General features: G+C 38.5%; 2 protein-coding genes and 4 long non-coding RNA genes across 14 annotated transcripts; 2 read left to right on the top strand and 4 right to left on the bottom strand.

Annotated features, from left to right (window-relative positions):
* Positions 1 to 55,344: 55,344 nt before the first annotated feature.
* LOC124171520 lies at positions 55,345 to 56,435 on the top strand. The gene is made up of 2 exons (XR_006867800.1): positions 55,345 to 55,663; positions 55,906 to 56,435. It is a non-coding gene; the product is annotated as an uncharacterized LOC124171520 (long non-coding RNA).
* Positions 56,436 to 56,816: 381 nt separating this feature from the next.
* LOC124171513 (Golgi reassembly-stacking protein 1-like) lies at positions 56,817 to 127,618 on the top strand. 9 transcript variants are annotated; one of them, XR_006867787.1, is made up of 9 exons: positions 61,324 to 61,413; positions 61,594 to 61,687; positions 62,579 to 62,629; positions 63,806 to 63,918; positions 68,512 to 68,602; positions 81,156 to 81,282; positions 112,711 to 112,854; positions 124,031 to 124,244; positions 126,533 to 127,618. XR_006867787.1 is itself a non-coding variant. In XM_046550693.1 (7 exons), the coding sequence occupies exons 2-5, from the start codon at positions 61,685 to 61,687 to the stop codon at positions 112,850 to 112,852; spliced, it is 363 nt and encodes a 120-aa protein (XP_046406649.1). In that variant the 5' UTR covers positions 61,334 to 61,413; positions 61,594 to 61,684; the 3' UTR covers positions 112,853 to 112,854; positions 124,031 to 124,244; positions 126,533 to 127,618. The 9 variants fall into 9 exon arrangements, 3 of the variants coding, with proteins under 3 accessions (XP_046406647.1, XP_046406649.1, XP_046406648.1); XR_006867791.1 differs by lacking the exon at positions 68,512 to 68,602 and having other exon boundaries at positions 61,323 to 61,413; XR_006867786.1 differs by lacking the exon at positions 63,806 to 63,918 and having other exon boundaries at positions 61,326 to 61,413.
* LOC124171521 lies at positions 86,766 to 88,562 on the bottom strand. The gene is made up of 3 exons (XR_006867801.1): positions 88,481 to 88,562; positions 87,711 to 87,779; positions 86,766 to 87,606 (listed from the first exon to the last, which is right to left on the bottom strand). It is a non-coding gene; the product is annotated as an uncharacterized LOC124171521 (long non-coding RNA).
* Positions 96,749 to 101,860, bottom strand: LOC124171516. The gene is made up of 5 exons (XR_006867796.1): positions 101,051 to 101,860; positions 100,658 to 100,838; positions 100,069 to 100,405; positions 99,269 to 99,783; positions 96,749 to 99,027 (listed from the first exon to the last, which is right to left on the bottom strand). It is a non-coding gene; the product is annotated as an uncharacterized LOC124171516 (long non-coding RNA).
* Positions 127,619 to 129,193: 1,575 nt separating the features above from the next.
* LOC124171512 lies at positions 129,194 to 130,034 on the bottom strand. The gene is made up of 3 exons (XM_046550690.1): positions 129,894 to 130,034; positions 129,566 to 129,691; positions 129,194 to 129,432 (listed from the first exon to the last, which is right to left on the bottom strand). Exons 1-3 carry the CDS (start codon positions 129,937 to 129,939, stop codon positions 129,197 to 129,199), a joined length of 408 nt encoding a protein of 135 aa, XP_046406646.1. The 5' UTR covers positions 129,940 to 130,034; the 3' UTR covers positions 129,194 to 129,196.
* Positions 130,035 to 142,688: 12,654 nt separating this feature from the next.
* Positions 142,689 to 143,629, bottom strand: LOC124171519. The gene is made up of 3 exons (XR_006867799.1): positions 143,611 to 143,629; positions 143,004 to 143,178; positions 142,689 to 142,892 (listed from the first exon to the last, which is right to left on the bottom strand). It is a non-coding gene; the product is annotated as an uncharacterized LOC124171519 (long non-coding RNA).
* Positions 143,630 to 144,179: the final 550 nt, after the last annotated feature.

The raw sequence follows: 144,179 nt of genomic DNA, 5'->3' as shown, positions 1-144,179 counted from the left end.
ATATAAAATCGTTCTTCCGATCTCTCCAACTCTTAGGTAGTATCCGTCACGGTTACCGTTAATATCAGTATTTTTCATTCAGCCAGGGTGGATATCTGAAATTCAGCCCAACATAAGTTTGGTATTTACCCTGTCAGCTGAATCAATTTCTGCTGAAAATGAGCATTGAACGATGAATAGTACGAATTTTCATCAAACTGCTCAATTTTTCTCAGTCAGTGTCATTCAATATTTTTGTTCATGAGATCGGCATCCTTTGGAAATAGCTCATCAAGTTCGCATCGTGCTTTTCTGATTCCTTTAAATGTTTCCCTTCGATGTTTAAGACATAAAAAAGAATGATTTTCACAAAACCACTGTCGCACGTTTGTTTGTAGCCGTCCTTTCCCATTCATTTATCGATAGAGAGTTCCCAATTCTTGTGCAGTCATGAGAATATTATTTCCACCCTTGCGAAAGTAAAATGACGAAAAATGAATTCGCGATTGAAATTTGATCTGGAGAATTGATTTCCACGGAGAGCTGAGCCAAAAAGTCTATTTATTTTCGGAATCGATATTTTAAGGTGCCCATTAATAGATTTTTTCTTGTGGTTGAAAAGAAATTTCATTCTAGCTTCATTTGGCGTCAAATTCTTTAATGGTGCACTTAATGGACATAATTTGATGCATAAAAAATTAGTATGGCTCTGTAAATTTTTAAAATCACATGAACGGTACATAACTATGCACCATGAAACTCTAAATGACGTAAAAAATTAATATTATTTCATAAAATATTGGAGAGGAAAATATTTTATAATACCTATCTCTCCATCTAATTTTTGACAAAAATCTGAATGATTATGCACTCTAATGATAACGGATTTCCAGAGATTTTTAACGAATAATATTAATAATTACACTGTGGCTGGACAAAGAAATTAATATTCATTTTCAAGAAAAATATATTTTTCATATCCGTTTGAGCCAAGATGATGATTTACGCCATGTGTCATAAGGAAGAAACGATTTTTCGTGCACAAAATCCGATTTCATTAACCCTTTCCAGACCGCGAGTTTTCGTCTTAGCTTGACTGCTGTACCGAGCCCCAAGAGACTCTTCTTTCTAGTGGTACGGAGCATTTTTGGAGGGCATTCGTTAAGAAGGGTCTCGCTGAACCTTTTTCGACCCCTCCACGGTGGGACTCCATATTATCTCGGACTCCGAGAGTAGTTGTGCTCCCTCCTTTCCGGGTTTACAACCATACCTGTGGCATTGGTTCGCGGTCAACTTATGTATTGCTTATATGTATTTAGCAACTGGATAATTGTTGTTTGCACGTAAATTACAGACATTGAATATAATTCCTCATTTTTATCTGAGCATTGTCAAATTTTTAACGAAGCTCTAAGGCCATTATCAAAGCATTTAACGCAGCAACAATTTCCATGTTGATGTTTATACATAACTCGAAATATAAGTTAATATTTGTCGTAGAATTTCGTTTAAAAATTGTAAACGCTGCTCATAAGACAAACACTTCAATTCTTAGTTTATATTTCTTGAGAAATGAACAAATATTTATTTCGAAAATTGACTCTACAAACATTTGTATGCCCGCTGTCCCTTACCGCTGAGAGGGGTAATAAAAGACGAAGGGTCCGGGTACCTGCTACCGGATTCAGAGGGTTAATCCTAAACCCCGAAACGTTGGGTCCCGAGACAAAGGCGACCTAACCCCACGACGGTACTGAAATTGGAGAGCTAGAAAACGGAGATATACGGGTTTCGTTTTCTTGACCTGGAAAATCTCACACGTACATATACGCCCGTGGTCTCCCGGGTCAGGAAACGTCCACACGTATATATACGTGTACGGTAGGGAAAAGGTTAAAATGACCCTTACGCCATTCAGAAGAATACAGGTAAAATTTAAAAGTAGCAGTATGCTCACATTCCTTTTATTTATTCGCGTTTTTTCATTTAATTTGAATTTTCTGTTCTTTCATCGTCAGAATGTATTGATTTCTATATATTTTCCGATGTGTAACAGTGAATATTAATTTTTCAAATCGGTACGCTCCAATTTTTGTGGTTTAGCACTTGAGCAAGTGCAAATTATTTATTTTTTCAAGCTTTAAGAATGTCAGTTAATCCTTTCATACGTCAATATCATTTGCTACTTCACTACATGGACCCTAAAGGCTTGGCAAATCTATAAATATTTTAGCTGAATTTCCCCGTCCAATGGTACCATGCATTTTCATTTATTCCCGGAGATATTCATTTTTTACGTTTCTTAACACATATCCTATAAGCCCCATCACATAGAAACTATAGTTTATTTTCAATTAATATTCGTTATCCTTTTCTAAGCTTGTCTTCGTTTAAATTGTGTTTTCAAAGATGATAAATTAATCTTTTTAGATAATATAAGCTTTTGGCAGGGATATTCAGCAACGACACTGAATAATTTTTTACATTTTTTATATCTAATTCCCCTATTCATAAAACTTATTCAAGGGAGTCGAAACCTTTTTCATTTTCTATCGAATCCTTTCTTGTTTTTTTTCAACTTGGTCATATCAAGAATAATAACCTTTGTGCCGTACAAGGTGACCTTTCTGTCTCATGCATGAGTACATAAGATAATTCGTTTTATCAACAGGGACAGAGAGAGAGAGAGAGAGAGAGGCAGCTTGCAATGATGGACCTTAAAGAAGGAGATTTAGGAATGAAATAAACGTGGAAAACCTCTGCATTGACCTATGGAAATGACTCAGGAACTCAGCAATTATGAAGAAGGAAACAAATTGTGTAGATTGATAACTGAAGAACTGAAGATTCAAGAGATGAAGATACGATTGGAACACGTGGCTCATTTGAAGACTCAAGAGACGAAGAATGGCGATCCGAAGTCTGAAGACCTGAATTATATTTTGTTTCGTATTTTGTGTCTATTTCGATTGTATGTGTCTTTTGTATTTTTTGATGAATTTGATTTAATTTGTGTTTTAATGAGTGAATGGAATTGAGTTTTATTGTGAGAATGAGATCAAGTGTGAATGTGAGAATGATATTTAGTATATATATATGTGTATGAGAGTAATTGAGTCAGTGTTCGTTAGAGAAAGTGCTTTAGGGTGAATGAGTGTGTGTTATTAATTGTGAATGACGTTGTTACTTTGTGTGAAGTGTATTATTTCGTGAGAATGATGTATGTTCTATTTCGTGTGAATGAGGTATTTTATATTTCGTATAAGTGAGGCAAACTATTTCGCGTGAATGAGGCATTTTTTCGCGTGAATGTGGAATGTTATGTGATGTGAATGGTGTATGCTATATCGTGTGAATGAGGGTATATTATTTAGTCTGAATGAGTATGTTATTTCGTGTAAATGTGGAATATTATATGATGTGTATTAGGTATACTATTTCGTGTGAATGACGAATCTTATTACGTGTGAATGAGGTGTGTTTTTTCGAGTGTATAAGGGTATAATGTGTAGTCTGAATGAGGTATTTCATTCGTGTGAATGTGGTGTGATATTTAGTCTGAATGAGGTATTTTATTCGTGTGAATGTGGTGTGATATTTAGTCTGAATGAGGTATTTTATTCGTGTGAATGTGGTGTGATATTTAGTCTGAATGAGGTATTTTATTCGTGTGAATGATGGTATTCTATTTCGTGTGAAAGAGGTATGTTTTTCGCGAGAATGGGGAATGTTATATGATGTGAATGGTGTATGCTATATCGTGTGAATGAGGGTATATTATTTAGTTTGAATGAGTATGTTATTTCGTGTGAATGTTGGATATTATATGATGTTTATTAGGTATGCTACTTAGTGTGAATGACGGAATGTATTTCGTGTAAATGAGGTGTGTTTTTTCGAGTGTATAAGGGCATATTATGTAGTCTGAATGAGGGATTTTATTCGTGTGAATGATGGTATGACATTTAGTGTGAATGAGTGCGATTATTAGTACGTGATTTTAGTTTGAGCGAGAGTGCGTCATTGAGTATGAATGAGAAGTAATTGTTTATTATAATTATGAAGCGTTTATTATCGATGTATGCGTGAATGATGGTATGTTGTGTATATATTGCGAATGACCTGGTGTTATGTTGTGTGTGAATGGAGGTTTAATATATTTGGAGTGAATGAGGAGGGTATGTTATTTGGTGTGAATGAAAGTGCCATCTAGTTTTCATTGGATGAAGCCATTTTGTGTGATGGCTGAAGTAGTACTTGTTTTTTTATCGTATAACTTGGGTAGCGTAGATGGTAGATAGTAGAGTAGTGCATGTCCCCCTCAAATCCAACTGCGTCCTCAACGTGGAGAGGGGGTGTAACAGCGGACAGCCATGTTTCAACGACGTTGCCATGGTGATTTCAAATAAACTTTCGAAATTTTGCTCGGCAGTTTTTCCTGCTAATTTTTCTTTCACAGAACTTGCCGAATTCTTTGATTTCTTGCAAACTACGTTGATGGTTTCAAAATGTAAAATCGGTGAACTAGATTCCTCCTATATGGCTTTCCGCTGGCTAATGCAGTTGGTGACTCATGTATCGGAGTGTGTACGAATTCATTTATATTGCTCTCAGTTGTAAGTGTTTCAGTTTTTTCTAAATATCCATTGTATTCCATTTCATTAATATTTTTGAATTCACATTGTGAAATTAGCCCGTAATTTAATGTATATCAATTCAATGTGCAATCAATTTTTTTGAAAATGAAAACCTTTTTATTTTCAATAAAATTACATGATTTACTACAATTTCACTTCAAATGTTTCTTTACTTCATTCGCTCTGCGGAAAAAATTAAAACTACCTATTTATATTATGTAAGCTTTACAGTCTAAACATTGTGTATATGTACTTTATGTTTTTATTTGCATCATATTGTATTGGAGAAAAAATAATCAAACAGCCATATTTTACTTCGTTAATTATCTTCTTAATCTATGTGTTTATTTCAGTAATAAATAATTTTTAATTGCCTAATTTAACTGCTTATGTTCGCCGACAAAAGCCATTGTACTTGGCATTATTCGGTGTCTATGCCTTCCTTGTTTTTATAAATATAGTTTAACGTTGCGCCAAAAGCTAATTTCAAAATTTGTTTCAATGCATGTCTGACTAGCACTTTAAAATACCTTTTTTTATATCTGCTCTGCGGAAATTATCGTATTTTTTTATTTTTCTGTCTGTGTTTGGTTGATTTTATTTTCAATAAAATGCCAACATTCGCGCATGAAATTAAAAACCTGCCTATTTCATTTGCTAGAGTGAGAAATAATAGTTGTGAATTATAATATATATTATATTTTATAATTATGTAGGGAAACCTTTTTTCGTTGTTTAATGTTTAGACCTTGTATATGTCACTGTTTTTTTTTTTAATGTTAGCTAAGTTTATATGCATTTCTGTGAGAAATAAAATATCCAATTTTTTTTATTTTCTACGTTAACCTAAATAAATGTAAGGCTTTTCTTAAGGGTGTGCAATAAATATTAATAATGTAGTGAGAATATGAATGCATGAAAATTAGGAAGATGAAATTATGTATTTGTTAGTACCAATAAAAGCACATAATTTATGTTTAGTGTTGCTATGTATAAATTAGAATCCTGTGATTAATTATTAACCACTTAATGTTAGTATAATTGATATGGTATTATATACTTTTAGTGTGTATGCGATGAAGTGTTATTCATTTGTGTGAATGAGATTACATTAAGCGTGAATGAAAGTGCGTCTCTTACTGATATCAGAGTGTATATATTTTAAGTGTGAGTGCGAGCATGTAATTTAGTGCAATTAAGACTGTTGTTTAGTATGAATGAGAGTTTATATTAAAGTGTGAATGCAAGTTGGTGAGTGATATTTTATATATTTATTAGTTTGAATGAGTGCACTTAATTTAATGTGATGTGAGGATGTAGTTTAGAGTGGTTGAGTGTGTGTGGAAATTAACTGGAAATAGTTAATTGTTTTTATTTTGTGCCTAGGAGTATATATAATTACGTATGAATGAGGATATTTAATTTAGTACCATTGGTGTTGTTTAGAAGGAATGAGACGCTATAATTAAGTGTGAATGAGTTTGCATAAGATAGTGAGTATTTTTGTGTAAATGATTGCATGTAAAATCAGCGTCAACGAGGGAGTTGTCCTTGTAATCATTCAATGTAAGTACTATGGCCTGTAGTGCACATAATAATGGGCAGAAGTCTGGAGGTAAGCGAAAAAATACTGAGGTTATTTCGTACAACCTTGGTGAAGGTGATCTGAAACTATAATCTATCATCATAAAAGTCGCAAAATATTTATGGACTTGACATGACTTTAGGATTTATTTTACCTGACCCAGAGTAATTCCGGCCCCTTCTTCACCTGTGCAACGGATCTATTACAGAGTTTAAGTCACTTGAATCAGATATTAGCACACATGAGCTTCAGTATTTAGCGAGCAGTTTTCAATATCAGTTCACTTTGTAGTTGTCATAGTCGAGGCATGAGGACGGCCAATTGAATAACTCAATTCTCCGTCCAACAATAGGGTGGTTTCCTATTATTTTTTTGTTGCTTTAATGGAAAGATTATTACTCCTGGAGTACGTATTTCACGCTTTTAGATTTTAGAATGACAACACCTATTTTTCGCGATTAAATGAAAAGTGAAAATTTTCAAGCGCGCGAAAACGCGAAGCTTAAGTATGAATTCCGGGAAATATCTCCTTACGTCGTATTTCTGGTTCCCCCTCCCGCCCGGTGAGGTGACTTTGAGGCGAGGCTTAGCGCTGATACGTTGCAGGATGCTAGCGGATAGCTGAGTGCCTTGCTGGATGGTAGCGCTTGGCTTAAAAAAGGTTTATTAATACCTTATCAAACGAAGAAAACTTTCCGACCTTAGCCAGTTTTAATAGGTGATTATTAAGACATGTTTCCCTGAGCTCTGCGCCTCATGCATGCATTGGTAACCTCAGACGATGTATAACTCCTATCCTCTCGTGTAGAAACTAGGTCCCTGTGACGTCATGCGGAGTGGAATCGCATGGGCGCCAATCTGGCCTTTTTCAAATGAGGATAAAATTTGACCATTGCCATTCGTCTAAACCGGTATTTCAAAAACCAAATAATTTGTGTATTATGAATACACTAATGGTGGGTAACGAATCGCAATCAATGCCTTTCGTTTTCTTTGATGAAGGAAACTACCCTATTGCAATAGTATCACCAGGCAACCGCGGCCGTTGTAAATGTAATAGATTTTTAGAATTAAGAATATTATTAAATTAGTTTATAAATAAATTTAGGTAAAGTATGACTCTGGTTAAAAATCGTAAAAGCGACCTTGTGAAATGGAATTAAAGCCAATAAATATTAAAAATACTGGTGAACAGCGAGGAGGGGTTTTGTGGGGGGGATAAAACCCCCCCAGAGCTCTCAGAAACTTTTAACTTTAATCCATTCGACTTAATTTGATTATTATTACTATATAGTAAGTACTTACTCTATGTAATTATTTACAGAATAGTGAAAGGATGAAAATTCTCCCGCAGATAGACATTAAACTCACCATTTTGAATCATTTATCTTCGAAAATTTCTGGGGGAGGGCCCCCCACACCTCCTGCTTACCTTAGCGGGCATTCCATACCTCCCAGACCCCCTTGGTATCAGTTAAACACCCTAAACCCCCCTAGCCCTAATTCTTAGCTGCGCCCTTGCCGGAGAATACATAAGTATAATTTTAGAAAAATTGGTTTGAAATGCAGTATAAAATAGGTGAATTGGATATTATAGAAAATATATATTTGAGAGGTTTTTAATAATTGAGCTACTTTTTTAAGTTATATATAGGTATATGTAGGGGTGAAAATAGAAAATATTCGGGTGTCAAATAGTTATCGTGATCATACGTGCTATAGAAATCAACAATGTCTGTAAATTTCATTATACAAACGAAATTAGAAGCCCCAGCGGGTATGTCTTGATCGCTTTCCCGAACACAGTGTGATTGCTTTTGCGATGGCCCTCCATTAGTTGGGTCCATCTGTCCTTGCTCTTCAATACTAATAAAATAAAACACAAAATTCGACTCGCGGCACGAACATAATAAGTTCGAGCTTTGGCGCGAGAGGGCGCGTGGATATCCGAGGAACCAAACTGAGAGAAATGAAAGACATTTGAGTTGATATGTTAAAAATGTATAACGTTTACTTTTAATATATCATTAGAATGATAGAAAAATCCGAGAGTGGCATCATTGTTCGGTATATCCGAAAAACACCCAAAATACATACCACACTGAAATAAAAGTTTAGTTAAAAAAAGATTTCAGATGAAATTCAACGAATCATCAATTTAGCAACAATTACACAATCAGTTTCCTGAATGCAGTTTGATGAACACTATCAAAATGGCCGTTCTAGTTAGATCAAAACCAAACCAAGATGAAATAGACAATAAAACCGACGTAAAGTAAGAACATGAAAGATTTTTCACCCAAAATAACATTGTTCTGATTAAAAATCTTTACACAATGTTGGTGTTTAAGGTAAGTTCTCACTAAGGAAATTGAAAAAAAGTGGAGATAAAAAATATGCCTTTATGAGCTATTGAACAAAGGACCCTCGCGTAACTACAGTAGACTTTAACAACCGAAATAATGATTCAAATCGATTGTTGCAAGAGAATTGTACGGGAACAGGAATATATGTTATTATTCTAATTGATAATGTACACTTTTAATTTAATCGCGAAAAATAGATATCGTCATTTAAAAATCTAAAAGGGTGAAATGCATACTCCAGGAGTAATAATCTTTCGATTTAGGCAAATAAAAAATAATAGGAAACCACCCTGTTCACCAACCTTTTTCCACAAGAAAGAGAGCCATTTTCGACGGATTACATGCGCAGCCAATTTCTCAAGTGCGCGTTGGGAGACTTGTGAATTAGGTCCTCTCCTCGGAAGGTACGTAGTTGGTACAAATGGGAAACGTGTTCATAACTGACTTTATATTTTTCCGTTCCCGAATCAACCTTTGCGCGTAAATAGCACAATAAGCGGCACTACGAGTCAGAAAATGCTCATCCGAGTAACCGCTGAACTTGACGCAGTAAAATCCCTCTCGGTGGAACGAAAATACATAATTTGTTTATAAACATTACTAAGACGCACTTCATAGCCTCGGATAGGATGTAGCGAGAAATTAAAAGCTGCTTCATCTCACCAGATGGTTAAATTTATCCCGACTCCCAGACATTTGACTTCGTCAGACACCATAATGTTGATACCATCGTCTCGTATACATTCGGATAGGGAGACGCCTCATGAAACTAATTTAGTGCTGTGAACATTCTGAGGTGTATTTATCGCCTCCACCTGGTCTTTGCATCTAAATTGGTTTTGCACTTTGAGCAACAATGACATTTTAATTTATGAAATATTTCTCGGCATTCCCATTTATTTGGGTGTGGTATTGGGTTAATTCTCCCAACGTTTCAATGTCTGAGTCTGCCATCATCTTCAGGGGCTTACTCTTTATAGTACTTTTTTACGGTACTTATTTATTCAAAGCCCTGGGCGCACGTGGCGTTGTGCTGTTGTTGTTGTTGTCTGCTGCGGGTGAACGGCCGGTAGGCCGCCCGCAGCCGGCTGGGAAGGGAAGGGGGAGCTTCGGTGGCTTGTGTTCTCCCCCCCTCCTCCTCTGCTACCGGCTCCGCCGCTGCCTGAGTGGGGGCGGGGAGCTCCGGTTCCCCCCCCCCCCCGAGTCCCCCACCTCCTCTGCCGCTGGTTGTCCATAATGCCCCCACCTCTCGCTGCAATGCGTGGGGAAAGAGACAGGTTGTTATAGTGGGCATAGAATACCAGCCTTTGTTGGAAGGGTGGAGGGAGAAGATTCTCTCCGGATACTTACTCTGCTATTGCGTCCGCCTTTGATTGATGCGAGTAGATCGGGCCGATTTCCGTTCGAAGTGGTGCTTATTCCGCCGATGCATCGCGCAAAGCTTTCGCCATGCGCCAAAGTGAGCCGTCGCACAGTGGGCGGAAACCGGAAAAAGCCGGACAAAATTACAAAATGGCTTTTTTTGAGTTATAAACTTGAAACTCTGCAATGATACTCAAAAATGATTGAAATTTATGGATATGTACTTCATTTGACATAGATCCTACTCGTTACTGAGATACAGAGGCTCAAACATGAACAAATTTCCATAAAAACGCCCGTCTTCAATTTTCTCTGAAAATCTTCCGAAGTAAGTAGATGGTGAAGTTATGAGTGGGTTCTTGCAGAATAAAAAACCTCATAATCTGTTGGTATAGTGTTTTTTCTTTAATTTTCCGTAATCTTTAAGAATATCATCGATAAATTGTTACCGTGCAGTTACAAAATGGCGGACACTGTTTTTTCACAAAGTTTTACATTAAGGTAGAGTTTCAAATGGGTTTTTGGCAAAGTCAGTCGGAGTAACTTATATGAGAGCATTCTTTGAAGATTTCTTGAGGTGCTTATGCAGTTATCTTTGAAATAAGTTTGCGTCGCCGGAAATTACATCGATTTTTCAATGGCGCGGCGGGGTTCGTTTCCGCGCGTCTGGAGTTGGATTAGCCGCGACGCGGTAAGGTTATTGAAGCTTTATGGGTTTTATCGCTCAGAATTCACCGTTTTTATATTTTGCTTCAAGACACCGATTCTCAAATGGTCTATGGTGAACGTTGGAGGTTTTTCAGCCGAGGCAAGTGCACGTTTCATTGAAATGCATTTCGTTTTCTTTGGATACGATCGAAGACCATGCTTCTATTAAAAGCGTTCAAATCTCGAAAAAGTGAGTTGTTTTCCTGGGACTCATACAAAAAAACGTACCAGAAAGACCCCAGATGAGACTCTTATAACTTCTTTACTCTCCGACCCCTGACCCCCAGGATTCTACTGCGAAAACGGTCGTTTTATGACACTGCGGAGCGGAGCCTTTGACCGTCTTAACGGGGTATTTCCACGGGAACTTCTAGCTTTTTAAAATGTGTATCATACCCTCAGTTATACTTCGACTTATAAATTACTCGTGTCTGTTACACATTTACCACGTGTACTCATTAGGACATTGGCGAACCATGTGTTCTACAAATTAATTGTTTATTTTTCAATATAAAAATAATTCACTCAGAAATAAAATATTCTACATTATTTATCGCGGGGGCTGAACTTAAGACAAGACCCTGATGCTCTGAAATTTCTCAATGACTTCCTCGCTATACTTCCTTCCTTAAAATACTCATCTTATGGCCATACCTTAAGAAAAGGGCAGATAGTTCTCGAAACAATGAACGATTTTTGTGTCGATAAAAAAATTGAATCGTTGTATCCGTAACATTTCCAGAATTTGCTATGCATCACTTTGCCGATGCTTCAACGACAGCCGGTTGGTATTGTACTTTTGTAAAAATCTATTCCTCTCAAATTGATCGATCAAATAAAATTTCCCCTTCAGATTTATGCTACAAAATTCATATTTTATTTGCCAGGCACTCCCTGGCGGCCAAAAAAAACATTTCGCACCTTATGCGTGAGATCACTTAGAAGAAAAATTCAAACTTTAAAACTACTACTACTACTGCTGAGCTTGCTCTCCTGGCATCTGTGAGTTTGGGAGAGAAGGGAAATACTGCAGCAGCTCAGCTAATTGCAGAAATAACAACTACGACCCCTACTCGGGCTAAGAGAGTTCTTTCAAAGTGGAGGACGAGTGAAAAGGTCCACTCAGAAGTGACAGTGGAAGAGGCACTGTCATTGATGATTTGACCAGGAGTCAATATCGGTCTTTCCATGCGACAGCTCTGACCCATGGACACGAATTAATTAACATAAAAAAATTAGGAAAAAAAGGCAAGCAATATAATTATTACCTTTCCGTTGATCATTTTCAGTAGTAAACAGAACGTGATCGTGTAAATTCCAGAGTTGAAATCATTGAGGCCAACCACAATTGCCTTTCAATATAAGAGCTGATCTTTGAATCCCGTGATGATTGCCCGAAGTCTTTGATGGCGTCGCGCACACGATGTCTCGCGTCGTTCATCCGGGCCTTATCTGCGTTGCCTCTGGAGCGATGGAATGTGTGACGAAGATAGTTTTTGGTCCCGATAAGGCATCGAATGTGGAAAGGAAGAGCGAGATGATTCCAGCTTCGAGCGGATCGGAGTCGGCACCGATTTCTCGATCGCCTCTGTGACGATTTCCGTCAGCGTAGCCACTTGCCGGTCGATGTCCTTCGGTGTGATGAGAGGGGTGAGTGGCAGGCAATGCTCGATACCCGTCGTCACCTCGGCACGATATATCTCCCAATCGGCATTTCGACAATCTTTGATGATCCGTTGAGGCAGCGCGGCTGTGCGCCGGTTTAGATGGAATAGAACCGGTACGTGGTCGCTGTCCAGCGCGTGTATAAATTTCGCAGACATCGCCGACGGGAGATTATACAATGCGATATGGAGCACATCGCCTTCCCCTTGCGTGTTGTAACGAGACGGCGTCCGCGGCCCGCTGACGGTAATCCCTCGCTGCGTGATGTTCTTCAAAAGGCGATGTCCTTTCTGATTCTCGACCCTGGAGTGCCAAGCGGGGTGTTTGGCGTTGTAATCGCCCGCTGCGACCGTCGGATCGTCAGATGTAAACAATGCATTTATGTCCTCCGCGCGCAAGGTATTACGCGGCGGACAGTAAACGCTGATGAGTCGCAGCGGGCCGTCTTCCATCTCCAGGGCGATGGCAGTGGTCTCGATCGATCATGGCAAAGTATCTAAACATAATCTCTGTGCATTGATGTGGTCCGCGACGATGATCGCCGTTCCGCCGCCGTTGGCGCCGGCATTGCGATCATCGCGGAACTCCTTAAATTTTGGAATAGTCCAGTGGCTTGTCGGCTTCAGCTGTGTCTCTTGAATGAGGGCCACATCTCATTTTTGCCGAGCCAAAAATGCGATGAGCTCTGCAGTTTTCCGCGCCACGGCGCCGGCCGAGTTCCACGAGACGACTGTGTGTTGCTTTTGTTGTAATTTACTGGCCATTGTTGATGTACTGAATGATAGCAGGTAATTGCGCCACGGTGGACGCCAGGAGTTATAGAGTTACCTGGAGATAGGCAGCAAGTGTACTTATGGCCTCCATGAAATTGTGGATCGACAGAGAAGACAAAGAAGCCGGCAGACTTAGAGGGAGCGGCGGCTTGCAAGCGCTGCTTCTTTTCCCGCTTTGACAGCGGAATCTTGATTGATTCCGCTGTTCCAGCGGGCGGTGCCGGAGCGGGTGTTGGCCGCAGCGGAAAGGAGACATCCATCCTTCTTGAGTGCAGGTCTCTGCGCGGCCGGTTGGGAACCGTCGGCACCGCGCCACGCATACTGCTTGCCAAGAGTTGGCACGCGAAAGTGAGTGCCGCTACCGCCGACTTTAGTGGATAAAATGTGCGTATGCATCTTTCATGCTCCGTTAGACGTTTTTCGATCGTGCGGCCAATTTCGCCGATGTAAACGTGACCGCACTCACACGGGGCGCTGTACACTCTCGAAGTTTTGAATCCTGAGAAATTGTTCATCAATCTATACGCCGGGAAATCCTAAAATGTTAAATGAAATTTTACTTTCCCTTCCCAACGAAAACCTTTGCAATCTCCACCACCATACCTCTGTTACGTGAAAGCTCGCCATCACAGCAAAACCGGGGAAATCCGGAATCTCAGGATGGAAACCGGACTCACCACAAAGATTTTATAAAAAACGAAAAAAAATACAATTTAATATGTGTTTCAATTTTACAGTCTCTGACGAAATTGATATCACAAAAAACTTTTATCCTCTTATAAGAAGTGGCGGCTTGTGAGTTAAATGCTTGGGGGTGGGGCAAACTACATCGAGGGGCCAAAGTTTTGAATATTTTGTGTATCTTAGTTAGTTTTTAAGGCAGTCTAGGTCTTAAATTTGTGATGCCATATGTTCCGTTTTTTTTCAACAAAAATACCTAGTTATCCAATTAAAACTTGACGATCGTGATGCGCCCGCTCCCAGCGGGCTTCCCCCGCTCTTTTCAATGCAGGTCCACAGTGGGATAGGCGCGTTTCTAATTTTAAAATGTGGAAAAAAAGACAGGGTCTTATGTATAAATTTAATTGGAATTCTCATGTACTAATTGAGGTCAGAGGACCTCTTTAAACACAACATTGGAAGTAATTACACTATCTTTTGTTAGACGCACATGATGACTCATACATACGAATCAACAGGAAACTTGAATGTGGAATCAGCCACATTTTGATAAAAGTTATTTAAGGAATGCGAGATATTGTTGCAAATGAACAAATGTATCAGTATGTGCGCCTTTAACGTCAGGAATAATTACCGGTTTTTTTATTATTTAAAAATCAATTTTAGGAAACAATAGCAATATTTAGGAAGCAAGATATGCCATCGCATGTTTTCTCATTAATTCTGTGCATTTTGGTACCTCATTTGTCAAGTTTGGTTGCGTATAATTTGAGAAATCTATACAGTAGAAATAATATAGAAGATTAAAATATATTCTATTAGATACACTAAGGCTTAAATATACTATTGGCAGCTATCAATTTACTTATTACGTAAAGGGTTTTAGACACTTCTTCATTTAGTTTTTGAATTCTTAATCCGCACGCACTATCTAATTGGACTAATGTCAACTTTGCCTAACACAGCATACTCAACAATAAGCATTAATATTTTTCAATTTATGTTTTTTGACTTAATCATTTAAATGTTTTAAATCCGAGACACCATCAACCCCCCATGCCGGGTCTGTAACTCTTATTACAAAAAAGGATAGAAAAAAAGAATGATTGACCATGCACCCACACAACCAATAAGCACATAGTTGTACAAATTATTTGAAAATTTCCGAACGAAACTTTCGTGCTTTGGAGGCCTTTTGTTGTTGAATTTCATTTAGTATAGACGTAGGGGGGCCTAAATTCTTGAGCTCAATCCTATATTGCAGTTTCTTAATTCCATTACTAACAATAAAACCCACATCGCTGGAAAGAGACGAGACCATTATGACTCACTAATACACAAAGCAATCACTAACACTATAGCATTAACAATCACTAACTCGATTAACTCAACTAAAACTGGGCCTATTCACATACCAATCACTCATTATATAAAACAGTTTACATATAATAAGTCAACTGGTCACCAAAACAAGGTATTCTGCAAAAACTGTTCTGTAATGTAAAGTCTGCAACAATCTGCAACGATCTCTGCTCCCGCATTCGCAGTAAAATACGTTTATTTGCTGACGACGCTGTCATCTATCGCGAAATTAGTGATCACTCTGACTATGAAATTTTATCATCTGACTTAAACAACGTTCATTTGTGGACCCAAGAGTGGGGACTCCAACTTAATCTGAGCAAATGCATGGCGGTAGATTTCTTGCGGAATTCGTCCAGCTCTAACCATGCTTATGCAATGGATGGTATTAACATAAAGGCAACAGACGAAGTGAAGTACCTGGGAGTTACGATAACCTCGAACCTCACGTGGGGAACACATATAAAGAATATTTGCGGCATAGCCCTGAAGAAATTAGGATTCGTCAAGAGTATTGTGGGAAGATTTTCGGATGAGATAGTAAAAGAAAGGTGCTATTTTGCTCTCGTCCGAACGCACCTTGAATATGCAGCGAGCATATGGGATCCGGTGCAGAAAGACTTAATCCGCAAACTGAATAAAATTCAAAGGAAGGCTGCGCGTTTCGTCAAAAACTGCTACGGGCGTACAGACAGTGTTACCCAGATATTAAGCGAATTAGGCTGGGAGCCGTTGGAGACTCGGAAGCTGCGCGCTAGGCTTAGATTATTTGAACAATTGAGAATGGATATCTTTAAGAACGACACAGAGAACATAATATTAGAGCCACACTATATTTCCAGGTCCGATAGAAGTGATAAATTAAGAGAGATATTTTGCCGAACGGATAGATATGCGAATTCGTTTTTCCCCCGAACCATAAAGGACTTTAATAAACGGTAGTCCCAACTTCCTTTGAGCGCTTAAGTTTTTTTTAGCTGTAAACGGCTGGTGTCCTTACACCCCCTGCCATACGCCTTTTAGGCGGCTTGCGGGGTATTATGTAGATGTAGATGTAGAACAAGATTATACGGCCGGCGCGGCGATGTCAACCCACTAGAGAAATGTCTATGGTCGTTCTGCGCATGCTCGGACGGCGTCCCAAGACTTCCACAAGGCACAAGCTTAGACGCGTCATTGCACCAGCAGCCGCCACCACTACCACTCTCCATATAACTTCATGTTAATATGGATTGGGACGTTCTGGCCAGCGCCCCACGGCTACAAATTAAAACTTCTCGCTCAATTTTTTAGTGTTTTTCCTACATTTACGATTTATGCGATTGAAGAAAAACCCTTTGGTTAATTAGATGTATAATTGTAATTGAATGGGTATTTAATTTTTGTTCCTTTTTCGAATCTTTGGGAGGGTCGGCGTCCGAGAGTCCTTTAATATGCAAGCCGCCACTGCTTAATAGAGCAAAAAAAGCGTCAAAATCCATTTCGTGGGATGCAATTTCCAAAATTTTTATCTCAGGGTGCCCCCGCATGAACCCCAGCCGAGGCCCCCATTCACCGACCCCCCCCCCCAAATTTTCACTTAGAATAAGCAAATGTCCTAATGCAATATTAAGACCAGGTTCTTATATGTTTGTCAATGCTCTTGTTTGTTTTCTTGTTTTTTTTGTAACTGAATCCACAATCTTATTTGGCGGAATTAATTCGCCGGTATATATTAAAAAAAAACGTGAAACCAGCCATGATGCTAGTTAGGCGTACTCTCTTAGTGTCACATTTTTTTCCTCGTAGCTAATGGAAGTACCTTGCTAATGGTTTCAACTCGCATTGATATTACGAGGCATTTTTTTTCGTTTCAATCGATTAGTATCTTAGATCAGAATTTCCACATCAAAGTTTGCACAAAAATGCCAATGTTATTATGATATTTTGGGATCGTCCCTTCCGATACCGTCCTTTAATTTTGAATTCAGTTCGCGAAAGTTCAACCTCTTCGTTGGAGAAGGTTTATAATTCAAAATTGGTCAAAAGACCATCATGTATTTTGATTGCTTCGATTATTCTACCTGACTTTGATTCCTTCTTCGGTTCTTGGACATTCGCCTTCAGAGTTCTCAGCATTTCCTGAATAACGGTACGATAAGGAGAGCAGCCATGCATCACGCCGGTATCACCTATCCACCTCACGATTCTTCCGCTTCAAATCTTCCACTGCCGTCATAAATCCATTCAACTTGAGTTGCCCTGAATTCGATGGGCTCCTGTCCTGGGCTTACCCACAATGGGGTAGTTTCCTTCATCAAAGAAAACGAAAGGCATTGATTGCGATTCGTTACCCACCATTAGTGTGTTCATAATATACCAATAATTTGCTTTTAGAATTCCAAGTTTAAATCCCACTAGATAGGTTTTTTACATCGTCTGAGATAACCAATGCATGCATGAGGCACAGACTTCAGGGAAGCGTGTCTTAATAATCACCTATTAAAACTGGCTAAAGTCGGAAAATTTTCTTCGCTGATAAGGCATTAATAATCCTTATTTAAGCCAAGCGCTACCAGTTAGCATGGCACTCTGCTAGCTGCTAGCATCCTGCGTCGTATCAGCGTTCAGAGTCTCGCCCCAAGGTCTCTTCACTTGCGGCAGCGGGAACCAGGAGGGCAAGTCTGTAACTTTGGGCGCCTCGTTTGGGAGAAAGAGTTCTCGCCCAAAATTGTCTCCCGACCCAAGTCTGTAACTCGGTAGAGAGAACTGTTTCTCCCGACCGGATGGGAGAAAACTGGCTCCGATGAGTAGTATGAAAAATTTCTGAGGCGAATCCGTTATATTTGAGCTTGATTTATAGAACAATTAATCATGTCTAATTTTTTTCAAACTCTTTTCGCCTCCCCCTCCCACGACGGAGCTGCCGGTGCGCGCATAGAAACATCTAGATAAATAATAAGTGATATTGACGTAATTACTGATATTTTATATACATTCTATATGTACTTGCATTACTAACATTCCACGGAAGACAGCAGGACCAATCAATTTTCAGTTGACCCACTGGTTTTTAAAGTTAGCAGAGGTTTGCGTTGTTTACGACAATTCCTTTAATTTTAGTGGTATAAACAATTTGTCTTCGGCGAACTGCTAACAATAGATATGGCTTCTTTATAATAAAATTGCAAGTCATTGATTCAAAAACTACGGGAATGCCAAGCGCTTAAATTTGGACGACTGGATTTTACGCGCAACAATCGGGTACTTTTTTCACGAAAAATTAAGTACGGGAAACACTATTGAGCCAAAGTTTTTTAAAGTAAATGATACAACGAAGAAATAAATTCTCTTTCGAATGTTATTTTTTGCATTTAAATTGATTGCTTTGTTTAGAGGCTAAAGCTCCTCAGACTCGGGTATGTTGTCTTTTTTACAGACAGTAGTAATGGTCTATAATTCTGAAATTTTCACCCGAAAGAAATGGTTTGAATTCGAAGATAATTGTCGAAAGAATGCTCGGAGCGTCTTTCCCGTATTTATCGAATATATATATATATATATATATATATATATATATATATATATATATATATATATATATATATATATATATATATATTATATATATAGCGTGTCCAGCCATTCCATGCCGGAATATCACTCATGTTTATCCTTTTAACCAGTCGAGGGCAAAGGCCGTCTGCGGTTAATATCGATAAGGGTCGTTTCAGTTTAGTCGATCGCAATGAAGGAAGGGTAACGCCTCTGGATAGTTAAAGGGAGGGGATAAAGTTGATAGTAAGTCGGATTGTGAGGTTCGGTGGGTGGCAATTTCTGACGGTTCTTGATCTTAAAGATTTTTTTGAAGAAGAGGAAATTTTCTTTCATTTCCTTAAGTATTGGAATGTTTTGGAGTTCTTTACGAATGGTAGGGTAGCCAGGAATTTGGTTTGGAGGGAGTCCAAAACCAGAGTGGACATTCTTTGAAAAACATGGTACTAACTGTAGACTAATTGTAACACTTTCATAAACGATGAAACTTAATTTTTCGAAGAAATATTTTGTCGCTTCATGATTTTTCAATATTTTGTTTCCTTTTATTAAGGAACGGAATAGGTTTTTTTTATTTCGAGAGGGTCCGGACCCCTTGGACCTCCCCCCTCACAACTGTTTACGTACATCTTTATTTCATATTAACCATGGCGTTGCAACCATCAGCTTTCCAATGAGGGACTTTACATTAGATTCTCTTTTCTACTAGTGTGATTTACGGGTGGAGCCTACGTTGATATTGGTTTGACCATGGTTCTGTACATAGGCGGATCCAAAGGGGGGCACGGGGGCACGTGCCTCCTCCCCCGGACCTTTTAAGAATATGCGAGATTTTCAATACGGTCCCATTATCATTGCGTTCGTTTATTATCCTTGTGCCCCCCCCCCCAGAAAAAAATCCTGGACACTTAATTTTTTTCTTCTTTTCTTGACCTCGAATAATTAGTGGTAAAATAATTCTTGGAGTATAGGTCAAATGTATATGATGCAAAAAAGTTGTAGCTAACGTTTCAGTTTATATGAAACTCTCATCAGGGCCATGAATGAGAGCGGAGTCTGCGTTAAAATTGGTTTGACCAAGGATCTGTACATTTCTTGCGGAATTCGTTCAACTCTAACCATGTTTATGCAATGGATGGTATTAACATAAAGGCAACAGACGAAGTGAAGTACCTGGGATTTACGATGACCTAGAACCTCACGTGGGGAACACATATAAAGAATATTTTCGGTATAGCCCTGAAGAAATTAGGACTCGTCAAGCGTATTGTGGGAAGATTTTCGGATGAGAAAGTAAAAGAAAGGTGTTATTTTGCTCTCATCCGACCGCACCTTGAATATGCAGCGAGCGTATGAGATCCGGTGCAGAAAGACTTAATCCGCGAACTGAATAAAATACAAAGGAAGGCTGCGCGTTTCGTCAAAAACTGCTACGGACGTACAGACAGTTTTACCCATATGTTAAGCGAATTAGGCTTGGAGCCGCTGGAAACGCGGAGGCTGCGCGCTAGGCTTAGATTGCTTGAACATTGAGAATGGATATCTTGAAGAGCGACACAGAGAACATAATATTAGAGCCACACAATATTTCCAGGTCCGATAGAAGCGATAAATTAAGAGAGATGTTTTGCCGAATGGATAGATATGGGAATTCGTTTTTCCCCCGAACCATAAAGGACTTTGATTAACGCTAGTCCCAACTTCGTTAGAGCACTTCATTTTTTTAAGCTGTAAACGGCTGGTGTCCTAACACCCCCTGCCACAAGCCTTTTGGCGGCTTTCAGGGTATTATGTATACGTAGGTACATAGGTGGATCTAAAGGGGTGTACGGGGGGACGTGCCTACCCCGGACCCTTTATAAATATGCGGGATTTTTAATACGGTCCCATTATCATTGGGATCGTTTTGTATTACGAGGTATCCTTGTGCCCCAAATCCCCCCAAGAACAAATTCCTGTATCCACTCTCCGCTCCGTAGAGCAATATCTCCTATTTTACGCGCGAGTCGGTCGTTGTAATCTCCCGCGTGGGGGCGCAATCTGACGGCGGAAGGTGGCATGACGTCGCCCGTGAGGGACTGTTCCTGTCGCTCACTGCACTGCGAATCAGGGAAGGGGGAGGAGGCGGGGAAGGGGTGGTGGCCACCCCCGTTCCCCTCTCAACCCTCCCCTATCGCCACTGAACCTCAGAGTAAATTGAGCTGCTTCGCGTGGCCCACGTCCTTTTGCCCGGCGTTCTTCAATGCGAGTCCCACTGACAATATAGGTCTTCAGTCGGGAGCTCCTACTAACTGCAGTGCACTGGCCGACTTTTGTTCGCTTTCTTTCTCAGACGTGATTTCTCTCATTTATAGAAACTATATTCAGTCGAAGTACATTGAGGATGCCGCAGCGTTCGTGTAGCTGACTTGCATAGTTCATTTAACGCTGTTAATGAAGAGTAATCTAATTTGAATTCCGGATTTAAGCACTCTTAATCTTTCGCTTTTTCACGAGACGTGCCTTCGTTACGGTGTGGCCCAAAAGGTGTCGTAGTAGGGTAAGTATTTCAAAATTATGTTGATGATTAATGAGTTGCATGCCATTTTTTAATTTAATTTTCTAGATTCGTAGTAATTTTTTAAATAGGTACTTTGGCAATTATTTCTTCTATTTTTTATTTTCTGTGCTAACGTTATCTTTTTTTTACATTTTCAGACCCCAATTAACGTAACAATTATATTATCACCGCGATGAGGTTACTGGGAGCAGCTTGGTTGCGTGAATTATCACGTGGGACCTTTCCGTTGGCCGGGAGAAGTTCCTGGGGCCGTATTCTGTATTTCGTCGGTGCCGCACCGGTCGGTTTCCCTTTCAAGCCCACCGACTGGACATCAAACCGTACCGACAACGGATTCCGCACCGACGACGACACTTTCAGCGATTCTGTAAGGTCGTCGGTTTCAAACCAGTCGGTACGGTTCCCCTTCCTTCCCAAACAGGGAAAATCCGAATATATCCGAAGTTTGACGTGTCTCCACCAATGAAAGAAGGGTAAAAACAAGTGAAGACTCATTGGCACAGTTTGTTGTCGTCATTCTCAATCTTTTTATTTGCGGAAATTACGACTTTTTGCTAGATTAAGATAAACGATATTGGATAAGTTGTTGACAATGCTTATATAATGTGTGGTAGTAATGCTGTACCTACAGAATCGAAGGAAACAATATTACAACATCACAATAAAGTTTGTATGTGATGGAGATTGTTGTTGCTGGAATGAATTATTGAAACTATCCTTGAGATCGTAGTTTCTTTTTTTAAATATTGGTTCCGTATAATGCCATTTATTCATGATTTGGTAATATAGTTGTCATTAAGTAAGTTCCGTATAAATGTTATCAACGGAATGTTATGCCATTGGCACCGTAGCAGACGAAAATAGCATACTATGGAACGTGAACGTAGGATTCAAATGCAAATGTAATATTAGAGGAACAAGTTAGGAAATTGTTATAAAAATATGGAGCTGGGTGCAATTAAAAGAAGTGTAATGACGAGGAAGTAAATAAATTGTGATTGGGTGAAATACATATGTATAAGTTGCGCATTCCAAGTGAGAGAAAATGATAATATTGCGGTAAACCTCATACTTATTAACAAATATCTTCTTTTATCGTCAAGGGAATCAATGGCTGACGATGAAATGAAATATAGTTGCCCGTTACAAATGAAAGAAACTGATACCGCTGTGGCAAACTTCATACTTAAATAAAAAGATCTTATTTCTATGCCGAGAGAAACGCCAAATTGATGATTGAGTGAAATAACAGTCGCCTATTCAGAGTGATATAAAGTGATAACATTGCGGCAAAACTCATATTTAATCAAAAATATCTTTTTTATGTCAAAGGAGCAAGTAAATGATGATAGAGAGAAATAAAGCCTATTACAAGCGAGTGAAAGTGCGGTAACATAAATGAGAGAAAGTCATTATATGTTAGCAAACCTCATTTTTATTAACCATTATCTTATATTTCTGTCAAGGTAATTAATATAGATGATGACACAGTGAATTATAGAGGCGTATTCGAAGGGGCAGAAAAAGATAACATTGGAGAAAACCTCATTATTTACTCGGTGATGAGGTAAAAGCAAAATAAAACGTACAATGCGCACCGGGGAATTCATGAAACCCACTAGTCGGTGGCCGTACCGACACCTCTTTGCTGTCGGTACGGCTACCGACGATCTCCCGTCCTCTCGTCGGTGCCGCACCGACCGGGTTCGTACAGAATCGCACGACTTCTTACCGGGAGTCGGTGTGACGTCGCACCCGACGAATCGGTGCCGCACCGATCGGTTTGGAGTTACAGAATACGGCCCCTGGAAAGAGTATTCCGCTGACATCGTAGCTACTCCACGATTTCAAGTGGCTGATAGCGGTTACCGCGAGATTTGACTGAACCAGAGTTTGGCCGAGGCATTCATCGTAGCTGCGAAATTGCCTCGGCCGATAAAAAGAAGTCTCTGCACAACGTCGAAAATAAAGATTTCGGTGAGTTTTTCCCCCAATTTTTTAAGGATGCCCTTTCATAACGTAATCGGCAAAGCAGTGGGGTAGCCAGAAATTTTGTTCGGGAGGAAGGGGGGGTCCTAAAATTAGATGGGGGCAATTTTTGAAAAATGGGGTATTCAGTAGAGAGATATAAACTACTCTTAACACTTTTTATTTTCAAAATACTTCAGTTAAAGAATTTTTTTGTAAATTCACGATCAATAATTTTTTTGTTTGATGCAAAGTATTATTTCGTTGTATTACATTTCGAGCAGTGGCCATGGGGTGTGAGGGGGCCCGAGCCCCCTCTTAAATTCGTTATGGGTGTGAGGAAAAAATGTGTCAGGCTTGTCGATTTTCCCCGGAGTGTACAGATATCGAGATTAAAGTTATCAGGGTGCTAATGTGGATCATATGACTCTCCTAAAATGATTAAATAACTTAAAACTCAATACGTATAAAATTTCCCAGGGCATAATCCCTGGTTTGGCCCCCCCCAAATATTTTTTCTAAGTCTGCACCCCTGATTTCGAGGAGGAGGGGTCCCGACCTCCCCCTGGCTACGATACTGCGGCATAAGTGTCATAGTTTTTTATCCTAAATTATTTGATCACATTTTCCGCATCTCAGGGTAATAACTCCGGCGGTAGATTCTAAGCAACTGAAATAGTTATTACTCGACCTATGAATTTCCGAATCAGTGTCATTCCCACCGTCGCTTTTACCATCTCGTAATAAGTCACTTACCGTAGATACAACCGCGATTCAATGAAAGCAAACCTTGACGTTACGACCGCTGTTAGCGGACGTGCATTCTGTTTGGCCGAAAGACTGTGTGTGGTAGCTATGGTTTCAATGACCGCACCTTGAATATGCAACGATATCATGTAGGATCCAGTGCCGAAAGACTTAATCCGAAAACTGAATAAAATACAAAGGAAGGCTGTCCGTTTCGTCAAAAACTGCTACGGGCGTACAGACAGCGTTACCAAGATTAAGTTGAGCGAATTAGGCTGGGAGCCGCTGGAGACTCGGAGGCTGCGCGCTAGGCTTAGATTATTTTAACAATTGAGAATGGACATCTTTAAGAGCGACACGGAGAACATAATATTAGAGCCGCACTATAATTCCAATAATAATAATAATAAGAAAGGAGGTATTTCCCACTCGTCCAGCTAAACCTAGAATATGAAGTTATATCAAATTATTATTTTTTTCCTTCTCTTGACCTTATTTAATATTATTATTATTATTATAGTATTCTACCGATTAAGGTAGGTTTCCATTGAGTACTAAAGAGGTGATCTGGGAGCCTCCCTTTCCTTCCAGCACTGCCTTCTTTAATTCACTGTAAGGCCTACTCTCTTTCAATCTATCTAAAAATCCTATTCTTTTCCTTCCCCTCCCTCGTTTCCCCAACATTCTACCCTCCAACACCATTTTCAACATCCCCTCACCGCTGAGCACTAACTCCATCCAAACCTTCTGTCTCCTGCGTATCTCATCTAAAAGCTGCCTCTCCTCGCCAACCATATCCAGTACTTCGTCGTTCCTTTTCCTCTCCGTCCATTTCACCCTCTCCATTCTTCTCCATACCCACATCTCGAACGCCTCCAATCTTCTCTCGTCTTCTTTCCTCAGAGTCCACGTTTCCGCACCGTAGAGAGCTACACTCCAAACCAAACTCTTCACTAACCTTTTCTTTAAACTCTTACACAACGATCCTCTCAGAAGCTCCTTCCTGCTCATGAACGCCTCCTTCGCTAATGCTATTCTCTTCCTGATGTCCTTACTACTGTATCCGTTTTCCTCTAACGTACTGCCTAAATAGTTGAATTGCTCAACCTGCTCAAGTTTTTCAACACCCACCTTTATCTTGAGTCTCATTTTCCTCGCTCGTGATGCTTTACAAAACCGCATTACCTTAGTTTTCTTGTGATTAATCCTCATCCCAAACTCCTCGCAACGTTCGTATAACGCATCCACTAGGGCCTGAAGCCCCCTTGCTGACTGGCTGATCAACGCCTGGTCATCCGCGAATCTCACTGATTTGAACATCATTCCTCCCACTTTTATCCCAGCTTCTAACTCATCCCACGCTTCCTTACCATCTCTTCAGCATACACGTTAAAGAGCAGTGGCGATAGAGGACAGCCTTGCCTCACACCTCGGCCAATGCTTGCCCACCCAGATTCTCCGTCCGCTGTCCTCACTTGCGCAGTCTGGGCCATATACAGATTACAAATCAGTCGTCTATCCCTCCAGTCTACACCTATTCTCTTGAGAATATCCATTAACTTTACCCAGTTCACCCTATCAAACGCTTTTTCAAAATCCACGAAACACACATATACGTCCTGCTCATATTCTAGGTTCCTCTCCACGAGGGCCCTCATTATTGCTATTGCATCACGAGTTTACTTCCCTTTTCTGAAACCAAACTGATCTTCGCCCAAATACTCGTTTGCCTCCATTCGTCTGTTCAATATCCTCAGCACTACTTTAGCCGCATGGGATATTAGGCTGATAGTCCTATAATCTCCGCAATCCACAGCTTTCTTCTTTTTCGGAAGCGGAATTAAAACCGCCTTCACGAAATCCTCCGGCCAACATCCCTCTTCATACATCTTGCGCACTAGTTCGAAAAACCTTTTCTTACCTTCCTTCCCTAGATTCTTCAGAAGCTCACACGGGATGTTGTCCACGCCTACTGCTTTCCTAGCCTTCATATCACGGAGTGCTCTCTCTATTTCTGAATCTAATATCTCCGGCCCAAGATTATCCTCCTCCACTGCACTTTCCTCCTCTAGAGTCAATCTCTCTGGTCTGTTCGTTCCGTCATACAGGTCCTCCACGTATTCCTTCCACCTACCCTGTACCTCTTCTCGTTGGGTTAGCATCCTCCCATCTTTAGCCTTGATTTTAGACATGGCTTGTCCTCTTTTGCCGCCCGATAGCGACTTAACTTTGGCGTACAACGCGCCTACTTCTCCGTCCTTCTGGAATTTTTCCATTTCCTCGCACTGTCTTTTCCACCAAGCCTCCTCGGAAAAGACAGTGCGAGTCTTTTCCTCCCTTGCCCTCTTACATTCACGTCGTAATCGATTATTCAATTCCCTATACATTCTTTTGCCCTGTTCTGTGTCCACGTTCTTCCACTTCCTCCTCTCCTCCATTTCATTTACCATTGCCTCCGTTATCCACGGCTTCTTTATCCTTCTACTGTGAACGTAACCAATTGACTTCTCCGCCGCTTTGACTATTCCCGTTTTTATATTATCCCATCTTTCCTCTACCGTCTTGGTACTTTCAATCTCCCGTATACTAATGTCCACTAGCTCCTGATATTCTCTCCTCATACTCCCCTTCAGGGCTTCTACGTTCCATTTCTTCGCCTTCCTAACTTTCATAAGTCTTTTGAATCTTACGTTGCATTTCATGAGCACTAGATTGTGGTCCGAATCCGCATCCGCTGCAGGGAAGCTGCGCGAGTTTTTCACACTGTTCCTAAACCTCTGTCTTACTATAATGTAGTCTATCTGATATCTCCCCGCATCCCCTGGACTTTTCCACGTGTACCTTCGCCCTTTATGATGATTGAACCACGTGTTTGTGATGAATAATTTGTTTCTCCTACAAAATTCTGCTGCTTTCTCTCCCCTGTCGTTCCGTATTCCTAGACCAAAATCTCCTATTTCGTTTCCATCCCTCCCTTCCCCGACTGAGGCGTTCCAGTCCCCCATCACTACCAGATTTTTCTTACCCGGTGTGTCTCTAATTATTTCCTCGAGCTGTTCATACACCTCGTCTACTTCTTCCTCCCTATGATTGCTAGTGGGCATGTAAACCTGGACCACCACAAGGTTGGTGGGCCGCGCCTCAATTTCTACCACCAGAATCCTATCGCTTACCTGGTCTATACCTACCACACGCTTACCCATCTTCCCGTTTAATACTAAAGCTACACCTCGCTGGCTTTGTTCCCCTCCACTATATATAACCCTATACCCATCACTCCAATAGTCCCCCACCTCCCTCCACCTCACCTCGCATAATCCTAAGACGTCTATCCTCCCTTTATCCATTTCCCTTTTGATATTTTCTAATTTCCCCACCCTCATCATAGTCCTCACATTCCACGTCCCTACATTTAAAGCCGACTTCTTCTTCTCCATCTTCTTGGTCTTCTTTTCTTCCTTCTTTATTGCTGCTGTCGATGATGATGATGATAAGTCTCTGCAAGGATTTCGCATGTTGACGACCCCGAGGACCTTGCCGACCTCGCTGCCGTGCCCGACCCCCGCCCTTTGCGGACGGGTCCCGGGCGATGAGATTCCGAGGCTCATTTGGTTGTACTCCATGTGTTCAGGGAAGAGATAGTTGGTAGGGTTTCCCACTTCCATTCCAACAGTGTTTTTCACGTGACACCATCACGTGGACTACCTTTCGTCTGGCTCCTACCCTTCGACCTATCTGGCATGGGTGGCCCTACCGGGAATAATTTAGAATTAATCCCGCCAGTGCAGCTCTAGGGGTCATAGGAGCGCGCAAGCCTTTCCACCGCGACAAGGTTGTAGCCAAAGGGAAAGGTAATTTAATATAAAATATGGTATTTCTTGGAGTATAGGTCATTCATACAAAAGTTAGCAGCCAACGTTTCGATTAATTTTCTTAAATCATCTTCAGGGCTATGTTAGAAAAAATGTGAAACAATATCAAATACAGAGAATAAGACGAAACACAATATTTATACATAAAAAGGAACAATTGGGTTCTTTTAATAAAATATAATTTAAATAAACATGTATATATAAACATATATATATATATGAACAGATGGAATATACAAAAAATTTTGACACATAAAAAAATATTAAACTTATTTATACTATATTTGTGTATACTTATATTACTTTTGTATAAATGACCTATACTCCAGGAAATACCATGTTATATCAAATGTGATCCGGTGCAAAAAAAACTTAATCCGCGAATTGAATAAAATACAAAGGAAGGCTGCGCGTTTCGTCAAAAACTGCTACGGGCGTACAGACAGCGTTACGCAGATGTTAAGCGAATTAGGCTGGGAGCAGCTGGAGACTTGGAGACTTAAATCGCTTGAACAACTGAGAATGGATACAGGTAATTATGCACTTTCCGGACACGCGTCGTTTTGCTATTTTTTTCGTCGGATCTGCTCATAACAGTGTCTTGATTACGAAAATGATATTTTTTGTGGCGGAAAAGCCGGCAAATTACCTAAAATGCGAAAAAAATCGGGTGAAAAAAATTCCATGAAAAGTGGTCATTTGGGTACTCAAAATGTTTTTTTATATTATGGCGAATACAGTCATGCAAGTAGTTTTTAAATTAAATGTAAAATAAGCTCATTAACACGTATTACAAACTGGAACTACTTTTTTGGTACTGCACCGCGCGCAGCGATTCCTCGCGTACACCGCGAAATGCGAATATGCCTAGGTGGGTTTGGGTTGGGTCAGGGCAAGGTTTTCACGTAAAAATCACTGTATTTTGGACTTACGTGTAGATTCTTGACATTTCCACCCGCCCACATAATTTCGCTAATGCCACCATAAACCCGTCTGTCGGAGTCAGTCCACACATAAATAAGAATGAATCCTAGTAGGGCTACGACACGGTAGACTTTCCGTAAGTCTAGTTTTTTTCCTTTGAAATTAGTTCAAGCTCAAATTTCAATTGACCCATTGGTGTCGAAGTTAGAAGAGATTTACGTTGTTTAAAAAATCTGCCAATTTTTGTGGTATAAACAATTTGTTTTCTATAAACTGTTAATAATAGATCTGGCTTTCATACATCAAAATTCAAAGTTATTGGAACGAAAAATTCGAGACTACGAAGCGCTCAAAGGTGGGCAAATTGATTTTACGCGCAAAAAGCGCGTATTTATGAAGTGAAAACATCTTAAGCGGCGTTAAGCACTTTTGCGGGATGGGGAAAAAGTATAGAATTCGCGTGAGAGTGACCGACCCGACACCGCGATCGCTACAGCGAGATGTACATTTCCCTCTTAAAATTCGTCTCCTAGTATCATATCCTCGGTAGTGTAGTGGTCGGTATCCCCGCCTGTCATGCGGTAGACCGGGGTTCGATTCCCTGCCGAGGAGGAATATTTTTCTCGATCTCATAAACAATTTAAAAAATTTTACAATGGATATTTCAACTATGCAGGCTGACTAGGTGTAGTAAATAAACGTTGTTAATATATTGTTAATATATAGACTTTTAAAGTTTTTTTGTTCTAAAAATATTAAAATTGAAAATAAAAATCTATAAAGTATATTTTATAAGTTCATTAAATATAAAGAGCTCGTGCATGAACGTGCAGAAGGGAGTACACGCTATAAAAATACAGGTCAGTACATCTCGTTCGTTATATCTTATAAAAATTTCTATCTATCTATGTATTTTTAAAAATTTTCTGTTGCCTTTGCTTGCTGCAATTAACATTGTTGAAAAACTTATCGCCATATGATCAAAATGAAAACTACAAGATATACTGCTGTGACATAGCATCGAACCCCGGACCCCAACGTGACAGCCGGACCATAAGAAAATTTATTATGAAAAAGCCAAGGACCATTGAAGTGATACGTTTGCATGCATAGTAAAACCTTCTCAGTTCTTCATCGAATGCATTAGAAAGTAGAAGAATGCGAAGAATAACCCAGGAAAGGCTTGCCGCAAGAGAATAAGGAAAACAAGCATGGATGAATAAATGCCATGGATGAGATCGGCAATTTATCCTCCAAAAGTCAACTTAGAAAGTGTAAATGTCATCCGATACCATTCAAATACGTTTCAAAACGTTCGGAAACATACTACAAATATGTTGTTGGCAAGTTGTTTAAACAACTGAATATGGCTCTGAAAATAGAGATGTGCAAAATAATAGGGGTGTAAGAATAGATGATATTACAGCAAAGCAGTATGCAGGAGAAGAGGTACAGAGGGGGGAAGAGTGTAAGCGGTGAAAATGTGCTCCTCTCCAAGAAACAAGATCAAATGGTTCAACCGAATAAGTAATGAGGAAGTGCTAGGATGAGTGCGAGAAAAGAAGAAGCCTTCTAAAACCCCTGAGGAAAATAACAGACCAATAAGATTGCCACATTACTGATGGCCTGATGAAGATAACCTCAGAGGGACAGATTTATTGAGAGAACGGCAAAAGAGTCACGAAGGAAAAGCTATTTAGGATGCAAGGGAAGAAATGCAGAAGCGTGAAAAGGCCTGCTGATTAAAGAAAGGGATAGAAAAACTGCACCAAACCTATCTCAGGACTATTGATTTTCAGAAATATACCAAGGCCGTCCTTTTACGCCTTGAGGGGATTGATTATTTCACTATGATGACACACAGTCTCCCCTTCCTTGAGCAGCACCTGCCATTACACACAGACCTCAGTACTGCAAGCTCAGACATGGTCCCTGCACCGATGTATATTTTGTCACTTTAACACTGACGTGCCATATTAGTTTTCAGATTGAAAAATTCAGCAAGCTGTACACCATTAACCTAATTCTGTTATTAGCTTGTTTAAGAGAATGGGAAAAAAACATTTCTCGTGAGATTAGGAAGTTTGATTCAAGTCAGGGGCGGCTCCAGGATTTCCTTGAGGGGGGGGCGCGACGGGCTGCTTACCCCTCCCCACTGCCCCCACTCCCTCCCTTTCTCCCCCCCTCTCTCTCTCCCTCCCTCTCTCTCCCTCCCTCTCTCTCTCATGATGTGACATACAAGCGTCAAAATAAGATAAGAGTTTCGGCATTATAGTTGAGAAAGAATGAAGGAATTGGTACAAATTGTATGGTTTTAATGAGCGAATTACACCGAATACACCGAGAAACTTGCAAAAGCCCCTGTTATTTTCTGGAAAAAGTTGTAAAAGCCATTTCCGATTTTAGTGTGGAATTTCAAACGATCTGTAAATTTTTCGTTCCAAACGGGAGACACAAGCTTTGAATAGACGTTCTAATCGTAGTTTTCGATGGAGAGTTGAGGGAAATAGGGCGAGAAAATAAAAAAAAACGCTGTGCAATCTTATGGGAAAATTGTGAGTATAATTTACGACTCATGTATTATTTATGCACTTTCAATTATGATCAAATCATGAAAACAGAGAATCCACACCAAATACAGCAAACCCCATCCCTGTAGACCAAAAATTGAGAGAGAAAAAGCAGACATAAGCGTAACATTTATAAATAAAGGGTAGTCTACGGTAATTGATGCGAGTTCGCATTTCATACCCCTTGGCAAAGTGTTTATCGGGCGAAATGAAGTTTTCTCTTCAATGTATAAAATTCCAGTTTTACCCATAAGTGTTTAACTTTTGGATGATTGATCGAGAAAATACAACTGAAGTCGACAGTAAAATCATTTGCCGCATTTCATTTGAATATCTTCGAAAATATTTTTGAGAAGTCACTATAGAGGTTATTATCAAGTATTTATAAATACAATCATGTGCACATTCAAAGTTCTATGGCAGTTGTCATTGGTTTCATGTCATTAAATTCCGGAATTTTCTTAAAAAAAAGTTATAATCTAATTCCGTTAACATTGTACTTTTATTTTTTCAATGACGGTGTGCATTTATCACATATTTTTAAAGCATGCTTTCTAACGAATTTTTTATTTCCATGAAAACAGCTGGGATTAGTGTATTCAACTTGAAGCACTCTACTGACTCTCCAACAAATCTGTCCTTGATATCCTAATTTACGTAATCTAAGATGGGAATAATGATTATTTTTTCCCAATACGCGATTATATCGTCTTCATCATTGTAGCCGGGTAATTTGCTCGAATCTTTTGCCGATTGGCTGCACGTGGAATGCGGATTTGAATGTCCATTTCCTCCATAATTTTCTTAGCCTTTGCAAAAATTCCATAAGTTTTAAGAAAATTTTATAAGAGTTCATCCGCTTATACTTTAGTACTTCAAAAGTTAGGTCAACTTTTTTTTAGCTTGAAAAACATCTACAGTCCCATTTTGCAAATATCTGCTTGAAATATAAATTGCACTCAAAACATCACTCAGACTATATACATTTCAAATTAATTCATAATTACAAATTGATAGCAATAAACATCTTCCTTTAGTTGCCGTTTATAATCATCCCACTTTGACACTTTTTCGAGAGCTTTGGCAATATCATATGTGAGTCGTTTCTAAAAGTTAGATTAGCTTTATGCCTTTCTACCCATCTAGTCTCACAGTTACTTGTCATTTGATGAACTAAGATATCAACAATGGCTTTATTACGTTTACTTGATGCTTTAAAAAGTCGCGGGAAGAGATGTCGAGTCTCGTTCCTTTGAATCATTTTCTAGCCGAGGCTTCTTCCTTGTTAGCCACCTAACCATTTTGCATATCTATGCAAATCAATTTACATCTACACGTACACAAAGAAAGAGAAATCAATTTGATAACATAAAAAAAGAATACAACCCCAAAACGAAGGCAACTGTCCAAGCTCACGTGGGATTGATGAATTACTCCAACCGTTTCAGAGAGAAAGTCTTCAACTTTAGAATGTGTCGTCAGAAGAAATCTTCGACAATTTTAATAATAATAATAATAATATATTTATTTATTTTCTGTGGCAAAGCCACCTTAGAAAAACAATACATTTACATTATAATATATCAGTCTGCACTAGTGAATACAAATAATAATATTATAGATGTGCACATTTACATTACATACCCAGTCAGCACACAGAAGTATATAATATGTATTATTTACTTTGAGCCAAAGTGAATCTTAAGTAAATGATACGTATTGCTTTGATATTGAATACATCAATAATACGTCTATATGTCCCACTTTATTTTGTAAATAATACGTATTACTAATACGTCAATTTACGTAAATGATATACATAAATAATACGTCAATGATATATGTATCTGGAATGTGAATTTTCATCCAACAACATTGCCTAGATCTCCACATAATATCCGAAGTTGCCGCCAAATGCCATCTATGTAATATCCTTTTGTATATTACCTAATATCCAATTTTCATCCAATAATATTGCATGAATATCCAAAAAGTATCGAAATTAGCAAAACAAAAACTAAAAACTCTGTTCTGGTGGCAGTATGTATTTAGTGCAATCATGGAAGTACTAGTGAATCCATTGTGTCATTTAGTGTGAGGGACAGCTTCAGCATTTTGAGGCGTTTACATGCATTTGAGAACATCCTGTCTAGGAAGTAGAGAGCCTTCATCAACATAATGTAACATGCTAATTTGTTTTGCATTGTTCTGGAACACTGTGGGAACACTTACCAGTTTGTTTTAGACTTCTACCTGACAAATAATTGAATAAAGAATAAAATCAGTGAGATTCTGGTTTAACATGGTCTACGGAGAAAATAGAAATCACATAGAGTGCTGCTTTGAAAAAACAATTTTATTTAACTAAATATTACACATATTTTTACAAATATACCACACAATCTCAGAAATATATAAGAAATTGAATTCATTAGACACAACAAAGGGGCCAGGCCCAGATGGTATTCCACCTCTGGTGCTTAATTATTGTCAAGAGGTTTTAGCGGATCCTCTCATGGAATTATTTAATCAGTCTATCCATCAAATGTAAAAAAACGATCGTATTGCATGAGTAAATTCAATAAGCATAGTAAGTTAAAAGTCAGTTCAAGAAGTAGTCAGAATTTCGATTACAAATAAAACCAGCCAAATATTTTCTGAATATTTTGATAAGTGTTGATAAATAACAGATACCGTAAGAAATGCCCTTGTTCAACATATACGAAAATAAAGGCTAATAGGATCAATATCAATGTTTTTGCCTGATCATCCTTCCTTAAGGTCAAAAGAATCCATGAAGAACCAGCTCACTTTTCCTCGTATTTCTTCATAATTGGCATTTGGAAAATTCTTCCTTACTACACCTGTGAACAATATTAGATAAACACTTTATTAAAATCTATTAGTGATACATCTAATTTGTCTAATTAAAGTAATCTCTATTAATGGGATTTTCCCTAAAGCTATATAAATGCCAACAGGGCCATTTCATCTCAAATCAGGCAGATTGCGCAAAATCATGTCAGGTGACCATCACCGATTTCTCTGAAATTTATATATGTGAAAGCAGTATTCTTATGATGAATAATGATGCCTTTATCTCAGCTCAGAACCGAACCGTCATAAAGTTACCTTCCTTTGAACATTGCAGTGTCAGGCCTCAGAGTAAAAAATGAAAAATCACATAAATGCTGATTACTAAGGAACCATGGCCTTTAATGCAGTGGTAATTGTTTCATTTTGAAGAGAATTCATTTATGCACATTATGGCATAACTTGAAAGTCATTTGAAGCAATAATAAACAAATAGGACTTGTTTAAACAATAAAAATTAGTCATTATTTAACAATTTATTACTAAAAAAAGACCCCCTTTTATTTTCTTTAAAATTTCTCAGCGGGTAGTTCAAATGCTCTGCTTTCAATTAAAAAAATAAAAAAAGGTAATATTTTTATACTTTTTGTTTTAAGGCATGTCAAAGTTAGGCATGTTTTCGACTCTTTTACACCAAGATTGCATACCTTCATGGGGATAAAAAATGAAGTTCCATTCTACTTAGCATTCATAACAGTGAAAAGTTCATATCTGAATGATTGGTTACATATATTGAGTGAAAGCAAGTTCAATCTTGTTTACTTCCACGGCATCCAATGTGTGCAAACACCCACTGCTACTGGCTGGAAACGGTGAATGAGTCGCAATTTGCATAGAGTATTTTTCAATGGCACTTCACATAAGTCTTCTACTTTGGGCCATGTGAAACAATTCGATGGACCTTGTGGATGTATACGCAAGACACTAATGTCATTCTCTTCTAAACACACTGCAGTGATTTTGGAAATTCACCATGTTTTTTGGAAGCACACGATGAAGTCATTCATGGTGAGATTTTGAGTACTGTATGTCTTTATATCTGATTTTGTTAGTGCCACAGCCTGTTGGATTGTGTGGATTACAGAGAGAGCTGTAGTTGTCCCATGTCTGTTAACTACCAAGACATGAAAGTGTTGATGCCATGTACAGGTGCTCCTTTCATTATTTTCCCATGAAGTACATGTTTGATATTTATCACTTTCTTTAAGTAAGTAAATTCTTGCCTACTATGAAACTTGCATTTTAAACATTCTAATTAGCTCAATTTAGACAAAAAATAATTAGGTGAAAGGAGCACCTGTACATGGCATCAACACTTTCATGTCTTGGTAGTTAACAGACATGGGACAACTACAGCTCTCTCTGTAATCCACACAATCCAACAGGCTGTGGCACTAACAAAATCAGATATAAAGACATACAGTACTCAAAATCTCACCATGAATGACTTCATCGTGTGCTTCCAAAAAACATGGTGAATTTCCAAAATCACTGCAGTGTGTTTAGAAGAGAATGACATTAGTGTCTTGCGTATACATCCACAAGGTCCATCGAATTGTTTCACATGGCCCAAAGTAGAAGACTTATGTGAAGTGCCATTGAAAAATACTCTATGCAAATTGCGACTCATTCACCGTTTCCAGCCAGTAGCAGTGGGTGTTTGCACACATTGGATGCCGTGGAAGTAAACAAGATTGAACTTGCTTTCACTCAATATATGTAACCAATCATTCAGATATGAACTTTTCACTGTTATGAATGCTAAGTAGAATGGAACTTCATTTTTTATCCCCATGAAGGTATGCAATCTTGGTGTAAAAGAGTCGAAAACATGCCTAACTTTGACATGCCTTAAAACAAAAAGTATAAAAATATTACCTTTTTTTATTTTTTTAATTGAAAGCAGAGCATTTGAACTACCCGCTGAGAAATTTTAAAGAAAATAAAAGGGGGTCTTTTTTTAGTAATAAATTGTTAAATAATGACTAATTTTTATTGTTTAAACAAGTCCTATTTGTTTATTATTGCTTCAAATGACTTTCAAGTTATGCCATAATGTGCATAAATGAATTCTCTTCAAAATGAAACAATTACCACTGCATTAAAGGCCATGGTTCCTTAGTAATCAGCATTTATGTGATTTTTCATTTTTTACTCTGAGGCCTGACACTGCAATGTTCAAAGGAAGGTAACTTTATGACGGTTCGGTTCTGAGCTGAGATAAAGGCATCATTATTCATCATAAGGATACTGCTTTCACATATATAAATTTCAGAGAAATCGGTGATGGTCACCTGACACCCCTCTGGCTGATTTGAGATGAAATCCCCCAACAGTCAACAAAGGAAATTTCGAAAAAATCAGTTCTAAGTGTAAAAATTGACAAGTTATTCACATTGAAAATTCGAAGTACTAATTTGATTTGAGAATTTAATTCCCAATAACTTAAAACCAATGTGTACAAACCTAAAGACTAAAATACCCTTTGATCTTCAACAAATATGATTACATTTTGAAGGAAGCTAAACTTATGACTCGACAGCGAATTTAAAAAATGGAAATAACTTTTAATGACTCAATAAATAGTTAAGCCGGGAAGTTTTTCTTCATAATCCTCCCACCATACAGTGATAAAATGCCTCAAGCATAAAAATAAAATTAAGTTTAAGCATATGCAACGTTTTTCAATCCACAGAAGATGGATTGAAAAGATGATTGACTGAGCTGTCTCAGGAAGTGTAAGAAGGTTGAAAATATTAAGAATACGCTTCACTTAAAATAAAAATTGTTGCAATGAGCAACACTTCTACTTGCCCCGATTCTGATGAAGGAAGAAAAAGGAGAACTTCAGCGGTTGATAAACTTTAGTTGGAGAAGTTTCGAAAAAAACAACACTACAAATTTCGTTGTAACGGTAGATGATTACGTAGGTGCTGGTGAAACAGGTAAAAGAAGAGCTTTAGAGGCTGATAAACTTCGGCAGGATCAATTTCGCTTACGACGAACACAACACAGTTAACGTAACATCAATCGTTGCAGCAGGAGGACGAGAAAGTAGTGATGGGACGCATGTGCGCCATGTGTGTATCGATGGAAATCGACTATTGGTGGAATCGACCATCGATGGTATCCACAATCGATAGGTCGAAATCGCGGGCGGGAGTCAATCTTGGCATTCAAAAAATTAAGTTTCGCCTTATGACTTGAGGAATAAATCCCACTGAGAAATATATCTTTTTTGTGTCATCGCCTCAGTAGATTAAAAAGCACGAGTGAAATCACATTTTGAAAAGCATTCTTCTTTATGAAACGAGGAAAACTTTTCATGGCAGGATTTTTTTTACATCTTAAGGGTATTGATTGATTTTTGAATAAATCTGCATTTCATAGCAACCCAGGCGGACAGCGTTCTTGGATGTTCCGAACAGAAATGATAAAACAAACGTGGTAGGCATTTTCTCGGGCGTTCACCTGCGTTCCAACGAAGCCTAGTTGGATAGCGCTCATGAGTGTTCCAGAACAGAAAGGCGCAAACACCATAGGTAGGTGTTCTACTGTGTTCCTATAGTGCATTTCTGGAACTGCGTTTGCGAACGTGCAAAAAAAAGAGGAACCCCCTGCTCCGTACCACTAGAAAGAAGTCTCTCTTGGGGCTCATCATACTAATTGTAAGACGAAAACTCCCCCGTCTCGAAAGGGTCAGGTAGTTATTCTTATTTTGTTACAATATCATTTAGTAACACCTGTGACTCAGTTATTACATACACAAAAGCCTGTTGTCAAAAAATAGTCCGCGAATATCCCACAATGGTTGCCAATGTCCGTGGGGCGAAATAGGAATATAGGGGATCAAAATAGGATATTCCAGGAATATCCCGTAATGGCTCGCAATAACCCTGGGACGAAATAGGAATATTGGGGATCAAAATGGGATATTCCTGGAATATCCTCTGCTGTGTGGGTGGTCCAGTAAATGAACTATCTGGCATGAATCCATGAAAATGGTTTATGTATATTGGACGTAAATATATGTATATTTTACGTCAATTCTAAAAGTATATGGAATGTAAATATTTTACATTCAGTTTACATTAAATGTATCGATAAATGGGCCAGAAAATAGGTTTAAATCAATCACGTATTAAATAAGACAGCATTTTATGTTGACCTAAAATAAAAGTTAACAACATTTTCTGTGTAAATATTTCCGAGTATATGATATGTAAATTTTACATATTTCAATATACTTTACATAGTTTACCAAGATTGACTTAAAAAATATGTATATTATACCTCGTGTGCTGACTGGGTATGATATTATTTAATAGTGTTCAAGAATATACAAAGGTGGGAAAGACTTTTACAAAGAAAAAGTTTTATAAAGATATTTCCAGTATTTATATTTAAAAGATTCTAATGATTTCACTTGGGTTAAGTTCGTTGGCAGAGAATGCCATAATTTTATTGTACTTACAACAAAAGATTTTCCATATACATAACTTTTGTGTGGTGGAAAGTAAAAATGAACTTGTCGTCTAATTTTCAATGAGGATTCAGTAGTCTGTCTTATGGGAAACATATCATACAGATAAGCTGGCATATGATTACGTATTAATTTAAAAATGAACAATCCCAGGAGATATTTTCTCCTAAGAGAAACTGGTAGCCATCCAAGTTCCCGAAGGTGGGGACTGATGTGTTCAAACTTCCGTTTACCATAAATAAATCTGGCACATGAATGCATTAGCCGTTGGAGCTTAAGGTTTAGTTCCTCAGTAAGGTCATAATAAACTAAGCAGCAATACTCTAGATGAGGAAATATTAACGTGGAAATAAGTTTCTTTCTGGTGTCCATAGGAAGTAAATGTTTATATATTTTCAACTGATATAGTGTGGAATTTATTCTGTTTGAAATTTGGGATACGTTATCTCTCCAGGAAATATTATTACTAATAGTAACACCAAGATTACGAGCGTTCTGGGAATAAATAATTTCATGATTATCAACCTTTATTTTTGGTATTTGGTCCAAATCAATACGCTGAAGCATACGTGTGCCTCCCATAATTAGGGCTTTAGTTTTGGCACCATTTAAAATGAAATTATTTGATGCAGCCCAAGAATGCAGTTTTAGCACGTCAGAATTCACTTTGCTTACGGCCTCTGCAATTTCTTGGGGTTTACAGTGGTAGTAAATCTGTAAGTCGTCTGCATAAAGCATATATCTACAATATTTCAGTTGCTGAGGCAGATCCAGAATGTAAATTGAGAAAAGAAGTGGCCCAAGTACCGAACCCTGGGGAACTCCACGTGTGACAGAATTCCATTCTGACAATTTCCCGTCATGTCCCTTAACTGCTTGTTTCCTACCATGAAGGTAAGACAGAAACCAGTTCAGCACGCTACAAGATAATTTCAGTGACTTAAGTTTTAAAAGAAACTTAGTATGATCGACAAGGTCGAAGGCCTTACTGAAGTCAAACAAAACAATAATAGTGACCATTTTGTTTTCAATTGCTAGTCTTATATCATCAGTTACTTTAAGCAGTGCAGTTTGGGTACTGAAACACTTACGAAAACCAGACTGATAAGGGTCAAATAGATTCCGATTTTCAAGGTGTTCACTTAATTGATTGTGAACTATTTTTTCTAAACATTTTGAGAGATAGCATAAAATAGAAATAGGTCGATAATGGGATACATCTGAAGGATTTTTGATCTTTTTTATGGGACGAACCAAGCTATATTTCCATTCGATCGGGAATATGGCCATTGATAAGGAAAAGTTCATAATCTCAGTTAGGGCAGGCAGAATTACTGGCATTGACATTCTTATGTATGATGGCGAAATATTGTCACTTCCAGTCGCTTTTGATTTCGATTCGAGCAAGAACCTTTGTATATCTCCTGGAGTAACGTGACGAAAGTAAAAATTGCTATCATCAAATGGTACTAAAGGATCAATAGACTGGTGACTATCAGTGAATGTTAAATGAGAGGGTGGAGGCAGCGTCAAGTAATCATTAAATTGGTTCAACGTGATGTTCGGAATAATAGAGTTATCTTTTTGTCGAAGTAGACCAATGTGCCTTAGTTCACGCCAAATTAAATGTGGCTTTGGCAGGCCTTCAAGTTTTGTAGCGTAATAAGAGCGCTTTGCGGCCTTTACAAGATGATTGACTGCATTTCTAAGAACTTTATACCTAGCATACACTTCAATGTTTCTAGACCTAACATAGGCTCGATGAATCCTGTCTCTTTCTTTCATTTGCTGTTTCAGCTCTTTAGTTAACCATGGAGCAGCATGGCGACGTGGGATGATTGTGCGTAATGTAGTGTGATTGGATATACAGTTGAGAATATTTTCATTAAACAATTTAACTTTCTCATCAATATTGTTCGAGGTGAATACAGTACACCAATCTTTTTCAGCTAGGTCATTTATAAAATCATCAAGATTAACATTTTTTAAATCTCGATAAATAAATGGGGAAAGGGTAACTCTAGAGAATTTAAACTTATAGGTGATATGAATTAAGTCATGGGACGAGAGAAATGGAACAGGACATTGTGATGCGCAGATAACTTTATCCTCGTCATCTACGATGAAGTGATCAAGCCAGGTATCACCATGAAACGTGTGGTGGGTTGGTTGAAAAGGAACCATATACATGTTATTGCTATGAATAAAACCTTTTAGATAATTACTGCTAGTGGACTCTCTAGTTAAATCAATATTGAGATCCCCCGTAATAATAATATTCTTATATGCAGTACTAAATTCGGAAAGCTCTGTTTCAAAGTTGAACAAGAGACTGGATTTTGGTGGGCGGTGTATAACACACAGTAAAATTTTTGAGGAATTTTCTCCTGAGACCTCGACTAAGATACACTCGGGTTGAGAATACTTGAGATAGGCGCCCATCTTGGGAGGTGGCCACAATGCTTGCCTTAATGTCATGACGTACATAAACACCTACACCTCCACCAACTTTTCCTACCCTATCACACCTTAGAAATAGGTATTTATCAAGATTTACCATAGTATCGTTAATATTGGGGTTCAACCACGTTTCAGAAGTACATATAATATCATATTGATGCTCAGTAAAATAGAGTCAAAATTCATCAATGTGCTGTATCAGTGATTGACAGTTAACATGACAAAGTTTTAAATCATTCATGAATATGAAATCTTAACAGTACAATTGTATTTTTACAGATAATTTCACAAGAAACGGCACAACACATTTCACAACCAATTAATACAGTAATACATATAATAGTAATATTTATGCATAATTTGAAAATGGAACTATAAATGTGCATAATAAGGCATTGATTCAACAAATCATTTAATCTTAAAACAAAGAAGGAGAAAGATACTGATACATGAAAAATGAGATATACCCCACAAAATAACGGAAACAATAATTTTTGCTCGTAATTGTACAGACTTCCAACTTCAAACAGCAGGCCAGCAAAACAGATACCTGCGCTTTGTGCTGCTTGACCGTGCGCACGAGTGGAAACGACCGATGAATCTGTTGTCGGAGTTGCAGACTTTCAAATTCGAATCATAGATCTGGCAAGCTCATCTCAAGCAAGGAATATATAGTAGTAAAAAAATCTCTGCAAAGAAAATAAACTCGCCTGCCGACAGTGAAACAAATTATTCGGAACATCTCAACTTCGAGAAAAACTCTGTCTGGCTGTAGGAATGTACTATGTACCGTAGAATCGGGTGACTTCGGCCACACGCGTTTCGCTCCACAAATTGATACTTGATAGCACAATGGGTGACGAGCCATCATTTCATTCTCGCCTTTCCTGGCATAGGTAAGAGGAGATTGCAAGCAGCAAAAAATTTCCGTCAGTCACCGCCCAGGGGGGGGCGCGCGCCCCCCGCGCCCCCTGGCTGGAGCCGCCCCTGATTCAAGTGCACATTAACGATTTAAAAGCAAAAGGTAGGGTGGATGAATAAACATAGGAAAGTTCCCTCTTAAACACTTGAGTAAGAGAAGGGAGATATGATTTCACCTTTACTTTTTAATATTGCAACGGAAGAACCCTTGAATAAGGCAAGGAGTATCCAAAAAGGCATCAAATACCCAGCCGACCTCAATATTTTATAGCATTTGACAGCGTGATTTCAGCAGTAAAATTGGATACCCTCCACTAGCTGAAAAGTTTGTGAGAATGCAAGGCAGTAGGAATAGAGGCAAATGAAGGAAAACCCAACACTTAACTTTGAACAAATTGCTAATAACAGGAGTGTTGAAGATATTGAAAACTATTGCATTGAATGTGCAGAGAGTTCTGTGTATCTAGGGGTAACAACAAATAGGTTAAATATTGAAAATTTTGAGATAAAAAATTAGAAAATGCCAATGCAGGCTTTGGAGCCCATCGTAAGTATCACACATGTTATTATCGCCCTATCACCATGTTACAAAATACGATTGTATGAAAGAAATACAAAACCCGTCTCACTATATGGAAGTGAAGCTTGGGTCCACACTAAGAAACCCTGCAACGCACTTTATGAAAAATATAGGAAAGGGTAGTTTCCTTCATCAAAGAAAACGAAAAGCATTGATTGCGATTCGTTACCCACCATTAGTGTATTCAAAATATACAAATTATTTCGTTTTAGAAATAGCGGTTTAGACGAATGGCAATGGTCCATTTTTATCCTCATTTGAAAAGGGCCAGATTGGCGCCCATGCGATGCCAAACCACGTGACGTCACAGGGACCTTGTTTCTATACGAGAAGATAGGAGTTATACATCGTCTGAGGTTACCAATGCATGCATGACGCATAGAGCTCAGGGTAACAAGTCTTAATAATCACTTATTAAAAGTGGCTAAGGTCGGAAAGTTTTCTTCATTTGATAAGGTATTAATAATCCTTATTTAAGACAAGCGCTACCAGCCAGCATGGTACTCAGCTACCCGCTAGCAGCCTGCGTCGTATCAGCGCTAAGCCTCGCCTCAAGGTCACCTCAGGGGGGCAGCGGGAACCAGAAATAAGTCTCACAGAGAGATTTCCCGGCATTCATACTTACGCGTCGCGTTTTCGCGCGCTTGAAAATTTTCACTTTTCATTTAATTGCGAAAAATAGATATCGTCATTTAAAAATCTAAATGCGTGAAATACGTACTCCTGGTGAAAATGAAAATGTTGTTCCCATAACCTTGACTGTGTTACAACTTGAACGACCTCGGCTTGTCCGCTTCTATTTTCGATCCTGGGCACGCTGTTGCTCAAGCCATAATACACCATTTAAGAAGGTACGTCGAGGTAATCGTAGATTAATGCCTGAGAACGCCTCTTTCTTTGAAGGATACTGTGATGCGCGTGGAACCGATGGACGCAAGTTTGAGACAGGGCGACGTCATATTTATTTTCAGCTGATATGTTATGATTTATTTATTTATTTTTCAACGGCAGCAGCCAATTTACAATACTTATACAATAATTTACGATAAATAATACGATTATTTACAATAATGTACAGTAATAATACACAGTGGTAATATACAGAATAATATACAGTAATAATTTACAGTGATAATTTTCAGTGGTATATGAAATGTAAGGTGGTATAAAGTTTGTAAAATATCAGAGGGGAGTGTGACAACGAAGAAGGTTAGACAAAGTAAAGTTAACTAGAGAAACAAGAACAAGAGAACGACATGTCAAGGAACCAGGAGAATGGAGGCCCGTCTGCGGATTTTATGGAGGCTGTCAAAAAAGAGGTCGCATTCGGACGCAACTTGATTTCCGGGACAACGGGTAAATCTTGCAAGAGGACTGTTGAAGTCGAAATTGGTTGCATGGTACCTGCGGCTCAAAATGAGATGCGGCTCAGTGCTGCTAGAGATGAACACAGTGAGCGTTTTGGCCGAAATATTTTACACTTGTAAAAATAGAACCAAGTAAATTTCAGCAACACGTTAGATGATTACTTATTGATTCTGAATAGGGACTTACCAGATGCTAAATAAACAAGAAAATCCTATGAAAGTACTAGGGATGGACGGATCCAGGATTTTTATCGGATCTGGATTCGGATCGGATCCTTGATTTTCGGAGCCGGATCTTTCGGATCGGATATTTTCGGATCCAAATGCATTTTCAAATTCCTGTCGCTGAGATTCCCCCGATGATTGTTCAATCTCTTGGGAAGAGTCACACTGTGTGCCAGTCGTATTTTGCTATTTTTACATTCCACGGCTGAACTTCTTCTACGTAACCTCTGCGAGAGCTTTCAAGCAAAACGGTTCATGAGTAGGACAAGAATCGCTTGCGATGGCTCATTCGAAGATAGAATCGGAACTCTTTCCACCCTTATTGCGCGTTGCATTCACTGAAGCTATGATTCAAAATTTTAAAATTCAAAAAAGCCATTTTATTAATCCGCACTGATGAGAGTAAATTAATGTGGAAGATGAATGCTGTACAAGTAGTAGTTTTCCCTAGGTTGAGTTGCAAAGTTCATGAAGTTGACAAAACGGCTAATTTTTCGGTGCGCGGAGTCATTTATTGCACTGGCCGTGTCTACATTTTCGATTTTTTTTGTAATAAAATAAATGAGAATTAAGGATAAAATTTCCTTTAAAATGACGTATAGTTCATCATTATAGAATGCAGTGAAGCCAGAATATAAATTTCTAAAGTACAGCGGCTCATCATTTTGACGCCGAGAGTAGAAGAAAACGCTGTCTTCTTGGCTGGCACTCGAATGCATGAGGATCAACGTTGCTCTATATTTTCATATTTTCTCCCTTGATTTTAAACATCACGGAATTTTCAGTGTCCTTCCGTAACTGAAATTGAACAAGTGCCATAAATAATTTGAGTCCATCGTAACCATCGAGAAACACCCATCTCGATTTTTGTTGAGAAGTTGAGTTTTTATTCTACGCCGCGCCGCGGCGGCCGAATTATCGAAAAATCTCAGTTTCAAGTTATTTAGTCGATGAAATATGGAAATATTATTTATGTTAAAGTTATCTTCGCTCACATAGCACACGGGTTTATCATTCAGTTTATTATACTCTTATTTTTCCGTATCGCTCATCCCGACAGACGGCATGCATCGAGGCTTTTCTTCTAATTTCCTCCGTGGGAATGCAGACGAAATTTTTTTCTGGGGTATTATTGCACAGAGGAACAATGCACCACTTGTAATTTTTCCTTATTTCACCCATGTTATCCTTTAAACGCAACGTGGCTCTTCCAAATCTGCAGTTACTGGGCTTGGATCTTGGACTCGTACTGAACTATGACGTCACAGCCAAAGATTAGTGGGGGCGGTATTTTTTAGCCCGCGAAACTCGGGAGACTTTTGGGAGTCATTTTCTAGTATATAAACTGAATTTTAAGCGAAAAAAGTATATTGCGGTACTAAGTGTTTACTGTAGTATATCAGCATACTGTTTCTAAAAAGTATTCAATTTCCCTATTGTCTATTTTTGGTCGGCCATGTGTGCTCTTGCATTCTGTATATCATATGGCTCTTGATGTTTGGTCAATATGTATGAGTCACCGCAAGAGCACTCAACTTAATTGTATGCTCCACTTTGGATATTCATTGGCATGCGATCCTTGGCCTTGCATTGGGGGATGGATGTCTTCATAACACGGTTGAAACATGCCACCCTACATTATGTTTCCCAAGAGTTGTTGCTGTTTTTTCCTATGTCCCAGCTACATAGGGAATTAGGGCATAGTTGGAGATATTCTTCTCTTCTATGTACCACTCCGTTTCCCCGACGGTCCTCTTTTTTTGGGGCCAATTGTTTGTGCATCGTCTCTTCCTAATTTTGATAATGTCATAAATAGTATGGACATAGAAGTCATTTTTCCTGAAGGCGTGGATGATGTGGCATTTTTTGTTCTCAATGGAGTCTCCGTTGCAAATCGAAAAAGCACGTTGGGAAAGAGTGCTTAAGATGGCTATCTACTGCTGTGGGTGATGGTGGGAGTTAATGACATTCTGGTAATGATCTGTGATCATTGGCATACGGTACACAGAGAGGCCAAGATTTACGTTCTGTTTCTTAGAGAAGAGTACATCCCGGAAGGGTAACTGTTTGTTTTCCACGATCTGCATGGTGAAGTTGATGGAGGTGTTTAGGTTGGTCAGGTGCCGTAAGAAATTGGTCAGTTCGGACTTTTCGTGCGGCCACACGACAAAGGTATTCTCGTCCTAACTCAGGAACATTTTTGGAGGTGTTTCACATGTCTGCAGGGCCTTTTCCTCGAGTTTTTCCATAATAATGTAGGCATTGCAATGATTGGCGATAAAAATGAACCCATGGCTACTCCTTTCCGTTGCCCGTAAAAAGTTCCATTCCCAATAGCAGTGCGTGTGGAAAAATTCGACCATTTTCGGAATGTCTTCTGTCAGTCCTTCGGCGACGAGAGACTTTCCAAAGTCGCAACGATCGCACAGTGGGCGGAATCCAGGAACTAGGCGGAAAAAAGTCCAAAAACCGACTTTACAGTTGGGACAATTTTTGCCGTTAGCCTCATCCTGGGATAGTTGGAGCACCCTTTTTCACCCTTGAGGTCACTACCCTCGGCAAAATAGCACCGCTATGGCCATTTAAAGGCACCCTTTCTACGGTGACCAATTTACGACCAGGCTCAATTGTGTTTTGACAGTGAAGTGAAGAGCTTGCAGTAAGGTGACCAGTCCAAAAGGCATATATGTAGAATTTGGATTACTATTTCTAAGGTATGTTCCACCGTTTTTCATGATATTTAGTGTTACATTTGCCATTTCAAATTTTTTACTGTTTTTTGAAATAAACATTTCAAAAATACTTGATTTTTTGTGATACCAAATGTTTGGTTTGACTTATAAAAAAATATTCTAGGGATGTCAAGCTAATTTAAGTAATAATGTCTAGAGAATGTATTTAAAAATCAGGCCCCGAAAGGATTTGGTGCGGAAAAGTGCGGAAATATAGTTTTTGTGTTTTTTTCTGGCGACATGGAGAGCGCTGTCGTGACGCACGGAGAGCTGAGTAGCCTACTTCACGACAAAATCGAGACAAAAGACTCATTACCAGATTATTTAATGAAGAAATTTGAGTTGAGTCACAGTGAAATTGATGCTAAGAAGTGTAACAGTGTAGCTATTAGGAATTTTTTAAACAATTACGCCAGGCGTTTAAAAAAAGTGGCGTTTAAAAAAAATATAATACGTGGCTTCAAAACCCATTGCTCCTGCCCAAAAAAGAGACAGAAAAACGTCTCAGAATTAACTTTAGTGCCGAAGCTAAGCCATCAACTTCCAAGGGATGACCTATAAAAGTGTTCGAACACTGCACGGATAGAGCGAAATGGACGAGAGTGCAGCCGTTGATTAAGTCGCGCACAGAGGATGAAATCGTGTTCGCGGCCCAGTATTCTCTCCTTTCTTCTGGGAAACGAGACGCCGCAGCTATGGTGAGAGCAGTTACCCAAACTACTTAGTAGGGCTAATAAACTAAAGAAAGCCTACAATTCGCCCGCATACCACACAATACCTGGAGAGGAGGCGCTAGCGCTTCTGATTGAAACTGGATTGACAAAGGCGCAGTACACGAGAATCAGGACAGGAGCGAATGACAGATGAAGCAACATTTACCCGTCCTATGATGTGTTAAAATAGTCAAAATTGCAGTGCTATCCTCCTAAGGAAACTTTAAAAGTAGCAGAAAGGTGTGCAGAAATAAATTACTAGCTCTTTTGGACCACACAATCGAACGCATTGTACTAGTGCAAAAGGATGTTCTCATGCAGTGCACTATTGAGAGAGAATGCATTTAATACTGAAATGGAAGTGTGACGGTAGCAGTGGTCAAAGCGTATATAAACAGCGCTATGAAACTTAACGAGGGTGCTCACAATGATTCATCTATGTTTGTCATCTCTCTCGTACCTCTAGAATTATATGAAATGCAGGGACTAGTGGGGAATTGAACGATACAGTGGAAAAATCCACAACCGTCGTCCACTGGCCTGTCAAACGTCGTCTGCCGGCCAATAAAAGTAATACATGATGCTTCCATAATAGAATCAGCCATTCTTCCTATTGGACAGTTGTCAGAAGAGGCACAGGAGGCAAGAGAAAAGGATGTTAAAAAATTAGGAGTAGGCATGCTATGAAGATTTCTCGTTCCGCAAATATTGAGGATGCCTTCATTAGGTTGCTAATTTATTCAGATCCTCTCATTTCATCCAAGCGTCAACAAAGTACAAAGAAAATTAATGGTATTTCTGCTGAAGTTTTGTAATTATTAAAAGAGCCATATGAAACCAGGAGAAAGTAAGGTACATTATAGCAGTGAAATCGAAACGTCAGAGAGTGACTAATAATATGATAACATCATTGTGAATATTATAATTCTGCCGCAGGGAAAATTAGATGCATTTTTTTGACTCGTATATTAATTTTGACTCGTATATTAATATTAATTAAACTTTAAGCTACCTTTACCATTTGTATAAAACTATTATTTTGCTCTTCTTCGCTTGTACTGAGTGAATTAATGAAATAGATATTTTATTCATTTGAATGTTTGTAGCCTTGCTCTGCTCATATTTGTTTTTGTTTTGTCTTGAGGAATGATTTGAATACCTGATCGTATACAATAAAATCATTTATATCTCTTTTCTACATTTTTACTTCTGCCTCAGTCAAAATCAACAAAATTTGTGCGGAATCGAATTCGTGGAGGCGGGTGATCACGGTTTCTTTGTTAGCCGCAAGTACGCTGTCGCATGTGTGCCATAAACCGCCTCCCCCCGCAAACAAAAGTGCCAATATTTTCTACGATTTGGAAGATATAGTTTTGGAGACAATCACAATTCCTGGGCAAGTAAAAGGAAGTACCATTATCGAATGTACATGCAAGGTTACCATTGTCAAACCGCTAGTTTAGGACTAGACCCTAACTACCGTTAAATGGCATTGAATGGCTAAAATTGAGTTTAAAGCGAATTTATACTTAAAAATATCATTGGCTAATAATTTTCACTAATAAATTAACAAAAATATGGAGATAGTTCATATTTTACCCAAATTTAGAAAAAAATATTTTTTTCCGCCTAGATTGGGCATTCCGCCCACTGTGGATCGGTGCCTTTTTAACGCCAAGTTATTCAGCCGCCATATTAGTAGTATAACTTATAGGGTCATTCCATGTCAACTCAACCAGGGTCCCACGCCCACCATCTCAGATTTTGATAATTTTTTCCCTGTTGTTAGTTTCAACCTTAGTTAAGAAAAATCCAAAATATTAAAGACCCATTGCAAGTATTTTCCAAGATATGAGTGTTTGAAGTCAATGAGGCACACACAAATTCTGCACACCAGTCAAATTATTCAAAACTACCATATTTGTGCACCTGTACAACCTAAACCAAATGAGTGAAGCTAATAAAAATTTTAGAGGATATAAACATGCTGCTATAGTTTTAAAAAATCCTATCAAAACGATTTTCTCTTGAAAACTTTTTTTTCTATAAATGTTCAAAAATTGCACTTTTGACAAATTTCGTCAAAAAAGTGACATTTTCAAATACTTGTAAAAATCACATATGTCAAATGAAAGCCATAAAAAGCTCTGTAAGCATGGTAAAGACCACCAACTTTAATAAAGAGTGAGGTTTTGGGCAATTTTGGATTTATTTGTTAATAAATCTTATGAAAATCATCGTTCCGCTAATGTTTTTTGTTGAAAAATGCCACTTTTTCAACTTCTAATAACAAAAAAGGGACACCAATTAGGTGACTGAGTTTTTTAATATAACTTGCACTATACTCTCTCTTTCAGTAAAATTAAACCTGAAGTTGCTTCCATGATGGATAGTGCTTCTATGATTTATTTTAATGATGGTTGTAAAACGGCGGGCTACAGCACTTATGTTTCAGGGCATCCCCCAAAAGGAGAGTTGTATATTTGAGTATCAAAGTTCCTGTAAACCCCTACCATTCTTTAAATTTAGCTGGTAATCTATTTTTAATTTCCAAATAGTATAAAATGGAAACATTTTAGCAAATATATGGATTTACTAGATATTTGCAATTAGGCAAAAACTGGTTGAATATGTGCCTATTTGAAGGATAAGTACATACCTCTGACCTCTTAAGCCTGAAGGTAAGCATCCCAGGCCTTCTCAATTGCAGTGACTGTGGAATCTGGCAAGGTACACTGCCTTCCTGTGATGGTCTTACGCTCTGGTAGATGCATTAACACATCAGTCAACATTATCCAGCACTAATCCAAATGTTTTGGCAAAATGTTTGACCTAGCCTTACCATCTGGTGTAATGAAATTCACAAGAATTTCACCATCCTCAACTGTTTGAACAACACAGCCAATGTACCATCTGTTTTCATACACAGCACCGACATAATAGCCAGGTGCATGATGAAAATATATGGGAAGTGGAGACGTTTAGACACTTGTAGTTCAAGTCTGCTTTTGAGTTTGAGCACTTTCAATATGTTAGTTACTCTCATTGGAATCCCAAGTTTCATGTTGCTATGCTTTAGCTCTCAACACAGAGTAGATATCATTTAGACCATGAGTGTTTGAAATTGAAGATTAGAGTTCTGGTGTGTCAACTACTAATTTTATGAATTTGGACATCCCTGGAGGTTGTGGAACTTTTTAGTTTGAATTTCCATGTGATATGTAATGGAGGGTTTTGATATCTGCTTTACTTGAAAACTTTTGGAAGACAAATGTCACTAGACCACTTAAACTCAAGAACAAGGATTGTGCTACATAAATGATCTTCGATTGGAGTTGAAAGGTAACTTAGTATGGAGAAGGGGGTTTCGTCATATCTCCTCTGCAGGAACGGTCTCACCAGATTTTTAGATTTGTCTCCTCCACAAGTGTGTATATTTGGAAAAATATGCATTCTTACAATGATGCTGCATTCCATTTGGGGCACATTCTAGACCACTCAGAAAAAGCTTATGGGAAATTAGTGTGCAGACAGCAAGAAAAATTGAAATGCACAGCGGAAAATCTGTTAAACCTGGTCAAAAGTTATACCCTTGATGTTTAGCTTTGGTTTCAAGTTTTGAGGACATTCAGGTTGAAGATGCATTCTGCCCACCTCATTGTATCAAGCATGAAGATACATTGAAGCATGTTAATACAAGTTTTGAAAGTCTTAGCTGTTCACCAATCAAAATTTCAAATTTGAGTCAGACTAACAGATGAAGTTATAGCAGGAACAAAATTCACTCTTGTCAAGTAGTCAATTCACTCCTGGAAGAAAGAGTGAGCACATGCTTTGATGTACCAGGGCATAGTTTTCATAATTAAAACAGAGTTTTTAAATTTGATAATTGTTCTGATTTCAATGCAATGATAGATGATCTCAAAAAAAAATGTGAAGAATCAAACTGGGAAAAGCAGTCGTAAGTTCTTACACTGGTGCCAACAAGATGGACTATATTGTTAGCAGCGTTCGAATTCTCACTGATATCACGGCGGAGGGATACTCCGTCGCATCGGGCTGACGACGGATGTGGCGGAGGGAGCGCCGCTAGTGCCGGGTCTACACTAGTAACTTAAGTGACTACTTAAGTTGGCTCTGTATTTAAGTTGGTAGTGTAGGTGTCACCAGCTTCATTTAAGTACACCTCCACTTAAGTCATCTTAGAACCCAACTTAAATTGCGTAGGCAACTGTTTCCGCACGGTTGAAGCTCTTCATGTGTTGTAAATGGCACATAAATACCCATCTCACGTCATCCCGTTGATTATGTTCATGCATGCATGTTCATGATTATGTTCTAAGTTGTGCTGTATTGTATGATGTGGTTATTGAGCGTTCTATTACGTTAGTTAATTTCTAGTGTTGGGGATATTAATTCGACGAATTTATTTTGTAGTGTTTCTCATCTTATTGTTGGTTTTATTTCCGTGAAAACTAATTGCTATGCCTGTTGCTCACGGTGAAACTCGATTTATAAAACTTAGAAACGTTTTAAGGAATTTTAAGACTGACAATGAGACGACGGCAGAGGATCCGGTAAAACAGTTTATTTTCCATGGTGTCATAATCGAAAATAACGTAAACGAATGCACTCAGTAACTTCCCACACACTGTTATTGAAACTATTGCATTGGGCTTTAATGTTAGTCCTAGGGATGCCGAGGGAGATAAGATGTGGCGATTTCATTTGACGTGGGAGGAATTAATGGTTGAAATTTAACATCAATGGTTTTAATAAAGCAGTGGAATTTGACTAGCAATAAGTGTTTTTGTTTACGTTATGAATATGTCATTCCACGAAGTCACGCTTAGTAATTCTAAATTCCTATGGCTCCATCACCTCTCGCCATATAGCGTTTCCTCAGGAACTGAAATCGGTCTTTCCTTTTAACCTTCTGAATCCAAAATGGTTAATTCACGGAGTTTGGAAGTTTATTTCAAATAACAGTCGCTTTGGATCAAAGAATCACTAATTGCTCTCCTAGACCTTCATCTGTCAACATAACTGTTTCCCGATATAGACAATCACGGTGCTGAAGTCGACTTAAAGCTCAAGTGTAGCTACCGCACCATATTTAAGATTATATTTAAGTGAAGTCACTTAAGTTAAGTGTGTAGTGTAGACAAGGCAGGGCGCGCTAGGGGAATGGAGGGGAAGGAGACGGATGACGAAGCGAAGCCTGTCCAAGCCTGTCCGGAGGCGGCATATTGGATGCGAGCCCTGGCCTGAGCACACGCATGGTCGTGTTGTACCTGTGCAAATAAATGTGTAAAGCCGAGAGTCTCATGTCATTTTCAAAAGATCTAACATCAGAAGTGGGATTCTTCTCTGCGCTCAAGACGACGCCGACGCTGGGAAGAAATATTTTTTCTAGCTGCTGACGGAATGGAGGAGATACTCCTCGATGTGCTGAAGAAGGTGAAGAGCAGCCAAGGAGCCATAGACCAGATTGACCTGCCCCTTTTCCGCCCAGACATTGACGATGCTCAACGCTGGATTCAACATGCCGAGATAATTATGGAGGAGTTCTACTGGTCGGATGTCCAGACGCTTGTAAGAGTGAGGCGTTATTTGACTGACGAATCCAAGGTATGGTCCGAGAGCTGGTCTCCAGCTGGTGTGCTTTCAAAAACGATATTTTTAGAAGTTTTCCCCTCGCGGAAAATTCTTGGCCGATTGCTTGTTGAAGCTGCTGCTTGCAAAACTTCAGATTTCAATACTTTTACTGCATATGCTTAAGAAATTGACCCTTCTTAAAAGATTGGGAGCCCAATGGGGACCTGAAGATTTAATTGAATTAATTGTTCACGGCATAAGTGACGGGAAAATCCAGGAGTCAGCGAAAATGCGCGACTTTACATCCGTCTCTGATCTAATTTCTTATTTGAGCTCCCTTCAGAAGGTGGCACGTGGGGAAGTAGTCGAAGGAGATAACGTCGAATCAGTTCGGCGGGTGTTTATGGGCTTAATTGATACTGGAGCGGACGTATCTTTGATGTGTGATAAATTTTGGCTACTTTCTCTGGTAAATTAATACGAAACGAACTTCCCATCATGTGAATTTTACCTGGGAGACTTATATCGAAGTTCCGTTTTGACGCAACCGTTGAGATTACTGGTCAAAATTCGAAGCTCACTTTCGTGATGGTACCTTCTGCATGCCTCGATTACGATGTCATTGTAGGGTGCAACCTATTTGAAGACATAATGTTAGCCGCTGTCACGGACTGCGACGGTACTCGCGTGATTCGGCGACAGCTGCCTGGCGTCATTTGAGTTTCGGAGGATACGATGAACGCCCTCAGCGTGCAAAAGGACTACTATTCTCAGACAAGTGTAGTGCTAAAAAATTACGCCGAAATGATAACCTCTGGGACAGAAGTTTCCACAGTAAATAATGCTTCAATGGAAATAAATTTGATTGACAACTTTATTGTCAACCGACGGCCTTACCGTCTATCGTCGAGTGAGCGTGCGGAAGTTCGCAAAATTGCGGATGACCTAGTATCCAATTGCGTTATTAGAGGGAGCCCCTCCCCGTACGCTTGTCCCGTCCTTTTAGTGAAAAAAAAATGGGACGTACCGTATGTGTGTTGATTTCCGAGGAGGGCATCCGTCCAAGCCAGAGTAAAATCAAAGCATTGAAAAATTTATCTCGCCCTACCGACGTTAAGCAGGTCCGACAATTTATGGGGTTAGCCGGATACTTCCGAAAATTTATTCCCGAGTTTGCTAGTCGTACCGCATGCATAAATGACCTTACAAAAAAGAATGTAAGTTTCGTTTGGACGACAGAACATGAGGAAGCTAGAAAGTACATAATTGACTGTTTGACCGCCGAACCACTCTTGGTGGTATTCAACCCCGATATGCCCACGGAGTTGCATACAATGCGAGTGCGGTAGGCTACGGAGGAATCCTCATTCAAAAATATGACGGGGAAAGCAGAGTGGTTGCGTATTACAGCAAACGTACCTCTTCTACTGAGGCGAAATATCACTCCTATGAATTGGAGACCCTAGCCATCGTCAACTCTCTAAAGCATTTCCGAGTGTATCTTATCGGGATTAAATTTGTTATTGTCACTGATTGTAATTCAGTCAAATCGACTATGAACAAACGCGATATTGTTCCTCGAATAGCCCGATGGTGGACATACATGCAGGATTTCAATTTTGAGATAATTTACCGTAAAGGCTCTACCCTGAGCCACGTTGATTATCTTAGCCGTAATCCTGTCTCAGTCTTGCGAGTCTCTCAGCACGATTCGTGGTTACACATCGAGCCAAAGGGCAATGCCGAAGTTCGGCAAATGCTTTCCGAGTTGCGTGAGGGAATATTAGACTCGAATCAATACGTTGAGAAGGATGGCTTACTATGTCATCAAGAAAATAGGAGATCATTAAAAAAATAGGAGGAAATTGCTGCGCTACTATGTCCCCCGACAAAGTAGGCTTGGACTTCTGCGATTATTTCATGACGAGCAGTGCCATATTGGAGCAGAGAAAACAATTAAGTCAATAAGTTTGCATTCTGGTTTCCGCGGCTAAGACAGTCTGTCAAAAACTATGTGAAACACTGCCTTGTTTGTGTTGTTAAGAAGACGCAAACAGGTTCTCTACAGGGACTCGTTCAATTACCCAATAAGGTTCCAGCACGGTGAGTCAACTGGTAGGTGAGGGGGGTCGGACAGCGCGGTACAGGGGGAAATAACTTTAATCGGCACGGCCAGAGGCGCTGTAGTCGATGGCACCAAACTTTCGAAATTGTTTGTTCTCCTAAGCCTGGTATACATGGTTGAAGAGCCAATCACAGAAGGGAATTCTGAAAATCGGTTGCCGGCCTGCCGGCTGCCGGCAAGGAATTCAAAAATTTCTGTCTTCTGCTAGGAAGCGTGGTGGTATCAACTGCTGAAGAAGGCGTGCTTGCGACGAACCTTTAAAAGTGCATTCATTCTCTCGTAATGAATTGATGTGAGTATTGTTGTGTAATTACTTTAGGATTACATAATGATTTATTATATATGTCACTTGGAATCAATTTTCCCACGTCTGTTTCATCCTGGCTTTTCACCTTTATAAATTCATCACCTGTTACGAAATTCACTCTTATTCATTTAAGTGCATTATTAGCAAAAATATAGTTCATATATTGCTTACAAAGCATTAATTTTTTACAATACATATATTTACACATGTATATTTGGAATTTTCAGATATTGAATGGTGTTGGCGTTGGCTATTCTTCAAGTTACTTCCGCGGATGTGATGCTCGTGTTTCAGCTTCAGGCTTACCGCAAAGGGCATGCCATATAATTGATCCCAGGTTTATTTCTAATTCATACTCCATCAAATGCCATAGATGTTTCTAGAGATGTAAGTTCCTCTAATTAGTACATATGGTGACTTTTTTTAATCAATGCAAATTTTGTGCTTCTCACGTCTCCGTTTCGTTTGATTTATAATGCAATGATTTGTTTGAATGCTCTGCCGACTTTTCTCATGCATGCACTCACAGAGTGAAAGTATAAAAAAATGCACTGTAATTTTAAATATGTTTTCTCCGCTTTTTACGAACTCAATATCATTGTTATACTTATGGCTGAAACCATGGTTTTTGAAGTACGGACTCCGTTTAGCTTATCGTAAACGTTTACGAACAGCCAATTTAATGTAAAAGCCAATTAAATGTATTTAGTCTTTCCTTGTACAAGGTATTTGATTTAAATAAACATGTAAACTAACATTGGCATTCTTTATTTCACGACAACCAACCACCCTCAACTGAAGTGAATGTGTGGCTTCCGATTACTCTCATTAAATATAATGATCTAGAACTGTCAAGTGAAAGAAACGATAGAAAATATTTAGTTGATTTCAGAATTATAACATTAATTGAGAAAAATGCTTAATATAAAACATCTGATGATGTTAATTACAAACTACAACGGAAACGCTGGAAGAGCTTTCTGCTATGCCCCCCACCATTTGTGCCCCCACCCCTATCCCATTACGTCACGGCGACTGTGGCGCATAAATGTGGCGGCGTTGCCGATCGAAGTTGCTACCCCCTTTGCTCCCTGCGCTGTCCGAAACCCCTCGCCCTCAGTTGACGCTCCGTGGTTCCAGTCCCAATGCACACGATACACATCGATTGTCTGGGACCCTTGCCGGTGTCTATTGATGGACACAGATATGCGCTTGTACTAATTGATTCTTTCACTAAGCATTGCAACATGGTTGCCTTAAAATCTGTAAGATCTGATGAGACTCTGCGAGCCCTGCAATTTTTTATTTCCTGCTTCGGAGCTCCTGAATTAATCATTATGGACAGTGGCACCAATTTTCATAACTTGGCAGTGGCTAAGTGCCTAAATGAATGGAACGTTCGTTATCACTTCATAACACCCGATATTCACAGAGCAAACAGACAAGTGGAGCGTTATATGCGCACCATCATGAACTTAATAAGAATTGAGACAAGGTTCAGGGCAGAATGGCCGAGCGTTTTGTGGAGAATTAAGTTAGTTTTGAACACTACCATGCAAAAAGCGACAGGGGTCAGTCTGCTCAATTGCTCATTGGTATTGAAGTCACCACCCCATTCATTCAAGCCGCCTTAAATGACCTTTCAAGTGATCTAACTCCTGTGAGAAATATGAATGTTGACAGGAGGCGTGTCATCGAGCGACTTCGATCAGATGAATCATCTAGAGCAGCTCTCAACTCCAGAGGGCGTGACACCCAGCAGTACAGCATTGGAGACTTCGTGCTGCTTCACCGGGCGAGCAAGCTTCACGCGAGCAAGGCGGATTTCGAATTCCTTGGTCCTTACGAAGTTCGAGAGGTGACACCAGAGGGACGCTACGAGCTCAAACGGGTCGGCGCTACGAGACAAAGGATCGTCAAGGCTGCCAAGGAACAGCTGCGACCGTGGCCGAAGGATTGGTCGGCTGCGACTGACATGTAAGACCTTATCTCTCTCCATGAGGGGGAGGGGTGAGGTACGAGGTAAGCCTGTACCCGTGATTTGTTTTGGCTTTCCGGGGTCTTCGGACCTTGAAGCATGGGTTTGAATGAACTCATGATTTGTGTTGGCTTCCGAGGTCGGAGTACCTTGAAGCATGGGTTTGAATGAACTCATGATATGTTTTGGCTTCCGAGGTCTGAGCACCTTGAAGCATGGGTTTGAATGCACCCATGGTTTGTTTTGTTTTCCGGGGTCTTCGGACCTTGAAGCATGGGTTTTAAAGAACTCATGATTTGTTCTGGTTTTCCGAAGGTTATGCACCTTCACGCATGATTGCTCCCATTATGCGTTTTGTTTTCCAAGGCCTTAGGGGTCTTGAGGTGTGTGACAAACTAATTTATTTAGATTTCAGATCGACACGAGTTGAACTCTGGAGCCAGCCTGGGTCCATAATGTGCCTATTTTGATGGCTGAGTGTTATCAGTGTACCTTACAACTTGATAATTAGATGTCGCTGCTAATGACAGTGGGATCGCGAGTTTGTATTCGGCTCTTTGTTGTTTTCACTTGTTCTAAGTTGAGTTCTTGCAATTTCAGACCTCGCGCAGCGGCAGTTCCGAGAGCGTAACTGCATTAGGATGGCCGTGTTAGCAGCGTTCGAATTCTCACTGATATCACGGCGGAGGGATACTCCGTCGCATCGGGCTGACGACGGATGTGGCGGAGGGAGCACCGCTAGGGCGCGCTAGGGGAATGGAGGGGAAGGAGACGGATGACGAAGCGAAGCCTGTCCAAGCCTGTCCGGAGGCGGCATATTGGATGCGAGCCCTGGCCTGAGCACACGCATGGTCGTGTTGTACCTGTGCAAATAAATGTGTAAAGCCGAGAGTCTCATGTCATTTTCAAAAGATCTAACAATATCAAAAATAGCTGAAGTGTGCAATGTAACTAAATAGCAAGTAAAGCAAGCTCGAGATCTGAGGAAAAGGAAAGGTATACTTCCAGATGTGTCCTGGAAAGAAGGAAAACAGCTAGCTGATAATATCAAAATAGGTGTAATTAAATTTTAAATTCAGTATGTGTTTGTATGGAACACCAGAATATTACGCTTATGCTAGATGTACTTCCTTCAGTTAAAATGGAATACAAAGATGCAATGAAGTGCATAGTTTGTGACATTGGTTACAATCGGAGTATGGTGCACAGGTGTGAGCAGTGCCCAGGTAAAAAGCAGCTGCGTGAATTGCTATGCAACCATTTAGCTAAGTAGTTATCAGATGATTTAACTCTTACTGATTTTCAGAGGACACATACAGATCATACAATAACTGAGAATGTACAAGTAAATGTAAATGATTTTATAGACCGGCTTTATGGTGAAAGATGTTAAAATTAATCATTTTACTGCTGTATTTCAGGCCAAATTTTTTAGAAGAATTGAATATTGATAAGGTCATAATTTTACTTGACTTTGGTGAGAATTTCTCTTTCATTGTGCAAGATGCCGTTCAGGGATTTTTCTGGGACAACCGATAGGCAACAGATCATCCACTTGTTATCTATCATAAAGTTGATGAAAATGTGTCCTACATGACCTTGTGCATCATCAGTGACTGCTTGGATCACGATGCAGTAGCAGTATATCCCCTATGAATGAGCCATGCCAATGTATAAGAATGTATAAAATTTTGAAACAGTTTTACAAATTTTTTTCATAGGAGATGCCTTTATCAGATAAGTAATTAAGTTTATTAAGGAGATATTTTTTGGCATTGCAAAATGCAAATATTTTAGTGACAGAACTGCAAGCCAGCATAAAAATTCAAAAATATAAAAAATATATGCTTGCATTAATCAGGCTTTGATTTGTCAGCAGAATGGCATTTTTTGCCACAAGTCATAAAAAAAGTGTATGTGATGAATCGGGGGAACGGTAAAATGTTTACCTACAAGAGCCTGTTTACAACAACCCAGTGGACGAAACATTTTCTCAGTGTGTGACTTGAGTGAGTTGATAAAAATGTTGAAGGCATAAAAACATCATATGTTTCCAGTGATGATGTAGAGATTTGGAAACAAAAATTGAACATGCAGTTTTAAAACTCTAAAACAATTAAGGGACAAGACCTCCTCACTAAAACATTTCAATCAGTGAAAATGAGTAACAATTCAGTGGACGTTCTCTGCCCAAGTTCAGAGTGCCAAGAAAAGTTGATTTAATAAAAAGATAAATAAAAGCATGTGCCAAGAACATTATTAAAAACCGTGGAACTTATGTCACCACGGTATATAAAAGCAGATGGTACATTGGCTGTGTAATTCAAACAGTTGAGGATGCTTACCATCAGGCTTAAGAGGTTAGAGGTATGTACTTATCCTTCAAATAGGTACATATTCAACCAGTTTTTGCCTAATTGCAAATATCTAGTAAATCCATATATTTGCTAAAATGTTTCCATTTTATACTATTTGGAAATTAAAAATAGATTACCAGCTAAATTTAAAGAATGGTAGGGGTTTACAGGAACTTTGATACTCAAATACAACTCCCCTTTTGGGGGATGCCCTGAAACATAAGTGCTGTAGCCCGCCATTTTACAACCATCATTAAAATAAATCATAGAAGCACTATCCATCATGGGAGCAACTTCAGGTTTAATTTTCCTGAAAGAGGGAGTATAGTGCAAGTTATATTAAAAAACTCAGTCACCTAATTGGTGTCCTTTTTTGTTATTAGAAGTTGAAAAAGTGGCATTTTTCAACAAAAAACATTAGCGGAATGATGATTTTCATAAGATTTATTAACAAATAAATCAAAAATTACCCAAAACCTCACTCTATATTAAAGTTGGTGGTCTTTACCATGCTTACAGAGATTTTTATGGCTTTCATTTGATATATGTGATTTTTACAAGTATTTGAAAATGTCACTTTTTTGACGAAATTTGTCAAAAGTGCAATTTTTGAACATTTATAGAAAAAAAGTTTTCAAGTGAAAATCGTTGTGATAGGATTTTTGAAAACTATAGCAGCATGTTTATATCCTCTAAAATTTTTACTAGCTTCACTCATTTGGTTTAGGTTGTACAGGTGCACAAATATGGTAGTTTTGAATAATTTGACTGGTGTGCAGAATTTGTGTGCCTCATTGACTTCAAACACTCATATCTTGGAAAATACTTGCAATGGGTCTTTAATATTTTGGATTTTTCTTAACTAAGGTTGAAACTAACAACAGGGGAAAAATTATCAAAATCTGAGATGGTGAGTGTGGGACCCCCCAAAAATTGGTTGAGTTGACATGGAATGACCCTATAGCGTATGGTGTTACGGCTATTTATAATTTGGAATTAGAACTGCGATTTTAATGGCTTCTTACCAGCCGCAGGTTTGATCCTTTTGTATTCACCTGATCCATTACCCAATTGGTAAAACGTAAAATAATATTTCATAAAGAAAACAAAGCGTAAATAATTGCAGAAGATCATATGTGGCGTAAATAATAAATATTAATTACCCTGTTGAAATGAGAAGACTCCTCAATTAATTGATCACATTTGTGATGAAGAGTTGATGGATTTCGATCAAAAACATTAGTAATACTGGCATTTTTAATTGATACTATGGTTTAAAAGCCGTCGATAATTGCGCCTTCACAGAAACAACAGCATCGAGTGCTGCGCATTATTATTCCGTGAAGGCGGGAAGGCAGTGAAAGCATTTGTTGTCAACGAGAGGAATGCTGAATATTCACGTAAGGTTTATTTTCACTATGCCAGTTTATTTTTCGCAATGGTTTAAATCTTATAACTGTTAAATGAGTTCTAAATTGCAGTGGGTATATTCGAATGATTCAAATATGGTGTTGAAATAATGTGATATAGTAGTGTCTGTTTAATTTTGATGGTAAACATTTCTTTTTTCTGTCATACAGCCGTGGTGTCGATTCAATTTTTAAATCAGTGGTTTTCCAAGAAAAATATTGCTGAAATTGCAGCTACCCTCTGAATTCCCTTATTAGGCACATGGTAAGTACGTACTTAAATCGAAAGACATCTTTTCATCTCTGGTGGTAACTTTTTTAATCTCTAGTTAAACTTGGCAGTATTTAATCATCTATCCGATTGTTATACTAAAAAAATACTCTAATGATAAGACTACGACGGCATTATGGTTCCTTACACCACTTGGAGTCACCGTATACACTTAATGTTTATGTGGCTCCGTAGCTGAGTAGGATTACTTCACGCAAATTTGATGCACTGAAGTTATGGGGGGGATTCGAACCTGAGCCAATTGTATTTTTTTTATTTTGTGAAAGGTCAATTGATAACATCAACACAATAGTTTACTCAAAAAAAAAATTACCACCAAATTTTTTAAGCGACTAATTTTTTTTTAAATAATGACTCAATCTGCCTTAATACATTTATTTCTAAACAAACTTATTCAAAGAGTGGAAATAAGCAGGGGAAGTGGCAGAGGTTGTAATTTGTCCTTGCTACTGTCGAATTTCCATTGATAAAAATCTGTACTCATATTGTGGACAATACTCAATAAATAGCCAGATACACTCGTGTGAAATCAGAATGATAGCCGTAGATCATGATGTTTGAAACTCTATCGATAACACTGATCAACCAAAAAATAATTTTTCCTATTCTAGCCATATGTTTTGCTAATCCTCTGGTATTTTTCGGGCTGATTCCGAAACTGGGCCCAGATGTTTTCTATCGCATTGAGTTTTTTTAGGGCAATCGGATTCAAAGGAGTTTAAGTAAATAAATAAAATAATGTGAAAAATGGGTACTCACTCGTAATTTTCTCGCATATTTAGCTTCTGACGAATCCCTTTTCAGTGTCCACCGCTAATCTGATAATATGTTTCTGAACTTTTCATGGTGCTGTTCGTGCATCAGTGAAATATTCTGGTGGAAACACATATCGTGTTGAGCACTAACGGCGCCAAGGTATGTAGGATGTTTAGCCATTGTGGTGATATTTAGCCATTCTCTTTCCTAGAAAACCTTCAAATGCATTTTTGAATGACTTCCACGAATTTTTTTTGTTGAACTCTTTTTGTCAAAATTCCGAATTCTTCAGCACTTATTCAAAAAAAAAATCTGTGGCCCAATAAAAAATCCTTCTATTATCTGTTTTTCACTGATTTTTTGGACATTTGTTTCAAATATGTAAAACCTGCACCATTTTTACACATATCTTTTACTAAATTTTAAAAAATCCCTAATTTAATACTTAGAGGTAGCAAAATAATGTTTTTAGGATCGTAAAAAGATGAAAAGGACATTTTTGAATCCAGTGACGAGTGCTTAAGTTATAGCCAATCTTTTTTCAAGCAATGATTTTTTCTGTCTCTGCTATCCCAATCGTGGAAGAAGCAATAATATTTTGGTGCAGTGAAACTGTATGCCTAGTAAAATGCAGCTACTTCTAATTTTCCACAAATTTTGGGTACTGAAAAATTTACTGCCTATTCTAGTAAGATTCTTTTATGTCGGTTCCATGAGCTAATGCTTTGGAGGGAAGTTCAATTCCATTATGTTAATAAACAGCCTTTAAATGACGTTAAAGGAATCAATGAACTGAATGATCATCTGTGTTATATTCAAAACTAAGAGTACCCATAACAGAGAGAACATCATTGCAAAACTTAACTTTTGTTATCATGAGAAAAAATTATTTGAATTCGTCATTGAGAGGTGGATGCATAGAAAGTTTTGTATTTGGATCCAGCAAATTCCAACCCATCAATTGTGATCTTAAGATTTCTCTCTGCTTTTTAGACAAATTTAAGTTGCGCAATAGATCACTTAAATACTCTTTTGTCATAAAATGAGGTGTATCAGAAATGTTTGGTCCAAAAATTGGGTCTTTCGAGTTTTCGAATCCATAATTCTCAGATACTTTCTGAATATTCGCTAAGATCAACATTTTGTGTGGTTCCACCACTGGTAAATTTTTCAAGTGTGGGGTTGATTCTAGGTTGTTTGGATCTTTTACAGTGCGTTTTGACTGCGGTGTTATTCCTTTAATTTCTGTTTCACAAAAATAGATTTCAGAAATATGATCCTTAGCTTCCCGTCGAATCATGAGGACGGAAAAATTCATATGACATTTTCCATCAGTCCAACCAGTGAGAAGCCTTTCACACCTGCTACATATCGCAGAAGACTCCGATCCTGTATCCAGGTCACCCAACGGACAGTCATAATAAAGTCTAAAACACTGTCTCAAAAAGGTAATATTCCTCCTTTTAGCCTTCAAAGTAATTTCACCGCACACGTAGTAAAAGTAATCGTGGTAGTTCACGCACTGTTTAGGCCCATTCCCCCTTTTAAAAATGTCTGCCAAAAAAGTATGGCTTGTAAATTTTTTCAAATGGTGTTTTGTGATTGTCTACTTGTAGGGAACCAATGAAAAAAATTCAGGATAATTAAAAATGCTGAACAACATGGCCTCGGTGATTTGAAACGGACTGACCCCATGATGAAAGCTAAGACATTTCATAACGATTACAATGTAATAAGCTGACATTTCCTGCGAGCAACAAATTTCTAAAACCGTCTGCAGATGAAAAACACACGTCTTTACGCGCCGACAGTCACATACTTATTTGGAGTGGAAGCTGATTATGCATTGCATCAAAAAAAATGATAGGTTACTGCAAGTTTAATTATATATTTTGTTGGGACAGGAAGGCATGCTCTCGTAGGACAACATGTTATGACAGGAAATTATTATTTTTACCTGTTCATGCTATTATGATATATATATGAAATAAATTACTACTTTTGTAAAAGAAAAAACATACATTCAGCTGTCCCAATGAAACTAGACGTGATGGAAATAATCCCTGCCCAGATTCCAAATCAGCCAAAAAATACGTCTGAGACCATCCAACGACGCGTCCTGGAGACGTCGCGACGTCTCCAGGACAAAATCTTTGTTCACCAGTGTGGGAAGTTATGTAATTAAAAGCAACAATGCTTTTCTTCCAATAGGAGTGCGAAATACAAATATATCCAAGGATTAAGTTGAAGTAAATTGATACATGAAATCTTTCACCCTTAAAAAAGGACGAAAGGGTAATTGTGTGACCTCGGCTAGGGCCCATGATAGGGGGTCCTCCACCGGAAGATTTTGGGAAATCGCACGCCTACAAATGGATTTTGACGCTATTCTGGCTCTTAAAATTTAGATTCAAGTTAATAAAAAGTATCAATTTTGTAAATAAAAATACTAAGAAAAATGAAAATTACATAGCTTAAAAATTTAGATAGGTGTGATGGTTCTATTATCTATTTAGAATATTTGTACCTAAAAACCGCACTGAAATATAAAAATCCTCCAGAATAACTTTCGAATAACCCTTTCAAAAAGCATAAGGTTCTCTTTTATCTTCTAAAACCTTTATTTCATTATTTTTTTTACAAACTTTGCATGCCGATTAAGCTGTAAATAAAGCTGTAGATAAAAATAATCTAAGCTTAGAATTTTATAATTGTTAAAAATAATTTGATATTAATCGACCTTTCACAAAATAAAAAAATCATTTGGTTCGGATTCGAATACCTCCCGATAACTTCAGTGTATCATATGCGCGTGAAGTAATCCTACTCAGCTACGGAATCACATAAACATTCCGTGTTCACGGTGAGTCCAAATATGAATCTGAAGAGAGGAAATCCTCGCCACGGAGCTCGCAAGAAAACACTTCGAAGGCCCAACATGAGCGTGGACGTGAGTTTCCTCAGCGAATTCTATCCGCTAGGGCATTTCAGCCTGTAGTTTGACTCCTTTCTCGCTAGCCCGGTCGCCCCCACGTCAGTCCTCGTTGGCTATTGCTGGCGTACCGGTGAGAGATGCAGGCTAACTTATGTGCCAACCTTCTAAGTTTTTATCGACCCTACCACATAAGTTAAGTGGGACTCGTGGGTGTCTACATACTTTTGAAAACGATAGTACATTTTCTGGCAGCTTTCCCAGTCGTTTTTCGCCCTTTCTCGGAGCACACCCTACACCTCTTTCGAGCCTTCTTTTGTCCTGATGGTGCGGGAATTTTTTCAGTGAAATGCTTTTCAGATATTCTAGTTATCTCGGCTCTGGCGTTTTCAAGGGGCGATTCGTCTTCCAATGTAACTAACTCCGAACAAATTTTTTGCGTAAAATAGGTGACTGCAACGGATGTTTGGCTTAACTGATTGTGGCATTTGTCACTGCCATAACTATTAGGTGGAATACCAGCTTACGCCACCACTTCACTGATCGATGATCCAGGGCACCGTAACTCATTAGTTGATCAATTAGATCTACACCAAATTTTTTCTTGTTATAGTGTATTACTATCGCAGGTTTAGTTTTCTCCCTTCCTCTGCGATCTTTGAAAGTGATCATGTCACTTGTATGTCGAGTGGAGAGCAGAAACACATCACGTTTGTCTTTCCAACGCTGGACTAATATATTTTCATGTCGCGCGAAAACATGCTATCCATGTGATAGGCGAGCATTTTTTATTGCCAATGGAATCCCCGCCCTATTTTTCATGATAGTACCTACTAATCCCGTTTGAAGGCTTTCCAATTCACGGGCCAGGGCTTGTGTAAAATCGGTCTGTATATAATGTGTGACCCTTTTTAGCAAGCGTAGCCAAAAGTCTCTTGACTATAGCCAATCCAGAGTTTTCCTGGCCATGAAACACATCCACATTCCAAACAAAACCACTGCTTGCTTCTGGGAGCATGTAGAGTTTTATGCCATATTTGCTTGGCTTCTGAGGCATGTACACTTTGTAGCAAAACCTACCACGAAAGGGACAAATTCCCTCATCTACAGTTATATCCTCCGCAGGTTGGTAGGATTTTTGAAATTTATTTCGAAAATCCTCGAGCAATGGACGCACTTTGAATAGGGGGTCGTGACGGTCTACGCGTTTTTCAATGAATAATTGGTTGTCCGCAAGATGGAAATTTCCTAAGATTGCAAGTAATCTATCTCTAGAAAAAACACCAGGACAGAAGCCACACGCCAAGACGGGATCAGTACTCCAATGATCATGGATACGAGGACGTTTGCTAAAGCTCATGTGCATTATAACGGCAAGAAACTTTTTTACGTCACCTTGAGTCACTGTTTTCCAGGATTGCAATCTGCTTTTTGCGGATAGTAAGTTCCCTCTCCTCAGTTTTGCAATTCTTTGCCTTGCATATAAGTTCGTATGTTCTTTGATACAATTTATCAAATCAATGTCGAAAAATGTTCAAAAAATCATCATCTCACTTGAACTATTTAGCCCAGTACATATTTGATTTCACACCATAGTCACCAGTGAAGATTACATACTTCAAAGATGGAAAGATTATCGTTAGAATAGAGGCTCGAAAAGTAGCTAAGTTCCATATCCTAAATAAAAACCTTGGGAACTGCATCAATATCACTCCAAATATCTCCCGGGCCCGCTCCTCTGTTAGTTGACCGTCTTCCTCTAGGTGCACCCCTACGATTTCACATTGTTTTTTGAGCTTCTCCTCGCTTACTTAGCTGTTGCACCATTTCTGGTTCGTTCATACCTTCAGAGTCTAATATTAAATATCATATGAACAATGAAAAACAGTAATCGTACGAATAAATGTTGCGCAAAAGATATATAAAAGAAGTCAAAAAAAGGTCACGCGGGTTGCGTTACTATACGCTAGAAATGGAAATTACCTCTTGAACTATCTTTGCTGGGCATGTAATCATCATCGCAATCTGAGTCATCAAAATCACTTTCACTATCATCGCTGTCGAAACAATTCAACGCATCGGCAATGTCTTCGTCGGCGAGATTTCGCTCCATGATCACTGGCGAAAGAACGCACGAATGACAAACGAGGTAGGGATTTCCAAACCTTCAGACAAATTTTGTCTTGAAGGAGAAAAAATATGATGAAATATATGACTTTGTGGCATTAACTTCACCTATAAGAGCAAATGCATGAATCCGAGTAATACCAGCTGCGTAACTTTGAGGCGGGAGCCGCCACAATGTAAACAAAATGCCCGTCGTAATATTACGCCTCCCGCAAATTCTGCAACACCTCGCGCCGCATAATATTAAGCGGTTAGCACTCAAAGTGTTAAAAGTCTTAGCAGACATAAGTTGTACACCAGTGAGCTTTTATGATCACAATTGCTCAAATTTAGCACTATCTTTGTATTTTCCTTCGATTGTATCTCCTAACGTTAAAAACGATAATGATTATTTTAAGAAAATAAGACTTGGTTTAATTCGTAATCCTGAAGTATGTATGTGATGTATTTAGTGCACGAACGCTTTAATACTCTCTCATGTATTCATGAGATTTGGCTGAGCAGACTTCTTTATGAATTTGAAAGTCTCATTCTCCTGTAAGTAGAATTAATTACCAGTGAATTTTCGTGCTGAAAATACATTATCAGCCTTTAAGAGAGCCATTTATAATTATTTACTGTTGCCATTCCTGAATGAAATATGAAATCTAATTCCTTTATTCAACTTTAAACTAAATTATGGACTCAATTTAAAGTTGAATGATACTTCTTGCTTTTTTATTACTATTTTTTAATATAATGTACTTTAAAGTCTTTAAAAATCTTCGCAAGTCTAAAAGGGTATTAGTCGGTCGATCTTGAATAAAAAGTACCTTTGAGGATAGGTTATTTGTTGGAAAAGGTATTGTCATTTGCACTCGAATGAGATGAAGTCAATCTTGGAGGGTGCCTACTCCAAATTGCAAGACAATGAAAAATACAGTGTTGTTTCTAATTGTTGAGTCTAGATGATACCGTTTGTGTTTCCTTTGACTGCCACCAGGAGGTGAACCCATCGTCGCCAGCCGAGGAGGCCGGACTTCGAGCTTTCGAGGATTACATTATGGGAGCTGACTCGGTTCTTCACAAGAGCGGTAAACATTTTGTGGGGTGATTGGGGGCCCCAGTCGAGATAAAAGTTAATAAAAAGTAGTGATTTCTCAAGAAAAAATGTTGTGAGAATGCATAGCTTGTAAAATTTTCTAATTTATCCTGGTTCTAGTATCCATTTTTTGAATTTTTTCCTTGAAACTCCACTGAAATATAAAAAGCCTCTAAAATAACCAAGGACATGAGTCGGTTCCTAAATTTTTTTGGTTCTCGGTACTGGTCCGATTCTCTCCCATTGGTTCTCGATACTCGGCTCCAAGGATAAACTATTATTATCTGAATTAATGGCAAATTTTGATGAACAACAACAAGAAGTCAATGACAATAATTTCACTTAAGAATTAAATCAGCAGGAAAGCTCTGTAGAAAAAATCTTAAGATTGTCTCCATAATTTTATTTTCCTAGTAAAAAAAAGTTTAAATAACACGTTGTTAAAGAATGCATGATCGACCAATGTGTCACATTACATCAGGCAGCCACACTTTCTTTCTCCAGGTCTTGACTTTAAAAATTCAACATTTTTACCCTATTTATTCTTTTCTGGTAGAAATATTGCGTGCAGTACCAAACAGGCATTCACTGAAAACAGTAGGGGTTGAATGTTGGTGGTGGTTTTCGGGAATTGCTGCGTATGTAACATTTTCACATTCAACGTTTCACTCCTCCTACTGGGAGCGTTATCAAGAGAATGGGAGGGAAGCCGTTGTCGTCCTGAGCTTATAAATGTTTCGTTACCCATTGTTGACCCGATTTTGAATTTTAGGCGATAGCCGTTGGTCATTACAGGCATCCCCCGAGTTACGTTTGTCTTGACGTACGTAAATCCGTACTTATGTAAGTGATAACCGTATTTCAAATGATTACGTTAATTTTCGAATGCGAGCGCGAAGAAATAGATATTCGCTCGTACAACCTATGGTAGAAAAAATATCGATTGGTTATCGAGTTTTTTTACGTGCTAAAAATAACAAAGTGACCCATATTTGTCATTCCTCGAAGGAATTTTCATTAATTTCTGCAGAAAAATCGCTTATAAATCCCAAGTCAGCAATCAACGGGAAAATTTGCAGTTCTAACGATGGATGTGGTTGCGCTCATTCCTGTATGATACAACTTGTTATACAGGATGCTCACCCGAACTCCGACTTTCTACTATTTAAAATTTGTATCCTTAAGTTTGGACATTTCCATCTGTGGCATTAAAAGAAAATGAAGTTCAAGCAGAAATCTTTATTGTGTAAAAGAATTGTTTAGTACCCACGTAACGGCATTGAAATTTTGAGTGGTGGCAATGAACGCCACGAAAAAGTTTAGAAAAAGTTGACACACGATATTAATTGTGTAATTGTTTACATGTTTCTGGCGGAAGATTTTATTAAGCTGCATTTTCTCGTTCTCTCATATTGTGTGCATCTGTAAATGAATATTGCGTCATTGAAAGCTTTTCCCCACTAACTTTGTTGCACTTTAATGGTGGAGTTGGCTGAATAAAAGCTCACTTTTAATTAGCTTCGTGCTTTGGAAATACTCTTCGATGTTTCCAGCGAAGTAAATATTGAAATGATGATATTTTCACGTTATTTTATTGTGATATGAGACAGTGAAAGTATGTTTCCGTGCGTGAAAGATTGAGTGTATGTGTGTGTGAATGCATCTAAGAATATAGTTATTCACTGGTATTTTTTGTGTGTTATTTGCTCGTAATCCTAGACACTCCTACTACGTGTATTTACTGTGGCAGTGAAACCACCAGATTCATCGATCAACGTAATATATAAAAGGCAGAAGATATAATGATTATAGGTAGGTAGACAATGCATTCTTTGGGCCCTTAGATCGCAGTATAACATAATACTACTACTTCCTTGGCACTACAGCCCGGTATGGGCTTTGGCCTCCCTCAAGACGCCTGTCCATTCTCTCCTGTTCTGCACTTTCTCCCACCATCTGACAATCCTCATTGCCTTTATGTCATCTTCCACATCCTGCATCCATCTTTTCCTCGGTCTTCCTCTTTTTCTCTTTCCATCCATATTTCCATGTAGAATCTTCTTAGGCACCCTTTCTTCACTCATTCTTTTTACATGACCTAGCCAAGCTAGCCGTTGGGTCTTCACAAACCTCACTATGTCTTCGCCTCGGATAATATTTTCTATTTCCTTGTTTGTTCTTATCCTCCAAGTTACCCCATCTGTCACGGGACCATATATCTTTCACAAAAGCTTCCGTTCAAATATCCGCAGAGCTTGCTCGTTTCCAGTGGAGATGCTCCACGTTTCTGCTCCATATGTCACGACCGGTCTGATAAGTGTCTTATAGATCTTGAATTTCATCTCCTTAGATAGAAGAGTTGACTTCAGGAGCTTAATATTAGCAAAGTAAGCCCTATTTCTAGCCATTATCCTCTTGTTGATCTCTTCTGTCATTGAGTTCTTACAGTTTAAATTAGTACCAAGGTAGCTGAAATATTTTACATTTTCAAAGTTGTACTGCCCAAATGTAACGTTTTGAGTCCATCTTCTGTCTTCCGTGGTCGACATTCTCATGTATTTGGTTTTTCTCTCATTGATTCTGAGCCCTATATTCTTACTCTTCTGTTCTAAGATTTTGAATATTTCTTATAACATAATGAATCAATTTAAGTATTCAGTTTAGTAATGTAGCGTTGAGATACGTACTTTCCTGAATCCACGCGATTGGTCAACTCTGGGAATAATATTATGCATTTTGATTGGCAATGCTCGAGATGCAACTCTCAGACTATATTAATGTTTATCAATTTTGTATCTAATAACGTAAGAATACGCAGTAGAATTCATGAATATCGCAGTGAATTGAATGAAACTTCACCGAGAATTTACCGCGCATTTCTTCGCTGAGAATTTCACCGCGCTGATCGAAATCTCTGAAGCACTAACTCAAAGGTTCGACTTACGTAAATTTCGACTTACGCAGAGTCTGCCGGAACGCATCTCTTACATAACTCGGGGGATGCCTGTATATTGGGCCAGGAACCCTCTCCATATGCTAATGATGCAGGCCTTTTCGAAACTCTAACCCGCCGAGCCAAAATCGTGTTTGATGTGGAGCATATCAGTGGTGAAATGCTACACCTTATGTGGGCACTGAAAGGTAATGGTTACAGTGTCTCATTCATAAAAAGAGCGATGAAAGAAAGACACCCGCCTCAAGATGACGACCACAAGGGGAAGAATTAACATATGATAAACTTCCATACATCTCCGGGGTCACTGATAGAATCGCTAGGATCCTTCAAAAAGGCTACATGAAGACTCACTTCCGCACGGTGAAGAAAATTCAAAATATCCTACCTTCACCGAAGGATAGCCATCCTCCCCTTCAATCCATGGGAGTGTATGAGGTTCCCTGCTGCTGCGCCAGAAGCTACATGGGACAGAGCCAGCGTTCAATCACCCAAAGGCTTAAAGAGCACGAAAGAGCGTTAAAATTACATCAGTGGGACGCATCAGCTGTCGCTGAACATTAGGCCTCCAGCCCTGGGCATAGAATAATGTTTAACGTTACATGGGTATTGGCGAAGACGGTAGAATATCATCAGCGTCTTATGCGTGAATCCATCGAGATAGCGAAAAGGCCTAATAACTTTAATAGGGAGGATGGATATATAACCTCAGCCACACAGGGAGAGGGTTCCTGGCCCAATCTAATGACCGACGGCTATCGCCTAAAATTCAAAATAGGGTCAACGATGGGTAACGAAACATGTATAAGCTCAGGACGAGAACGGTTTCCCTCCCATTGATAACATTCCCAGTGGGAGGAGTGAAACGTTGAGTGTGAAAATGTTACGTACGCAGCAATTCCCGAAAACCACCACCAACATTGATAAAAGAATCTGTGAAAATCTTCATACGAAAAGTAGTGGTTGAATTTGATTGGCCACGCGAAATATGCTCAGAGCACAGTTTACACACTTCATAGCATCAGGATCTATAGTGAAACTCCCCCAACATCTGATGACATCATCCGTTAATTTGTTGTAACTAGTGAGTCAGTTCAAAATATGTTCTGTATTCTGCGATGTAGCTTAAATTGTTACTTTAATTGACAACTCACTTGCATGCTTCACTGTCACAGTTCCTACAACCTCAACAATAAACTGCCCGATACGCCGCTACAGCGACACCATGGATAAACTGAGCAGACGTGAATTAAAGCATAATTGCAATGCAGTGTTGCATTCTGCAGGATAACAACACTTTTCTTTGCCTTGCATAGGTTTATCAACTTTCGAACAATTTCTGGGAACATATCTTGCTTGTATGTCGAAGATTTACTGTATGTGTACGTGATTCAATCGTAACACCACTTTCACTTGAAACGATTTTCCGCTGGTCGCCGTATATTGCAGTCCACACTGCGTTGCTGAGAGTCGTATTTTCTGAGCACTGCCTGAATATCACGTGAACGGCAGCTGGCAAGAAGTCGTTTCGTCTGAAAGCGGCCTCAATGTAGCATTGTCTGTACAGTTAAACTTCGATTTTACGCACTTTGATTTTACATCAAGTCTCGTTTTTACGCAGCGACACTCAAGTCCGGCCGGAAAGTATAGGGAATTGCAATGGTGAAACTTCGATTTTACATCTTTTCTTGATTTTACGCAGCTTTCTTTCGACTTTTTTTGAAAATCCCGATTGGAGCAATATGAAGTTAGGTTATTCATTCGTCTCAATGAGTAGCAAAAATGAATACAGGAACGGTTGAAATGACGTTGCGCTGTTGAACGAGAAACTAAAAACATCGCGAATCTAATTATTGTTTCTTCCTGCGTCTTCTCAGTAATATTTCAGTCTCCTTTACGAACGCAAATATCTCTCTTAGTTCAAATTTGCCGTTGAAGGATATCGAAACCTAAAACATACGGCAATCGCCGTGTATGCGTAACTACTTTTGATTAAGGCAGATGATCGCCGGAGATATTAACATTATCACCTTTCGTTTATTATTCGACTTATTGATCGGAGCTGTTTATAACCAATTGATTGTAATTATAGTAGATGATCGTTTATCCAGAATTATGAACTACGGAATATCTAGCCCTAACGGAAGGTTTTCTAGAATTTTGCCAATGCTATGTTTTCCGTCGCCCCGGCGAAATATAACGGCGAGATGATCCATTAAAAATCCTCCCGTGCCAAAATTTTGGCTTCCAAGGTGATCCAAAAAAAAGTCGTACTTCTGGTATGGACGTAAGTCGATGGTGATTCAAAACGATGATAAAAGCAGCATGCGTTCCCTCATTCCGCGGGCTAACCCCACATCTGCGGGGACGAGTCTTAGAGAATGGAGGTGAGGGAAAGTTAATTGCGCGGCGCGCTTATCAGAGCTGACTCAACTTGTATCGCATTGTCAGTGGGTTTAAATGAAAGATGGTTGAAACTTACACCCCGCCAGGTGGCAAGCGTTTATTTTTAACGGAACGGGAGTTAATCCCTCGGAGAATAACTCGCGTCGTCAATCGTCATGTAATCATTGAAGTAACCCAGAGAAGTCAAACTCAAGACGTGAGTGTTAAGGCAGTCCCTTTAACTGAGGAATGGCTTAGCACCATTAAATCGAATTACAAAAAGAGTCCGGTGTTGTTTTCAGATATGGGGAAGCAAAATATTACGTGAAGATGAGTCACACAGCTTGTGAGTCGAAGGTCCCGGCGCTGAATCTGCGGAAGAATGCCGACAGAGAAGCTATACCCGGTAGATCCTATCTACTGGTGCTAAAATTTCATGGGAAAATGCTTTTTTCCGGTGTTTAGATCACTTTTTAATTTTTAATTAAAAAAAAGTGATCTAAACACTGGATGTGGTTAAATGGATTTCCTGAAAACTGCTTTTAGTGAGATTATTTTCGAAAATTAGCTTCTCTGCGAGCATCTAGTATCACCATTCCAAAATTTCTCCTGCGTAACAGAAGTAATCTTAGTGCCAGAAATGTTAGCAATTCAACAATGGGAAACATTGTTCAGGAATGCAACATTGTTTCTCTTAAGGTAACATGTCATCTGTGGTGTTGCTTGTGAGTAAATAAGATTATTAGGCTTCATTTTCTTGCCTCCAAATGAGTAATTGAATCGGGGAAACATGTGACGCGATTGAAAAGGATTTCATGCTCCTTTACTATGAAACCTCACGTGTGAGACTTTCTGGTTCTGTTTCTGGCCTAAATCAGAACTGTACTAAAGTGTATTACTAAGCGTTCTAAAAATAATGAGCAAGTGTTATCCTGGAAACTATACTCCAACTCAATACCAACTCTTGATTTTACACACTTTGATTATACACAGTGCCCATATTTCAGTCCCTCCAACTGCGTAAAATCAAAGTTTTACTGTATTTGATGCGGTAGAAATTTGAACCAAGAAGGGGCAGTACCGAGAGCCATGTAGCGGAACCGACTCATCGCTAAAAATACGTAACCGTTGTGAGTAGTCGTTTCAGAAAAGCATCAGGGTCTCTTCTATCTTCTTAACACTTTATTTAATTTATTTTTATATGATATTGATACCCTGAGTATGTTATAAATAAAACAAGAAATGAGTGCGTAGAAAATTATGATTGCAAAATAAATTTGGTTCTAGTAATCTGAGTACAGTGAAACCTCTCTTTAACGAAAGTCAAGGGACCGAAATTTTGCCATTTCGTTGATCGGGAGTTTGTTCCCCGGGTATGATACGCACGTTGCATCATCCTGGGGGCATGGAAATTGAAGCAAGTCTGCTTGAGTTATCTTCATTCTACCTTCGCACACTTCGAAACAGTGCTGATTTCTTCAGCTGCAATGCAAATTGCGGGCCAGAGACCACAATTAGGAAGCCTAAGTGCGTATTATTCAATCACTTTGCGTGCTTTTTAACCCGGCAGTGGTCGCGTGGGGTGTCCCGGACACCCCAGCCTTATATAAGCGCCATTTTTTCTTGCAATTGTGACTGCAATGATCTGTAACCTCGTCTAGCTGATTTTTTAAGCTTTTTGAGGATAAATGTAAAAGATTATTATAAAATCAATGCAAGTTTTTAAGAAAAGTTACTTTTGTCAAAGCTCTGCAGAGTGGGGTGCGCCAGACACCCCACGCGACCGTTCTCGCTACGGTTTACCGCTTAGTATTTATAGTCGCCTTGAATGTTTTTCATCCATTCTCATCAGATATTATAGCTACTTTTTCTGAAACTGGCCATGAATGTTGTCTTTTTATGTTTACATAAATAAATATTTATGTATTGGTATATTTATTGCCTCAATTTATGTAAAGAAATAGAAAGTAATTTCTAATAATGTTACAGTGATTTTTCTCGAAGTGAGCCACGAAAAATCGATCATGTGATACTTACAGCACGTTCATTCAGTACACTATGGATTCATGCAGTCTTTCTGAAAAAAGGAAAAAGCTAATATATTTTGACTTTTGATTGAAAATTAGGAGGAGGAATTATTTGTTTCTGACGTCAACTGTTGTAGAAAATGCGATTTTTTAGAAGTGATTTTTTTAAGACTTCGTTCAATTACGTTAGTGCTGTAGTTATTCAAAAAAATCATTATTTACATGTCTCTGTGAATTTACCATTGAAGGTTGGCCCTATAACACTTACATTCATCGTTTTCAATTCATACTACATGTCAGCTACCTCTAGAGTAAAAGAAAGAGTCTTTGTCTTTTGAATGAATCTTTGAGGGAGGAAGATTGATTCTGATGAAAAATAAGATGGGTGTCGTATAGCTGCGCATGACACTTACACTGAACAACAGTGCAGAGATGATGAACTTTTGTAAAAGGGAAGGGAGCTTATGTACGTTGTAAAGTATGGAGTTGCAACATGCAATACGCAGGGATCAAGACCAAGCGTAAGAACATAAAATTGTAGCAGTGTTACTGAGAGGTGTGGACATGTTAGCAAAAAAAAATTTGATTCAAAACACGAATGGTTTGTTTTCGTATGATGTTCATTGATAGAATGGCAGAGAAAATTGTAAATTGCACTAATATTCAGGTAGAGAAAGTCACTGAAAATTATTCTCGTAAAAGAGACAGTGAAACAGACAGGAAAAACTAAAAATTCCTGAATAGAATTTTACTGCTAATCAGGGTAAATAAAGCTGAGTAACTGAATGATTTATTGTTTTGGAACCACGATGGATTAGGAGTGGAAATATGTTATTCCTCCATGAGCCATAACATATTTCTCTTTTCCCCTTTATCTTTTCGTTTCGGAAACGTGACTGCTAGAGTAGAGAAATGAAAAGCGGTAAATTAGCACCAAGTGGAGATGTATTTGAGATATTTGCTCGCAAATCACGGCAACATTTTAGAAATGGGCCATGAGAAAAAGCTGATGAGCAATTGATTCCTTCTCAAAGAAGATGTTCATATAGGCAATATTTTCCTTCCAACTCCGCAAAAAGTAGCATCAACATTTTTGCATTGGCAAATTTGATTGTATTTGAAGATGTACCTACTCAGGATGGCAACCAGAGTGTCCAGTTTTTGTAGATAACTGTCCAAAAGAGGAGTTAAAGCGAATGTTTTCTTTTGTAAACAGAAACGGGAGGAATATAATTTGAACTACTGGTTCAATAATATTCCGCAAGCAGATGAAATTCCAAGCAATAATTTGATGGTTGCGTGAACAGTGCGCAAAAAATAAAAGAGATTTAGCAGTTGAATGTCGTATATGTAAGAGAAAGAAGAAAATAGCAGCTTATTTAGGTTTAGGAAGAAAAAAGCACTAGTTTCCTGCGTCGTAAAATGGTCAAAGAATGTAATTCTTTCGCCAACAATTCTCAGCTATTTCTATCAATGAATCCAAGACGAACAGATAGTAAAAGAATACCGGAAATATTGACCTTTTATAACTGCACTGAAGGAGGTCTAGCCACATTAGACAAAATAGGCAGCACCTATCATACGAACAAGAACATCGGGAGAGGGTCCATGGCCATTTTCTTTCATTTGCCAAACACTGCTGATATCAGTGCATTTGTTATACCTAGGTATTCCAATTCATAAAAGGAATTGCAAAAAAGTTTTCTTCGTGAGATAACTCGATCGTTAACTTTTCCATACAGTAAAATTAGATCGATATTGAACACGATCTCTAGAGACTCGAAAAAATAGGGAAGTATGCGTAAAATGAGCCTGAGAAAAGGATGAGGAGAAATAAAGAAAAAAGTTGGAAGATGTGTTTTTTTTTCCAACTGATATACAAACAAAAATATACTGTGAACTTTGTTAGAAACTAATGCGTGGTACACATTTCCTGAAAATTTTGAAAAGTGATTAGAAGCAAATAAATAGTTTACATGATTTATTTTCTATATTCTTTAGATTCAATAAAACTTTTCAATATCATGAAAGTGAACTTCTGTTGAGGACTACATATTTGTTAGTTTACCTTTCCAATGCTGTATATACATAATTTGTAAAAGGAGCATTTCAATAGTTATAAGTGACCGTAATATCATCGTAAATTTTTCCTCAAGAATACATTTTGGGAAATCGATGCAATATCGATAAGTAGATTAATTTAGTACATTTATTAGTATTTACGTAAGGCAAATAGAGGTCAAAGCTGAAAATATGATGAGATACAGTGATAGATGTTTATAAAAGTATATGCCACGTATTTATAACTCAATATTTCAACTGTGCTCTTTGGCTGAAACAAAAAAATGGCAATTTTTTTCCGGAGGAACTGGGACTGCCTACTGGAAAATAGGGTATTCAAAAACATTTTCTTAAAAAAATAAAAGTTGAATTTATGGTTTGAAATATATAGTGTATCCATTTCTAAATAAACAAAGGATGCGTAGCGATGTGAAATTTTTAAATAATATATACTGTTCGACAGAAATTGAAGAAAATCTTTTGGGGTGTCAAAGACACCCCACGCGACCATTTATGTTCGGAAAATGGGCGCGACTACCGCCGGGTTAATCGGTTTTCAAAAATTGGTTTCGTAGAAGAGGAGTTCATTCATTGGGGTTTTTCACTACACCCATGTCTCGTATAGCGCAAATTCGTTCTTCAGGGAAACATTGCAATGCAGTGTAGCCTAATCAAAATCTTAAACGCTCTCATGATAAAATGTGAACTTGCGCTAAGTGCACACAAAATTGCAATCTTTTACGCATATTAACATTATTGCTCGCCTCAAATCTTCTTTTTTGTTTATATATTAATCGAAATCCATTGCTGTGCAATGGCCAAAAGTATTACTCGTCATTGGGTCCAGATAGCCGGCCTACCGAAGTAATTTATCTCGTCTCCTTAACAGAATGGTAATAAATAATTTAGATCATTAATCAAGCGTGAGGCTGGTGGAAATGAGTTTCTTTTTAAGCAATACAGTTTGAGATGTATTTTTGCCGTCATAGGATATCGGGCGATTGACTTCCAGGTGGAGGGTCTACGCTATAGCCTTCAAGGTCATCAGTATTCACGGGGGAGAAATGGAGCGGTGGCCGAGTTGCATATGAATCAATAGCATCAACACATAAAAGGGTCCGCTATAGAGCCTCAAACACAATGGCTTCGCTCCCTCCCCGCAGTCGTAGGCCTTCTGCATCTCAGGAATACAGTTCAAAGGTAGAAGGTGATTTAGATAGAGCCATACAGAGTAAAAACCAAAAGAATATGGCAAAAAATAGGAATGCGTGTAGAAAAATCAAGAATTTATCAAGAAACACCTTAAACCTAGAAGAAGTCAATTGCTTTGAAAATGGAGAGCGTCAAAGCGATATTGCTTGGAAGTTTAAACGCACGATGCCTTATTCTTAATAAAGACGAAGTTAAAACATCAGTGACCTCAGCCGCACCAGCTTCAACCAAGCGGTCTACACATACGGAAAGTTCATAGTGAATCAGTACAAAAAGACGAGGGTGGTAATCGCTCCGAGACATTCAGTGAAAGCTCCGGTTGGTTCCAGAATTTAAACGGCAAGCAGGTATTTTCAGTGCGGCGATATCAGGTGAATCTGCAAGTGTTGATAGCGCAGTCACCACAACATTTTCTGATGAGCTCTAAGCTGTGATTGAAAGTGGCTCCTTTCCCCTCGACTAGTTTTTAGTGTTGATGAGACAATATTCTTTTGGAAAAGAATGCATTCTCGTTCATTCATTTTCAGGGAATGAAAACCTGGGTCAGGTTTCGAGGCATTTAAAGACTGTTTCACGTAGCTGCTAATGACTTGGAGGACTTCAAATTAAAATGATTTATCATTCATTAACTCCGCTGGCTATGAAATGGCATTCAAAGAAGCATTTTCCTGTCATTTCAATGAGCAACAAAAGGGCCTGGGTGACACGATAGTTGTTTTTACACTGGTTTGAAATATCGTCAACTGTCGGCAACGCATTATGATCCCCTGAGATAGCAGATGTTGGCCCACCCACACGACAAGAGGGAATTTCGAAAGCACGTAAGAATTTTTTTTTAACGTGAATAAAAGTCTTTGAATGCAAGCATACTATCTTTAAAGGTGTTTAAACTATAAACATTTATATAAATAATGTTTTCTAAGGCTTTTTATGGGAATATAGATGTTTTAGAGGAAATTCAATGCCCAAGACCTATGCTACCAGGAATGCATCCCTATCTTCCCAGTGTTAAAACGCTCTCATATAACGCAAATTCGTATAGCTCAAAGATCCCAAGGAACGCATCCCTTGCGCTATACGAGACATGGGTGTACCGTGTTTACATAGACAATTGGCCGGACCAATAGCATTTGTTCGTTGAACGGAGTTCTTCGTTCAGCGGGAGTTCGTTAATGTGAGGTTTTACTGTATTTTTTACTACATCTTTCACATAGGCTTCACGATAGACAAGCGCATTGTGGGGGCCCCTAAGCTCTGGGCCCAAGGCAATTGCTGATCAGCTGACCTAGTCAGCATTTGTTCGTTGCATATCGGCTGACGTGGTGATTACTGCTGACCTAGTCAGTGGTAATCACCAGGGGCGGTTTGGGCTGGTCGCTCAAGCCCCTCTGTTTTATGTCGAGAGGTATTTTGTTTTGCAATCAGTCAACAGCCCTTATTTTGACCTCTCTGAGCACAAAAATCGTAGATGCCTGTTCAAAAAGCTTTCTGAAAGTGAGATATTCAAGTTAAGAGATGGCATTTTCTCTTAAAGGTCATATCACATGGGGCACTTCATTTTTGCAGGTTAGCACTGAAAATGTTTGTTGAAATTGCAAGAATGCATGCTCGGGATTAGAACAAAGGTTATTTTGCCGTCTCGCATCCACGCATCCTCACATTTATTCTAGCAATACTCCTCTATACACGACGAAATATTGATTATGCCTCGGTGTGTACGTAAGATTGCACAATTACGTGCTCCTTGTAAAACGGCCTTTAGAATTGGAATAAATCACTGGATTAAACATGTGTTGTAACAGATTGACTCAGTATAAATATCATAAAATGGCCTTATTTCTCAAGATACTTAGGAAAGTGGTTGCGTCTGTTGCTGATTGTGTTACATGTGTTTGTCTTTGTTGCAGAGGACTTGTTCTCGCTGATTGAGGCCCACGAGGGGCGTGCGTTGAAGCTGTACGTGTACAATACTCAGGAGGACGCTTGCTGTGAGGTGACAATCACGCCCAACTCGGGGTGGGGAGGAGAGGGGAGGTAAGTGAATATTCAGCACTCTCGCTAACAGCCTTATCACAAAGGTCTGGCTTTTACGAAGCAAATCGTTTGTCCCAGTGTAGGAGCCAATCCAATCTATAGTTAAAGAAACGTCATTAAGAAATTTAAGTTGTTACTAAATCTATAATCCCTGCCCCGAGCCTTATTCATGAAGGCCTCGATTTTGTCGTATCCTCGACAATGTCGAGGGGGCGACGTTCAAGCCTCTACGTTTCCGTAAGTTGCAATTCCACAAAGCTTATTGTCGCTGTTTTGAGGCCACCCTAGGCAGAATAAATATCGAGGCGACGTAGGCCTCGACAATTATTTCGAGTCTTGTTTATACTCTATTTACAAGGATAGCAGCTGACGTATTTAGAACCTTACAGTTCAGTAGCTGACGTACGTATGATGGTGATCACGGTCTTATTTCATATATTTAAGAAGGCAAAATAGGTATAATGATACATGTATGGTTGTATAATTTAATAATATCATAATTCCAAAAACCGAAGTTTCATGAGGTTGTTTCATAAGCTATCACCTGTGTTATTTTCTGTGAAGAATCGTTATTAAATATTCGCCAACACGAATCTCAGTCACATTAGAACAATATTTATGTAGCGGATTTTACTGCCCCTAAATTTGTGGAGTTGGGCAAAACTCATGAACTCCCACTGACTGATTTAGGGTTGTGTCAAGGTTCGTGTTGATTTCGTGATTATCATGGGTTGTGTTCATCTATCCGATGCATGTTATATGGCTGTGTTTTCTGCTGTAGGTGATTGATGTAGCAATGTTGGAAAGGAGGAAAATCTCTGTAGTAATATCGAGAAAATGGTAACTTTATTGAGGGTTGTTTTTTATACCTAGACTATAGCTCGCCAGCATGGAAACAACTTACAGCTGTAGAGATAAATGAGTGTGCTTGTTTTGAACTGTAGTAGGTGGTGGTTCTCTTTGAACTTGATAATTTATGGAATACCTAGTTCTCTAAATGCATTGTACTTATGTGTGGATAGCATGAGATAAATACGTTTACATATTGTGCATTGATTCATAATATTTTGGAGCCAAACATCACATGCATCATTGGTACTTTCTTGTTATAACGTGTTGAATATGAATTATGGTTTTCATCGTGTAGCAATTTCCTGATTTTTATGTTTCTTCATGACCGTTGCCATATCATAAGTACTACTGTTTTAGTGCTACTGATTCTTTCCCATGAGCATGGTAAGTTATCATTCCTTAACACTTTCAACGCGGCGGTAATTTTTTTAAGTTTTGCCGGTGACTGAATTTTAATTCTTTGGTTTTAGATGGTTTTGGTCTCATTTTGAATAGATTGTTCATTGGAAGTTACGAAAAAATTTTTTTTTTATGAAAAATCGCAATTTCAAATTTGACGACGATCGTCGTCCGACGTCACTGGATAGCACAGCAGTCGTGTAATGCGTGGTTGCATAACCGAGCCCATTTTTCCGATGACTTTTTCTTTTTACCGTATGCCATGTTCTGTCTCTAATCTGACATGTCAATTGAATATAAATTGATCCGTGCCGTAAATATTAATTAGCAAGAACGTTGATGGCTGTGTAATATTCGAATTTCTTAGTCGTTGATAGAGAATTATGTGGCATGACCTTTTCTATTTCAACTTTTTGAATTTCTATTTGAAGGAGCCGACGAGGAATATATCTTTCAAATCAAAGACGAGGTGGGAATTTAAAACAAATAAAGATGTAAATTTCATATATTTAAATTAACACTAAGAGGACGAGAGTTTCACCCCACCTATAAGGACGGCTAGTGTTCATTTGATCACAAATTCCTTTTATCGAATTCAATGCCGTTTTTCTACCCATTGACGGTGTTATTGTAATATTGTTCAAATCCATTCTTTAAAAACTTATCTTAGCATTAACAATGGTATTTCTGTTGAAAACTATACGTAATTATTATTTCTGAAAATAATGAGTTATATTATGTTCAGTTGTCATGAGTCTCAAAGTAAATTCTCTCAAATTTCAAAATTATATTGTTTTAAATGAAAAAAAGGACCTGCTCTAACCATTTATCTATGTATAAAAAATGATTTTTCATTCATTGAAACTAAAATGTATAAAATATTTCGAAGCATAATTTTTCAGACTCGTTTTTATTTTTTCGGCGCAATTTCCGGGAAATATATTTTTGCGTTGAAACAAACAAAGGAGGAATAATACAGAGAAGGAGACGACATTCCAAGTGGATACAAAAATTGGGTTTAGACGACAACTTCCGAAGTGCTAATCACCCGAACCCGACCCGGGTGCTGATCCCTATCTTCTAGGAACTTGCGCTAATGCTTTTTACCCGTTCCAGGAGGGAATACCAAAGTTAGGAAACAATAGAATTTTACATCTTTCGCTCTTCCTCTGCACTCCCGAAAGGAAACAACGGTTTTCACCAGGTACATGGTGGGGGGACCGAAAACCAGGAAAAATAAAAAATATTTTGAAATTATTATCATTTAATACTTAAATTTTACATAACATTTAATAATGGAATACATAATATTTAATACATTAAATCATGGAGAGGACTAACATTGAACATTTCTATGAAATGCTTCAAAGCATGGCTTCAAGCACAGGGGTGGGCATCCCTCACAGGCGGGGCAAAAATATGCCGTCTCCTTCCTGAACCCTCTAGACTAATAGAACGTGCAGCGTCGTTGAGGGACACGTTTTCGTTTTTGGTCGATGTCATGTGTCTCCGGAAAGTGCTTAGACAATCCAAGGACCCTGGAGGTTAGGCTGGGAGAGGAACGAGGAATAGGTTCGGAATATGACGGACTGATTTTGTAGAGTCGATCAGACGATTGCGGCTCATCACGACCAGGATTACTCGCAAATTGCAGAGCTTGCATGATCGCGGTGAACCTGTCCCTGCCAATGCATTTCCTAAAGCAAGGATAATTGAAAAGGGGGTCTACACTCCAATAGTCGGATATTCTACTCAATGGGCATTAGGCCGGCCCTTATTTTTCAGAATTTCGAAAAGTTATGTTTTCCTGGTCTCATAATGATCCAAATGAGGTTTATATTCACGTGTTAAAATTTGGTTACTTTAAAATAATGGCAACCCGTGCCCCAAGGGCCCTAAGTACTAAGGACCCTCAATTGAGTTTTTTCGGATCAAAAAAATGCTATTCCTAAGTAAAACGTAAAAGTAAAGCCCTTTAGGGCCAATTTTCTGTTGGTTTTGACCTATCTCTAAGCGTTTAGGAGATATCGTCCGTCGTAAAGCAATCCCCCCCAGGGCGCCACCCCGCACAGCGGCACCGCTGAGGTACGGCCCGCACCACTTACTACAGACTTCCCCTCCACCCCCTCCCCTCCCTCGGCAAAGACTTTGCTCCTGACGACAAGATTTACGTGCTAGTGGTACAGTATTGAATAGTTTTGTTCATCTTCAGTCATGATTAATGTTGTTAAGGCCCATAATGTCAATTTTAACTCTTCAACGCCGTATTATGTACGAGTACTGGGTACATACCCCTTAAACCTTGATTTTTTTCCGCCAAACGGCCGCGAACCATTCCAGCAGGCTTTGTTCCATAGTGCTTTTTATGTACAAAATATTATAAGCATGTGATACAATTGTGTCTATGAATTATAAAGGAATGTAGGGAATGGGCAGGGCTTCCAGTATATAGAAATATTCAAGGAAGAAGAAACGAGGCAGTCAGTTCACGGATGTAGATCACTGTGGAGAGATAGAGATACTTCTTGTCTATAGTGTGCAAAGGATAGGAAATGCTAAGTTTTTTAGGATGTAGGGGAAAAGTGGGGAAAAAATACTTTATCATGAACGTGAAGTTCATTTTAAGAATATACCAAAAAGGAAAGGTATCAATCAAGACTAAATCCAGGCATTGAACTGTTTAGAAAAGAAAGTGAAGAAATACTCGGCTCAAATTTACCTACAGTGAGAGAAGTACAGTGTGTTTTCTCTATCACCTAATTGGTTCGAAATTTATAAGACTTACAATTAGTGCGAGAAAAACCGTGAGAAATGCGTCTCATCCATAGTGCAAAACTAGAATTCCTGTTATTATGGAAAATAAGGTGATTGAAAAGTTAGAAAAATAACGCAAAGAATGGATGAACGTGCAACGACATAAAAAGAGCACGAACTACAGTGGAGATGAAGATAAGAGATTATTTCGTAACAAGCTTGATGATTTGTTTGAAAATGCAAGGAGCAGTACCATTGAATTTTTGATGCACGAGGAGGAAAGTGCAGTTAATCTCTCGGATAAATGTGCTTGGGCTGAAGAAATAACGTTCTTACGTAAATAAAGAGGAGAACAAAATGAAGTTATTAGTGGAAATTAATATGCACTCCATTATTTGATGCGCTCATACGAGGATGGGATGAACATCCAAGAACAATTTGCAAATTATTCGGGGTCATCAAGTGGGAAATAATAGTGCAGCGAGAGGGGTGAAACTAATTTAAGATTTTTAGGCAGTCACTTTGAAGAAAGAGGGCTTTCCAAATTTAATACTGAGTGTGATTTTTCATCGTAGTACAACCCTTACGCGCGGAAAGGCACTTTAATTGCCAAATATGGGATGTCAGTGAAAAATTAGAAATACAATGAATATGTATTTTATTTTGGTTAATGTAACGAAATTCATGGACAGAGTGTAAATAAATTCATCTCTTGGATTGCAAGTATTATTATGGCAATTAAATTCTTTCTAAGGTAAGCACATTTCTTCAGAGGCTAGATCTTGCCAGTGTGAGCAAAGTCTTTGCCGAGGGAGGGGAAGGGGTGGAGGGGAAGTCTGTAGTAAGTGGTGCGGGCCCTGAAAGCCCTGCCCATTCCCTTCATTCCTTTATAATTCATAGACACAATTGTATCACATGCTTATAATATTTTGTACATAAAAAGCACTATGGAACAAAGCCTGCTGGAATGGTTCGCGGCCGTTTGGCGGAAAAAAATCAAGGTTTAAGGGGTATGTACCCAGTACTCGTACATAATACGGCGTTGAAGAGTTAAAATTGACATTATGGGCCTTAACAACATTAATCATGACTGAAGATGAACAAAACTATTCAATACTGTACCACTAGCACGTAAATCTTGTCGTCAGGAGCAAAGTCTTTGCCGAGGGAGGGGAGGGGGTGGAGGGGAAGTCTGTAGTAAGTGGTGCGGGCCGTACCTCAGCGGTGCCGCTGTGCGGGGTGGCGCCCTGGGGGGGATTGCTTTACGACGGACGATATCTCCTAAACGCTTAGAGATAGGTCAAAACCAACAGAAAATTGGCCCTAAAGGGCTTTACTTTTACGTTTTACTTAGGAATAGCATTTTTTTGATCCGAAAAAACTCAATTGAGGGTCCTTAGTACTTAGGGCCCTTGGGGCACGGGTTGCCATTATTTTAAAGTAACCAAATTTTAACACGTGAATATAAACCTCATTTGGATCATTATGAGACCAGGAAAACATAACTTTTCGAAATTCTGAAAAATAAGGGCCGGCCTAATGGGCATGTGCTCATGTGGTAGAGAACCCCAAAAACGTTAAAAATTCCACCGATGTGAGCGGCTTCCACTTCGTTATTCTTGCTCGGGGAAATACATTAGCAGAAATTAAAACGTCTGCTTGTCTATTTGTCTCCGTCACTATCAAGTCCACCATGTCATCTGTCATGAGGAGGTCAAAATATTTACGGGGATCGTCTCCTGAGTCTTGCGTCTTGAGGCCAGGGGTGTCAGTGAAGGGGAATTGTGGGTGGGTTGGTCTTTTTTCCGTCCAAGTGTAAGTCTTTGTCGCAGTTCTCGTCATAAGGGGAGAGGACTGAGAGCATAGAGGGCCAGGAGGGGAAGGAGAAGCATATCTTGAGGGATCACCCACTCTGCCTTCTTCTTCATCCTCCGAGGATCCCCACTGCGTTTCCCCGAAGGAGGAATCTTCGCTTTCTTCGTCCATAGAAAGAAGTTCCGCCATCTCCTCTGCAGAAAGCACCCTCCCGAATCTTCTTTCTTCCTCCCTCCTCTTCCTTTTTGGGGGTGGAAATGACCGCGAGGCCGATGGCTGCGGACTTGGGGGACGAGAAGGGGTGTCAGGGGGCTGGTGGCTTTCACCAGAACTCGAAGGGCTGGGGTACTGCTGGAGGTTGGAAGGGGAGGTTATGAGGGGAGTTGGGTGGTTTTCTCAATAGACTGGCTTTTGACACCCCGCTTCCCTTTCTTCGGGACCCCTTTCCCCGGTAGTCCCTTCCCTTTGCGGTCCATTCCCCCTTGTTACCTCCGCGTTTCCTTTCTGAAAACAAGAATGTTTACAAGTACATGTTTATATGAATGTATAACAAGAAAAAACATCGCATAGCAATGAAATAATTGAGTAATGTTTATGATATCACGTACCTTACTGCCTAAGAACTTGGATCGGAAGTTATCAGGAAATTTTTGTAAAATTTCGCTTCCACTTGTTTGCTATATACAGGAGAAAAAGAAACAATATCAGCAGGCAAAATTGAAGCAAATCAATAATAGTACTTTTATTAAAATTACAATAACAACAAGCGCAAATGATGATAAATATTTATCGAATGTCATAAAGGAAATATTCAAGTTACAAGTGACTGGAGTAAAATACTGCAAATTATCACCTATTGAAGACAAACTAGTAAAAAAACGTAAAATATTTGCTAATAGCATATTCCTGGTAAAATTAAATGCAGCAATGTAATCACATGGTCCGGAATGCATTGTAATGCTTAGCCTCAATCTAAACTAGAATAATGAGTATCTGTCCAAAACGGAATTTTTTTTCACATAATGTAACAATTTTACTGAACGACTTTACTTCTCTGCTTTAAAATACAATTAAAGGAAACAACTTTAAATTCACGAAGTTATTTTGTAAACGCAATTTCAAAATTTTATCACAAGCGATATATCTCCAAAAAAAAATTATAAAAAAAATAAAAAAACACCGATGAAATCGTAATATGGGTACGAGGAGAATGCAGAGGTGAAAGGGGGGGGGGAGGAAATCTCAAATAAAACAATGCAAAACTTTCAACTAATGATTTTTACCACATACGAAAGTTGTTTTACGTTAAAAAGGGGTCGGTAAACATTAAAACCACAAAAAGAGAGTGATAATTAACAAAAAAAAAAGTGTAACTTACCACCGAAAAGAAACAGCTGTAGGAACCTTCCTGGAGATGAGTCGCTCCGGCTACTGGCGATGCACTCGCTCTGAGGGCTAATGGACGACTGACAAGCAAAATGGAAGCGCTATGGGTCGGCGTCTCTCGTATATGGCCTTGGAAAGGGAGAGCGGACTTGGACGACGATCGTCGTCCGGCGTCACTGGATAGCACCCGGCGGACGACGATCGTCGTCAGTCAGCGTTGAACGTGTTAATAGAACTATAAAGGGACGTAGTTGTGAGATAAATTAACGTCTCTCGTAGGAATTGTAAAGGCTTTATATGAACTCCGGTGGAGTGCTATGAATGAGAGTACCTATCCCGCACTTAATTAAAGATCTTTTTTTAAATTAGAAATTAAGAGGTATTAATGAAAGATCAAGTTGCTTAACACTTTCACTGCTGGCCATTTTGATGAAAAATATCACCGTGAGCGGCAGTGGTTTTTGTGCATAACTAAGTAGATATGTCTCTATGGATACCGTAAAAAATGATAATAATGATCCTATGATTGTTTTAAACAAATAATTTGAAGGACGCACGGGTGTGTCCTCCGCTCACAGCATTGGCAAAGCTATGCAACCCGTGTCACATGAGTTATGCAACCCGCTCCACGACAAAATTTTATCTCCCTTAATTCTTTTCTAACGTTCATGTATTTCGACTAATTTTGCAAACAAATAGATATATTTAAAAATTTGGAGCATTCGAAAATGATAAAATTTTATTTTTAATGAAATATTTTTTTATTTTTAATGAAATAATATTTTTCTCGTAAAATAATTACAAACTCATAATTTACTCAATGTTTTGGGATAACTTTCAAGAATCAAACTGAAAAAAACACTAGAATGAAGAGTGCTATTTAAGTCAGTGATATTATTTCGGAGGCTTTCGTGGTTACTTGATTGGTGATGGTTTTCCGGGGTGTAAACCCTGTGTAACGCGGTGTAAACCCGGAAAACCATCACCAAGTCAGTGATATATTTTAGACTTACGAAAATATCCCAAAGCATAAAGTCGTTTTTTTTACGGGCAATCAGGATCTCACTCTATACACTCACTCTATTTTTGGCACATTTTTCACTGCACTTTTTTCTTCCCTTTCTTTTCATTTCCAAATTATGTGGTGAGTGAATATGTTCAGGGGAACTCATTGAAGGTATTGCCTCAGGATAGACATTTGGCAATGATTTTATTAGTTCATCACGGTATTCTAACAATTTTTTACGTTTCCCACTAAATCTTTGGTATAGAATGAAAGAATGAATAATTATTATCTGAATAAAGTATATTCTCAACTTAAGGTACCAATGGAGAGTTTTTTGTTATGCAAAGACAATATGACAACAACTGATCGGTCTTGTCTTTGCCTCCAATATGTTTATTGTAGGCGTCCACCATACTGGGCTTAGTTGAAACCCTTCCCTGCCTGCTCGCAAAATCGTGTCCATACTCGGACGAAATCATCTTCACATCTCTTTTATCCCTCCATTTCAAAATGCACCCCCCCCATTATATTGTAGCGAGCCACACATTCACCCTTCTCTAATTTTTCAATAAAATATCAGGGTTATTTATTTCTTCATTAGCAGAATGACTCTACAGTATGCTCTATCTGTACAGTATGTTTTTGCAGACATTGGGAAAGGTTCACGCTGTCGTAAAAGTTATCCATGTACACAGTGTACCCCTTATTTTTAAAATTTGCCAAGAATTTGTGAGTCACTTTCTCAGCGTTCCCTGCTCCCTCCACTTCTTTACTCTCGGTGCCAAAATGTATCAAGCAATCCAAAACCAAACCGCATTGATTAGTGATCACGTATAATTTTATTTTGTATTTGTGATGTTTGTTAGGAATGAATTGTTTTAATAGTAACCGTGGATAACGTCAACTACATAGAACCACGGATTCGTCTAGACTCACAGCCCTTTCCGCGTAGCACACTTCACTCATACTTGCATAGAATGTATCATGCAAGGGTCGTATTTTGTAAAATGGATAACTGGGTAAGTGTTCGCCTTCAACCACATTTCTAAGTGCATAGTGCGCAATATGTGCAGAAGCTATCTCGATATATGCATTTGGAAAAAACAGGGAGATTATATATTTCAGATTTTTTCCAATTATATTATAATCTACTAAGAGAAATATTTCCCATTTCGGAAATTGAAGTCCAAAAAATTTCCAATTATCTTGGACTCAAGACTTATTCCATGACGCTATTCTAACATTTGGAGAAGTATTATTTCGAACTACATTTTCAGCATTCATTTTCGTTTCTGTTACAACTCAAAAAAACGTCATTGGCAATGAGTAGGGACATGCAAAAGTCGCAAATGCGATAACGCGAATTTTAACGCAAATAGGGAAGTGCACTAATTTTTTTTTATTGCTGAATTTGAAAGTTTAGCCTAAAAAAGAAACATTAGTATAGTCACTTTTATTTTCTGCATCTGGAGTATGCACTTTAAAACGTTTTGAAAGTCGGAAAATTTCACGTTGCGCTGAAACACAGTGCCTCCATCTTGATTGAGATGTGACGTCACAAGGCAGTAGTCACCAGTGGAGTATCGCTGAATTCCGTCGCCTTCTTTAGCGCGGCGAGAGTTTCCGGGAATCGATGGCGTTTGCTTCCTAAAAATGTCGTCTAGTACCGAAAACATGAATTCAAAATAGAATTATAAATGATTTTTTGTTCCCAATTTCATCTCGACGTCGAAACAAAAGCCTGGAGAAGATATTCATTCCCGTGCCTTAAGCACAAGCTATACGGAATAAATGGTTCAAGGCTGCTCCTGACTCTTACCTATCGATGATATTCTGTTTTGAAGATCATTTGAAGGTATTGTAAGATCAAATTGATATTTATATTATAATAATTTACTTAATAGGTACCTCAGTCACATCAGAAAGTGTGTTGAGTCAAAATATAGCATCTTCCGCGTAGACCTACGTAATTTATAAACTGAAAGTAGTTTGGTTAAAGAATTATGGCGCGACTGTTTTTTTACACGACCGGGCAAAATGCGTACTTTGCCCATGATATGTGCATATATGATAACAAACGATTTTTGTTAAAGTTAATCTTTATTTGTTGAAATTAGTACATTTATAGGCGATACAGATATAAAGGTACACGGCAGGTCGCGCGGCGTAATTTGTACTCCACTGGTGACGGGTTCATCTTGCTGATCCAAAAAATTAGCTACAATACCTCGAACTTTGAAAACTCGCAATATAGGCAGTATAAGTACATTGTAAGAATACACGAGACCATTATAGCCCAGAATGTACGTACAATGTCGAAATCCTTGGTTTTCAAAGATTGACGTATTTTATACGCCAGCGCGCCCGGTCCAGGGTCATCAACTTTTATTTCATCCTATTTGTTAGTAGAAATTATATTTCAGAATGGTTCTTTTAGCACTGCTACTGAGGTAAACTGGTAGGTACTGAGTACAAGGTACTGAGGTATGTACTGAGTAAGTAAACTCCCTTTGGAGTAATGTGAATTACAAGTGTTCGAGATATATGGCAATTTATATTCGCTTTGTGTTCTTATTAATTATGCCTGTACGCATATTGTTGCTTGCCGCGAGCCTTTAATGGTATGTGCTCTTGCAAGAGTGGTTTTCATTTTTAATGTGGAAGTTGGTCAGTATATTCAAAGAAAAAATTAACATTTTAACGCACACCAACCCTTGTAGTCATCGTATCTCTGCGTTTGTAATGACATTGCTAAAATACCTAAACGCCATAATGATGGTAAAAAAATTGTCTCATGTCAATGATTGCTGCAATTATAATTAATGATAAACTTGATGCCGTATGATCACAATGAAGATAACAAAAAATAATGCCATGACGCAGACTTGAACCACGGTCCTTCGGGTGAGTCCTATCCTACCATGAATCGTGTACGCTACCACTACCCCAACCGACCCTTTGGGAAACAGTGGACATTTTGGATTTATATATATAACTTGTAAAAAGTAACGCATGAAAATTAATTAATTACAGCCTAACTAACGCCCTAATTGAAAAAGATGCAGCAAGGTACGCGGTCTCCTCTTGTTAGCCTTAACGTCTCGCATTTCTGTGGAGCGTTGAACCTGTCCTCCTTATTCAAAAATTCAGTAACCATAAATACATCAAAGTTTGGTGTACCTACCATTTATAAATCGTTGGAATTTTCCTTCTCCCAACCAAGATTATCTTTTCTTGAACCCATCCTGGACAGCGAACCATTGCAACAACCAGCCAGCTCGGAAATAAGGCTAGCATCCCATGATTCTCGTTACGAAGGGCGAACGTTCCGGCCGGCGTGAATACATACGCAACGAATAAGTCTTGCAGCAAACGTCTGAAATAGGTTTATTAGTTTAACTCGGTTCTTACAAAAAAAAGTTTTGGCATGATAAACGGCATTGTGTCAAAATATACCCAGCGAAAAATAAATGCCATCATGCATTTATTAAAGATTCAATGTGCTATTCGTACTACACTATCCAAACTTGAAGTTGACACGTAAATGAATATTAATATATTACGCAATGATGAAGTCGTTTACTCAAAAGAGAAGCACCCACATATATATTCTGAAGATATTTTATGACAGCAAAAAACGGATACCCTCAAATTCTGTAATTTTTCTATGCAATAATAGTGGTAGAACTAAACGGTGTAGAAGCTGCCTTCTGCTACTGCCTTGTGACGTCACGGCCAATATTCAACATGGACACCCGTTTTCGCGGCCTTTGAATTTTTCCATATTTCAGACGGTCATCTCGAATAAAGTATTCACTATTAGGATTTAAACTGTGGTTTTACGACATTATGTTATTCTGAACTCTAATTTAAAAAATGTGTTTGGTGCATTTGAAACACTAGTGCACTTCCCTATTCCGGGGTTTTCCCGCGAAAAAGGCGATTTCCGCGGTTTTCCCGCGAATGCGCGAATTTCGTGGTAATTGCGATTTTCTCCAATTCATGGGCGATTTTCACTAACTCAGACGCGATTTTCACCATATTTTTCTTCTGCTCATGCTTCTCCCACGAAATTGTTTTTCGAGGCGTACATTTAAGCCGTAATTTTTTCACTGCATTGGCCGCTTTCTGACGCGACGAATTTCCATAGGCCGCCGTTCACGGCACAGTGCCGTGAGATGTCTCGTTTGAAAGTGAGAGAGATGTCTTGTTCGAAAGTGGCCTGAATTTCACGGAACCGTGCCGTGAACAGCGGCCGGCGAAAAGTCCTCGCATTTGGAAGTTGTCTTAAGGTAGCACTGAGTGTATTTCACGCCATAAACGGCGCACTGCCGGGCCGGATTGAACCTTGCCTTGCTGACTGTCAACAACGCCATGCGTCAACTGCGCGATTCTACTCGCTTGAAGACATGCATTGAGATCAATGGTTATTTGAAAGCACAGTGCCGTGCCGTTGACGACGGCCGGAGCAAAGCAAAAGTCTGAAAGCGGCAAAAAATGGCTGTGCGCTTTCTATTCCGTGAAATACACACGGAGCTACATTGTGGCAGCTTTCAGCCGAAACGACTTATCGCCAGCTGCCGTTCCCGGCTCAGCGCCGTAAAATTCAGGCCACTTTCTGACAAGACGAATCTCTGGATTTCACGGCGCTGTAGAGGGAACGGCGGCCCGCGGAAATTAGTCGCGTCGGTGAGCGGCCAATGCCGTGAAAAAATTACGGCTTAAATATACGCCTCGAAAAACAATTTCATGCAGAGCAGAAGGAAAAAAAATGAAAATCGCGTCTGAGTTGGTGAAAATCGCCCATGAATTGGAGAAAATTCATGATTTCCACAAAGAAACACACTCGAGGAAATAAGGCGACTTGTTTGTCCAGAGGATGTCTAAACCGTATTCACGATGTCTAAAAAGTAGCCAAAATGCCATGGGAATCTGATGGTTGACTTAATAAAATTACTGGAGGATTCAAACTATGTTAGGATTGGGTAGGATAATTAATTAATTAACACATGGCTGTATAGGTGTGAAATCTTCATTAGAAAAACCGGAAGTGGGAACTTATACAGACAAACAAAAGAAGCACACAAATAAAATAGAAACAGCTGAAACACACTGTGCAAAAAGAACTTGGCGCGAGTTTAAATCAAGATTACTATTTCCAACAAACTATCCAAATGCTCATATTCTATAAAGAGTTAACCCTTTCGCTGCTAATGACGGAAATGTACGGCAGGATGTTTCTTGACCCGGGAGACGAAAATCTTCGTCTGAGATTTTCCTACGCAGGCCTAATGCCGAAAATACGTTTCCTTGGTCTCCTCCTTTTATGACATTCGTGGGTTCGCAAAGTCTTAGTTTCGGGACCCAACACAGGCCAACACCATGGACTGGCAAAATCTGTGCAAAAACTGCCGAAATCCGCAAGCATTTACCTAGACCCTTGTCTCTTATTACCCCTCTTTGTTGCAAGGGACCGCAGTCATGCAATTGTTCATTCAGTTAGATTGCGAAATAAATATATGGTTCTTTCTCAAAAAATATAAACTAAGAACTGAATTCTTTGTCTTTTGGCAGCGTTTACAATTTTTAAACGAAATTCTACCATAAATGTTAACTTATATCTCGCTTTCAGTATAAAATCAACATGGAAATTGTTACTGCAGTAAATTCATTAATGCTGACAGTAGAGCTTCATTCAAAATTTTAATATTCTCAGAATAAATCAAGGAATTCAATTGGAAGACTGCAATTTACGTGCAATCAACAATCATCTATATAGATTTAGATATAAATTCACATAAACAAAGCATGAGTTGACAGTGAACCAATGCCACTGGTAGGGTTATAAACCACGAAAGGAGAGAGACCAACTACCCTCAGAGTCCAAGATAATGCAAAATGCCCACTAGGAAGGATCAGAAAAGGTTGGTGTTGAGAGTGTTTTATTATCTGCAAGACCTTTCTTAACAGATGTCCAGCATAAATGCTCCATACAGAGGGGACCGAAGAGTCTCATGGAGCGCAGTCCTGCATTCATGCTAAGGAGAGAACTCCACCATTTTGAAAGAGTTAAAAGTTAAAAATGAGCCTCGAGAATATTCATAAGAGTACTTTTTTTTTAGATAAAACCACTTATTACATCTGCGAAACATGAAAACCTCTAACGCAGCTGCTGTAAAGTCAATACCTATGCAGATGGCTAAATAGGCATCACCCAAACTTAGTTCTCTTATGGTAGAAGACCTAAGCAAAAAAACAGGTATTTGAAAAGATCTAGTTTTTGATCCCCAAGAAGTTCCGTCTACAGACATGAACCCTGCCTTAAAAACAAAAAATTCATGGCCTTGAATCAATGGAGACAGAGAAGTTGATGCTGGGGTTGGGAGAATTACAGAAATTACTACAAAAGCAAAATTCCCGGGGTTCAGTGGATGTAATTAAAGCAATCCAGGAGCTCAAATGTCTGAGACATCGTTCGCATCTAAGTGCCTTTAAGCAATTTGGATCCCTTCGGCAAACATGGACTGAGAAAGATTTCTTTCCTGCTATATCACTGTGTTAACAGATAAGAGAACAAATGTAAAAGATGAGAACTTGATCACAATAGCAATATTTCATTTGAAATTACAAGCATTTAAAAGTAACTTCTCTCTATATAAGCTAGATACATGTATACGCGAAGGATAAATATGTAAAATAGGTGAATTCAGTCAATGCTCCATGTATATTATTGCTTAAATTATTCCCGGTCAATAATATCCTAAATTTAGGGCAATGTGTGGGCCACAGGAAGGATGGCTCTCAATCAGCATAAATTATTTTGCCGTTAAAATAACACCGATTTCAGGGCAAAATAACATCGCTTTTGTAGAAAAATAACACTACTTTTGGCTATAAAATAACCCCACCTTTTGCATGTCCCTAGCAATGAGTACTAAATAGTCGTAAGGATTCTCGCTGGGAACATTTTATTTTAGTCCTGAGGTGCCAGAAAAAGGGATATCTGTTACTTGGAGTTCAGCTTAGTACCATAAATCGAAGTTATTTGAGTGCTTTCGGAAAAGTTTTGATGAAGGTTCATGGGCGTTTTCTTCCTGACTCTCTTCGGAAGACTCCTTTGGAATTCCTTTCTGGAATGCATTATCTTCCTTGCTATCCATCTCCTCATCAAACCGCATAAGGATATCCATCAACTCTAAATTAGTCTTTTTCTTCAAATTTCTCTTAGGTTATTCATCTCTTTTTTTCATCACGTTCCCGCTGAACCAGATGTTGATGCCACTGACTCCTTAGCTACCTAATGTGATGGGAAAAAATCAAGATAGTCAGGTCACAGAGTGGTCAGGTAACAGGTGACACCTCCGATGATGCTTCAGAGGATAGATATCTCCGAAAATCGAGCATATCAATCTATTCCGAAGGCTCCGAGCACCTAGTACCTTCTTGTGGCAGCGTCATACTAGCAATGATATTGTAGCCAGAGGGCGTGGAGTGATGAGAGTGAAAGGAATGCCTCGACGACACTGTTTTTATAGGCCATACGAAATGATATCCGCATGAAATGAGACGAAATATTACCCTTTTATTTCACACATTATTGTGATCGTCTTGGAATTCCCGGTATTAAATTTCCGTCACATCGGCATTGAATTTCATTCTCAAGGTCAATACTAATGGATCCTGTGTCAAATATTTTATCTTGAAATGGAGGTCTATTTCAGTTCCGTGTGTAATGTATACGCAGAGAGGTAAATATATTCCTATCAGTCAGTTTAACAAAGTATATAACCCTTTGCAATTGAACCATAATATAACGAGACACTTGTCTAGCATATTTTGACTCTGGGTTTTGTGGAACAAGTGATTGAATGTTCAGCAACATTATATTTAAACAAAATTCGGCAACATTACGGCATGTTTATATAATCAATAGGCCATATGGAAGAATAAAAGAAGAGTGCAATGGATTATAATTCATTATTATTGAGGGGGATTACCTAATGCCCCTCGATATGCCTTATGGTAATAACTTCTTAGAGCTAACTTTTTCCGCGTTATGCACGATAAAGGTACATACTTTATTATTATGGAAAATTCTGGCTTCGAACCTGGGTCAACTACGCGTATTATTTTTTCAAGGGATTTATCGTCGCTAAACGTAATATCTATTATGTTCAAATGCAGCAACCATGACAATTGTCGAAACCAATGTGCTCACATATTTTTGCTATCTTCAGATATATCTACACATTTCCACATATTTGAATAAACTAAATATAACACTTTATATGACATAAATAATATTTAGAAGAGTTTTGAATGCATATGATACCAATTTATCTCCGCTTCCGAGACGATTAAGTTCAGAAAAAAGTAAAATATCATAAAAATTACGAAAAAATGGAAAAAATGAAGAAGTAGTTAGCTGAAAAATGAGAGGTAATTCCTAGAAACGACGGCCAACACTGAATAGTACGAAATGTAATAGAGCAGCGAGAGGTAATTTGGAGCGGCCAAGACGTTCTCGGCTGATTCTATGGCCATTTGAAAACGGGTCGGAGCAGGACGCACGGGTGCGTCCTCCGCTCAGCACAACAGTTTGCGTAGGACGCACCAGTGCGTCCGCCGCAGCGAAAGTGTTAAGTAGGTACCACACTTTTAAATAATGAAAAAGAAAGCATTTCTCAGTATGATTGTTATCACAGGTTTTTATTGGATACTTTATTTGTTAAAAGTGAAATCAATGCACTAGGTTCATATAACACATAATTCTGAGCTTTGTCTTGAATAGTAGATGACCTTAGAATTAGCACAAGGAAAAAACAAAGGTGTTGTAGCACTAATTGTGAGTGGGAAATTAAGAATATTGCTTGGGTGACATAATTTAATATAGTTGATGATTTTATTGAAAGTATTTTTTATGCTTAGCTAACAAATTGATACTCAATTAGGAATTATAATACATGGTATTCTAACATGACAAGCATATTGATAATTTTCTTAGACAACTGTTCATTGTAAACTTATGATAAGGCTGAAAGTAATGAATGATACATTCAAAGCTAATTAAAATCTTTGTACCATCCTTCATTATCCTCTGGAGCTAATTATGGATGATGATATCGCCTTGATTTGGTTAAGGAGGAGAAGAAATTTAATGAGAAGAGGAGAAATAATGAGGAATAGAAGACGATTAAAAAATTTGAGGTCCACATCAGTACCTTTCAAAATGCCAAATGAAACCTTTATGGGGCTATACAGGATATCTGAGGAATTAACTATGAATTTAATAAACGAGTTGCGACCTTATCTACCTGTTGCCACCAGGGGATCATCTGTGTCCCCTGAATCAAAGGTAGTATGGTTGCCAAAATTGACTGAAATTTTTTTAAATTTCTGATGCAATTATGTTTATTAATTTACTCAAATCAATTTTCTTTAATGAGGTAGGTACTCTGCGCTCCTTTTTTTTGGCCAAGGCTGCTGTCGAAAATCAGCTGGTAGTGACAGCAATTTAGGGTTGAGCCAGAGTTCTGAAAAAAATCAGTAATTTAGTCTTGCATGATTAAAAGTTGAATATAAATTTCAATGCTATGGTACACTTTAAACAATTTTCTATATTAATTTAACTTATTTGTGGGTAGATTCTTTACTGCTGACTCAGTTATCCTCATCAATTAAGGTTGAGGGCCCCTTAGAGGAGCAGTGCACTTCTTTAGAGGCCGAAGCTAGGAGCAATTTATAATGAATGATGCGTACTTCGATATTACTTACCGGCTTAATATGGGCTTCACTTTATTTGTTTATAGAGAAGTATCTGTCCCTGCACAAGTGAAGAAAGATGGTCCCTTTCCACCTTCCCACTAGGACTGGAAACATGGTGGCCTATAGATTTCATGTTCAACCTCCCACACCAAGGCCTCAGTTAATTGTTTCACTGCCCCCTCAACCTCTCCCATGATGATATTTTTACACCCCAGATATACTGCATTCAACCCTGTTACCAGCACAATGTTTTACCTTGAAAGAAGTGATTTTTGGGAACAAAATGTGCAGGAGGGATTTAATTTAATTTTTCATAAAATTGGATACATTACATTCAATATTGAATTAAATCCCCGTACTCATCGCGAGCACCCTTTATTGCTTGGCAGGCCATCTTAATGGATGCAATTGTCTCTTTCATGCTCTCGGCCAAACTACTTAACGCAATGGCCTTTGCCTCACTGTGCTGAGTCCTCTCTTTTGCTGCCAGAGCCAACGTGCAATCGGAATCATCATCTGAAAAACTAATAGTTAGACTTGTTTTATATGACTCTGAAGCGTTTCATTTTATAATTACGTCCTAGTAGCTTAATAAATTATTGCAACGTCATTTATTTTCTATAATCTCAATCAAGGTTTGTGCTTGAATTATGTACTAGTAATATTAGAATAATAACATTGACTGACGGTTGTTCAGGAATATGTAAGGCAACATGAAAATAGTTCTATCGCAATAGCAGCTGAGCATTTAGGGATATTTTTAGTCCTCCATATAACTACCATATCTGTAGTTACATATTATTTCTTACTTGGTGGAGATGGTCGCTTCCTTTTTCTGGTCCTTGGTACTGTGTCACATACAGGATTTGAGGGAGGGAGGACTGGAGGGTAATGATTTTCTTCTGTGGGGAATGTTTGTGAGGTGGATGGCATTGGAGATGGCTTTGTAATCGCATTTTCTGTGGCTTATATGCGATTTTGTATTAGTTCAAAATTTAGTGGGATTTGAAATGGCTATTGGTGGGATGTAATTTCTGTTGTAGGGGAATATGATGTCAAGCAATGAATGGGGTTTTTATCTGGTGATGAAGGAGGAGAAGGCGAATCAGATGCAGGTATGGGATGTGATTCTTGGCTTATGCGGTGCTGAAAAAAGTTTAAAAAATTGTTAGACATAAAACCATGAAATGCAGTACATCTGCCATCCCTCAATCATTCATGAATTTTGAAGGCTAATGTGTTTTTATAGCCTATTGACTAAAATATCAAATTAAGCTTTTACTCTTTAAATTTTTATTCATTAAGTTTATCATAAAACCATGAATCTTTTTAAAGAGTGGTCACAGCCACAAATTGGCCATTTAAGTCATTGGTCATTCAACAACAATTTAAACTTACTATCAAAGGGTCTGCAAGGCCATCCTCCCCATCCGCTGCCTTTTCCCCCACCAAGCTTAGCACTTGTTGCTCTAACTCAGTGAGGGGGGTGATTTTAAGGCGGCCACCTCCACCAGTTCCACTGGCATGGGTCCTTATTTTGAATGCCTTTTTTTGTATCTAGATGCCAGTCTTGCCATGTCTAACAAAAATAAATAATTCAAATATTAGCTTTATAATAGATTAGAATTCTGCATTGAGATTATTTGGAATGCTTAGGAAGGCATAAAATGCTCTGGTTCTTGAAACTTTTAACTGATTTAGATTGAAAGCATTGGCAATTTTTTTTTATTTCTGCTTTAAGCAGTGACTAACTCTAGGCCTTCATGAATGAGAAATATAAATTACAAATACCTTCGCCCACTAAACTGCTGATCTCGTTGCTCCAGTTGGGCAGGCATTTAATTGGTCACTTAAATTGGCCCACAGGCATTGCACTGTGCTGGCAGCATTGCTGCCTTTGATGCGGTTGCGTGCCGAGCCTGGGTGCTCCCGCATGTATTGAATCAAAATTTCCCTCTGCTCATGTGAAACACGTGCCTTTTGGCGACTCATGCTGTTTTCAAGTGACTCTTACAGTGTAAAATCAAAAAGTATGCCATAATTAATGTGTGATTAGGTAACGCAAAATTAATTTCAATTTTAATGAGTTTGTATGCAGACATTATGTGATAGAATCTTATTCTGTATATTTTATTAGTATTTATTTCCACCTATTTACCCAAAACCTAACAGAAGAACTTATTCTATATCTTTGCATTTGAGGAAAATCGGTAATTCTTAATATATGCAATGTTACGGTCAACTTCAGAATTTTTATGAAGCATTGGGGCGACAATGTTGAACAACATGCATTATTTTCTTATTATGTCGATAAATTTGCGTAAATAGTTGTTGATAATAACTACCCTGTATAGAACATTGAAATAATTCAATCAATCAATAAGTCAATCTAGATGTTTCAGGATCAATAAATGGGAAATAATTTTTCAAGTTTCTTTGAATCCGATTATGTTTTGTTATGTGTGATTCTTTCACTGCCTTTCTTGACTGATTGGCAAATCTATGCGATTTTGTTGTACATATCTGGCTGCTGTCCTACCTTCCCTCAACACCTGGGAGGGGTACCGAAAGGGAACCCACGACATGAAACATTTCGGCCAAGTTATCAGTTATACAGTACTATGGTTATACCATAGCCACCCAGCACTCAGTTTGAAAACACCATCGTGACAGGTTATGCTTTGCGGTTGGACTGTTTTTTTTATCGTAGTTCCAGCTTTAAATTTCGAACGAAGGATAGGAATTTTAAAATGTCAAAAGCTAGTGATACTGTTCATACCAGGGCAAGTGAATTCAGCTGAGAAGGATTTTATGTGAAAGACAGAGTATTACTGTGCAAAGTGGATAAAATATTTTAATTTGAAAGATTTGACACTTTGTTAAAGCTCATCAGTAGCGATACACATAAACGTGCGAAAGAAAGGGGACCCGCAAAACAACGGCTATCATTTGAACACACAGTCACTCAGTCAAAGAAAGCAAAGGAGGAGCTTGTTGTTGCCACTACAGAAGAATTTTTAAGGGCTTTATTTAGTGTAGAATGAACTTGACAATCCAAACATTCTGAAATGGCTCACAAAGCATACATATATGCACAAGGTGGGGATTTGTCATTTGCCGATTGTATTCGCCAAGACTACATTGAACCAATACAACTTGAACCATTTCCTTCATTTAGTTTTATCAGAAATTTTGTACAATCGAAATTGTGCTGAATGTTACATAAAATGAATAATAAAAGAATAAGTATACATGAAATGTGTATCACAAAATAATAAAATGCCTATAAACATGGGAAAATTGTAGCATTATAATAACACCGTCAAGATTTTCTATAACACCTAAATTATGTGGTTTTAAAAAGAATTTTAGCAAAAAATTAAATTGCTTTCACGGACCTCTAATCATGACGTAATGTGTCCTCTGTGAAACTAATAATAATTATTATTATTGATGAAATACTACATCATAATTCGTCATTTACAATGAGTTTGTTAAGGAGTTTCCATTTATTCCACTAGTCAGTCAGTCTGTTGTCTTCTCTTATTGCCTCTTAAATACCATTTCTAAACTGTAAGTAAAATTGATTTCAATACAATCCTCGGGAAACTATTATTAGGCGTAGAATACAAAGCAAAGCATTTCAATACGGAACTGAAAACAGGCAACTGATTTCTCGTAGGTGGCACAAAAAAGTGCTTTCATTCTGCTGTGAGGAACTCTATAGGAGTTTTCCCTTGAAGGGTAGAAGAAGCGTAGGCCGTGACACATTGCACATGCAGCTAATGTTAGGGGCCTTGAAGCTGGGTTGGACGACGCGGAAATGCTAGTCAAAATTCACTCCTCAGTCAACTGCCCAATTGGTTATGCAATATAGTAGTCCAATTTCAACAAATAAGTAAGCGCGTAAGAATCAATAGCCATGCAGCATCCCATGGACCTTGTGATAGGCATTGCGAAGTTTTAAGATCAGAAAAATGTTTAAAGTATGTGTGTGCAGCATCAAGTCATCCGTCACTGGGACTTGATCCGTGGAACCTCTGATTCTAATCAGTAAAGTGTCTGAATTTTAAGCATGGTTTGCCCTCTTTTGCCACCCGATAACGACTTAACTTTGCCATATAACACGCCTTCCTCTCCTTCCTTCTGAAACTTTTCCATTTCCTCACGCTATCTTTCCCGCCAAGCCTCCCTTGCCCTCTTAGTTTCACGTCGTAATCGATTATTTAGTTCCCTATACATTCTTTTGCCCTGTTCTGTGTCCATGTTCTTCCACTTCCTCCTCTCCTGCATTTCTTTTACCATGTTCTCCGTTATCCACGGCTTCTTTATCTTCTACTGTCAACATAACCAATTGACTTCTCAGCCGCTTTAACTATTCCCATTTTAATATTATCCCTTCTTTCCTTAACAGTCTTCATACTTTCAATCTCCCTTACACTAATGTCCACTAGTTCCTGATATTCTCTCCTCATATTCCCCTTCAGTGCTTCCAACTCCCCTTCAGAGTCACCAATGCTCAATTGGTTGTACTCCTTTTTTCAGGGAAGAGATAGTTGGTAGGGTTTCCCACTTCCATTCCAACAGTGTTTTTCACGTGACACCATCTCGTGGACTATTTGTCTGGCTCCTACCCTTCGACCTGTCTGGTATGGCTGGCTCTACTGGGAAAAATTTAGAATTAATCCCACCAGTGCAGCTCTAGAGGTTATAGAAACACGCAAGCCTTTCCACGGCAGCAAGGATGTAGCCCAAGGGAAATATATTACTATATATAAACAAGATATTCTATGTTACTAATAGAATACATAGTATAAGGATCAATAAAATATAATATCCCTCAGAAAGCCGTAAAACTCACCATTTTGAACCATTTCTCTTGAAATTCTGCAATTTATTATTCTCTCACCTAAAGCTTATCCTGGTGGGTATTCCATACCCCCACACACCCCGGTATAAGTTACACCTAAACCCCTCCCCCCCACCAGCCTTAATTCCTAGCTGCGCCCCGGCGATGTATGTTCAGAAAGTAAGTTCCATATAGACATGATAAAAGAGAAATTTATTGCACATATCTCTACCACTCTTAAGGCCTGGTTACACGGTACATTAGAATGTACAAGATTCTGTACATTTTTCTGAATGGTTTGCTGAACAGATTCTTGTACATTCACATGGACAAGATCCACGGCTAGGTGGTTACACGGTACATTTTTTCGGACATTTTTTCGTACATTTTTAATTGTGCAACAAATTATTTCAACTTCAAATATAAACCAATGGGGAACATGCAAACTTTTTTAAAAGTACTAAAATAATAAGATCCTTGCCTCAAATGTACTTGCCGAAAATTCTGCGGATGAATAATGTTTTATAGGTGAGATATGAGTCTTTAAAAATAATCTTCATCGACTCTTTGACAACACGTGATGGAGCGTGCGCGCGTTACATCACGGCACGGTACCCACTGATGACAGACGGAGGAAGTGGATAGAAAAACTGTATATGTAGGCACTCAAAAGCAAATTTGGCGAATATAATTGCTGTTTTAGCGTCAAACCTGGGATAGGGTTGGGTTGCCAAGGCGTTGTTGAAATAAATAAAGGCGATTGTTGGGGGAGCTTTGGATTGTTTGAGGATTGTTTGGAAAGATTAAATTAAAATAGGTTGATCGCAGATTGTGATCTATGTGACACACCTACATTATTTGCGTAATGTGGTAAGTGTATTGCAGCGTGGACCTTCAATAGAAAAACGTGTGAAAACCATATAAATCGTGTATCCCATAAAACCGTATAAAGTGCTCCGTCGTCTAGTGCCTCTATTTACTCGCTGAAGAAGTTTTTTGCATGTGTTCGATAGGACAAAAATAAAAGGAATAAGTGGTGGTCGATCCACAGAATGGAGTCAAATACATTATCTATATTGTCAATGGGATATCCTCAAGGTAAGTACACTCTTAAATCAGGGTTACCGTGGGATTTTATCAAGTAACTTATTACACTTTGTAAATGTCTCTATAAATGTACCTATCATTCTACCCATTGTAGGATCAAATTATAAGGAAAGTGGCTATTTACGAGAATAGGTAAATACTGATAACGTTCAAACCACGGAGAAAAATAAGGAATGTAATTGGCGGCCGGCCTCTCGTCGAAAGGAGCCCCTAACAAGGAATATTCATGAAGTGCAGGGTTCCCACTCAACCGTGAAAACCTTAAAACCGTGAATTAGCCGAGAATTTCGTCTACTGTGAAAAAACCTGGAAAAAGCCGTGAATTTCGTCCTAAAACCTTAAAAATATCTCAATCTTGATAATAATACCTTCCCAGAAATTTTCAACTTCGTTCGTGGCGAGCGCACTTCTATTCATTGTAGCGAGCATCGTCGCATGGGTCAGAAAAGCGTGGGAACGAATGTTGCCTGAAGAAAAAAAAACATCTTTTCCCAGCGCAGGCCTTTTCTCTCCTCCCCTCCTGAAATATGACACCACTTCTCATCAGCTTGTTTACTTTCCTCGACTGGCTTGGTTTCCCCTCCCTCGGTCACTGGATAGTCCCCCTTCTACCCAATTAGGCTTCCCACTGACTGCGGCGACCACTTTCGAAACTAAATCTAGATGGCATTTGTTTCGAAAAATTTGAACGTTTATTCAACACCCTCAAACCTGTGATTGGAAGACCGCTAACCTGGACAACCTGCTATGCGCTGTGGACACTACGCTCCTTGCGTTTGAACCGGGAGACAGCGAGCTTTCAGCGCGACGTTACTAATTCTCGCGCCTTGCGGCCTGAAAACGAGAGAAGATTTCCGCTTATGGCAACACAGCATTACACGATCTTCGCATGCGTCGACCTGGGCCTTGCCAGTTTTGCGTTAAAATGGTGAAAGTTAAAATAACATGTTTCATCAGGTATTTATTATGTCTTTATATATTTCAAACCGAGTGAATTATAATTTACCCATTTGCACCTATCTAAGATAAGGTTTTTTTTCCCTAACTCCTGAAGAAAACAGTCTTACAGTCGAATGCAAAATTCTCGACGTCAATCGGGTTGCATAATTTTCGTCGGAAAAAATTATGGATACCTGAGGTTGCAACCTAATATTTATAGCTATGCAACGAAAAAACAACGTCAAAAATACCTGAATAGTAATTTAGCTTATTTAATTTTGTGTTTAAGTGAAAAACTATTGCCATTTTAGGCAGCAGGTGAAGCGTGCGTACCAATCAATTGCCGGGTGCACTTCTGCCGTGTCCGCGAGATCGCCTGCTTTCCCCCTGGGTTCGGCTCCGTTGAAGTTAGAGCTTGATCAACTTACAAAATTTTTGTGTGATTGATTACAATTTACCTAAATTTTAACCAGGGGCGGATCCAGGATTTCTTTCTGGGGAGTGGGGAGCACAACCAAAGCCGTATCCAGGATTTTGTTCTGGGGGGGCACAAGGATAACTCATGATACAAAACGAGCGCAATGATAATGTGACCGTATTCAAAATCTTGCATATTTTTTAAGTGTCTGGGGGGTATGTGCACCCGTTACCCTCCCTAGATCCGCCTAGGATCGTAACGTTAAAGCCTCCATGCCGTCGCGATATAAACTGCTACAAAGTCGTTCCATTTTTCCCAGAACAACAGTATGAAGGGAACATGATTTGCCTCTGATTAGAGAGATCGATTCAGTTTTGGTTTCTGAGTATTACGATAGCAGAGAAAAGATGTCATTACACTGCCGCTTTCAAAAGAAAAGTTATACGGTGGAACCTCGATCTATCGTTTCAGCATTGATCGTTCGCCGTTTCTGATCCAAAATAAAGCTCCTTATAGGCAATGTAATATTTTCCCGCATCCATCGTTCCCCGAAGTATTGTTTCTCGCATTGATCGTTTGAAGATCGTGGTTCCGACGCATAATTTTCCCGCATCCATCGTTAGACGTAAATGAGACGAAATAAATACAATGTGTAATTTTTGGCTAAAAACGAAAAGCACATAGTTGGAATCTTCCCCAAGAGATGGAACTACCATTGGGAGAAGCTTAGTGCCGTGGGAAAGTAACATTAGCGCATTTCCCAAGATCCGTTATCCTCCTCCATTCAGCATTCGCCTCCCCCCTTCTGACGTTTTCCTCTTCTTCAAAATAAAAAAAGGCCCCAGCTCGCGCAGGGATTGTATTACGAAGACCTTAGCTTCGAAAAAATATCGAGTTACGCGAGAACAATAGAAACGTGTTTCGCGCTCCCCCCTCTTCTCACCCACTGACCTTTTTCAGCCTAATTCCTTCAAAGTTTCCAGTTCCTGGAGGTCAACTGCTGCACGAGTCCCCTATTAGCCAAAAAGGTATCTAACAATGATATTCAGCAATTGCTATTATGCTTTTATTAGATTGAAATGTTAGCCATTTGCACGTAATTAAAAGAAAAACGAGACCAAACGCGATGTATTTTAAGCAAGGAAATAGATGAAAAAATACGAAGGTGATTTTTGGCGAGACGCGATATCGTCGTAGCTTAGCTTCTCGGCAGTTAATTCGGCATTTTGTCCCGGAAACATGATATCAGGTTGTTATCAGTTATCAATATACGAGCTTTACTATAAGTCTCACTTGTCAGAGCTACTGACGAAGGGATATCTTCTTAGGATTTTTGTTTCTCCCTACTAACAATCCGAATTCATCTGCTCATCTGGCGCTACGATAGTTAGAAAAGAATGGGTATCTTTAGGGTAAAAAATTTGATGGCACAGTCATATGGTCACGCTTCTCCCTCTGCAGTATGCTCTGCGTACCCCCCTACGCGATAGCATCAGTTCCGAACTTAACCTCGTACGAGTGGTTCCCTACTTTCCAGGGTGGCTGGACTTCGAACCACCGAGTGTTTTCCATGTGGGTTTAATAAAGTCAGGTTTCATTTTCACTAGTTCAATTTTATTCGTCTTCGGACCTTGGCCACTCCGAAGAAACTATTGAGAACTTTAAGAGATGGACTGAAAATAATTGAACACGAAGAAAAGAATCCGGGCTAGATGCGTGTGAATATTGCAGAGCGCCTTGGGTTGTCCGCTAGCACATGACGGTAGGGGTGGGGGTAGAGTGAGCTACCCGGAGAAAACAAGTAAAGATATGAAGGCGAAGATCCAGATGAGCGTGCCCCTGACGATTAACGCAACATAGTTCACGCTTTACACACTACCTCAATTATATTTAAAATACATTCATTAGACAGGAACAATTCAAGTAATAGACTATTTTTGGCCTTCGTCATCCATCTCACAACCAGTCACTGTGCCGGCGAATGCGGTTGTTTTAGGCACAACATGCACATTGCTCTCGTGAATACGTGTACTGGAAATGGTGTTTGATGGATAAGAATTTTTACATCAGACTGAAATCCATGATAGCAGTGTAAATTCCGAGTGGAGAGCAAACATTTTTTTAGTGAGTTGGCGTTTTCCTTCAGAATTTTGAAAGAGATATGGGTCGAATCAACAATATGACGTAGGTTTCTTGATAAAGTACTACTATTCCTGTTATTATCTTAAATATTTTTTGAAACCTTTAATTACTCGCCAAAATCTTGCGTTTCCTGGGACATAGGCAACCTAGCAAAAAATAAAGCATTGATCTTTTTTCCGCATTCATTTTATAATCGTAACGTTATTAGGAAAAAAATTTTTTCCCCTAGTGGAGTTTCAAAAAAGGAGGGTAGTCTTAGATTTGAGCTAATACGGTGTATGAAATTGTTTTTCGATTTATTATGTTCTATAAACAATTTTCATAAAATATTTTTCTTTAAATAAGAAAGAATCAATTTATTATATTCTATAAACAATTTAAATAAAATATTTTCCGTTAAATAAGAATGATTGGGGTGGGGGAAATTTGGTTACTGTGCAGTTATACTGTGTGTAAAAAACAATCTCTCGGCGAGGAATTAAAAAGGACCTCGGGTGTCAGGACAGAAGAAGGTCCGAAGGGTATTCGGCGTCGAGGCAAGAGCGCGGTTGGGCTGGTCCTTTAGTCGGCCCTGAATTTTGCAAACGATAGATCACGTCATAACAGATATCACTTTTCATTGCGGCGTTAACATTCACGGCGTTTGCCGCGTACATTAATTTTCTGTTGATATACGGCCAGTGATTTTCTTACTGTTGGCTTATTAACGGACCGTGAATTTAGCGAAATTGTGACCGTGAAAACCTGAAAAAAAACCGTGAAAACGTGAAAAATAACCGTGAAAACCTGAAAAAAGCCGTGAATTTCATTATTCAGGTAGAGTGGGAACCCTGGAAGTGTCTTTCGCTGATATCGTTCAAATTTTGTTGGATAGTAGTGTTCCATAATAAAGGCACATTTTAAAATTTTCTCTTGCCTTTAAGCCTTGTGATATAATAAACAGGACATAATAAAGGCAGTTGAATTTTAGACTTGAAAGCGAGTGTGTCATGATTTCTCTCCATCCTTCTCCTGTGAATCGGTGCATGCTACAGGAATATACGAGAAATGTAAGACTTTTGGCAAGGTAAATTCAGTACTTATTACTGCGTTGCCCATAACGTTTGCTGCATGTCTACGCAACACCTAAAAGTTCGACTCGTTTTGCAGTCGGTCTCGATTCAAAAACAGGAACTTGAGTAAATACAGCGTAAATAGTACTTGAAACTTATTTCCTTGTCTATCAAATGCTTATTTATGACCTTTTAACGATCATTTGGATCTCAATCTTGGACAATTCTCGCGGTTCAAACATTCAGCGCCTTTCCATCTGATCATTCCTTTTACCCATCCCTTTTCTTTTGTTCCACCTTTTCGCAACCAAAGAGTGATAAATCCTAAACAATCAAGACGTCAAAATCAAAATAACTATCGGAGCCATACATAAACAAAGAAGTGCCCATACAAGCCAGATGAACTGAATGTGTCATTTTTGTAGTCTGCCACCAGCAGCTCGATTCTATAAATGTGATACCTGTGCTTCGCGTGCTTCGAACCACAGTGGAGTTCTCACGCCTCTCTCCGTGAAAGACGTTCAAGCGATCCTGCAAGCCTGTGTCGTGAGATGTTTGACGAATTGCAAACTATCACTTTAGTTTCTTATGTTGGTAGCTGTGCGGATGCGAGGAACGAATCAGAATCTCCGACACAAAGTTAATTCGGCGGCCAACTGCAACTTCAATTACCATAGAGAAACATATACAATGCCGTGGAATATTCACTCCCAAAGTAAATAATACTTCTTTACTCAATTTTGAGTGAGGTCTTTTCTTTTAAAAGTACCTATTAATGATAAGTTACGGTTGCTTAATTAGTTTATAGCTATTAACTGTATATTACCTCTTTTATATGTTGTCAAGTGCTGCATATCAAAGTCAGTTATCACGTAGCGGGCTCGTAATTGCACAATTAGCTCTAATTTCCTCATAATATGGAGCTAATGCTTACGCGGAATGAGAGCAAGTGTTATTTTATTATTTAATAATGGTTCATTCTCGTATGCGTTTGAGCTGTTCTCATCATTTCAGTACATAATTTTAAATGCGCTGTGGTGCGTATACATATGTGTCTGATTGTGCAAGCACATGCCACTATTCACGATTTATACTGATGAAAATTTTTCCGGCGTGAATACGAGTAGATTATTAACAGTTTCTGCTAGAGGGCGAGATGTTTACATGTTTTAGTATTTCTATTATGTCAACAGAAAAACGAATCATGTTGGTCGTGTTGCTGAACAGCAGCAATAATGCATGCAAGAGATGGAATAGATGATCAATGTTTATCTTAACGTACTAAAGTATGCCCCGGCAAGCCATCTAAACGTCTACTAATTAATCGTGGTGTGAACTCAGTGATCCATCGCCAATCTTGCGTCTTGAAGGGATTGATATCGCGTATCTGCCGTCGAAGTATGTGCATCTATTGCCTCTGTCGACATTGGTGCTCATGCAACAGTAGCGGAGGTATGTAAAGAGCCTCCATTCTCACTAATAAAAACAAATTGAAGGCTTGAACTTACGAAACAAATATTAATTAAATCTGTTAACATTCAATACTGCACAATACTTTTACCGTTGGTTCTACTCCAAATTATTATGAACATTAAGTGTGAGTATTTTACTTGTACATTCTAGAAGATGCACAAATATAAGATAATTGTCAAACCCTCAGCGCAAGGTTTAACTTCCCACCAACTTCAATCGCAATGAAGGCCAATCAATTTAAATAGGACGCGAATGTAAATTTAACTTTACGCATTTCTTTTATTTGTTTTCAACACATATTACTTATGGCAAGTGACAATATGAAATAGCCACCATCGTAATTAATGAATAATGTGCTATTAATTATCAATCACAGCGTAAATTCATAATGAAAAATTAGAGCGCATTGCCGCGACGAAGCTACCACGGGCCCTCTTGGGCGTGAATACTTTCACGGACGCGGCTGTGAGAGTGATGTCACTAAAAAGTTTCAGAATCACTCCAGCGTCAAAGCCGTGAATACATTGACGAAATCCGCTTGAGACGGCCGTATGACATTTACAGAATCGAGCTGCAGGTGACTCTGTTATGAGTCCAAATTGTACGATTGTCTGAACGAAATTAGAACAGGCATTCAGAAATTCATACATCTTACATTTTGAGTGGTTACACGGTGCATTTTTGGGTTCATCCTGGGATGCAGACATTCTCACATTTTCTTGTACATTCTAATGTACCGTGTAACCAGGCCTTTTCACTAGTTTTGGATGTAGATGCCGTCCAAATAAATTATATAAATTGACAGCCTTCCTGACCCCCCCCTGAGCACCACAAAATGAACATAAATCCGCAATTTATTAATATCGCACCTACCGCTTATCCTGGTGGGAATTCTATAACCCCCACAGACCCCCGGTATTAGTTTCACATAAACCTCCCTCAGGCTAAATTCTTCAATTCTTTTAATAATATCAAGTTTTTGTTCTAATGTCACCGTTTTTTCTTCACGTCTGAAGAACCTCCAGGATAGCCACTCATCTTCGTGGACATTTTTTTCGATTGGAATCAGAAAAATGTTCGGATAATGGGTAAATGAGGCAAAAATTATTCGCCCAGATGCATATTCAACATGTGCTACCCACGCCAACCTTTTCTGTCAAACGAAAATTATCAATTTCATTAATATAGTAATATTTACTATGCATCAGATGCGCTTTTGTCCTAATTGCCATTCAATTTTTTTTCCCCGTGCATAATTTGAACAACGTTATCGCGAAGCAACAACGTCGTTAAATGATGAAGGGTTTCAATTTTTGGACAACGTTAAACTGGATGGCGTTAAACGAGGACTCACTGTACTATATTTACGATATCTCTTAAAGACATAAAATCAGAAAATAAGCATTTTTGGCTGGTGGCGATGTTTTTGGCCTAGTTTCTCTAAAATAAGAATTTCCTCATTGTTTTCTAGGTTGTCATGGCTGCAGGTTGAGAAGTCGTTGCTTCAACCAAACAGCGGCAGTGTAGTGAAGACGGGAGTTCCTTGGCGATGCCCCTGCAGGTTACCTCTCAGTGGAGTGTGGTCTTGCAGACGACGGGAGCGTAGGAGTTAGCGGTGAGTGCATTTGTCAGGGAACAGGGGGTCCAATGACCGGTAGAATCTTGCAATCGGGAACATGCATGATTTTGTTAAAGTACTAGAGAAATAACTCTATATATTCAATGGAAATTTTGTGGATGAATGACGTTTTTTAACTGAGGTAAGAGTCTTTCGAAATAACTCTTCATCAGCTGCCTGAAAACACAATTTCATCATGAGTGCTTGTGCATGACGTCACGGCACGGTATCCACTGATGACACACTGAGGAAGTGGATAGAAAATTGGTCTATGCTGGGTCTTAAATGCAAATTTGGTGAAAATATTGCCGTTTTAATGTCAGACTGGAGATTGTGAATATGTTGGGTTGCCTAAGCGTTGTTGGAACTAATAAGCGTGACGTCAGAGTCCAATAAACAAAACGTTTACGTGGTGCCTGTAGACTATTCGTCCCAGTTTTAGAAAAACCTATGTATCACTTAGTATCTTTTTCTCAGTACAATTTATTATCCAAGCTCTAGATTACTAGCAAACGAGAACCTTGATTTAATTTATGTTCCATTTCAATTTTTTGGATTCTCAACTCCGCACCAAGAAATCTTAAAATTAAAGTCACAGAGTATTCTTATAGCGCTAAAGAATTAAGTAATTTTGGCGAACTTTGAAGCCCTGTAGCAACAAGAATATTGAGAATTATGAAGTCAGATTTTGCGTACGTTAATAACTTTAACTTGATTATCTATTCACGTTAAAAATATACTATTTTAATTTTATCAGATACCACATTAGTTTGTAGTAAATGTGTGAATATACTATGGCATTATATGTACAACAATGGAAAATGAATCATTTGTTTTCATTATCACCATATTCTGATGTTGTAATTATTTTGATTTATGGTTTATGCCCATGTAATTAACTTAATATTAATACAGTAATGTTGACATTTGTAATTTTCAGTTGTGTTTTGTCTCTGTTGGTTGGTTACCAACCAACAGAGACAAAACACAACTGAAAATTACAAATGTCAACACCCCCCCGTAATTGAAGATGTGCTGAAACAGCTCTTTAGCATTTCCATCAAATGAATTACAAATTTTTTAAAATTATTTTTAAACCATGCCTAAACCTCTCATACATTTTTCATGTTTTATACGATTTAAGCCCTTGGTAAGTATGTCAGCTGTCATTTCCTCAGTGGAGAGAAAATCTACGTTTATATTACCGTTTTCTACTTGTTCTCTAACAAAATGGTATTTCACATCTACATGCTTCATTCTATCATGGAAAACAGGATTTTCTGCTAACTTGAGAGCGCTCTGATTGTCCTCAAAAATAGTAATAATTTCTTGTTCCTGAAATAATTCGGAAATAAGATGTTTTAGATGAATAGCCTCTCTAGTAGCCTCGGAAAGAGCAATATATTCTGCCTCACAAGACGATTGGGCAACACATTTTTGTTTTCTACTACTCCAGGAGACTGGTCCACCTGCACAAGTGAAAACATATCCAGAGTATGAATGCCTATCATTTAGATCATTTGCAAAATCTGCATCAGAAAAACCAAAAATAGGCTTCCCAGTGCATTTGTATGTGAGTCCCATTTCCATAGTACCTTTTAGATAACGAAGTACCCGCTTGGCCATCTTCCAGTGTATATCTGTATGCTTCTTATTAAACTGGGAGAGATAGCTAGTAATGAAGGAAATATCTGGCCGCGTGTTGACGGAGAGATACATGAGAGTTCCAATTAATGACTGGTACGGGACATCTATGATATCCTTACCCTTCTCTTTCATTTGACTAACGTCAACTGGGGTCGAAACAATCTTACAATCTTCCATGCCAAAACTCTTTAAAGCATCTTTAATGTATTGTTTCTGGTCTATCTTGAATACTCCCCTCTTCTCATCTCTTGTAAAATTCATTCCCAGGGCATGTTTGATCTTGCCAAGATCCTTAATGACAAATCTCTTCTTCAATTCTTCCTTCAATTTCTTCTTTTCTTTCTCATCATTGGAGAATATAAAGAAATCATCAACATATAATGTAATAATAACTATTTTAGTTCCAATATGTTTAAAGTAGACACAGGGTTCATGTTTTGATTTAATATACCCTATCTCATACAATAACTTGTGAACTGTTTTGTTCCAAGCACGACTAGCCTGCTTGAGTCCATAAATAGACTTCTGTAATAGACAAACCTTCTTCTCTTCACCTACAGCTATGAAACCTTCTGGTTGTGTCATATAGATGGTTTCATCTAAAGTGGCATTTAAAAAAGCAGTTTCGACATCCAGATGTTCAACATCAAGATTCAGTTCTGCTGCCATAGCCAACAGCAAACGGATAGTTGAACCTCTGACTACCGGAGAAAAAGTTTCTTCAAAGTCTATACCATGAGTTTGAGCAAAACCTTTAGCAACTAAACGAGCTTTGTACTTGATGATCTTACCACCATTGTCTCTTTTCAATTTGTAAACCCATTTACATGGTATTACACTTTTATTTGCAACTCGCACTAGCTTCCAAGTTTCATTTTTTCTAAGACACTCTAATTCCTCCATCATTGCTTTCATCCAATGCTCTTTGTCTTCACTTTGCATAGCCTCTTCAAATGTGGTAGGTTCTTTGTCAAAGAAATTTTTTGCTTGTAAAACAACATGATCAGGAAATTGTTTCTTGTTACGTACCCTTTGAGGATATCTAGGACTCTTAGCAGTTTCTTGAACATTAGTCCCAGCTTTATCTTCTGTTGAGTCTGCATTTTCACAAGGAGAATCCAAAAGAATTTTAACAGCAGCCGCAGCTTCATCTTTTGTTGAATCTGCATTTTCATTGTAAGAATCCAAAGGAATTTGAGCATCAGTACTGCTCTCACCGGAAAAATTATTTTCTAAAAACACAACATCTCTAGCATGGACTACCTTCATATAATTAGAAAGATCCCTAAATTTGTAAGCTTTCTTATTCTCACTATATCCTACAAATATATGTTCCTTGCTTTTGCTATCCCACTTCTTGCGTTCCTCCTTTGGAATATGTACAAAAGCTCGGCAGCCAAATACTCTTAAGTGTGTCAAGTTGGGACGCTCACCTGTCCATTTTTCTTCTGGAGTCATTCCTGTAACGGATCTATGAGGTGATTTATTCTTGAGATACGTAGCAGTTCTCACAGCTTCTTCCCAAAAAGACTTAGGTAGTCTGGCACTATGCAACATGGAACGAGCCTTCTCCACAATGCTTCTGTTTCCCCTTTCAGCAACACCATTTTGCTGAGGAGTACGGGGTATGGAAGTCTGGTGAATAATTCCTTCTGACTTAAGATAATCTGAGAATTCCCTATTAACATACTCAGAACCATTATCTGATCGTAAAATTTTAATTTTCTGGCCAGTTTGCTTTTCCATGAGGTTTTTAAACTCTTGAAACTTTACTCTAACTTGATCTTTTGTTTTAATGAAATAGGTAAATATCATTCTAGAGTAATCGTCTATAAATACAAGTAAATACTTATTTCCTTCTAATGATTTTACACTGAATGGTCCACAGAGGTCAGAATGAATCAACTCTAGGCATTTAGTCGCCCTTTTACTTTTGATTTTAAGAAAAGGTTCTCGACTCTGTTTCCCTTCTAGACATGCAGTACATACAGTTCTATTTTCCTCAGGGGCGTAATCAACTCCATCAGCTAATCCATTTCTCAGTAGATTCATACCATAGCGGCAGAGATGTCCCAACCTCCAATGCCAAAGAGTTTGCTGAGAAGGGTTAGTTGTAGCAGCCAGGGACTTTTCTGATACCTGTGACTCTATCTTATATAACCCGTTACTGGGAAGAGCAGTCATTAAAACATTCCCTGAAATACTACAATCATTATCATGAAAAAATTTAGCACCTTCTTTCGTAAATACTACAACAAAACCTTTTGAAACACATTTTGACACAGATATAAGATTTGTAGCAAGATTAGGCACATGAACAACTTCAGAAATACTACTAATACTGTTGTTGTTATTACTTTTGTGAATCATGACATCACCTATACTGTCACTCTGCAACTTACGTTTATCAGCACACACAATCTCCAAACCAGAGTTACTTTTAACATTGAACAGAATATCTTTATGAGGAGTCATATGGGCAGTTGCCCCGGAATCCACAAACCAATCATTTTTATTGCTTTGAGCACAACCACCAACACCTAAATCCGAGAATAAAGTGTATTGTTTCTTGTGTAGCTGCTTGTGGGTTGAACTCGATGTCTGTGCCGTTTTCTTGGTCTTGTTTGGACAGTCTGGTTTTTTATGGCCGGGTTGGTTGCATCCATAGCAGACGATACCATCTTGAGAGTTGTCGCGTTTCGGGAACTTCTTTTTCTTCGGAATAGTTCGAGATGCATTGGATGCAAATGCAGTCTCAGTTGCACCATCATTTTTGGACATTTCATTTAAGAGTTTAGTTTTCACCATGTTCACCGTTACTTCAACTCCTGAATTCTCGAGTGCCATTACTAGGGGGTCGTAATGTGAAGGAAGACCTCCAAGCAAAATAGCAACTAAATCCTCATCAGGAATCTCCTTCCCAATATCAGCAAGCTTCTGAGCGGTATCCATTACGGCAGTTAGGTACTCTTCAATGGACGTATAATCTCCGAGGGATAACCGGTACAAAGTCTTTTGAAGGTTAAGTCTCCGGGCAAAACCCTTATCTTCATATGCATCGGCAAGAACTTTCCATGCTTCAGCAGCTGTTTTGCATCTTCTTACATGTATGATAGCGGAATCGTCCACGCACAAACAAATCTTAGCTAGGGCACGCTCATCCTTCCTGGACTTTGAAGCAGCATCAGTATGATCATCATTTGGGAATCCATCAACAGCATGCCACAAGTTTTGATCTATTAAATACGCCTTCAGCTTAAATTTCCAAGTTGGATATCCTTCACGCCCACACAACGGCTTAATGTGAGACGATATACCGGATGCGTCAGACGACATTATGAAGACTTCACTTACTTCTTATAATTTACCAGTGGTATTCTGCCGTTTTAATGTCAGACTGGAGATTGTGAATATGTTGGGTTGCCTAAGCGTTGTTGGAACTAATAAGCGTGACGTCAGAGTCCAATAAACAAAACGTTTACGTGGTGCCTGTAGACTATTCGTCCCAGTTTTAGAAAAACCTATGTATCACTTAGTATCTTTTTCTCAGTACAATTTATTATCCAAGCTCTAGATTACTAGCAAACGAGAACCTTGATTTAATTTATGTTCCATTTCAATTTTTTGGATTCTCAACTCCGCACCAAGAAATCTTAAAATTAAAGTCACAGAGTATTCTTATAGCGCTAAAGAATTAAGTAATTTTGGCGAACTTTGAAGCCCTGTAGCAACAAGAATATTGAGAATTATGAAGTCAGATTTTGCGTACGTTAATAACTTTAACTTGATTATCTATTCACGTTAAAAATATACTATTTTAATTTTATCAGATACCACATTAGTTTGTAGTAAATGTGTGAATATACTATGGCATTATATGTACAACAATGGAAAATGAATCATTTGTTTTCATTATCACCATATTCTGATGTTGTAATTATTTTGATTTATGGTTTATGCCCATGTAATTAACTTAATATTAATACAGTAAAACCTCTATGTAGTGAACCTCTTTGCATCATAAACCTCCATACTTCATACCACCCCCACAGTCCCGTCTGATTTACATGTAAATTTATAGGCAAACCTCTTTGTAGTGAAACTCTTTTTCTCATAACACCTCCACTTCTCATACCAAGGAGACACCCCCGAGATGGCCTAACTACCTCCGCAAATCGTACCGAGAAAACTAGAGACCATTAATGCAGCCGTGATTACGTGTATGGAATGAAATTTTCAGCAATAAATGTTTCACCTTTTTTTATACGTACACCCTTAATATGTTGTAATTTTCACATTAACCATTAGTTATGGCCAATTTGTTCAATATGAGAGCATACATGACAGTAAATAATAAAAAAGGTATCCAACGATCCAAATCATTTTAAGTGACTGTTGAATTAAAGGGATCACATCATTTTCTCTCTGGTCATGGTACAAATCATGCGATAGCGCTCGCTTTCTGTAATTATGAAATAATAAGTGCATGTTCACTAATGCGTGCATGTTTATTTAAACACATAAATGTAATGGTTTAAAAGATAGTAATGCCTTTCATTTCCAAAGAATATGAAAAAATTGTGCCTATCACTAAAATTTCTCTATAGATAACCTCCATTCATCAAATTGCCCAAATTTTGGTCCCCTCCATTACGATGTAAAGAGGTTTCACTGTATTATTCTTCAAAGCGTGAAAGTCCTGCTTTCACAAAAATAACAAAAAAAACAATGTCTCTGCGCTTCGATTTTAATGAGTGTTAAATATCGCACACATCCTGCAGTGTAGGCTGAGTATTCTCCCGTATGTTTTGCGTGACATATAATCAAAGGATAAACACACCACACACACTAATTCGTCGCTTTTGTCACCTGTGGGTGAAGACGAGCTCCAGTCCACTTTGGAGGCACAACCAAGTGCACTATTAGACGAAATCACTGTTCGGCAGCTGCTTCTAACTAGACGATGCAATTTTGATATTGCCAGCGAGTAGCCTAGTCAGATCCAGGATCAGGGGCCAGTGATTTTGAGAGTGGGCCAGCGTTTACTAGCCGCAATCAGAACTGATAATGTTGTGAAATTTCTTCGACTTACAGGCGCTTTGGTTGTGTGTGTAGTTATGCTCTGATTTGGTTGTACACTTTGGAGATGAAATTGCTTCAACTGTTCCTTTAAATAACATGTTCATTGTTGTTGTTTTGCTTCTGAGTAAATAGACTAAATAAAATTGAAAAGCTCAATACTTGAATCAGTAGGAAGCTCTTTTAGATCCGAAAGTCCATAAAAATCACACAGATTGATAGAATAGAATTTGTTCTTAAAATTCTATTCTATCAATGTAAGCTACACTCCTAGATTAGAAATGGTATTTAAACATGTTACAATCATGATTAAATGTAGCAAATGGGAAACTTATTTGATGTTATGGTCAAATTTCATGCATGTATGTTCACGACCAGCTGATGATTTGAAATAGTGATTCGACATTCAAGTTATGATAGCCTCTAGTGGTATTTATTTTTCTCTACAATAATTACGTGTTCAACATAATGTGCTATGCCATAATTGAAGCTCTTTATTGCCTTGTTTCATTATCCATCAAATCCTACAACATTCCCTAGAGATGTAATGATTCTTAAGTAGGTAACACTGAAATTTTATCTCATGATGTGGTATATAAGAATCACCATATTAGTCCATGAATTTTTAGCATATCCTTCACCACGACGTGGGATAACAGGGTGTCCACAGGAAAATCAGGAATCATGCTTGAATTATAAGTCCCTGGAATTATGCGTGAATTACTGTATAAGGGTGTGTAAGAGGTGCACTCCTATTTTGAGCATCGGAGCTAAAGAAAAAAAAAAACTTTTTGGCATTTTTTTTATCCTATCGTGCGGTGTAGCAGACTTAAGCCTGGACTTTCGACAGTTATCAAATTTTCCACTTTCAATAGTAATAATACACGCGGCGTTTTTCAGATAAATTTACATGGTATGTATGGTGCTCGGAGATTAGTAGGTGTTCACTTGTAGCCTTAACCTTCTGATGCTTACTAGGAATGGTCGGATCAGATAACTCAGATGCAAATATCCACGAATAATGCCCTTCACCTTAATGTACTTCGGATCCAAATTCGTCAAAGAAATTGAATCTGAATCCTAAATTTTCAATCATTGCTTTCGTGAATGCAACGACCCTTGAGAGGAAGTAGAAAGAGTTCCGATCCTCTCTTCATATACGCCGTTGCACCACGATATTTGTCCTACTCAGGTGCAATTTCTTTAGAGCTCATGTAGGAGTATTGCAATAGAATTTCAGCCGTGGAAATTTGTAAATCAAAACACGACAGGCACATGGTGTGAATCTTCCCTAGAGATTGGACAACAATCGGGGGAATCTCAGCGCCGTTAAAAAATAACCACGGCATAGATTTAACAAAATACCCCTGGCCCTCCACCAGCCCCTGCCTATCATGTTTTTTTCCTTTCCGAGACCCCATGGACCATAAATCACTTGCCTCAAAGGAAAATATCAAGTAACGTGGGAACAATGGAAACTTGCTTCAACCCTTCCCCATCTCACCAACTGACCTTCATCGATCTCTCAGTTTCTGGAGGCCAAATGCTAGGTGAGTCACCTCGTGAGCCCGAAGATATCTCAATAGCTTTCAATAATTGTAAGGCACACACAAAGTTCAAAAAAAGAAAGATCTAACGCGACGCATATCTGACAGAATTTAAGTTTTTTAAGCTCTAATTGATTGACACAAAGATTTATAGTTACCACAAGGCTACTAATATTCAAAATAGTCCAAACAGCTAAATTTCGGAAGGAACAAGCGTAGCATGAGCGCATTCAAACAAGACAAGACGGACTGGAAACTTCTGGCAACTCAAACTGCATTTATCACATTGCTGCCCCTTCGCTTTGAAGACAATGACGTCACGTGCAAGATCGGACGTGTTCTTCCCTTTCTCCTTTGCCCTCAGCCTCGTTGCGGAGGAAAGACGGAGGGAGCGAGCTCCTTCCCCTCTACCTCTCCTTCAACGCTCTTCACTTGTAAACATTTCAGATTTCTTCTATCCGCCATTCAGTCAAACAATGTACACACTCGTTTGAATTTTTTAAACAGCAGGTTTTGACTCCAATATAATTTTCAATCGCAATAACCCTTATAATATTGTATGAAGATGATTTTTGAGAAAGCAGGCCCCTAGCGTAATGGTAATTACTCGGCAAGACAGATGTTGACTATTGTCCAAGTATTGTCCTTCAAAACTGCACTTTTCTCCACGTTTGACAAGCGAGTACTATTTGCAGTATAAGGGCCGTATTCTTAGTCGACCCTGTAGGGTCAACCAACCCTGGATACGTCATCAGCCCCTACATAAACCGATCTCGCCCTACATACGCCAAGTCAAGCCCTACATATGGCCGTTTTTGGAACTAAACGGGCCCTACTTGATGTAGGGCACCCGAACCAACCCTACACCCTACGAAAACGTGGCGGCCAAATATCGTCTGCTGATCACTTCGATTAAAGAATCTACGTTGCAATGGATATTAAGGGGGACGACCTCACACAAGCCATTTTAAAATGTACAGTAACACAGCGGAAATGTAATAATACTACCACTTTATAACCACCAAGTAAAATAAATTATAAAATTGACTGAACTAAAAAGAACAATATAGCGGTATAAATCATCTTGTTTCTACGAATATATAATATTTTTCACTTTCGGCACTTGGTATACTTTTGGGAAACTAATACTTCGTTTACGTATAACCATAGAGAATGTATTTTCGTGCCATTATTTGACACATAATAAACTTAACTACGTAAGGTGAAAGTGAATGACGAACCTTGATGATGCAACGTAAGTTCCCACTTCAATGCTCATATTTGCTCCATACTTATTACTATCTTGTACGTAGACCACTTTTGAAGTAATTTAAAGACAATTAGGTTCTACTTTTGGCTCGATATGAGAGTATTTGTAGCGATAATTAAGGTACCGACACGACACCGATTGTTTATTTACCTTGAGCCGTTGCCCTAACAATACGCCCGAAAATTATCAGACGTCTTTTCAGTTTCATAGATAGTTCCCATTTTGCCACCAGAATGGAAAATTGCCACTGCGCCATCATCTACATCATCTCAGAGAATTTTACGATAGAATTACTCCCCACCACTTATGTAGGGTCGACTGAGAAACGCATGTAGGGGCCTTTTGTTATGTAGGGACGGATTTGTAGGGTCGACTAAGAATACGGCCCTAAATGCTGCGGTATGCCCACCCGTAGCAGTAAATTTAGTGCGCCCTCCGGAGCGGAAAACCCCACGGGATCTTTTCCATGTTCACATCTGGGGTACCTACCGATGTGATGCTTTCGAGTAAAAAATGCAAACAGGAGCATTGTAAAAATACGTCACTAAGGAAGAAACTCCCCTGCCTCCCGCTTGTTTTTGACCTTGGTTTTTAGATGACTGACTCACGCTGGAAACCAAGGCCACTGAGTTCCTCTTTGGCTAGCAACCGGGGAAAGGGAGGAGGGGAAGATACAAAGTTTGTGTAAGAGGCGCACCCCCATTTTCGTCTGCAATTGCTGGGGAAAAAAGGTGCGCCTCTTACACGTGCTTATACGGTATTCATGAATTTTTGCTCTAACCGGGAATATTAAATTTTTTTTCAAATTCATTTCACATATAATTTTTCCTGTTCAATTTTTCTGGCTGAAAATGTTGTTTCAATTTTAAGTGCACCATCTAAGTATAATTTCTACTGCCGCAGCGAAATGTGGTATGACGGACAAGGCAACAGATTCGAAATGTCTATCACCCTTTGACTTTATGTAACATTCAAAAACACAAGGAATAGAATTCCATGTGACAACAAAATCGGCTTATTAGATCAAAATAGCGTCTCGAATTGAATATATTTAAATTTTAAATGCATTGTGTGCTAAGTAATCTATCCTTGTCCTTTTATGCACATAAATATAATATTATTTAGAAGTATTGAAATGATTTGGAGTGTCTTAACATTCTTAGCCATCACAGTAATAACGTAAGATTAGCCTGGAATTTTTTCAGTTTTTCTTGGAAAACTGGGAACTATGCATGAATTTTTCTACTTCGATTGGTTGAACATCCTGTGGAATCAATTGGAGCATGAAGGCTAATTGCATGAAAAGGGGCTAGCTAACCTCTTCCTTGTCCTTGTAAATACATAAATATAATATTATTTAAGAGTACATATATGAGTAATTTTCGGTGTGTTAAAATTCTAATCCATCGCAGTAATAACGTGGCATCAACCGGGATTGTTGTAAAATTTCTTTGACTTGCATGTGCTTTGTTTGTGCGTGTACATGTTCTGATTTGGTTGTACACTTTGAAAGATGTACTTTGAGTTAGTGTATGTTACATTTATACATACTATGTTGGTATGCTTGTATTGGAGTTTGGCCTGTTTCTTCACTCTTCTTTGATGTGCGTTCATTGTCTTCTGAGAACAGGGCTCGGGGATTTGGCGGATGGGGATAGTGGCAGACATTGCGTGTGCTCGCACTCCGGCAAGGGATTTGGCAAGAGCAATCAGCTGTTGTGCCACGCAAGGACGCACCACTCGGGGGAGCTCCCCTTTGCGTGTGGCAATTGCGGACGACGGTACGTCAAGGCAAGTGACCTGACCCAGCACGCAAAGAGCCACAGTGCCGTCAAACCGCACAGGTAAAGTCATGGACTGAAATTCTCCTCTTGTGGAAAAAAACTTCAAATTGGAGGTGGAAGGAATTCTAAATTTTCTCTCGTCCAATTCGTGAGTGTTTCTTAGATCTTTCCCTCCGCTGAGGATGTCTGTTTACCTGTGAAGCTGTGATGTCGTGGAATCATGTGGGCCTTTTTGTCTTTCCAGAATACTCTGTGAATTTGATGATGAAACGCCTGAAAAAAGTCTGCTTTTGTTCCACGTAGCAATCTGCAAAACCTATTCAGCTTTATTGAATTTGTGCGATGACTTGGTTTGATATTTCGCATTCATATTTCTGGGTCGAATTTGGCAAAGACATCACCTTGTTCTCCAACCCCTCCGCTCTCATATACAGTAAAACCTCTATGTAGTGAACCTCTTTACATCGTAAACCTCCATACTTCGTACCAATCCTCTGGTCCCGTCAGATTTACATGTAAATTTATAGGCAAACCTCTATATAGTGAACCTCTTCATATCGTAAAACCTCCATATATCGTACCAACAAGACAGCCCCGAGACGGCCTAACTACCTCCGCAAATCGTACCGAGACAACTAGAGACCATTAATGCAGCCGCGATTACCTACATGGAATGACATTTTCAGCGATAAATGTTTCACGCTTATTTTTTTCTTATACACCTTTAATAATGTTCACGTTAACCATTAGTTAGGGCATCCAACTATCCTAATAATATTAAGTGACGGTAAATGAAGACAGAACACATCGTTTTCTCTTGAATCATGGTCAAAATCGCTCGATAGCACTAGCTTTCTTTTACTGATGGCTTTATTTTCTTGTAAGTGCCTACACACTATGTTCAGTTAATAAAAGAGGCGACCAGCGCAGCCTATAATCACTTGCTGACGGAAATATTTCAACTAACTTCACTCCCATCCATGGAGACAGAATTACTCAACCGCATGCTACTTCCGCTTCTAAAATTAAAATATTTCAAGAATTTTCCGCGGCTTGAAATAAATCAAATACACAATTTTCGCTATTATTTTATTCCCATATTTCCTGGTGTAGCACTTTCTTGCTACCACCTTGGTAATTTTTTCGATGCTTTCGTGAATGATCGTAGTTTAAAATTTATTGCGCTTAGCGACAGTCATATGTCTTGCCTGCGTATTTATGCTGCGAAATCTGGCTATTCCATCGGGAGTCCGGGACGTCAATTTCTAGCAATACTGAACAAACATCAATCCATGCGCGGCAGTGTTAGGTGAAGGAGGCAGCTAATTAGCTGATACGCGGTAGGGCATTGAAATTTTTTACCGTCACCGCCACATTCTGAAGTAGTTCGCCCAGCATTCTCACCTGTGGCCTGAGTCTTGAATCCTTCGTTACGCCTCAACGAATAAAATCCGTCGTTATGACGAACTCATTCGTTGTCATTTGTTCGTTATCCCAAACGCGCAAGTTTTGAACACTTTCGTTGCCAACGAAAGTTTTTCATCGAATGTATTCCTTCGTTTACGCAACGAAAAACGAAGAGCATTCGTTCATAGCCTAACGAAGTTAAATCATATTGTTTGTTTACACCAGTATGGCGGCCTTGAGACGTTATTTTGATGAGGGGAGCTTATGAAGAGGAAAGGCGTTTGTATAGGCAAGATAGATATCTAAGGGACCGGCAAAATCCATACGATCTTCCCGAAGATTATTTTGTTCAAATATTTCGCCTTAATCAAGAGGCAACTTAGGGTTTAGTGGAAGAGCTAAGGCTTTACATGCATTCTTCACGAAGATCATGCATTCCTATTGAAATAAAGGTATTTACCTGTAGGCATGGACTAATTTCATTTTTTTACCATCAGTAAAATGAGTCCTACTAAAGAAAGTGAACTTGTTATTATTGCAAAATTGTTAGCCGTATATTTAACCTTTTCTTGTCAACGATTACTACGTTTCTCTTACTATGGAAACTACGATAAAAAAAACCTATTTTCTTGAATGCAGGTTGTTACAGCATTGCATTTTTTTGCCTGTGGCAGCTATCAAAGGCCAGTTGGATTAAATTTATTTTTGAATGTAAGCCAAAAGACTGTAAGTCGAATAATTAAGGAGATAACTGATACGGTGAATGAACATTTACTTCACAAATGGGTTGCATTCCCAATTAATATTGATAAGCAGAGAAGGATAAAAGCACGGTAAACAAATTATTTCATTAAGATATATTCCAGGTTGAATGAGTATTCAACGTTGGACATAATTATTGATGATATTCCTAACTAAATCTAACTAAGTCTAAATTTCAGATTTTTGGAGGAAAAGAATTTCCCCGGTATTCTCGGTGCAATTGATTGCACGCACGTGAAGATCAAGGCTCCGCATGTAAATGATGAAGTATATCCTGAACACCTTTACGTTAATAGGCATGGTTATCATTCCATAAATGTTCAGCTGGTAATATACATATGTAGCATGAATATTGGTTAAAGAGCCTATGTAGATAATAACCTACTATTTCTTGCTTGTTTCCCTTTAAAATCAGATATGTGACTATGATTTAAACATTTTAAATGTTAACGCAAGATACCCTGGGGGAACACATGATTCCTTCATTTGGAGGAGCTCAAACATATACAGGGCATTGGAAAATGCTCATTCTGTAGGAACCCTAGATGGATGGCTTATAGGTATGCTACAGTTTACTTTTCAAGTTGACAAGAATGTATTAATCATCAAATTGAGTAAGCACCCATTCTGTCGGTTTTATAAAGAAGTGCTAAATACCAAAATGAAATACTTTGTTTTCATCCCAGGGGATAGTGGTTACCCTCTTCAGCCTTGGCTGATGACACCAGTATTAAATGCAATACCAGGAACCCCAGAGAACAGGTATACAGAGGCACATGCTGCTGCAAGAAACTGCATTGAAAGATGCAACGGTGTCCTCAAGAGTAGGTTTTGATGCTTGCTATCTGAGAGAGGACTACATTATTCCCCTGAGAGAGCTTCATTAATCGTTAACACTTGTGTTGTTATACACAACATGTGCAAGAGGTATAACTTGGAAGATGATAATATACAGCTTCCTCCGGCAAATAGAGCTGCAGGTTATGCAAGGGAAGATATTGAGCATCATGCTCATAATGAAGCCCTAAGAATTCGTCGCCAAATTATTAGAGCTCGGTTTTCCTAATTTAGATAAACTGAATGGTATTTATTATCCTTAGAAAATAGTCAACCATGCCGATCTACATCATCACTCGTTTTATAATTCATCTGTTATTTTGTAATTAATCTCCTGTATGAAAATCGATGAATTCTGTACTGTTGATGCAGTAAAACATCCAGTTGTGAATAAACAATTTCTCCTTCGGAGCAAGTGGCACCAAAAATGAGTGTATGATTTAATCAACCTTTAGGTTTAAATGACTTACCTGATTATAATACCACATACTATCCCTAAAATAGCTGGTATTTATCCAACTCTGCATGCAGATGACACTAAATTCATTGTTTTTTCTTCAGTCTTCAATCTCTCATCACCGATGGTTTAACTGTCAGTGAATCGCTGATGGCTTAAGAACTCCCTTAAACTGAACATTGTGAAGTCACACAATGTATTTCAGAAATATACAAAAGCCTAAGAGGGGCATTTCCCTATCCCCATACATTTTTTAGGAAGAAGTGTCATCACTTATTGACTAATTACATAGTTGTTTAAAAGGGAGAGTGTGAAATTGGGTTAATGCTCATTTTTTAGTGGTACCTATTATATTAGAAATAATGTATTTAATGGATTGTTTGAAATAGGTTCATTGGCACAACGTTACAATGTTATTCTTAGTAGTGTGAGATTAGAATTAGTGGATTATTTTTATCATGGGTGTCCATTCTGTTTCTAAACTTTGTATTAGAAAGATAGAAACTTTGGATGTACACATTTGTTATTCATGTACATCTAATGCTGCCACCAGGCAATAGTCTACCTGCAGCAATGTGTAATTATAATAATTAATGGCACGCATATTCCTCAAGATAATTCAGCCAAATATTTAAGGATGCACATAGACTCAAATGTTTCATGGGATACCCATATTTGTTTTTGGTCAACAAATTTAGCTTCATCTGCTTCCTCATTAGATCCATCCACTAAACGGAGTCAACTGACATTCTCTATAACATTTACTAAGGCTTGTTCCACTCCCATGCATCATATAGTGCATATAATCTTTTGGTGAACTTCCTCTGTCTTGAAATTGTTCAGTATTCAAAAGAAGGTTGTTTGAATTATACCTCATGCCAATAACAACAGCCCATGCAGACATTACCATTCAAGAAGTTAAAAATTTTACCCTTTCTTGAGTGAGCATAATTTAAACATTCTTTACACAAAACAACATGAACGAATATTACTTCAACTCAGATGTTCACCAGTACTCCAACTGAAAACAAAATGATCTGCACCAACCATTTGTATGAACTAGGAAATCACCTATAGGGCCTCAACGTATGGGGCTGCAACTTTACTATAAAATTCCCTTACAAATAAAGATTTCCCAACTGATAAGGCTTTCATGGATAAAGTGAAGGTATGTATTTCTCCTCTCAAAATAGTATTACTATGAGAACTTGTAAATTCTTAAGTCTTTTTGTATTCATCCAAACATTGCCCCTAAGTGTACCATGTATGTACTTCTACCTCTACATGCATCTAAATCAATGACTAATGGTAGTGCATTTCTTTAGCACCTCTACTAAAATGCTGATGGCAGAATTGACCATTCCCATTTTTACCCATCGTAAACATAATGATATTGCTGGTGATGCTTTTACTATTTTCTAAAAACCATACATCTGAATCAATGCACTCATTGCTTTCTGATCCTTTGGCAATTAAATATTGATATTTATTGTTATTATTTAAAATATTTCAAACAAATCTGATGCCATAGATGTAACATAGGTTCAAATTACTTTTTTATTAAATAATTTTGTAGGCATTCTGAAATCTTTTCAAAAGCATCAGCTTGCTTCTCAGCTGCAGCTGCTTTTCTACTTTCAGTTTGTTGGAGGTCATTTAAAGATTTTAAAATTTGATTAAGAACGTTTAACATTTTTCCTTCAATCTCTTTTTTAAATTTCAATTTCTCTTCCTCTATCTGAGAAAGCCTTTCCTTCGTTCTTTCATAAGGAGAAATGTTCTTGCCTGTTAATCAGGAAGGAAAGATTCAACAAATGAAATTAAAGTAATTAATATAAGCATTAATGTGGTAGTTATCAATTCACCATGGTTCACCAGGTACTTCAATTATACCTATGAAACACTCTTAGTTTTATACCTTTGAGTTTTCTCTTCTCTTTCACAAAATTCCTATTAATTGGGGAAGAATGAGGAGATATCTGCCTTGACAAAAATGGAGAGGGTGGAGGCACTATCTCTTCCAAGGGCGAGGAGGGTTCTCTTACTGTGTAATACAATCATTGTAATTTCCATCAATTGGCATTGATCACACCAGAGCATATCTCTTAGTACAAGTTATTTATTTAAAACTCTTTTATCATTCCTTAAGTGTGCATTGCACCTTTTCTCACTGCTTGTTTATAAGAAAACCAAGAATCATATTGTATGTATTTGAGTTTGGAAAATTGTCATTTTCCAGTACACACCTGCATTGGTATTATCTTCAAAGCTACTACTACATCCAAAGTCCATGAGCACTTGCCCTACCAGTAACAAAATATATTAATGAGGCCCTATATCCAAATATGCTACAAACTATGAATAGGTGACAGCTTTTTACAAACCTATGGCTGACAAGACCTCCTCGTTATCAACTGAAATCTCCTCCTTTTAAAATGGAAATTCCGTAATGTTAACAAATACTAAGGAATCAAAATAATCATACATACTTTGCTCAAATACACTGAAGTTTATCAAAAATACCTCCACAAGCGATTCCTTACAACCTGGATCTCCGTAGGTACAAACTTTTCCAACAGTTTCTAAAAGTCTTTCCTCCAATGGGCTTAAATTTTCCTTTGACATGCCTCCCCCACCTGTCTCTTTATGATATTTCTGGAGACGCAACACTTTTGCTTTAACTGAGCTTCTCCAGTCTGCCCATGTCTGTCTCAAAATCAATGTTGCAAGCACTTTTAGCTAACCATTGATACATGAATTATAACGTGCAAAACTATTCCGAATTCAAAAGCAGTTAACAGACTTGATGAGAACGTTAGAACAAGGAGCATGAATTACGAAGAGAGGAACCGAATAAATAAACACCTTTTCCCAAAGACATCCAATTAATTTCATCTAAATGATTACAGTTCAAGTTATTTCACTTCAACGGCATTACTTACCTCTGGACTGAAGTTTTTCAATAATGTTTACATTTTCCAAGATTTAGTTCAGTCATAATCAGCAAAACATTACCTTCTTCCACTTCTCCCCGTCCTTCGCTGGACCCTGGCCTGCTGCATTTAATTGCTGTGCGATAGTTTCCCAGCATTTCTGTTTAGATTTGCTTGTTACATTAGGGCCAAGCTTTCCGGTTAAAATAGTTTTATGCCTCGTATAAAGTTCAAGCATTAGCTCCTGCTGCTTCTCGGAGACTTTGGTCATTCTTTTCTTACCTACACTCTCCATTATATTTTTATTACTATGTATGATTACAAAAATCTGCTCCTAAGCTGCACTAGTCGCTCCAAAGGAAAAATAAACACTGTAAGAATCCATAGTAACCATCAGTAACGGTGGGTTGGGGTACGGTTGCGTTAGAGCAGTCATTTGTGTTAGTTTGGTACAAAGCCACAGACATCGCTGCAGCACCAGCGGGAATAACGAAACGAAGATTACTCGCTGTACTGTTAACGAAAAAATTAAGGACTTGCTCCGCGATTCGTTGATGCCGAAATTCGCTATGAGGCTAACGAAGTTACCGATGATAACGAAAAAGTCGATTTGTGTTCGGTGAGTAACGAAAATTTCAAGACTCGGGCCACTGGAAATCACGTCCTTTCGCAGACCAAGCATTTCTGTGTGCCCTCAACAGAGTTTTTCTTCGGAACGCTCCGTGCATTGTATTTTGGAGAGAGGGAATTCAACAAAATTTTCTCTGAAAAGTTCTCTTGCTTGGCAGGCAGTGTACTCACTCACATGAAACTCTTCCATTACTTTCTTCCTGCTCCAGAAAGTCCATCACGTCTCGTAATAAATCGAAGGAACTTGAAGCTAAAGAAAGTTACGCTGCTCAACGCTCAATAACCAAGAAATCAATGCGAACTGCAATGCGAAAATTTAAGAAAAAAGTACTTGGTGAATTACTCGAAGAAAATCCGAAATCCTTTTGGTCGTACGCGAGAGAGCTTCAGGGAAAACATTCAACCGTAGATTCGTTATTTGATAAAGATGGTAAACTTGTCACCGAAAATATAGACAAAGCTAACACTTTAAATGCCCACTTCGAAAGTGTATACACTACTGACGATACTCAATAGGGAACTTGCATATATTTCAGATATAATCAATAGCCCCAAAATAATATAAAAATATATGTTTGCATACCTCGGTGAAAGTTTTTCTATTATTTTATGACGTGGTTTGCGATATTTAATGCATCAAAGTTCACGAGAATTTTCAAATGCAAGTGAGAAGCGAAAACGCCCGATGATTGGCTGGTAGAAAAGTGACGTCATAGTTCAGTACGACTTCGTCGACTCGGAAAGTCGATGCCGAGAAATGGAAAGGTAGCTGATGTGCATCTGTAATGTTTTATAGTTCATAGCAAAGTGAGACTTGCGTATAATATTGGCGAAAGCGTATACTCATGTGAAATGTGTATTCTTTTGGCAGTCCGGTAGAGTCTTATGGTGAACTTATTTCCACTTCGAAGCTGTCGATGATACTTTCAACTTAAAAATACCTTGCCTGGAGGGCGACAGGAAGCTCTGAGGAAGCCAGACTATTAATGTTTCAATTTAGTAGCGATAATATAGACGAACTTCCAACACAATCTACCATCTTGTGACTAAAAACCCCGAAGCCACTTCCTATTCTGCAGAAAGAATCGGTCAATCGCACTTCGATCAATATAATAAACACAACGTCTTCAGGTGTTAATAAGTTACTTTTGAAATGAAATACTTCCTAAATTAGCATTAAAATGTGCATGTTTTCCAAACAGAGTCTTTAATACATTTTGGGAGCTTTTCTCACGATATATCTGAAACCTTCTCTAAAGGCGAGCTCATCGTCATTGCGATCGGTTGTCACTTAAAAATTCCGTATCGGAAATCCTAGAGGGATGACTTTCGACGATGACCGTGATCACCTGCACTCTCACTATCACTGGAACCCGTGGTGAAAATATCATCCCAATCCAATATCTATTTGGTTTTAACTGGGGAAAGAGCAACATAGAACTGCACATTCTTTGGGCAACTTTGGGTTTGACTTTCCCTCAAACACACCATTTCCCCTGTGGTGCACATCAGTCCTATCTTTATACGATGGCCTGACAACCTTTAAATGGATCCTTGGTTTATCCTGACAACCAACTAAATGGAAATTGCTGATCCACACATGTCCATTCTTATCTCCATAATTTCCAAATCAAAGGCCGCGGAACATTCCTCTTGTGACTCAACTTTTTTTTGAAAAGCAAGCAACGGCGCAGAATAAAATCAAAGAATGCTGCGATTCATTTTTTGTGACCACCTCTGGATTCCATTCTTTTTCCATCTACAACTTCCTTTATCTTTCGGGGTAAACTATGGGACAAGATAATGTTTAAATATTTTCATTTATTTATAACAAAATATAAGTTCTAAAAATACTCAAAAGCCATTTTATTAATTCGCACTGATGAGTGTAAATTAATGTGGAAGATGAATGCTGTAGACGTAGTAGTTTTCCTTAGGTTGAGTTGCAAAGTTCATGAAATTGACAAAACGGCTAATTTTTCGGTGCGCGGAGTCATTTATTGCACTGACCGTGTCTACATTTTTCAATTTTTTTGTAATAAAATAAATCAGAATTTAGGATAAAATTTCCTTTAAAATGACGTATAGTTCATTTTTATAGCATGTAGTGAAGCCAGCCAGGATATAAATTTGCAAAGTACAGCGGCACATCATTTTGACGCCGACAGTAGAAGAAAACGCTGTCTTCTTGGCTGGCACTCGAATGCATGAGGATCAACGTTGCTCTATATTTTCATATTTCCTCCCTTGATTTTAAACATCATGGAATTTTCTATGTCCTTCCGTAACTGAAATTGAACAAGTACCTTAATAATTTGAGTCCATCGTAACCATCGAGAAACACCTATCTCGATTTTTGTTGTGAAGTTGAGTTTTTATTCTAGGGCGGCCGAATTATCAAAAAATCTCAGTTTCAAGTTATTCAGTCAATGAAATATGGAAATATTATTTATATTAAAGTTATCTTCGCTCACATAGCACACGGGTTTATCATTCCGTTTATTATACTCTTATTTTTCCGTAACGCTCATCCCGACAGACGGCTTGCATCGAGGCTTTTCTTCTAATTTCCTCCGTGGGAATGCAGACGAAAATTTTTTCTGGGGTGTTATTGCACAGAGGAACAATGCACCACTTGTAATTTTTCCTTATTTCACCCACGTTCTCCTTTAAACGCAACGTGGCTCTTCCAAACCTGCAGTTACTGGGCTTAGATCTTGGACTCGTACTGAACTATGACGTCACAGCCAAAGATTAGTGGGGGCGGTATTTTTTAGCCCGCGAAACTCGGGCGACTTTTGGGAGTCATTTTCTAGGGTATAAACTGAATTTTAAGCGGAAAAAAGTATATTGCGGTACTAAGTGTTTACTGTAGTATATCAGCATATTGTTTATAAAAAGTATGCAATTTCCCTATTCAATTTAGACATCCCATATACTGAGGATTTGATGGAAGAAATATCTATAAAACGTGATGGGATAACTAAACAACTACAATCGATTAAGAATAGTAAATCTCCGGGTCCGGAGGGAATACCCGCGCGTGTCCTCCAAGAGTTAGCTCCACAGATCGCGCCTTACTTAGAGATCATATTCAAGAAGTCACTCTCCGAAGGGAAGTTACCGCCCGACTGGAAAATTGCAAGTGTTACACCCATTTTCAAAAAGGGAAACAGAAATGACCCAGGCAACTACCGTCCAATTTCCCTAACATCAATTATAGGCAAGATACTTGAACATATCGTTGTTAGTAATATCATGACTTTCTTGGACAGACGTAACTTCCTCCATGACTGTCAGCACGGATTCCGAAAAAATAGATCCTGCGAAACACAGCTCGCGCTCTTTCTTCACGACGTTATAAAATCTGGTGAATCGAAAAGACAAGTTGACGCACTATTTCTAGATTTTAAGAAAGCTTTCGACACTGTACCTCACAACAAACTTTTATACAAATTACAGTCATGCGGATTAAACGAAACAGTTGTAAACTGGATACGCGACTTCCTCAGAGATCGTAAACAAAAAGTAGTTCTTGACGGAATTAGCTCTGATGTTGTAAAAGTTACATCAGGTGTTCCACAAGGAAGCGTAATCGGCCCCCTGTTGTTCATTATATATACATTAACGATCTCTGCTCCCGCATTAGCAGTAAAATACGTTTATTTGCTGACGACGCTGTCATCTACCGCGAAATTAGTGATCACTCTGACTATGAAAATCTATCATCGGACTTAAACAACGTTCATTTGTGGAGTCAAGAGTGGGGACTCGAACTTAATCTGAGCAAATGCATGGCGGTACATTTTTTGCGGAATTCGTCCAACACTAACAATGTTTATGCAGTGGATGGCATTAACATAAAGGCAACAGACGAAGTGAAGTACCTGGGAGTTACGATAACCTCGAACCTCACGTTGGGGAACTCATATAAAGAATATTTGCGGCATAGCCCTGAAGAAATTAGGATTCGTCAAGCGTATTGTGGGAAGATTTTCGGATGAGAAAGTAAAAGAAAGGTGCTATTTCGCTCTCGTCCGACCGCACCTTGAATATGCAGCGAGTGTATGGGATCCAGTGCAGAAAGACTTAATCCGCGAGCTGAATAAGATACAAAGGAAGGCTGCGCGTTTCGTCAAAAACCGCTACGGGCGTACAGACAGTGTTACCCAGATGTTAAGCGAATTAGGCTGGGAGCCGTTGGAGACTCGGAGGCTGCGCGCTAGGCTTAGATTGCTTGAGCAATTGAGAATGGATATATTTAAGAGCGACACAGAGAACATAATCTTAGAGCCACACTATATTTCCAGGTCCGACAGAAGCGATAAATTAAGAGAGATTTTTAGCCGAACGGATAGATATAAGAATTCGTTTTTCCCCCGAACAATAAAGGACTTTAATAAACGCTTGTCCCAACCTCGTTAGAGCACTTCTTCTTTTTTTTTTTTAATAGCTGTAAACGGCTGGTGTCCTAACACCCCCTGCCACACGCCTTTTAGGCGGCTTGCGGGGTATTATGTAGATGTAGATGTAGATGAAGTTGGTACCAATGATAACAGATGTACCTTTCCTTGATGAGTGCTTGATGTGTGAACTTTTTGTTTGATTAAGTCTATGAGCACATCCATATCATGAACTTTCTGAAGTAGTCCTTTTGGGAGTTTTGGGTCATCCTTTTCTGGAGATAATTCTTTATCAAGAACTCTTTTAACTTTCCTTTTAAAATTACTGCATGCTGACTCTACTTTCCTTTTAGCGTAGGTTGACCTTCTGTGAGATGATATGCCATGAAATTTTAAAGGTGACTCCTCTATATCTTGCAGCGTTCTGTTAAGTAGCTCAGTTGATTTTTCTTGGGATACTGTTGTTTGAAAATTCAAAATACTATCATTGCTGTCTTTATCTACTGCTTCAACATCAGAAAGCTCATTTCCAAACCTGGAGTGTTTCTTTACCTCCTCCCTACATGGCTGGCATATTTTCATTCCTGGCACTAATTTCCGAAGAGTTGGGATTTTACAGGCCTTTCCTGCAAATTCAAGACTTGCATTTCTCTGTGATTTTGATATTTTCTTCTTGTGGCTCTTAAAAGGATCAAGACAATATATTTGGTAGGTTTAATACTTTTTCAAATAGTATATTCTGTGATGTTTGCAGACATTGGATAGGACTTCCCCAGGTACACCACTTCTGAGAGGTAACAGCTGTTTTTGAAGTATACTCATGATCTCAATTTTGTTCAGTTGCACCACTGGTGTTGCAATCAGATGCAGTTACTTTTCCAATGCTGCACAGTTCAACAATTTGCTCATTTTGAAGCATAGTGGAGACACTAACCTTTTTTAATAAATATAATAATAATTTTTATTGTTCTGTTGGTCCAAGGAATAGAACATAGAACATGGTCAAGAGAATATTACAGATACAAAGAGATACCAAACACACAAAAAACGACACAGATCAATTATACATTATCACACATATATTCGTCTAGATTGTAATAGGCTTTGGATAAAAGCAGCCTTCTCAATTCGCGCTTGAAGGTTGCAATGTTGGACTGAGTTTTTACATGCGGTGGTAATTTATTAAAAATAAGGGAAGCTGAGTGATGAGTTCCCTTTCTAGATAAGGCACAGGGTTGCCTTCTCAGGTGAACATCATTTCTGCGCCGAGTGAAATAATCATGAATGGTAGAGCTCGGACAGAACAAATCAGGATACATTTTGACAAATAGTGCACAATAAAAAATAAACAGACATGGTAGTGTCATTATCTTGAATTTAAGAAACAGTGGCTTTCCTGGAGATCTGATGGAAACAGCAGCAATTGCCTTCAAAGATCTCTTTTGCATGGAGAAGGCCCTTGTGGCAGCACTGGTGTTGCCCCAAAATATCACACCATAAGACAGGTAGGAGTGGATTTTAGCAAAGTAAACTAGCTTTAAGATCTCCACAGAGGTGGTGGGGGCAAGTTTACGAATCATGAAGATACCAGATGAAATTTTTTTGTTCAGATTATCAACGTGGAATTGCCAGTCAAGATTTTCATTTAGAGTTAAACCCAAGAATTTAGTACAGTTAGATTGCTTGATTGAATTATTACTGATAGTTCGGAGTAAAGGGCTTGAAGTCGGGGGAGAAATTTTGTTATGGAAGTGGAGAAAAGATGTTTTGAGGTCATTTAATTGTAAGCTGTTATTATGGCACCATTGACCTATAGTTGAAACAGTAATTTGAGCAGCATTCGTTACTCCTAACAGCGTATCGCTCAGGTTCAGTGTAGAAGTGTCATCAGCATATAGGGTCACCTTACACATAGGTAGGTGATATTTGAGATCATTGATGAAGATGACAAATAAAAGAGGGCCCAGGATTGATCCTTGAGGGACCCCACAGTTCGATTTGAGAGGGTTGGATCGAAGTGTGTTAGCACCAGCAGCAAAAGTTGTATTTAATTGAACCATTTGCATTCTATTGGATAAGTAAGATTGTATCCAGGCTAGAGCATTGCCATTTATTCCAATGTGATTGAGTTTAGAGAACAGGATATTATGATTTAGGGTATCAAAAGCTTTCGATAGGTCGAAGAAAATCCCAAGTATTTCTTTCTGATTGGAAAGACCCCAAGTGATATCATTAATGAGTTGGAAAGCTGCAGATATTGTAGATCTTCCCTTGATGAAGCCATGTTGGGAAGAATTCAGCAAGTTAAAATGGGATAAATAATTCATTATGCGATTGTAGAAGAGTTTCTCAAAAATTTTTGAGAAAGCTGAGAGTAGTGCAATAGGTCGATAGTTATTGGCTTCAGTGGTGGATCCCTTTTTATGGATTGGAATGATGACAGCAGTTTTCAGGTAGGTAGGAAAATGACCATTGCAGATAGACAAATTAAAAATGTCGGACAGGGGAGCAGAAATAATCCTAGCAACTAATTTAATGATAGGTATAGGGACTCCATCATATCCTACTGACCAGGAATTAGAAAGAGAGTGGATGATGTTGGCAACCTCATTAGGGGTAGTTGGGGAGAGAAAAATTGACGAGGGTGTTTTATCCCAACTAAGAGAAGGTAGATCTGTGTTATTAGCGGTTTGACAGAATTGGCTATTAAAACAATTTGCAATGGCAATAGGGTTCAAAACAGGTACCCTGTCGATTTCTGTAACAATAAAGTCTGTTCATTGTCTGTCAGTTGGCTGTTCGTTCCCTGTTTCCTGACCAAGAGAGAACAGGCGGGCGACTGTTCGTAGAATGTAAATTGGAACGCCTTGTCTGTTCCTTGTCTGTGAGAAAAGGGTTACTTGTCTGTTCCCTCCCTGTTAAGAAAGCGGCATTCTCTGTTCCTTACCTGTTGGACCACAGACAATAAACAGGCAGGGGACTGTGCGCTGTCAGTTCATTGCCTGTTTTCTTCGGCTGTTAGTTCCCTGTACCTTGACCAAGAGAGAACAGGCAGGCGACTGTTCGTAGAATGTAAATTGGAACGCCTTGTCTGTTCCTTGTCTGTGAGAAGACGGTTATTTGTCTGTTCTCTCCCTATGCGCATACTTTGTTCCTTAACTGTTCGCTGTTGCTAAGTTGGGCATAATAGACAAGAGATAATTTATGTTAAAATAGAATTAAAAGTTGAAATTCATTTGAATGATTGTAAGAAAAACTTTTATTGTGCTTTTCCACATATTCCATTATAGTTATAAAAATCTTGAATAGTTGTAGAAAAGCAAGCTTTGTCATCATTAACAGAACAACCACTACACCAACAAAATATTTCACATGCCTTCATCAAAGAAATATGTACTTCCTTAAATTAATACAACTCGGATTCTGCACTATGTCAACATAATACGTGTGTTTTTAAAAGAGAAACACGCCTTTAAAGAATATTTATGAACACGATGATTTCACTTCTCACAAACAAACCTACAAGAAAGACAGTCCTCTGACAATGTTTGTCGGTTCTTATTGGCGACGTAACGCACATACGCATAATACAAATACAATACAAATCTCAGTACTTGCTCAAAAACTTAAGAGACACAATAAATTATTAAATAAACACACTCAAGAACAAATATCACTTCACGACTTTCGCTATCACTGAATGGATGCACGAATTACTTAATTCGTCACTGCGGGCATTTAGCACAGGTTAAATAATACTCAAATAAATAACTGTTTTCTCCGCAACCAACAACTTCACCACAACACAGTCGACCATGTGCTCGTAAACTGTCCGGATAACGGTATCGGTTATTGGCGTCATTGTTTGCGTTTGCTATCTTCTATAGGTAGGTAGCAGCACCACGCTATCTTTCCGTCCTTGTTGAGAACCTGTTCACTAGCTGTTCACTGTTTTCTGTTCGTACCCTGTACCGTGAAAAGGACTAAGAACCGGCCCCTGCCTGTTGAGTGTCCGTTCACTGTTGTCTGTTCGTTCCCAGTCCGCTGAAACCACAGAGTACATACTCTTTGGCTGAAACATACGGCCCCTGCCTGTAATTGGCGAAGTAAAGTATTTAACGTGCGTAAGCCGAGCAGATAGCTAATATAATTTGCGTGTTCACTTCAATAACCGTCATCCGTGGTTGATGGTAATCGTGATAATGAATTCAACCGTATATAATTACTGTTTAAGTAGATGATATTTTCTTTGGATTCAATCAAACTTCCTTGTACTCAATTAAATTTGGATTAATCCAAATTTTTGTCCAAATTCCGAAACTTAAAACAATTGTTCGTACGTTGTTCATAATCTGTTCTCAAAATCTCCAAAAGGTACCAAACTGACAGCGAACAGGCATTATTTTTACGTAAATCGATAGGGTGTTTAGTGTTTGTTCACTGTTGTCTGTTCATTCCCTGTTCGGTGAAACATACTACCAACCGGCCCCTGCCTGTTAAAAGCTTGTTCACTATTGTTCCCGAAATGCTTGTTTCCTGCCTGTTAAGGAACAAGCTGCAAACAGAGTACAAACTGTTGGTAGGCTGTTCGTAAGTTGTTCCTACTTGTGAGTGACCCGAGATTGTTCGTTGGCTGTTAATACCCTGTTCACTAATCTCGAACAGGCTATCAACAGACTTCAAACGGACAGCGAACAGGCATTGTTGTTTCAGAAATCGACAGGGTAGGTCATTAAATTTGATAAAAGTTGGTCTCTGTTCAAAGTTATTTTTAGTTTGTTGGTTAATAATCCTCCATGCAGCTTTGGAGGGGTTATTTGAAGAAGCAATGACATGGCTATGACGATTTTTCTTAAATTCCCTAATACTGCATTTGTATTTATGTAGGAGAGCTTTGTATTGATTGAGGAGGGATGGATCAGAAAACTTTGACAGTCTATGCAGTTCTTTAACCCTGGCATTCATATTTAGGAGCTCAGGAGGGAATTTAATATTTTTGCTTTTATAGTTAAACTTCCTGGTTCTTAAAGGAAATGAATGATTAAAAAGCAACAGAAAATCATTCAGGAAGGAGTTAAACCTAGCATCAACATCGAGTGGATTGCCATGGCCTTGTTCACTCCATGTTGTATTAGCCACATTATAAATAAATTCCTCACAGCTTTCCCTGTGGTAAAATCGTTTAGTTACATACATAGGATCAATGAGTATACCCCAGTGAAAATTTTGTATACAATTGTATGCAATTTTATACAGGATTTCCTGTATAAACCTGTACACAATTGTATACAAAATGTGTACATTGTATACAAATTTGGCTTTATACAATTGTATACAGTGTATACAATTTACACATTTTCATACACTGTATACAATTGTATGAAATGTATACAATTGTATGAAATGTATACAATTGTATGAAATGTATACAATTGCATGAAATGTATACAATTGTATGAAATGTATACAATTGTATGAAATGTATACAATTGCATGAAATGTATACAACTGTATACATTTCATACAATTGTATACAGTGTATGAAAATGTGTAAATTGTATACACTGTATACAATTGTATGAAGCCAAATTTGTATACAATGTACACATTTTGTATACAATTGTGTACAGGTGTATACAGGAAATCCTGTATAAAATTGTATACAAAATTTTCGTCACGCGAAGATTTTTTGAAATGTACACAATTGTAAGAAATGTATAAAATTGTATAACATGTATACAATTGTATAAAATGGATATAATAAGGTGATTCCCTAATATTTTTATCACCTGAATCAAAACATTATTACTTCTGGAGTGCGTAGTTCACGCTTTTTGTTGAGAACCATTTTTCGCGATTAAATGAAAAGGGAAAATTTTCAAGCGCTCGAAAGTGCGAGGGGTAAGTGTGAATGCCAGGAAAAACTTCGCGTGACGTCGTTCTGCTTCCCGCTGCCGCAAGTTGTGAATTAGAATTATAATACAAGTTATTGTTGTGAACTTTACCTTCCTGTGTGTGAACAATGTTAACTGATGGACTATTCAGTGAGCTGGCAATTAGATGACTCTTTTGAGTTCTTAATTTGTGTTCCCATTGATAATTGGTGCTAACTTTACCTTCTTGTTGGTGGACAATATTAGTTCATCAACTCTTCAGTGATCTGGCAATTGAAATATTGTTCTGAGTTCTTTATGTATGTTAACATTGATCCCAGATAGCATGCTAAACTTGCTGCAAGCTTGTCACGACAAAGTTGCAAGTTTGTACCAAGCTTGTCATGACAAGCCTGCAAGCTTGAATCAAACCTCCTAGTTACGCTTTTTCAAACGTGCAGCAAACTTGTCACATCACACCTGCTGAAAATGTGTAGTGTCACACCTGCTACATACTAGGAAAACTAGTTCCACACCTACCATTTCTGTAGTGACACTTGCTGTGGAAAAACTGGCTTAAAATTTCTGCTAAATAAAATGCTCTCCTAAATAATGATCAATTTACAACAACAAAATTTAAAATTTTCCACTCTATCAATTGTTAGTCATTTCACATGCACAGAATTTGGGAGCTAAATTTATTCAATAAAATGGGCAACAAATAAATGCTGAAGAATTTATTTTTCTCATTAATTATGTACAAGCTGAGGCAGCGGTGGAGTCATCGATAGTTAATCATTATTAATGAAGTGAGTGAAATACTTACAAACTGAATAGGAAACATCAAAGACAGAAACACTTTAAAAAATTTATGACCCCCTAGGCCACACATGGTAATAACTAAAATACAGAAATCTTCAAAAGGTAAAAACATATTGCTCGAATTTTATCAAAACATTCACAAGTATGCTGATTGGCTTTGAGGATGTAAAATTAAAACTTCATTCTTTTGAATTCTTGTTTAGTTATGGGAGTACAAGGTGGTGCATGGAACTTACATGGTTACATACTTATAGATCGTTACTGATGAACTTATTAAGCAAAATTATTGTCCTCATCAGCCTGATCCTCGGTCTGTTTATTCTGCTAATCCCTGAAGAGAAAATAGTAATTACTCCTTGTGAAATGATATATCATGTATCATGGAACATTATAGTGTATACCTATTGTAAGAGGGAATGGAAAATATGAAGAAAATGTCTGGGATGATCGAATTAGTGTGGCAGAGAAATGAGAAGTGACTACTTACTTTCTTATTTTCCCGACCTCAGCCTGGTTGAGCCAATTACTCAGACACCCTTCCAGCTCCACATCTGATGCATCACGGTAGACCCTTCTGCATACACCTATGAAATTATACAAAACATAGTTAATGTCACTTAATGTAATATGTTAGAAGTTCATTTCAATGATCAATTATTATAATAATCTTAGAATATCTTATTGGATGCACTCACGAAAAGTAACAGGACCCACTGGAGTGCTATAAAATGATTTCTTAACCGAATTCTTCTTAAGTTTGCCTGTAAGGGCTTACAACTCTGGTACATTGTCATCCTAAGACGACACAACATATTTTGTAGAAATTCATTCTCATTCATTTCTTCTACCAACTGCTACCAAACATTGCATCTAGAGATAAAAAAATACCAGATCAATGAAGAGTTAACAGCTAATACAAGAATAACAAAAATCATGTAGACAGCCAGAAGAAAAATTCACCAAAGAAATTAACACAATTATCATGTTTAGTATGCACATGTAGTATGAGTGCACAAGTGCATATGAAATAACAAAAATCCAATCATACCATAATTTTTTAATATTTCATTGGACATTAATCCATACGCACTTCAAAATTATGTTGTACTTGAGTATTTTTATAGCACTTTGAATTCCAAGCACCCACGAATGTCTGGCGAGCTCAAGATATACTTCTGAAACTTTTTTACAAATGAAACTCTTATGAAACTTTCTTACAAAAACTTAATTGTTCTTTCATTTAAAAAATCATACATTGTTTGAATCAGGATGGCAGCACACAAATTATCATTATTCACTTACCACCTTTGGCTCAAATGAGGGATCTTCACTTATCCTACGGCAGAGTTTGATGAAATCCTCATCTGCTGTCAATGGCAATTGGCTGAAATTCATCTCCTCCACATCAGCATCCTTTCGCTTTGGGTCACAAGCCAATAAAGCATCTACTTTCCTCTCCAAGTGAGAAAACCCAGGTGCCATTCCTCCCATCCACATGAGGAGCTGGCTATTCTGTAGTTTTAATTTACTGCAGCCTGTAAATATAAAAATGTTATAAATACACTAATACCAATTGATTTGCTTACATTATACTTCCTTAGCAGACTTGATACTTAATCATCATAAATCCTGCCTACATGCTTATCAAACAGGTGAAAACCATAGATTTTAATATACCACTAATTTTTCTATCAACAAACACGAGTAATTGATTACATAACAAAAATTTTAAGGATTGCAATCTTATTGTACAGAAACAACTTAGAAACGTGTTACTTATGCCCTTGAGTGCAATATGTCTGATAAAATGTACTAAAGCACAAATCAATGCCTAAATTATAATGATCGGAGAGAGTTCAACTGATGGCTAT

Source organism: Ischnura elegans, chromosome X (genome assembly GCF_921293095.1).
Source record: "Ischnura elegans chromosome X, ioIscEleg1.1, whole genome shotgun sequence".
Lineage (NCBI taxonomy): Eukaryota > Metazoa > Arthropoda > Insecta > Odonata > Coenagrionidae > Ischnura > Ischnura elegans.
The sequence above is the reverse complement of the archived record's forward strand: the minus strand, read 5'-3'. Positions and strand labels throughout refer to the sequence as shown.

Excerpts from the sequence above, each read along its gene's own strand:
- LOC124171512 (XM_046550690.1), bottom strand. The coding sequence starts at position 129,939 with ATGGACTTTGGATGTAGTAGTAGCTTTGAAGATAATACCAATGCAG. Across the intron at positions 129,692-129,893 it reads TGAAGATAATACCAATGCAG|TAAGAGAACCCTCCTCGCCC; the intron begins GTGTGTACTGGA and ends TGTATTACACAG. Across the intron at positions 129,433-129,565 it reads AGAGAAGAGAAAACTCAAAG|GCAAGAACATTTCTCCTTAT; the intron begins GTATAAAACTAA and ends CCTGATTAACAG.
- LOC124171513 (XM_046550691.1), top strand. The coding sequence starts at position 59,994 with ATGCTTACCATCAGGCTTAAGAGGTTAGAG. Across the intron at positions 68,603-81,155 it reads CTCGGTTCTTCACAAGAGCG|AGGACTTGTTCTCGCTGATT; the intron begins GTAAACATTTTG and ends TCTTTGTTGCAG. Across the intron at positions 81,283-112,710 it reads GGGTGGGGAGGAGAGGGGAG|GTTGTCATGGCTGCAGGTTG; the intron begins GTAAGTGAATAT and ends ATTGTTTTCTAG.